At 42.4% G+C, this 144,179-nt stretch overlaps 1 protein-coding gene across 1 annotated transcript; it reads left to right on the plus strand.

Annotated features, from left to right (window-relative positions):
* The first annotated feature begins 1,016 nt into the window (after window positions 1-1,016).
* Window positions 1,017-119,250, plus strand: fa2h (fatty acid 2-hydroxylase). Its single transcript, XM_041190827.1, has 7 exons — window positions 1,017-1,419; window positions 90,719-90,799; window positions 94,947-95,089; window positions 110,267-110,373; window positions 111,069-111,241; window positions 114,887-115,139; window positions 116,559-119,250. Exons 1-7 carry the CDS (start codon window positions 1,087-1,089, stop codon window positions 116,636-116,638), a joined length of 1,170 nt encoding a protein of 389 aa, XP_041046761.1. The 5' UTR covers window positions 1,017-1,086; the 3' UTR covers window positions 116,639-119,250.
* Window positions 119,251-144,179: the final 24,929 nt, after the last annotated feature.

Consider the following 144,179-nt stretch of genomic DNA (forward strand, 5'->3'; position numbering starts at 1 on the left):
CCCACCCCCACCCCAACCCCCCCCCCCCCGAACCCCCCTTAAACCAGCTTATATTTCACCCCTTCTCTATTTTGAATTAGTTCTGTTGAAGAGTTATGCGGACTCGAAACGTCAACTGTGCTCCTCTCCACCGATGCTGCCAGACCTGCTGAGTTTTTCCGGGGAAATATCACAGCCTCCTTACACAATGCAGGTGGTAAATGTCACATAAAATAAACAAGGTGCTTATCTTGTATTTTGTTTATTTACAGTGAGTCAGAACAATCCAGCTAAATCCAAATACATTTACAAAGCATGAAAATAAACCCAAAAAGACTCAAACTTCCTGAAAGTTGGTGGGATTATAGGTCTGCAAGAACGGCTTGCTTTAATACTAAAAGATCTAAAGGCGAGAAACTTGGTTGGGGGCATGTTCTACCATACCACATGAAGTGCATTGGGATATTTCACTGTTTTAAAAGGTGTTATATAAATGTAAGTTTTATTAAACAACAACTGATGTGGCACCTTTAACATAGTAAACCGCACCCCCCCCCAACCAAGGTGCTCCACTGGAGCAGAATCTGATAACATTTAACACCGAGCCAAATAAAAAGATATTAGGACAGGTAGCCATGCAAGCTTGGTCAAAAAGTATGGTTTCGAAAAGTTATTTAAAGGAGAAGAGAGGCTTAGGGAGAGTCGCGGGGCCATTCAGACTATCAATAGCACGTTAGTGATACAACCAGTGCCTCAGCTGATAACTTACTGAACAAACTAAAAGCAGGTGACGAGATGGAGCGCCATGAGCCAGCAGGAAGACACCTCGAGATGCTACAGAGAAGCGTCTCGAGCCCAAACTGCCGCAGCTGCTTCAGGTCAATCACCAGCCATGGGGCAGGTGGATGTCTGATTATCTTAATTAATGCAGGAATGCTCTCATTAATATTAATATTCAGCCACATTGTTCGGCAGAGGGCGGGACTGTGTCAGGTGTATGTTGGCGTCATGACTTATTATGTTAATTCTGGGCAGTGGAAGCAGTCGGAGTTGTACAGTAGTGGAATGTGAGTGTGGGGAGGTGAGGCAGGAGTAGTGTAGTGATTAATGCATACGATACACACAGAGAGAAAGACGGAGATGGAGAAACGCTACTTCAGTATAGCTGAGGTGCAGCAGCATACGACAATAGATTCCTGCTGGATCGTCCACGACCGGCGGGTGTACGACGTGTCAACGTTCATCCAGCGCCACCCGGGCGGCGAGCAGATGATTGTCCAGCGGGCGGGCAGGGACGTGAGCCGGGACATGGCAGGACCGCCACACCGACACAGCTCCAACGCGCAGCGCTGGCTGCAGCAGTACTACATTGGGGAACTGAGGCAGGACGGCGACCAGGAGGAGGAGGAGGAGGAGGAGGAATTTGCCCAGAAAAAACAAGTAAGTCAAAGGGAGAGTTAGAAAAAAATGTTTTGGGATCAGCTTTGAAAAAAGCCCCCCCCCCCTTCCCGAACCCTCCCCGTTATCTCTTGCAGCGCCCCCTCCAAGTGACATTTTGTGCAAAGTCATCTTTTCAAGAGAGTGAAGAAAATGAGGTGACCGCAATTTTTTTTCCGAAAAAAGCAAGTTTGGAATATTAAAAAACTCTACATGTTGAACTCCAATAGAATTAAAGTCACTGCAGAGTGAGTCATACAGAGATGGAACTAAATTGAGGAAAACTTTATGCACAGGTTCACAATTAAAATCTTTTGGCTTTGCGTAAACAGCATACCCGGAAGCTCTGGATGTTCTCTGAGGTCTATCGTGACTGTCTTCTGTCCCTGTTTTTGTTTTTTTTAAAAAATGCACCTGCTCCAGTACTTGGGCTGAGAGGATCAAAGTTGTGTGTGTGTGTGGAGAAAAATACCAGAGAGGCACCTTTTTGGATGTTCTCAATCAGTGCGGATAGCTGCTTTTGAGATTATTTTCTAAAAAAAAATCGGAGCGAAAGTAAAACAGAAAAATAGCTTACGCCTGTGATACAGTGGAAAGGGGAAATTGACTTAAAGAAATACACAGTATTTCATGGCTATTATTGAGTTTCTAGGAGGAGATTTGTACCCAGGGGAAAGTGGGTTTGTGCATTGATCCCTGTCGCGGAGGAACAGGTGCAGCCGTGAGTTTCTTTTATAGAAGGGCGTTAACCGGCAGGTTAACAACTAAACCGGTTTAGCAAGTGCAATGGGGCCCACCGTTTGCATTTTTTCGATTTCCTCTTTCCTGCCCCTCTCCTTTTCCTTTTTGTAGGGGGGTATGTGGGAGGGAAGATTTCAAAAAATGCATTTTTAAAGGCAAATCAGAATAAATCGGCTACACTGGCAACATACATAAACTCTTGCCGGAGTTCTCTAGTCAGGGAGGGATTGGCCGTGTAGTCCACAGATTGTAGCCGGTCGACCTCCGAATTGGAATACGTTCATTCAGTTCCTCTGAAGTTGTTACCCACAGTAGTAGGTACGACACTGGAATTGCGCAGAGTTTTTTTTTATAGCATGTAGATGAATGAACACGTTTATCAAATTATCAAATGACTTGGAAATGTGTCAGATTCGCAATAGCATTAGAGAATGAGCTTCTGTACTGCATCATTTTATTATCATGTCTATGCCAGCTCTTTGGTAGAGCTGTCCTATTTAGTACCATTCTCCTGCTCTTTCCACATAGCCCACAGATTTTTATCTTCAAGTATACATCAATTACATTTTGAAAATTGCTAATGAATCTCTTTCCAACAACCGTTCAGGCATTGGTTGCTTCTGGTTCTTTGCTGATCACATCTGTATCCTTTGGTTATCAACATCGCTCTCACTGGAAACTGTTTCTACTTATTTCCTCTCACTAAATCATTCATCATTTTGAACACACACCTGCATCCCTACCCCATGCTGATCTGCCCTTCTCTGTTCTAAGAAGAACAACCCATGTTTCCACAATATCTGTGCATAACTCAAGTCCCTTATCCACTCTACCATTTTAGTAAATCACTTCTACACACTCTCTCTCTAAGGCTTTGACATCCTCCTTCAACTGTAGTGCCCAGAAGTGAACACTCACTCAAACTGAGGCATAACATTTAGATGAACGAACACACTTATCAAATTATCAAATGGCTTGGAAATGTGTATTAAACAGGAATAGTCAGATTCTCAATAGCAATAGCTAAGGTAAAAAAAAAACATAATGGGAGTTATATACAGGCCTCCGAACAGTAGTCAGGATGTGGAGCACGAGATACAACAGGAGATAGAAAAGGTGAGTAAGAAGGGCAAGGTTATAGTAATCATGGGGGATTTCAATATGCAGGTAGACTGGGAAAATCAGGTTGGTAGTGGATCCCAAGAAAAGGAATTTATGGAATGTCTACGAGATGGCTTTTTGGAGCAGCTTGTGGTGGAGCCCACTAGGGAACAGGCAATTCTAGATTTAGTGATGTGTAATGAGGCAGATTTGATAAGGGCGCTTAAGGTGAAGGAACCCTTAGGAGGAAGTGACCATAATATGATAGAATTTACCCTGCAATTTGAGAGGAAAAAGCTGGAATCAGATATAACGGTATTACAGTTGAATAAAGGCAATTACAGAGGCATGAGCGAGGAGCTGGCCAGAATTGACTGGGAGATGAGCCTGGCAGGAAAGACAGTGGAACAGCAATTGCAGGAGATTCTGGGAGTAATTTGGCAAAAATTCATCCCTAGGAATAAGCATACTAAAGGGAGGACGAGGCAACCATGGCTGACAAGGGAAGTCAGTGACAGCATAAAAGCAAAAGAGAAAGCATACAATGCAGTGAAGAGCAGTGGGAAACCAGGGGATTGGGAAGCCTACAAAGACCAACAGAGGACAACTAAAAATGAAATAAGGAGGGAGAAGATTAAATATGAGGGTAAACTAGCCAGTAATATAAAAGAAGATTGCAAGAGTTTTTTTAGATATATAAAGAGAGAGGCAAAAGTGGACATTGGGCCACTGGAAAATGACGCTGGAGAAGTAGTAGTGGGGAACAAAGAAATGGCGGAGGAACTGAATAGGTACTTTGCGTCAGTCTTCACAGTGGAAGACGCGAGTGACATCCCCAAATTTCAAGAGAGTCAGGGGGCAGAGCTGAGTATGGTGGCCATTACCAAGGAGAAGGTGCTAGGAAAACTGAAAGGTGTGAAGGTGGATAAATCACCTGGACCAGATGGATTACAGCCCAGAGTTCTGAAGGAGATAGCTGAAGAGATAGTGGAGGCGTTAGTGGTGATCTTTCAGGAATCTCTGGAGTCAGGGAGCGTCCCAGAGGACTGGAAAATCGCTAATGTAACCCCCCTGTTTAAGAAGGGAGTGAGGCAAAAGACAGGAAATTACAGGCCGATTAGCCTGACCTCGGTCATTGGTAAGATTTTAGAGTCCATTATTAAGGATGAGACATCAGAATACTTGAAAGTGCATGGTAAAATCGGGCAAAGTCAGCATGGTTTCAACAAGGGGCGGTCATGCTTGACAAATCTGTTAGAATTCTTTGAGGAGGTAACGAGTAGGTTAGACAAAGGAGAGCCAATGGATGTTATCTACTTGGACTTCCAGAAGGCCTTTGACAAGGTGCCGCACAGGAGGCTGCTCAGTAAGATAAGAGCCCATGGTGTTAGAGGCAAGGTACTAGCATGGATAGAAAATTGGCTGTCTGGCAGGAGGCAGAGAGTGGGGATAAGGGGGTCCTTCTCAGGATGACGGCTGGTAACTAATGAAGTTCCACAGGGGTTAGTGTTGGGACCACAACTTTTCACTTTATGCATTAATGATCTAGATGAAGGAACTGAGGGCATCCTGGCTAAGTTTGTAGATGATACGAAGATAGGTGGAGGGACAGGTAAGGTAGTATTGAGGTGGGGATGCTGCAGAAGGATTTGGACAGGTTAGGAGAATTGGCAAAGAAGTGGCAGATGGAATACAACATGGGGAAGTGTGCAGTCATGCACTTTGGTAGGAAGAATAGAGGCATAGAGTATTTTCTAAATAGGGAGAGAATTCAGAAATCTGGCGTGGAAAGGGACTTGGGAGTCCTCGTCCAGGATTCTCTTAAGGTTAACTTACAGGTTGTTAGGAAGGCAAATGAAATGTTGGCATTTATTTCGAGAGGACTAAAATATAAAAGCAGGGATGTGCTGCTGAGGCTTTATAAGGCTCTGGTCAGACCACATTTAGAATATTGTGAGCAATTTTGGGCCCCGTATTTCAGGAAGGATGTGCTGGCCCTGGAGAAGGTCCAGAGGACGTTCGTGAGAACGATCTCAGGAATGAAAGGCTTAACATATGAGGAACATTTGAGGACTCTGGGTCTATACTCGATGGAGTTTAGAAGGATGAGGGGGGATCTAACTGAAACTTACAGAATACTGAAAGGCTTGGATAGAGTGGATGTGGGGAAGATGTTTCCATTAGCAGGAGTGACTAGGACCTGAGGGCACAGCCTCAGAGTAAAGGGAAGACCTTTTAGAACAGAGATGAGGAGAAACTTCTTAGCCAGAGAGTGGTGAATCCATGGAATTCATTGCCACAGAAGGCTGTGGAGGCCAGGTCATTGAGTGTACTTAAAACCGAGATAGATAGTTTATTGATTGGTAAGGGGATCAAAGGTTATGGGGAGAAGGTGGGAGATTGGGGTTGAGAAACTTATCAGCCATGATTGGATGGTGGAGCAGACTCGATGGGCCGAATGGCCTAATTTCTGCTCCTATGTCTTATGATCTTATAACCAGTTTTCTAAAGGTTTGGCATGACTTGATTGCTTTTATACCCTCTGTTTCTATCAATAACACCAACAGTTCACAATGCTTTTTATAAAACAGCCTTCTCAACTTGTCCTGCCACCTTCAACAAGTTGTGTGCATATGTATTCTGGTTTCTTTGCTCCTGCACCTGTTTAAAATTGTATCATTTAGCTCATAATGCGCTGCCTTGTTCTTCCTACCAAAATGTATCACTTCACATTCTTAAATTTCATCTGTCATGTCCACCCATTTCCCAGTCTTGGTCCTCCTTGAAGTATGTTACTGTTCTCCACATTGTGTTTACAGCATTTCTGAGATTCAAGCCAATTGTGCCCTTTGACATTATGCTGTAAATAGCCCCAAGTCCAGGTTATTAACACCAAGTAACCTAGTACAGACCCATAAAACCTGATACTTTATGGCAAGGTTTATCGTCAAGCATGCACTTTAGGTAGAGTAAGGTGGTGAAAATAAGCATATGCTGTTTTGTAATGACTGATTTATTTCTAAGAGACAACTACGTAAACTAAAAATAGGAAATAAAGCATCAAGCAATGTTACAAGGGAAAACAACTCATGATCACTCCTGGTGTAGGAGGAGATGGGACAGTCTGGTGACTGGAAGTGACTTGTACATGGGGAGCAGTTGCTTCTGTGGGTAATGAATATAATGTGGTTGGAGGTGAGTCAACATTTGTGAACAATTTTCTAAGAATATTTTTTGTACAAGGGCTCAAGTAAAGATTGTATATGGATGGGTCATCAAAATTATGCATTTGGAGGGAATATTGAGAAGTAGGCATTTTGTAGATGCCTACCTGTTTAAACATAGATTAAGTACATTAGAAAACTCCATGAACATGAATGGCTGTGTCAACACTAATTTGTGTTCCATATATTTAATAAATAAAAAACATTCCTGCTTTATACTTGGTGCTGAATCCCTGCTCATTTCAGATCTTTCTAGAATATTAAACAGAATATTTTCCCTCTTCAAGTTGCCACATGTTAGGTGTACAGGTGACTTGTCCTCATCTTAAATCCCTGAGTTGGACATGTTCTCAATGTTGAGTTGTTAAGGTTAGTTGAAATAATGAAATATAAGTCCGTCCTGCATTAATATTTTAACATGATGCTGAATCCTTAAATTGAGAGGGATACACTGAGTTTCTGTTCGAGGCTTAGATCCTTTCTTTCAGTTATTAGCCCTTTGAGAACACATTCTGTCTAATGGTGAGGATGCCGCAATGGTTTAAAATGAAATTGCAACGAATATTTTAGCAATAGTGTTCAGTGAACTGGTATGGTTCACAAACATAAATTATATCAATCTTTGGTGTGTGACTTGGGGATCTTCCCATGCATCTGCTGCCCTTGTCCTTGTAGGTGGTAGAAGTCGTGGGTTCGGAAGGTGCTGTTGAAGGAACCTTGGGAGTAGTTGCATTGTTTCTTGTGGAGGATGTACATTGCTGTCGCTGTGGATTGGTCCTGGGGGAAGTAAATGTTGGAGGTAGTAGGTGGGGTGCTAATCAAGAGGGCTGTTTCATCCTGGACGGTGTTGAGCTGCTTATGTTGTTGGAGCTGCGCTCATCCAGGCAAGTGGGGAGTATTCCCTCGCACTCCTGACTTGTGCTTGTGGATGATGGAAGTCAGGAGGTGAGGGTTACTTGATAGAATTCCCAGCCTCTAACCTGTTCTTGTAGGCACAGTATTTTTATAGCTGGTCCAGTTCAGTTTCTGGTCAATGGTAACCCTGAGGATAGTGAGGATTCACTTAATGCTATTGAATATCAAGAGGAGATAGTTAGTTAGATTTTCTCTTGTTGGAGGTGGTCATTGCCTGGCACTTGTAGTTGTTACTTGCCACTTAACATCCCAAGCCTGAATGTTGTTCTGGTTTTGCTGCATATGCACATGGACTGCTTCAATATCTGAGTCATCATGAATGGTGCTGAACATTGAGTAGTCATCCGCAAACATCCCCACCTCTGGCCTTATGAGGAGATGTCATTGATGAAGCAGCTGAAGATGGTTGTGCCTAGGACACTACCCTGAGGAACTCCTGCATTGATGTCCTGGGGCTGAGACAATTGGCCTCCAACATCCACAACCACCTTCCTTTGTGCTAGGTATGACTCCAACCAGTGCAGAGTTTTCCCCTGGTTCCCATTGACTCCAGCTTTGCTATGGCTCATTGATGCCACACTCAATCAAATGCTGCCTTGATGTCAAGGGCAGTCACTCTCACTTCACCTCAGGACTTCAGCTCTTTTGTCCATATTTGGACCAAGGCTATGATGAGGTCAGGAGCTGAGTGGCTCTGGCAGAACCCAATTCACTCCACATAATAACAAGAAACAGCTGAATGCACTGGATATTGCAAAGGCTATGGGTCCTGACAACATTCTGGTGAGAGTACTGAAGATTTGTGCTCCAGAACTCGCCACGCCCCTAGTCGAGCTGTTCCAGCACAACTAACATATTGGCATCTATCCAGCAATGTGAAAAATTGCCCAGGTATGTCCTTTTCACAAGGCAGGACAAATCCAACCTTGCCAATTACCACCCCACCTGTGCACTCTCCATCAAGGTGATGGAAAGTGTCTTTGACAGAGCTATCAAGCTTACTCAGCAATAACCTGCTCACTGACACACAATTTGGGTTCCACCAGGGCCACTCAGCTTCTGGCTTCATTGCAGCCTTGGTGAATTGAACTATGATGCTGGGAGCCTCAGGAGGAGGCTGAGATGGATCATCCACTCACCAGTTCTGGCTTAAAACAGTTGCAAATGTTTCAGCTTTGTCTTAGCACCCCCATCATTGAGGATATTTGTGGCGACTTTTCCTCCAGTTAGTTGTTCAAAGTCCATCACTATTTACAACTGGATGTGCTAGGAGTGCAGAGCTTAGATCTGATCTGTTGGTTGTTGGGTCGCTTAGCTCTGTCTATCACATACAGCTTCTATTTTGTCATGTAGTCCGGTGTTGTAGCTTCACTGGTTGGAGTCATACCTAGCACAAAGGAAGGTGGTTGTGGTTGTTGGAGGTGAATCACCTCAGTCCCAGGACATTGCTGCAGGAGTTCTTAGGTTAGTGTCCTAGGCCCAACCATCTTCAGCTGTTTCATCAATGACCTCCCTCCACCATAAGGCCAGAAATGGGAATGTTGGCTTCACCAGATTGACACCTCATGTTAGGTATACCTGATGATGCTCCTGGCATTCCCTGATGCACTTTTCATTGAACTTCTGTTGGACTCCAGCACTGTGGGAGATTCTAAAGTATCTTTATGTCACAGGTGGATTTGTATGCAACTCACTTGCATTGGAACTATGTTGGGCTTCCAAAAGTTAGTAGTCACTTGAAAGGATGCAAATAGAAAAATGTGTTATATGGATGCAGATTCTCTATACAGTACGATATATCATGCGAACAGCACTGAATAGGCTAAAATTTATTGATCACCTCCAGATTCCCCAAGGGCGTTTAAGAATCAACCATGTAGGCCAGACTGAGTATAAGTGCAGGTTCCATTCCCTGAGTTACCTGGGATTTTGTAACAAACTAACTTTCATTTTCTGCTGCTAGCCTATGAATTACTAGATTTCTGAATGAAATTTGAAGATGAGACCTCTGGGCTCTTTAACCCAGTACCCTAACCATACCTGCCTTTACTATATAAGTTTTTAAGGGAAATAGAGGGGAGTTGAGAGTTGCAATCATGACAGTTCAGTCTCAGAATTATGAGTTCGAAAGTTGTATTCAAGCTACACTCCAGAGATTTGAGTACATGTTTCCAGGATGATATGTCAGTGCAGTACTGAGGAAATGCTGCACGCTCTCAGTTGAAATGTTAAACAAAGGCCCTGACAGTCCCCTCAAGTGGCCATAGACAGTACCTTGATGCTTCCTTTTAAAAAAAAAACAAGGGAAGCCTCCATTTTCTAGGCAACATCCATCTTTCAACCAAAATCACAAATAGATCACCTTGGCAATGAGGTTATAGAACACAATCTGGAACCTCATGGCCTGGCATATCCCCCACTCTACCATTACTATCAAGCCAGGGGATCAACCCTGGTTCAATGAAGAGTGCAGGAGGACATACCAGGAGCAGCACCAAGCATACCTAAAAATGAGGTCTCAACCTGGTGAATCTATAACATGTGACTACTTGCATGCCAAACAGTATAAGCAGCAAGTGATAGACAGAGCTAAGCGATCCCACAACCAACGGATCAAATCCAAGCTCTGCAGTCCTGCAACATCCAGTCACGAATGGTGGTGGACAATTAAACAACTTGCTGGAGAAGGAGGCTCCACAAATATCCCCATTGTCAATGAGGGAGGAGCCCAGTACAGAAATACAAAAGATAAGGCTGAAACATTTGCTACAATCTTCAGCCAGAAGTGCTGAGTGGATGATCCATCTCTGGAGGTCCCCAGCATCACAGATGCCAGTCTTCGGCCAATTCGATTCACTCCATCTGATATCAAGAAACGGTTGAAGGCACTGGATGCTGCAAAGGCTATGGACCCTGACAATATTCCGGCAATAGTACTGAAGACTTGTGCTCCAGAACTTGCTGTACCCCTAGCCAAGCTGTTCCAGTACAGCTACAACACTGGCATCTACCTGGCTATTTGGAAAGTTGCCCAGGTATATCCTACACACATAAACAGGACGAATCCAACCCGGCCAATTACCGTGCCGTCAGTCTACTCTCCATCGTCAGTAATGTAAGGGGTCATCAAAAGTGCTATCAAATGGCACTTGCTTAGCAATAGCCTGCTCACTGAAGCCCAGTTTGGGTTCTGCCAGGGCCACTCAGCTCCTGACCTCATTACAGCCTTGGTTCAAACATGGACAAAAGAGCTGAGCTCCAGAGGTGAGGTGAGAGTAACTGCCCTGGACATCAAGGCAGCATTTGACTGAGTGTGGCATTAGGGATCCCAAGCAAAACTGGAGTCGATGGGAATCGGTTGGAGGTGGGGGGTTGGGGGGATGGGGGGGAGCTCTCCGCTGGTTGGAGTCTTACCTAGCAGAAAGGAAGATGGTTGTGGTTGTTGAAGGATAATCTTCTCAGTTCCAGGACATCACTGCAGGAGTTCCTCCAGGATCTTCATGTCCCACCATCTTCAGCTGCTTCATCAATGACCTTCCTTCCATCATAAGGTTAAAAGTGGAGATGCTCACTGCACCATTCAGGACTCATACTGAAGCAGTCCATGTCCAAATGCAGCAAGACCTGGACAATATCCAGAATTTGGCTAAGTGAAAAATAACATTCACAAGTGTCAGAGAATGTCCATCTCCAACAAGAGGGAATCCATCCATCACCCCTTGATGTTCAATGGCAATACCATCATTGAATCCCCCACTATCAACATCCTGGCGGTTACCATTGACCAGAAACTGAACTGGACTAGCCATATAGATACTGTGGCTACAAAAGCAGATCAGAGGCTAGGAATCGTGTGACAAATAACTCATTTCCTGACACCCCAAAACCTGTCCACCATCTACAGGTCACAAGTCAGGAGTGTCATGGAATACTCCCTGCTTGCCTGGATGAGTGCAGCTCCCACAACACTCAAGAAGCTTGACGCCATTCAGGACAAAGCCTGCTTGATTGGCATCCCATCTACAAACACTCACTCCCTCCACCACTGGTACATAGTAGCAGCAGTGTGTATCATCTACAAGATGCACTGCAGGAATTCACTAAGGTTCCTTTGACAGCACCTGCCAAACCCATGACCACTATCACCTAGAAGGACAAGGGCAGATAGATGGGAACACCACCACCTGGAAGATCTTCTCCAAGTCGCTCACCATCCTGACTCGGAAATGTATCGCCATTCCTTCACTGTCACTGGGTCAAAATCCTGAAATTCTCTCCCTCCCTAACAGCACTGTGGGTGTATCTACACCACATGGACTGCAGTGGTTTAAGAAGGCAGCTCACCACCGCCTTCTCGAGAGCAATTAGAGATAGGCAATAAATGCTGGCCCAGCCAGCAAAGCCCACATCCCATAAATGAATAAAAAGAAAAACCCCTTATTTATCACATTACAATAATGACTACACTTCAGAAGAATTTCACTGTCATAGGTGCCATGAAATGCAAGCTCCCTAAAGATCATCACTGTTTTATGGATTGTTTGAAATTGAGTGGCTGTTAATAAGTTAGAATGGTTAAATCTATTTTTTTTTCTCTTTTCCCACCTGACCACTGCCACCACCACTTTGTATACAGTTGTTATTCGCTATGTTAGTCATTCCATTGGCTCCTGATTGTTTGGAGTCGTAATTAATAAACTTCAAAAGCTTTGAACTGCTTGCTTCAAAGGGTAAGATGCTCCTTAAAAATCACCCCATTGATTCACTTGATTTGAGAGAGTTGTGTATATCCTGATTCGCTTCTATTTCTGGAGAATTGATTATTCTATGGAGATGGATTGAGATCAGGCATTGGTTTTAAGAGGTTCAGTATATCTGCATGTGCTTATGAGTTTAGCATTCTTCTGGAAAACTAAAGGTGCACCTTTACCCTATTAGAACCATTGAATTGAGGGACCTTTCCACAAGCTGCTCTCTCTAATCCTAGGACCTAGGATTGTCAGCATTGTACTCATGAAAAGATGGACTATTGAAATGAGGTTAGCTGTTCAGGTTTAATGTGGACAGCTTTTTCACTGGGTACTAATAATGGAGGCTTACAGGGAAGCAAGTTAAAAGAATAAGTGTATGCAATGAAGTTATTCTCTTAAAATATGGTATGATGTTTAAGTACCTTTATGACCTAAACTGCAGAGTATCTCTTCACATTTGTGCTGCAGGAGTAAGGCACATGAGTGACTGGCTGCGAAAGAGGCTGGTAGCCCGCTTCAGCGTTTTTTTTTGTGCTTCATTGGTCAACTAATAGGACCACTGTGGGTGCTAGTAGTTTGTTAGAGTTCACTCTGGGTCCGAGTTGCTGTTGCAGCATGCATGTTTATGTGCTCTGCTTGTTGTCTGGAGCTATGGGTAGTGATAGTAGAAACTCCAACATTCTTTCCATCTGACTCCATTACTGACCAGGAATCTCTCCCGATCATGCTGTCTGCCATTGGAATGTGTTGGAAGGATTTGCAGGTTGATATTCAACCCATTTGGTCGTGTCACGAACACTCCTTCCTTGGCCATTAAGTCCTCAGGTGGGACTTGCTCCCAGAACTTCTGGTTCAGGCAGGAACACTACCCACTGCACCAGAAGATCTGCCCGCCACTTTGGGAGCCATCAGCAAATACTTTTCCTCCTGAATCCCTGAGTACCCAAACCTCAACACCCAGCCAAGTTACTTGCTCCTTACCTCTGGCTAGCATTTCCATCTCCACTTGGCTGTAGTGTGTGGATTAAGTAGACACTGCTGTTTTTGAGGGGGTGGTTGTGGGTTTGAAGCTGCAGAAGTGCATTATCTGCCAAAGCTTCTTAACCTGTATGCTTTGGAACTTTTGTCTTGGCACTAAGCATTTCTCCTTGTTAATGGTGGAACCATAGAAAAGTTACGGTGCAGAAAGGCCATTCAGCCCATGTCTGAGCTGGCCAGAAAAGGAAACTAGCCACTCATTTTAATCCCACTTTTCAGCACCTGCTCTGTAGCCTTGCAGATTACAGCGTTTCAGGTGCAGATCCAAATAACTTTTAAATGAGTTGAGCGCTTCAATCTCAACCATCAATTTAGGCAGTGAATTCCAGATGCTCAACATCCTCTGGATGAAAAGATTTTTCCGTGTCCCCTCTAATCCTTCTAAAATTGCCTTAAATCTATAGTAACGATATCAATAATGTTCCAGAGGCATATCTCGGATTCAGACACGAATATTGCCTTCATGTTGCATGTCCTGTGCTAGTCGGAAAATTTTTAACTAAAATGCAAGATGTATGTGAATCTGTTTAAAACAGAACAAAGCTAGTGTGTTTGTGGTCTGAGACAAGCTGGTCTCATGGTCATCATTACTGAGACTGAATGCTGTTTTTGCCAAAAGAAGGGGCACTTTCCAGGCTATGTGTCACGGCAAAAAACTTTGCTTACAGAATAAGCAAAAAAAACAAGCCTTTGAAAGGTGGCAAAATCCATGAAATAGAGGATATTAATGACATTGAGATGCCTTTCCCTGGGGTGATCCAGGAACCAAGCAGAAGCTACAGGAGTGCTGATATCCTAGTAGAGGGAAACGAGAGTTAGGCACAGGTGCAGCCATTTCAGTTCTTTCTGATGCTGAACTGTGATCAGAGAAGTTCTCTTCTGCTGCCATGCAAAAACTTATGTGGGCTAGGAGTTATGGAACTCAAGGTCACAGGACAGCTGAATTCAACCCTTCAGTATAGAGAGAGAAAAATCAATGATACCTTTTATGTGTGATCCTAAACCAGAGTTGTTCACTCTTAAGCCGGAAAGTCTGTAGTGACTTGCATCTGATTTGCAGAGTAGAGAAACTGGAAAGCCAAGAAAATCAACCTAAAAGCTTCAGCTCTGAACTTCCACAGCATTTCATGGGACTGGGAAAGCTGAAGACAGCTTATCACATCACTCTGCACCCTGAAATGAAGCCAGTGTGCCTGCTTACACTTAAAAAAAAAAAATCCTTATCTGCTCCTGCCAAAGGAAATTGACTGTGTTGAAGTATGGTGGTGTTTCACCTGTGACAGAAGCAGCAAGCTGGTGCTCAGGGATGGCCCCAGTGCCAAAACCCAACTGATTTATCCAAGTCTGTGTAGATCTTACAGGGCTGAACAAAGCAGTTGAATGCGAGGTACATCTTTTGTCATCTGGACGAGAGCTTAGCAAAATTGGGAGAGAGTTCAATCTACACAAAGCTGCAAATTGTGGGTTTTTTTGGCAACTACCCCATAATGAAGAGTCTAAGTTTCTCACAGCCTTTACACCTTTTTGGGAGGTTTTGTTTTAACAGACTATCCTTCAGCATCACGTCAACGCCAGAAATCATCTGGAGGGTAATGGCAAGTATCCTAGAAGAACTAGCTGGAGTTGTATGTCACATGGATCATGTCCTAATCCATGGATCCACTCAGACAGAACTTGACACTAGAATGTGAGCTGTGCTATAACACCTGCAGCAAGCAGGACTTGTGCTCAACAAATGTGAATTTTCACAGCTGATAGTCAAATTCCTTGGGCATATTGTGGAGGCATCTGGTGTCAGAGCTGATTCGCAGAAGACGAGCAATTAGGGAACTTCCAGCTCCTTACAATATGACTGAGCTCCAGAGATTCATGGGTATGATGAACCAAGTCAAAGTTCTTGTGTCTTATGTCAATGAGCCAGCTGTTATGACAGGACAATGTATGGTGCTGGGAGGAAGCACAACAGAGGTCTTTTTAGAAAATCAGAGGCTGCTGTCACCTGATGCATTAGTTCACTGTGATCCACAACTACCCACTATCATTGCTGCAGATGCATCTTCTATATGTTTGGAAGCTGTACTCTTTTTCCAATACGGATGGATGGAAAGCGTAGATCAATTGACCATGCATCCCATTGGCTGATAAGCTGAACAGAGATGAGCAGTGATCGAGAAAGAAGCATTAGCTGCAACATGGGCTTGTGAAAAGTTTGTAGATTATGTTCTTGGTCTCCACTTCAAGGTAGAGACAGACCAGAAACCCTTAGTGACACTCTTTAATTCTAAGGAGTTAGCAAAAATGCCTCCATGAGTACATCAATTCAGGCTGAGGCTGATGAGGTTTGAATCAAAGACAGAATATATTCTGGGAAAACATCAGATGCATTCTGTCCAGAATACCAGTGCTAGACCTAAAGAGGGTAATAGTCTTTGAAGAGGTAGAAATCTTTGCATCGACAACAACCACAACTCTACCAGCAACAACTCATTGACTGAAAGAAATTAGAGATGCACAGAAATCTGAAGAATGTGTGATCAGGTCAGAGTACTGAATCAAGGATGGCCAGTATACATGCCCCATAATCCCATCCTCAGACAGTGCTAATGAACAGAGAGAGAGTGCGCCTCAGTGTAGTTAATGATTTACTTAATCTATAATGAGAGATTGGTAATTGAGAGTTCTGTGACTCAATATACTGCAACAATTGTACCAAGGATGTTTGGGCATCGCTGTTTGGTGGTCAAAGTAATTGGAAGAAATGGTATCAAGCTGTATTGCTTGTGCTATTCATTGACAAGAGAACCATTAATGTCATCTTCCTTTCCATCAGGATCATGGGAACATCATTAGACCCTTTTGAACTCAGAGCTAAAATGTTCTTGATCATGGTATACTACTGCTCGATCGATAGAAGTCAAGCAACTGCAGGATCACACTTCTGAAGCAGTGATTATATTGCTGAAGGAAATATTTTCAATGCATGGATTTCCAGACCTTATCTCAGACAATAGGCTACAGTTTGCCAAGCAACACTTTTTTTTTAAAGGGTTTATCCATACCACCAGCTCACCAACATACCCTCAAGCCAATGGTGGAAGCAGAAAGAGGAGTCCGTACAATGAAAGCATTGCTGAAGAACGATGACATCTAACTTCTGAACTATCGTTCAACTCCACACCAAAATAGTTTAGCACCATGTGAACTCCCAATGATAAGGAAGTTGCAAACTCAACTCCCTACACTCTCTCTCACACACCTCATTCATCCTGAGAATACAAGCTGATGAAGAAAGAGGATTAGTACTGTTCCAGTCAGATATGGAACTGAGACAAACATCACATGGCATGCACCCGACCAGACCTCGAACCAGGTTGGATTTGAGTCCAAGCTCGTTATGGACAAGTGATTGAACAGATGCCACATCTAGGCTCCTAGCTCATTCAAACCCAAAATGATACTGAGACTGAACAGATGTGCAGTAGTTGCCACACAAAAGCAATCTTCTATACAGTCAAAGCCGTCATCTATCCAACTGAACAGACCAGAGATGCTGCATTCAGAGAAAAATCCAGATGATTAACATGAATCATGTGTTAATTGGCCTTCCACTCAGCAGAACCTGAGAGATCACCACCCACAGGACTCAAATCCCCAATCTCGTCCAAAGGAGCGGAGGATCCTTTCAGTTGGACTAGTGAAACTACCACTGTGGTTGTCTTTCTATTTATATAAAAAAAAATTGAAGTCAGACTTGGGAGATGTGGTATAAGGGGTTAATTCTAACCGTAATATGCTAATAAGACACAGTATACATCACAGGAACTGAAGGCTGCCTCATGATCTTGTTCTCTCCCGTGCAACCTCGTGGTTAAGATGCAGACATTTTAGAGATGTTTCAATAAAGTTGTTGTTTTTCTTATCTCTGACTCTGTAACATACTCTTAACAAGACCAAGAATATTATAGTGGAGACCTTTGGGAACCATCTTCTCCAAGTAATCTGTTCGCCATGTTACATTTGTCATATGTCATGTCTCATTTGTATGAGAGCATAAATCAATAATTGGGGCAGGGGTGGAAAAGGGAGTCCACCTAGGAAGGGGCAAAGCCATAGAAGGATTTGAAGATGAGCATAATTTAAAATTTGAGGTATTGGAGAACTGCAGGGTTGATCAGAACCAAGAAATTATTGTTGTGAACAGCCTGCCTGCCTTGAGATTGCCACTGGGTGAGGGAATGGGGGTTAATGACCAGGAAGTGCAGCTGAAGGTTTGCTTTTCAATGTTGATATGAAGGAAGACAAGACTTAACAAAGATGACATGTGGACTTGCAGGTCAACAGCAGAGATGGTAGAGTGGCAAAGCTCTGTGCTACCAGAATGCACATGCACTCTGTTCTGTGAGCGCACAGTGCCCAGTTTTAAATGTTTGGAATGAGTCTGCTCTCTGGTGATGGTATAATTGACAACATGGGTGATGTGGTACCAGTTAGGCTGCGTCACTCTAGTAGAGATTATGATGGGGTTGGGTTAGATTTCTGTAGCTCACAGGGCTTATAATATATATTTAGGCTAGTGAGGGGAAAAATTTTAACTCTTTCTGATCACTCTGCAGTGATTCTTTCTGGAAAGGGCACAGGTTCCCCTATTGGCTTCAGAGGAACTTGAGTACACAGCTGTTGCTTGTGAACTTGAGTCATTATGTTGAGTGATAAGAGTGGACAAGGAAAAATTAAACCTTTCATCGTAGTTATAATGGACTTCGCTTCTGTTAATTAAAATTCTAACCCTCTTTATATTACAAGTATTCTTATAATAGCCTTGGCTTTTGGTGTCCTAACATCTGTCTTTTTTATTGTAACCATACTGCAAGAACAGATGGGTAGCATTTCGAGATTTTTCTGACTATCAAGATTTCTCTCTCCTGCCATCTCCCAAAGCTGGCAAAGTATGTGCAGGTCCATGGCTAATGTACCACATCATTGACCTTTTTGTATGTGGTGGTTATGGTTGCCAACTCTCCAGGAATTAAAGATTAATCTCTGGACATGTATGTGAGCAGCCAGGAGAAAAATCAGAGGAGGGATTAAAAACACTTTTCATTTTTCTTTGAACATTTATTTTGTTTATTCGGGGTTGAGCAAAAGGCTACTTGACTGGATGGAGTGGTTGGAGGTGCAAGTGGTAAAACCACTTCTAGTTGTGAAACTCTTTACATTTTTAAGACAGAAAATGAGAGTCAGCTGTCTGCAGCAGCATTTAATCTGTTGCTGAGATGCACTTTTTTTTAGATAAGTCTCAGTGCCCCAGGAGGAAGTAATGCTGTATATCTTTGGCTATATTGGGTAAATGTACCAAACTATTTGCTTCATATACATTTCGAGCATGGGCAAGATGCAGCCACAGAGACATTTGGATTGGTCCATAATCTCTTCTGGAGAAGAGTTGCCCTGATGAGACAATGATAATTATCCCTCAGATCTTTAGGCTTTGTCATGATTGAGGGGAAAAAAATTGAAATTCAACCTGGTAGGAAGAGGAGAATTTATTTTTGAAGGTATGTTCTTAATCCTAATATCTTGAATTCTGATATATCCATAACTACATTTCAAAATTGGAAACTAGTCAGTGCTTGTTTGTATTTTGCACCAGTTCTTTTTTTGCAGCAACTGTGTGCTGAAGCTGCAAGTGTACAACTCAACAGATTATCTAGATTATGTTGATTACTGAATTTGAAGGTTTTTAAAGTTCAAAAACTTTATTTGTTTTCCAGCAACAGCTTAGTGAGTGATTTGGAAATCTAACCAACTGATTCAGTAGTTTAAAAACAAAATCCTAGTCAAAAAATATATTTTAAATGTTTCTGTAGATGTGCTGAGAACTAAAACATGGGATGAGAGGGGCTATTCCTGCCATTAAGCCTGCATCTTTGCATGTGCCATCCTATTGTGGACTTCACACCATCTGTTTCATCCCCTGAGGGAACATTCTGTGCACAATACTCCCTAATCCCCAAAAGTGTTTGTGCAACACTCCAGAATAGCTATCCATCCTCACATCTCCACTGACACCCCTGATGTAATGTTCTCACAACAACAACATCTCCATACCCTGGCGGTGAAGCAGGCAGCCCTTGTGTTCTAATGGATTGCTCCAGTTTATACAGCCAGCTGTAATCACCAACTTCTGTTTTTCAGCTGGGTATTTTCCATTTTCTGTTTGAAAGGTCTTTTTCTTTTGTGATTTCCCTTCCATTTTTCAAACTATTAATTGCTTTGATCGATTGTGGTAGTTGGAGTCCTGTGGTGGCTTTGTCCAAATGGCCATTGATGATATGTGAGGGTTGATATTAAACGCCTGTAAAGGGAGAGTATTGCATGATCATCAGAGTCAAGCCCAGTCGTCGTCATCATCTGCATTTCTGTGGTGCTCCTCTGGCACAGAAAAACGTTTTTGTCTTACAAGGGTGAACCAGTTCACCACATTTTCGTATCTCCAATTAACCCTGAAATAGCAGCCAATGAAGTACAACAAAGTCCAGGTCAGAGACCCTGATGCAGGTGGCAATTGGAGAGAGGAGCTTTAGTTTTGCATAGATTAGACTGCAAATCTTCTCATCCAGGTAGTTGCTAATGTTGAACAGTTAGTTATTACTTGATATGTCTGTGTTTGCTGCCCAGCGCTGCCTCTACTGAGATTGGTAACTTGACACCAATTGTGGATCACATTGAGACTTAACTGATTTGTTTGGCTCAGTCACTGACTGCATAAACTAATTGAGCCATGTAAGGAAGCAGCAGTATACTTAGCATCAACCCTTGGTTCAACGATAGCACGCTTGCCTGTTGAATCAGCTAATTTTGGACTTGATTTCCATTCTGGTGACTTGAGCACATAATCCAGGGCTGATACCTGAGTGCAGTACTGACGGAGTACTCCACTTTCAAAGATGCTGCCATTTAGATGTGATGTTAAATCCAACTGTTCGTGCCCTCCCAAGTGGACACAAGTGATCATCAGGGGACTTCTATCCAGCCCTGGTTAATGTTTATCCATCAACCAGCTAAAACAAGTTAAATGGTAGTTTATCTTGTTGCTTATGGGACTTTGTGCAGATTGGCTGCCAAATTTCCTTGCACTGCAACAGTAACTGCACTTCAGAAGTACTTGTCTGTGTAGCAGTTTAGGTCATCTGGAGGTCATGAAAGATGCTAAATTCATTTCAGTTGTTTTTGCGGGAATCAGTTCCACATGCTTTCCTGTTGGGGGAGGGGGAGAGAAGTAAAACCTGTTTTTCCTGATGTTCAAACTCATTTGAAGCTTATGAATTTCAAACCTCTACCCTTTAGGCCTGTGCTCACGGCATAGAAGTATGACCTGCTGAGAACTGCCTGTATATCTTGAACTGGTGGTTGAAATGCTTTAGCAGAAACCTAGGGACATTTTGCCGATGTGCCATTTTGACCAGAGAATTGCCTTATTTGCCGATATTGGTAATCAAGAAAACTTTTGAAAAAAGGATGAATGAGGTTTGCTCAAATAAGTTTCTGGAAGCCTAGAGGCCATGATTAAAGACATTGGTTATAGTGCTTCCTGAGATGCTCAGTAGAAAGCCGAGCTGTGGCTGGAGTTTATTTTTATTCATTTATGGGACAGAATTTATAACCCATCCCTAACTGCCCTTGAGAAGGTGGTGGTGAGCTGCCTTCTTGAACCACTGTAGTCCCTGTGCTGTAGGTACACCCACAGTGCTGTTAGGGAAGGTGTTCCAGGATTTTGACCCAGTGACAGTGAAGGAACAGCAATATAGTTCTAAGTCAGGATGGTGAGTGGCTTGGAGGGGAGCTTCCAGGTGGGGGTGTTCCTATGTATTTACTGCCCTTGTCCTTCTAGATGGTAGCATTTTGGGTTCGGAAGGGGCTGCCTAAGGAGCCTTGGTGAATTCCTGCAGTGCATCTTGTAGATGGTACGCACTGCTTCTACTCTGTGTCAGTGTGGAGGGAGTGAACGTTTGTGGATGTGGTGCCAATCCAGTGGGCTGCTTTGTCCTGGATGGTGTCAAGCTTCTTGTGTTGTGGGTGCTGCACTCATCCAGGCAAGTGGGGAGTATCCCATCACACTCCTGACTCCTGCCTTGTAGATGGTGAACAGGCATTGGGGAGTCAGGATGTGAGTTACTCAGCCACGGGATTCCTAGCCTCTGACCTGCACTATATATATGGCTAGCCCAGTTCAGTTTCTGATCAATGGTAACCCCTGGGATATTTCCATATATAACCAAAATAAATAACATTATTGTCTTTTTAAATTGTGAGTACTATTGCCACTAGGTTTATTTAGTTTATCAATATGCTGTAGGAAACATTTGTATTTAAGCTAGCTGGTATCCATATTGTAGCAAAGGCACAGAATGGGAATTCAATGGCCAAGATCAATAGCACCATTACTGACTTGAGTTGCTGAGTCCTGCAGGACAGATCTGCCAGACTGGACCAGCAGCAAGTGGTGGGAGAACCAACAATGTGAGAGAAAATCCTGCTTAACTTTGTCCTCACTGATCTACCTGTCGCAGGCACATCTGTCCATGTGACCACCGAACAATACTTGCGGAGGTGAAGCCCCATTTTCACATTGACAACACTGTCCATTGTGCTGTGCGGTACTACCATCGTGTTAAATGGGATAAATTCAGAACAAATCTCCTAGCTCAGAACTGGACATCCATGAGCAGTGGGAGAATTGTGCTCAGCCACAATCTTGTAACCTCATGGACTGGCATAGCCCTCACTCTACCATTACCAACAAGCCAGGGGATCAACACTGGTTCAAGGAAGAGTGGAGAGCGTGCCAGGAACAGACTCCGGCATACCTAAAAAATGAGCAGCCATCCTGGTGAAGCTACAATGCAGGACTACATGCATGTGATAGACACAACACAGCAATACGACAACCCAGCAAGTCAAACTAGTTCAGCAGTCCTGACATATCCAGTCATCAGTGGTGGTGGATAATTAAAACTAATCAAAAATGAGGCTTCATGAACGTCCCCATCCCCAATGATGGCAGAGTCCAGAACCCAGCATCATAGTTCAATTCACTCCACAGGATATCAAGAAAGGGCTGAAGGCACTGGATACTGCAAAGGCAATGAGCACTGACAGCATTCTGGCGATAGTACTGAAGACTTATGCTCCAGAACTAGCCATGCCTTGAGCCAAACTGTTCCAGTACAGGTACAACACTGGCATCTGTGTGACAATGTAGAAAATTGCTCAGGCCTGTCCTGTACGCAAAAAGCAGGATAAATCCAATCCGGCCAATCACCGCCCTATCAATCTACTCTCCATCAGTAAAGTCACGAAGTCTGCCGTTGAAAGTGCTATAAAAGTGACGCTTAGTTAACAATAATCTGCTCACTGACACTTCATTTGAGTTCTGCCAAGGCCACTTGGCTCTGGATTTCATTTATAGCCTTGGTAAAACATGGATGAAAGAGGTGAGATGAGTGACTACTCTTGAGATCAAGGCAGCATACGACAAAGGTGGCAATCTTATTGAATGGTGGAGCAGGCTCGAAGGGCTGAATGGATGCTGCCTCCTTGTTCGTATGTTTGCACATGTGGCATTAATCAGCCATGGCAAATTGAAGTGAATGGGAATAGGTGGGGGGAAAGCTCTTCACTGGTTAGTCATATCTAGTGCAAAAGAAATGTTTATGGTCATTGGAGGTCTGTCATCTTAGTTTCAGTACATCACTGCAGATGTACATCTGGGTAGGGTCCTAGGCCCAACCATATTCAGTTGCTTTGTCAGTGACATTTTCTATAACAGATGATCAGAAGTGGGATGTTCGTTGATAATTGCACAGTGTTCAATAATATCCAGGCAATGACAAACTCCATCAAATGGGGGGCGGGGGGTGGGGGAGGTTACCATTGACCAGAAACGAAACTGGGCCAGCCAAAGAAACACTGGCTACAAGAGCAGTCAGAGGCTGGGAATTCTGCAATGAGTAGCTCACCACCTCCTGACTCTGCAGTGTCTGTCTTCTATCTGCAAGGCACAAGTCATGAATGATGGAATACTCTGCATTTTCCTGCATGATTGAGGCTCCAACAATACTTGAAGCTCGACATTGTCCAGGACAGTGCAGCCCACTTGACTTTCTCAATACATCCACCACCTTAAACATTCATTCCCTCTACCATCAATGCATAGTGGCAGTAGTGCGTACTGTTACAAGTTGCGCTGCAGCAACTCGTCCATGTTCCTTCAACACCTTCCAAACTCACGACCTCTACCAGCTAAGAAGAACAAGAGCAGCAAATGCATGGAAACACCATGCATTTGCCAAGGTGCCCTACAAGTCATGCATCGCCCTGACCTGTAACTATATGACTCTTCTTTCACTGTTGCTGAGTCCCTCCTGAACAGCACTGTAGGTGTACCCCCATCAGATGGACTGCAGTGGCTCAGCTCCACTTTCTCTAGGCCAGTTAGGGATGGACAATAAATGCTGGAGTTGCCAGTGACACTTGCATCCCAGGAATGAATATTTTTTTTAAACCTTTGAATATGTTCCAAGCTACTCTACCCATTGTCCCCACCAGTAACTGACAGACACCTTTACCACTGCTACTCCACACTACTGTTCTTAATCTCAAAATGGTCTCTCCAGACAACACCAGTTTAGAAGGGCAAAATCCAGAATTATCCTGCAATTTAAAATTCAAATGTACATGGTACAATTTCACATTTCACTGAAATACCAGTGGCAGCAATATACATTGTACTTTTCCAATACAGTATTACTTAACAACATGTCCATTGGCTTTTAATGTAGCTGTGTTTTGGGGACAGCATTCATTGGTGCTTTTCATTTACTGTCCATTCCCAATGTTGGAGGTCCTTGTCACAGTTGTAACCTTTATTTTACTCCCCCTGTTGGGTTTGCTTCACAATTGCAGAACATTAACAAAGCAGATACTTAAGTTGTTTACAGTGCCCTTGAAAATTAGGCGTCCATATATTAAAATACCCTTTATCACAAAGATAGTGTCCATAAAAGAATCTATTGTTTGACTTTTCACAAACTGTTTCTTTCATTCTTGGCTGTTGGAAGTCCCTGATTTTCTCCCCCACCCTTGCCAAAGAATCAGTCTTGTTATTTATCACTGACAATACTCCAGTTGTTTTCCTTCTCTTTCGCTGCCCTGTTGTGCACACTGTGTAGCACAACACCATCCTACAGCAGCTCCAGAAATTTGAAATGGAAAATATATTGGCTCAAAAATCACAGTATTTGCTCCGTTACATTTGGTATCAGTTACCCAATAATCACTTTGGGTTAAATTGGGCTTAAAGATTTTAATTATGCATGTGCAACGCTTCTCCAGTTGACCCCTCCCTAAATACTTTGTCCAACATGCTTAGTGTGTTAAAATGTTAATGGAATGTCACCATTACATGCAGACCTATCTTAATGCACCCTAGGGTCCATATTTTTCCTTGTAAGGTTGAAATATTTCTGAAGTGTCAGTGTAAACAAGTACAGCTTAGTAAACAACTTCAATTTTATACACTAGCATATGCATCCCTTAGTCTTTTAGTAAAACAATGGAAAATAAAAGCAGCCTCTGCTTTATTATCTTATCACTTTTTTGATCTTACTGCACAAGCTGTTGAGGAAATAGTTCTTGTATGAAAGCCTGAAACTCAAATGCCAAAATTCAACGTCTAGAAAGGTAGCAAGCCTGTGGGCATCTTTTTGTATGGGTGCTAAAAAGCCGCTTCTGGTCATTTTTATGCCGGTGTTAGTGATTGATCTTTGGCATTGGCACTAATGAAGAATTCTGCTCCAGTTGTGTTGAAATGATTTTTTCCAGTTTATTGGAAGTTGTGGTCCCTTTACATTTAATTCCTCTTGAGGACTTTGAATGTATGGGTTTTCTTTTTGGATTGGGGAATTGATGCCACAACCCAGATGGCCCCAGGCCCTTCCACCTCCTGTGACTCATCAATAGGAACAGGCTTCTTGTTGTATATGTTGCCTTGGAGATTGCATATTGCTCACTCATTATCTGCAGGCTGATGCTAATAGAGTACGACCAAAATAATGAACTTTGTTGAGCAGAGAGTATTCCTCTTGAGTCTTCCTGCAGTCTTGATCACCATGTTAATTGACATGGCTAACAGTGAAGTTAAGGGCTATTGGTTATCTCTTGGCCAGAATATTTAAATTGCAGAAGTGTATTATAAGTAAATTTCAAAGATTTAGTTTGTAATTCAGTAAGAGTTCATTAAACTTTTTACAAGGACCTGATTTTTATTTTATTTTCTCTCTCATCTTATCAGATTTGACTCTTTCCTTTTCTTCAATACATTCCCCCCCTGCCTAAACGCTCACTGGCCTACATTCGCTCATGGTCCAGTAAAACTCTTTCATTTCAATTCTCAACCAGATCTTCAAATCATTCCACCGTTTCACTCTCCCATTTTCTAGTCCTGCTGCAATTCTGGCCTCTTGCACATTCCCAGTTTTCCTTGTTCCACAAATGACAGTCTAGACCATAAGCTCTGAATTCCCTCCATAACCCCTTTCATCACTTTTTTTTTCCTCGCTCTTTTGAGGTCCTCCTTAAAACTGACCTGTTTAACCAAGCTTTTGGTCCTAATATGTGGTTTGGTATCAAAAAATAATTCTGATTACAGTCTAATGTAACACTTGGAATGTTTGTATATTAAAGGCTTTTTAAATAACTGCAAATTGTTGTATGCTGTAGCAGTGAAGAGCACACCCACTGTAGAAGAATGTTGTTTCAGCCTTCCTAAACACTTTTACTTCTCACACATGCATGTTTTATGGAAACCAATACTTGCATTCATTTATAGAATTTGAGCTTTGCCCTCAGGCATGTGCAGTCTCGTTCTGAAGTAGCTTCATGGTTAATACTCTCATTATAAAGTTTATATCTAGCTGGTTTGTAATGGATAAAAACTGTCATATGCTCTTGACATTGGTTTAACAATCCTGTGCAAACTTTTTTGGGAGCTTTAATGACATGGTCTACTTACAAGCACCACGCCCTTGCTCTCCCATCATTGGTCCAGATGGATTACACCCCAGAGTTCTAAAGGAGATAGCTGAAGAGATAGTGGAGGTGTTAGTGGTGATCTTTCAGGAATCACTCGAATCAGGGAGGGTTCCAGAGGACTGGAAAATCGCTAATGTAACCCCCCTGTTTAAGAAGGGAGTGAGGCAAAAGACGGGAAATTACAGGCCGATTAGCCTGACCTCGGTCGTTGGTAAGATTTTAGAGTCCATTATTAAGGATGAGATTTCAGAATGCTTGGAAGTGCATGGTAAAGTCGGGCAAAGTCAGCATGGTTTCATCAAGGGGAGGTCATGCCTGACAAATCTGTTAGAATTCTTTGAGGAGGTAACGAGTAGGTTAGACAAAGGAGAGCCAATGGATGTTATCTACTTGAACTTCCAGATGGCCTTTGACAAGGTGCTGCACAGGAGGCTGCTCAGTAAGATAAGAGCCCATGGTGTTGGAGGCAAGGTACTAGCATGGACAGAAAATTGGCTGTCTGGCAGGAGGCAGAGAGTGGGATAAGGGGGTCCTTCTCAGGATGGCGGCCGGTGACTAGTGGAGTTCCTCAGGGGTTAGTGTTGGGACCACAACTTTTCACTTTATACATTAATGATCTAGATGAAGAACTGAGGCATCCTGGCTAAGTTTGCAGATGATACAAAGATAGGTGGAGGGACAGGTAAGGTAGTATTGAGGAGGCGGGAGGCTGCAGAAGGATTTGGACAGGTTAGGAGAATTGGCAAAGAAGTGGCAGATGGAATACAACGCTGGGAAGTGTGCAGTCATGCACTTTGGTAGGAAGAATAGAGGCATAGAGTATTTTCTAAATGGGGAAAGAATTCAGAAATCTGGCGTGCAAAGGGACTTGGGAGTCCTAGTCCGTGATTCTCTTAAGGTTAACTTGCAGTTTGAGTCGGTAGTTAGGAAGGCAAATGCAATGTTGGCATTTATTTCGAGAGGACTAGAATATAAAAGCAGGGATGTGCTGCTGAGGCTTTATAAGGCTCCGGTCAGACCACATGTAGAGCACAGCCTCAGAGTAAAGGGAAGACCTTTTAGAACAGAGATGAGGAGAAACTTCTTTAGTCAGAGAGTGGTGAATCCATGGAATTCATTGCCACAGAAGGCTGTGGAGGCCTGGTCATTGAGTGTATTTAAGATCGAGATAGATAGATTCTTGAAGGTAAGGGGATCAAAGGTTATGGGGAGAAGGTGGGAGAATGGGGTTGAGAAACTTATCAGCCATGATTGAATGGTGGAGTAGACTCGATGGGCCAAATGGCCTAATTTCTGCTCCTATGTCTTATGGTTGCCTGACCCCTTCTATCCTTTATGAAGCTGCACCTTTGAAAACCAGTTTGATAGCCAATGTCTTCAACTGATTGTCATGAATAATCCAGGCAATCAACCCCCTGAATTTCCCATCTCCAGTATTTATATAATGAAAATATGTTCAGAGTAAGTTGGGGGAGAAGAAAAACCTGTTTCATCTTCCTATTAAGCACTTTACAGCCTTCCAGACTTAACACTGAGTTCAACAACTTCAGACCATGAACTCTCTCCCCCATCCTCACCCTTTTTTAATATTCATTTTCATAATTTCTATTCTTCCACTTTTTAATTATTGTTTTTATCCACTTATTTTTAGTTTTTCATTTTTATTCATTGTTTTATCCTCACCTTATGTCCTATTTTCAATCTTTTTCCCACCACTGTCCCCCACCCCACCCCCACAAGGGCCATCTGTTACTTGTTCACATTGTTTTTTTTTCCAGAGTGCTTACCCTTGACCTGCTATTATCAAATTCTGCTTTCTGACCTTGATGCCACCATCAGCACCTCCTTTAGCCTGTATCACTATCATTCACACCCCTTTGTCCTTTTGCCCATGACATCTTTGGCAATCTCTCCTTTGCCTTCACCTATCACTGGCCTTCTATCCAGCTTCACCAGCTCCACCCCCCCCCCCCACCCCCCCTTAAACAGTATAAATTTCATTACATTTTTACTTCTTTAGCTCTGAAGAAGAGTCATAAGGACTTAAAACATTGACTCATTTTTTTCTCTCCACAGATGTTGGACCTGCTGAGTTTTTCCAACATTTTCTGTTTCCGCTACTTGTCAATAACCAATTCCTTAGTTACTCTCAGCATTGTCCTGGCAATTGATCTTTAATTTCTGGAGATTCCAGGGTAATCCAGGAGGGTTGGGAATCCTATTTTGAAATGGGCTTGATGGCTTTGGAAAGTTGAAACAGAAAATGCTGGGGACAGTCAGCATGCCAGGTAGCAATTGGTCTAGATAAATTTGTTAGCTTTCCAGGTCATTGACTGTTCTGATTAAAGGTCACTGACTTGAAATGTTAACCCTGTTTTCCCCTCTCATATATTTTCTTTCCAGCATCCAGTATTTTTGCTTTTATTTTGGATTCGGATACATGTTTCCCAAGTGTGGTTGGAAGCTCAAATGCTGTACACAGAATGCTGTACTTAATGTTAGAGAAAATCAATTCTACACTTCACTGTGTACTATATAAACAAAGAAGTTAATCATTGATATCCTTGCTGAAAACCTACTACATTCCTCATTTTGTTTCTCATTTTTATTGGAACTTAAAGTTGTGCTTTTTGTAAAAGAATATTCTTCTAGCAAATCTTGTGCAAGTTATTTAGTTTCCATAATTAATGTTCTAAATGATTAGTATGAGGTGATTTGTCTGTAGAAAGATCTCACATCTTGGCTATGATTTCAAAATTAACTCATGTGTGTGCTGTTAGCCTACTTGGCCATCTGATAAACGGGCACTGGTAAGCATTTATTTTTTTACCTGAAAACAGAGGAGGGGAAGGGGGTGATGGAGAGGATTTATATTTTGGAGGAAGGTGCAAATAACTGTTTTAAAATATAGAACCATAGGTTACAGCACAGAAGGAGGTCATTCAGCCCATCTTGTCCATGCCAGCCCGAGGACACCCAGGTGCCCTTTCTAATCCCACCTTCCTGCACCCGTCCCATAGCCCTGCAGCTTACAGCACTTAAGGTGCAGATCCAGGTACTTTTTAAAAGATTTTAGTGTTTCTGCCTTCCCACCCACTTGGGCAGCGAATTCCAGACACCTACTACCCTCTGCGTAAAAAAGTTCTTCCTCATGTCCCCCCTATACCTTCTGCCACTTATCTTGAATCTATGTCTCCTGGTTCTAGAATTCTCAACCAAGGGAAACAATTTTATCCTGTCCACACTATCTATTCCCCTCATAATTTTGTATACCTCAATCAAGTCACGTCTCATCTTTCTTTGTTCTAAGGAAAATAACCCCAACCTATCCAATCTCTCCTCGTAGCTACACTTTTCTAACCCTGGCAACATTCTTTTAAACCTCCTCTGCACTCTCTCCAGAGCTATTACGTCCTTCCTATAATGTGGTGACCAGAACTGCACACAATACTCCAGTTGTGGCCTCACCAGTGTTTCATACAATTCCAACATTATTACCTTATTTTTATATTCTAAACCTCTGCCAATGAAGGAGAGCACTATGAAAGATTTATATTATGGGAAAAGTAAAGTTGCAAAGACATATTGGAAGAATGGAATTTACATTAAAAAGGGAGAAACATGTATAAAGGAGATGAGGTTATGTGTAAGCAGAAAGCATTCTAAGATCTAACAAGTGTGAAAAGCCTCCAGCCCCTATGAATCAAGTTGCTGTCTACAGGAACCGAAGCTAAGAAAATTCACTTTGAAGGATATTTCAGGATATTGTGGGCTTTTCCTGGGTCTGCTGAAATCTATTTTTGTTTTACTGTTGTCTTAACGGAAGTGTAACTGGGAGCTAGAGTAATTAAGAGATTTAGAAGTTACTATGGTAGTGTCTTGTGGACCTATGTATGTGCTTAAAATCTTTTCTCCTATTAATGTTTAATTTTGCTTTGTACAAAAAAAACTTCTAAGACTTGGTGGACTTATTACTTCTGAATTCAAGGCACACATCTCGAAATAAAATACAAATTGCGAAACAGTTGCAGCTATTTCAAATTTCCCTCTAAGATTTGAGCAGCTTGGCATTTACCATCTGCTGTGCCATAACAAACTGTTAAAGGTGGCTGCCAAAGGGATCAGGTGACCTTTGCAACTTCAACACAGACTAATCAAGCTTCCGGAAAGTTCAGGGTTGAATCATAAATGGGAGGGGGTCACTCCCTTGAATGGACATACTTGGGTTCTCCTAATGGCTCAGTTGATGACTTCACTACCAGTGTAAAATTTTACCTTTTTTGTCCCAGTATGTGTTGTGTTCACTGATCAAGTTGAAGTGCTTCAATTTACCATCTCTATGCTGGTGAGGCGGGGACCAAATCAGCCAAGTTTTTTTTTTTGTCTATTCTTTCATGGGTGTGCAAGGCCAACATTTGTTGCTCATCCCTAATTATCTTTGAACTGAGTGACTTGCCAGGTCAATTCAGAGGGCAGTTAAGAGTTAACCACATTATCGTAGGCCTGGAGTCACATGTAGGCCAGAATTCCAGATTTTTGGACATTAGTGAACCATAGGTTTTTACAATAATTGATGATTAGTCACTATACTGAGATTAGCTTTCAATTCAAGATTTAATTGATTGAATTCAAACTTCACCAGTTGCCAAGGTGGGATTTGAACCCATATCCCCAGAGCATTAGACTAGGCGCCTGGATTACTAGTCCAGTGACATTACCACTACACCACTATCTCCCCTCTCTTCTGTTCACGAGTTGCAATCAGACTCTGTCTGAAGTGAAAAATGTGGTGAGTATGTGATCAGTTTTGGGTCGGGTAGCTCATTAGTTGCTGCTGTGCGAATTGTGGTTGAGGGAAAGTGGCAACACTTGTTGAACTGCACCTGCCAGGTCAGCAGAGGATGGTTTAAATGCTAAAAAAGAATGAAGAAGATGCAATTTTAAATTTCAAAATAAATATGAGTGAGTTGGGACAGTGGTCAAGGCCATTGCTATGATCCAGAAGTTAATATAGTTTCCACAGCCTGCCTTCCCAGTTACTGGTGGTGGGTTAGATACTTAAACCCAAAATTTCATGTTTCATACCCATCTAGCTTTTCCCCAATTGTGATTTATAAGAACTGGACTATTCTGCATCATTCCAAAATGTCCATAATGGAGGAATAAACATATTGCAAATTCCAAATGCAATCCCAGGGTTAAGGAAAAGTGTGGCTTTTAAATGTTGTAGCTCCCTATATTCAACAGTGTGAGGAGTAGCATTCTCATTGGAAATGTGACCAACGGAAATGTTGCGATAGACTAGGATTAGCTTCGAGTTTAAAAACCTAGATTATTCCACAGAAGTGATGAACCATCTTTAACAGTTGTATCAAGCTGGGACATTTTTTCATTTGTGTCTGGGGTGGGGGTTAAGTGATTCAATTCAAATCCAGATGTGATTAATGCAAGTGTGTTTATTTTGGCTATTTTATACCTGCTTGGTCCTGGTGACTTTTTTCAAAAGATAAAGCTAAATCTTCCTTGAGTTTGTCCTGCGGTTTTTGAAATATTCAAGCCAAATCGCTTCAATGCAGAGTGGGCAGACAAAAGAAAGAACAAACTTGCATTTATGTTTTCATGACCACTGAAGGTCTCAAAATGCTTTATAGTCAATTAAGTACTTTTTGAAATATAGTGACTATTGTAATGTAGGAAGCATGGATGCCAATATGCACACAGCAAACCCCTCCAAACAACAATGTGATAACGGGCCGTTAATCAGATTTTTAGGATGATTTGATGGATAGATATTAGCCTGAACACCTGGAATAACCCCCCTGCTCTCCAAGAGCGCCGTGGATTTTTTCCATCCACACAAGTAGGCAGAAGGGCTCTCTGTTTAAGGTTTCATCTGAAAGACCACCCCTGGAAGTACAGCACTCCCTCAGTACCGCACTGGAATGTCAACCTTGGTTTCTGTACTTGCTCCCTAGAGTGGACATGAACCTAGAACTTTGACTCGAGGTGACAGTGCTACCGACTGAGCCATGACTGGCACTAAAATAAGTAGCATGGTGTGTCAAACTGTATAACGTTCGACTGAAAGACATGGATAATCCAAACTAGTGTAAAAATATTGATTTTAGTTTGTTCTATAGGTGTCCATTAGATTTCTTTGGCTGGTAACATCAATGTTTGGCCTCTTGCTGAAGATGAGGTAATATAATATGTGAAAATCAATGGAGTTGGTTACCTGGTTATCATTTGTACAAGCAAAAGTAGGGCTCAAGTACAAGGTATTTAAAACTAAAATCATAAATACAAGGTCATAAAAAAATATAGATCTTTATGATCTATAATCTTAGTGATTTTTAATCACATGTAACTGGATAAGGAATTCCAGCGAGACCAGAAAGTGGTTAGAATGTCAAGCTTGCTGATGAGACAAATAGCACAGATACATCTAAAGGGAAACTAGACAAATACATGATGGGGAAATGGCATTCAGCCATATGGTAACAAGCGGGAGGAGAATCATAGAGCATAAAGATAGGCAAGGCCCTGTTAATTCCATGTAAACAGTAGTCAGAAACTCAAATGTCAAAAGAATATCTCCCGCGCATCCGCCCTCACGCCTTCTCCTCCCTCCCAGAAACATGATAGGGTCCTCCTTGTCCTCACTTAACATCCCACCAGCCTCCGCATTCAAAGGATCATCCTCCGCCATTTCCGCCAACTCCAGCATGATGCCACCACCAAACACATCTTCCCTTCTCCACCCCATCGGCATTCCGTAGGGATCGCTCCCTCCGGGACACCCTGGTCCACTCCTCCATCACCCCCTACTCCTCAACCCCCTCCTATGGCACCACCCCATGCCCACGCGAAAGATGCAACACCTGCCCCTTCACTTCCTCTCCCCTCACTGTCCAAGGGCCCAAACACTCCTTTCAAGTGAAGCAGCATTTCACTTGCATTTCCCCCAACTTAGTCTACTGCATTCGTTGTTCCCAATGTGGTCTCCTCTACATTGGAAAGACCAAACATAAACTGGGCGACCGCTTTGCAGAACACGTGCGGTCTGTCCGCAAGAATGACCCAAACCTCCCTGTCGCTTGCCATTTTAACACTGCACCCTGCTCTCTTGCCCACATGTCTGTCCTTGGCTTGCTGCATTGTTCCAGTGAAGCCCAACGCAAAGTGGAGGAACAACACCTCATCTTCCGACTAGGCACTTTACAGCCTTCCGGACTGAATATTGAATTCAACAACTTTAGGTCGTGAGCTCCCTTCCCCCATCCCCACCCCCTTTCTGTTTCCCCCTTCCTTTTTTTTCCAATAAATTATATAGATTTTTCTTTTCCCACCTATTTCCATTATTTTTAAATATCTTAAAATCTTTTATGCTCTCCCCACCCCCAATAGAGCTATACCTTGAGTGCCCTACCATCCATTCTTAATTAGCACATTCGTTTAGATAATATCACCAACTTTAACACCTATGTGTTCTTTTGTTCAATTGTTATTGACATCTTTTGATGATCTGCTTCTATCACTGCTTGTTTGTCCCTACAACCACACCCCCACCCCACCCCACCTCTCTCTCTCTCTCTCTCTCTCTCTCTCCGCCCCCCCACCCCCCCCTCCCCACACACATTAAACCAGCTTATATTTCAACTCTTTCTTGGACTCAAACTCAAGTTCTGTCGAAGGGTCATGAGGACTCAAATGTCAACTCTTTTCTTCTCCACCGATGCTGCCAGACCTGCTGAGTTTTTCCAGGTAATTCTGTTTTTGTTTTGAATATCTAGATCAGTTGGGGGAAGTTGAAAGAAACCAGATTTTGTTTCTTTTCCATCATCCATGTGGCCAAAATGTAGATAAGACATTAAACCAGGCCTTGATCTGCCTGAAGAGGAGCATTGTGCCTCCCAGTGTCCAGACTGCAATTCACCACCAACACATTGTGGGATCTTGCTGTGTGCAAATTGTTCACCTGCTTAACTTTTTATTCGTGTCCACAGTAATTGATTTGTTCTGAAACCTTTGTTTTTAAATGTAAATATGAAACTAAGTTAAATTTTTGAGATTGCCTATGCTTTGTTTTCCTTTTTGCAGGAGATTTTCATTGTTAGATTTAAAAGGCATTTATTGCCCCTCTCATCACATATCTCGCCCTCTCTGTAACCTCTTCCAGCCTTCCAACCCCTTGCTGGAATTCTCCATTCCACTGGTGTCCTGTGCACCCATTCCTGTCCTTCACCCCATTATTTGTTGCTGTTCTTCCAATAGCCTGGGCCACATATGCTGGTTTGCCTTGTTTAAGCTGCTCTACCTCGCTAGCTTCCTTCTCCTTTTAAAACCAAAGCTTAGGGTATCCCTCTAATACCTATTGTGTTGATTTACTCATCCGTAGAATCTTTCTGATGTCACGTAAATAATTGTTCATCGTTATCTCATAATTAGATTGTTTTAGAGCACTATTATCAGTGTTCCTTAATGCAAAAGCAAATAAACTTGCGAATTAGTATTTTCAACTTGGCACAACTCCTGACAGGCAGAAATTTAAGCCCTTAACCATGTTGGATGTTCCTCAAGATCTCCCAGTCACACCTGCCTGGCTGGCCATTTTATTCAAAAGCATATGCACCAGCTTTTATTTCTAATATTTGGTTGGTATGCTGCGTTCCTTCCCTCCCTTCCCATAAGTTAGTGAGAATAATGTATTTGTTGAGGTTGGGTGCAGAGCTGCATTGTGAAAACAATGGTCTCTTCAAATGTCAGGTTGCTGGTGTTCAGCAACCTATTTCAAAAACCGTGCTCAAGTTTGTACAAGCATTGGTGATCTTCAGTTGGAATCCTGAGTGTTTTTAAACCTCTGGCTTTGAGCATTTTCCAATTTCAGGAATGCCTGTGGGGATAAGGACTGCAGCTTTGGACTGAGTGGACTGGATGTAACCAGTGCCAAAATGATGACGAGCATTGAGTGCTTTCAGATATGACCAATTGTGGTTTGCCTCCAGTTATTGAAGTGGACCTGCGCATCAAGGGCATTAGTGCTATCTCATGCACAACAGCGTAGTCTAGAGGCTGGCTGCTTTGGAATCAGTGCTGTATAAATAACTTAAATCCAGAGTAAAAATGTTTATTTTTAGAATTTTGTTACTCCATTGGGAATACTTATTTGTAAAACTGCTGTACTAAAAACACTCTGCAGTGTTTGGAGTTGGGAGTGTTATGCCTGGGAATTTTTTCTACTTAAAATGTGTTCATAAAAATGTTTTGAAGCAAATTTCTTTGCCATCATTTTTATATTGACACAATAGACTAAAGGCTTCTCTTCTATAAGTCTGTTATTTCTTGCTGGATGTGTTGTGGAATTTCTAAAGCAAGCGTACAAACCATTAGTTGAAGAATGCAGTGGGTGTGTTCATTCTCTGCTCCTGGAATGTATTTTATTTCCCTGACTCCTTCCACAGAATGTTCATTACAAAACCCATTTGAGCGTAATGGGGGGTGTGTGTGTCTGTGTGTGTGTCTGTGTGTGTGTCTGTGTGTGTGTCTGTGTGTGTGTCTGTGTGTGTGTCTGTGTGTGTGTGTGTGTGTGTGTGTCATAGACTTCACCGTGTTACAACATAGTTTCACTCAACTATGCAAGCAGATATGGGAGGGATGAATAAAACTTGTCATGCAAGAGTGAGAACCTGGATGGCAATGTAAATTTTAAATGCCTTTTTAACCCTCCCTTGTATAGTCCCCAAGAACTCATAACCACAAATGTGAAAATATGATTGAATAGTTTTGGCTCCTCCATACATAGCATTTGTGTTTGTGAGGAGGGCACAGAAAAGCCTGTGCCTGTTTTGTTATAGCAACTATACAAGTAATTATGGTGAAGTATTTTGTTGCAGTTATTGCCATTGACCTGCTTGGCAAACATTTTGGTATATTTATAAAGCCCCAACTCTTTCCAAACATAAAGATAGAAATAAAATTGAGGAGAAAAAATTCAATGGATAAGAGAGGAGAGCCACTGAGATGTAATTTTTCAGTTTTTGTCACTCATGTCCATTTTAAGACTAATAAATGGGTCATGTTTACTCCTAGGTATTTTCACACCCAACTCCCAGGGAACTGAAGACCATCTGACTTTTCTGCTAGTTGTCCCAAACCTTTTTTGCTCTGCCTATATCTAGACTATACCAAGGGAATAAGTAGTTTATGGGACCTTGTATCTTGTGTGAGGGACAGTGATTTGACCATTGGTGAAACAACTTGCTGATGTAATTTCCTCATGCTGGCTCAGGCTGTCTTGTAAAAATGTCCCTTGATAGCTATTTTTATACTCATGCTGCTTTAGATTGCTTTTCATAAATCCAGTTGTTCTATTGTTGTTTATAGCGATCTTTTTGAGTGCCAATATCATGATTTGGTTTGGTTCATGATGCCTGGTAGCAAAATGGCAATAGTTTGTTTGGAAATGAATAGGGATCCTTCAGCCACTTGGCTTGGTGGTCAACATGTACATTGGAGAGACCAAACCTAAACTGGGCGACCGCTTTGCAGAACACCTGCGGTTTGTCCGCAAGAATGACCCAAACCTCCCTGTCGCTTGCCATTTTAACACTCCACCCTGCTCTCTTGCCCACATGTCTGTCCTTGGCTTGCTGCATTGTTCCAGTGAAGCCCAACGCAAACTGGAGGAACAACACCTCATCTTCCGACTAGGCACTTTACAGCCTTCCGGACTGAATATTGAATTCAACAACTTTAGGTCGTGAGCTCCCTCCCCCATCCCCACCCCCTTTCTGTTTCCCCCTTCCATTTTTTTCCAATAAATTATAAAGATTTTCCTTTTCCCACCTATTTCCATTATTTAAAAAAAAAATTAAAAAAAAATTAAAAAAAAACCCACTAGAGCTATACCTTGAGTGCCCTACCATCCATTCTTAATTAGCACATTCGTTTAGATAATATCACCAACTTTAACACCTATGTGTTCTATTGTACTATTGTCGTTGACATCTTTTGATGATCTGCTTCTATCACTGCTTGTTTGTCCCTACAACCACACCCCCCCTCCACCTCTCTCTCTCTCTCTCTCTCTCTCTCTCTCTCTCTCTCTCTCTCTCTCTCTCTCTCTCTCTCTCTCTCTCTCTATCTCTCTGCCCCCCACACACACACCTTAAGCCAGCTTATATTTCAACTCTTTCTTGGACTTGAACTCAAGTTCTGTCGAAGGGTCATGAGGATTCGAAACGTCAACTCTTTTCTTCTCCGCCGATGCTGCCAGACCTGCTGAGTTTTTCCAGGTAATTCTGTTTTTGTTTTATGTTTTTAGGTTGTCTGTCCTTTATGGCATGCCACTGTCTCCCTCTACATTGGTGCCAGATATGGTCTGAGTGTGCGAATGAAACCAACGTATTTTATTTGTGTTCTCATGATTCTGTTGGCTAGTGAATCATTCTGTTTGCATGGAATATTAATTCAAAGAAAGGAGTGTTGCTGGGCCATAACATAAATGTTTAACTGGTAACCCTTAACCTTCCTGTTGGCTGCATTCTTAACACCCAGTGTCCTGGGTCCAACCATCTTCAGCTACTTCATCATTGATCTTCCCTCCAGCAGAATGTCAGAAGTAAGGCTGTTCACCGTTGATTGCACAACATTCAACACCATTTGTGACACCTCAGATGCTGAAGCAGTCAGTGTCCATTTGTAACAAGACCTGGACAACATTCAGGCGTGGGTTGATAATAGCAAGTAACATTTGCTCCACACGAATGACTGGCAATGGCCATCTCCAATAAGGCAGAATCTAAACATTTCCCCATTGACATTTATTGGCATTAACATTTTTGAATTCCCCATTATCAACATCCTGGGGTTTACTATTGACCAGAAATGGAACTGAACTAGCCATAGAAACACTGTGGCTACAAGAACAGGTCAGAGGTTGGGAATTCTGTGGGGAGTATCTCGCTTCCTGACTCCATGAAAGCCTGTCCACCATCTATAAGGTCCATGTCAGGAGTGTGGTGGAATACTTTCCAGTTGCCTGGATGAATGCAGTTCCTCAAGTTCGACAACATCCAGGACAAAACATCCTGCTTGATTAGCACCCTGTCCACCATCTTAATTATTAATCTCCTCTACCACAAGTGTCCTACCACCAATGCACAGTGGCAGCAGTGTGTACCATCCACAAGATGTACTGCAGCCACTTGTCAAGCTCCTTTGGCAACACCTTCCAAACCTCGAAGGACAAGGGCAGCAGATACATGGGAAAATCAGCACCTGGCAGTTCCCTTCAAAGCCATGCACCATCCTGACTTGGAACTAAAAATAAAAACAAAAAACTGCGGATGCTGGAAATCCAAAACAAAAACACAATTACCTGGAAAAACTCAGCAGGTCTGGCAGCATCGGCGGAGAAGAAAAGAGTTGACGTTTCGAGTCCTCATGACCCTTCCACAGAACTGAGTGAAAATAAGGAGAGGGGTGAAATATAAGCTGGTTTAATGGGGTGGGGGGAGAGAAGTGGGGGGTGGGGTTGGGGTGTGGTTGTAGGGACAAGCAAGCAGTGATAGGAACAGTTAATCAGAAGATGTCACAGACAAAAGAACACAGAGGTGTTGAAGGTAGTGATATTATCTAAATGAATGTGCTAATTAAGAATGGATGGTAGGGCACTCAAGGTACAGCTCGAGTGGGGGTGGGGTGGAAAGACTAGCAGAGCATAAAAGATTTAAAACTAATGGAAATAGGTGGGAAAAGAAAAATCTATATAAATTATTGGAAAAAACAAAAGGCAGGGGGAAGAACCTGAAAGGGGGTGGGGATGGAGGAGGGAGTTCAAGATCTAAAGTTTTTGAATTCGATATTCAGTCTGGAAGGCTGTAAAGTGCCTAGTCGGAAGATGAGGTGTTGTTCCTCCAGTTTGCGTTGGGCTTCACTGGAACAATGCAGCAAGCCAAGGACAGACATGTGGGCAAGAGAGCAGGGTAGAGTGTTAAAATGGCAAGCAACAGGGAGGTTTGGGTCATTCTTGTGGACAGACCGCAGGTGTTCTGCAAAGCGGTCGTCCAGTTTACGTTTGGTCTTTTCAATGTAGAGGAGACCGCATTGGGAGCATCGAATGCAGTAGACTAAGTTGGGGGAAATGCAAACGAAATGCTGCTTCACTTGAAAGGAGTGTTTGGACCTTTGGACGGTGAGGAGTGAGGAAGTGAAGGGACAGGTGTTGCATCTTTTACGTGGGTATGGGGAGGTGCCATAGTTGGGGGTTGAGGAGTAGGGGGTGATGGAGGAGTGGACCAGGGTGTCCCGGAAGGCACGATCCCTACGGAATGCCGCCAGGGGCGGTGAAGGGAAGATGTGTTTGGTGGTGGCATCATGCTGGAGTTGGCAGAAATGGCAGAGGATGATCCTTTGAATGCGGAGGCTGGTGGGGTGATAAGTGAGGACAAGGGGGACCCTATCATGTTTCTGGGAGGGAGGAGAGGGCAGATGCGCGGGAGATGGGCCCTGTCAACGTCCGTGGGTGGAAAACCTTGGTTAAGGAAGAAGGAGGACATGTCAGAGGAACTGTTTTTGAAGGTAGCATCATCAGAACAGATGCGACGGAGGCGAAGGAACTGAGAGAATGGGATGGAAGCGGGGTGGGAGGAGCTGTAGTCGATGTAGCTGTGGGAGTCGGTAGGCTTGTAATGGATATTGGTGGACAGTCTATCACCAGAGATTGAGACAGAGAGGTCAAGGAAGGGAAGGGAAGTGTCAGATGGACCACGTGAAAATGATGGAGAGGTGGAGATTGGAAGCAAAATTAATAAATTTTTCCAAATCCCGACAAGAGCATGAAGCAGCACCGAAGTAATCATCGATGTACCTGAGAAAGAGTTGTGGAAAGGGGCCGGAGTAGGACTGCAACAAGGAATGTTCCACATACCCCATAAAGAGACAGGCATAGCTGGGGCCCATGCGGGTACCCATAACCACACCTTTTATTTGGAGGAAGTGAGAGGAGTTGAAGGAGAAATTGTTCAATGTGAGAAAAAGTTCAGCCAGACGAAGGAGAGTAGTGGTGGATGGGGATTGTTCGGGCCTCTGTTCGAGGAAGAAGCTAAGGGCCCTCAGATCATCCTGGTGGGGGATGGAGGTGTAGAGGGATTGGACATCCATGGTGAAGAGGAAGCGGTTGGGGCCAGGGAACTGGAAATTGTTGATATGACGTAAGGTGTCAGAGGAATCACGGATGTAGGTGGGAAGGGACTGGACAAGGGGAGAGAGAAGGGAGTCAAGATAACGAGAAATGAGTTCCGTGGGGCAGGAGCAGGCTGACACGGTCTACCGGGGCAGTTCTGTTTGTGGATTTTGGGTAGGAGGTAGAAGCGGGCCATCCGAGGTTGGGCGACTATCAGGTTGGAAGCTGTGGCCCAACCTCGGATGGCCCGCTTCTACCTCCTAACCAAAATCCACAAACAGAACTGCCCCGGTAGACCGATCGTGTCAGCCTGCTCCTGCCCCACGGAACTCATTTCTCGTTATCTTGACTCCCTCTCTCTCCCCTTGTCCAGTCCCTTCCCGCCTACATCCGTGATTCCTCTGACACCTTACGTCATATCAACAATTTCCAGTTCCCTGGCCCCAACCGCTTCCTCTTCACCATGGACGTCCAATCCCTCTACACCTCCATCCCCCACCAGGATGATCTGAGGGCCCTTAGCTTCTTCCTCGAACAGAGGCCCGAACAATCCCCATCCACCACTACTCTCCTCCGTCTGGCTGAACTTTTTCTCACATTGAACAATTTCTCCTTCAACTCCTCTCACTTCCTCCAAATAAAAGGTGTGGTTATGGGTACCCGCATGGGCCCCAGCTATGCCTGTCTCTTTATGGGGTATGTGGAACATTCCTTGTTCCAGTCCTACTCCGGCCCCTTTCCACAACTCTTTCTCAGGTACATCGATGATTACTTCGGTGCTGTTTCATGCTCTTGTCGGGACTTGGAAAAATTTACTAATTTTGCTTCCAATCTCCACTCCTCCATCATTTTCACATGGTCTATCTCTGACACTTCCCTTCCCTTCCTTGACCTCTCTGTCTCAATTTCTGGTGATAGACTGTCCACCAATATCCATTACAAGCCTACCGACTCCCACAGCTATCTCGACTACAGCTCCTCACACCCCGCTTCCTGTAAGGACTCCATCCCATTCTCTCAGTTCCTTCGCCTCCGTCGCATCTGTTCCGATGATGCTACCTTCAAAAACAGTTCCTCTGACATGTCCTCCTTCTTCCTTAACCGAGGTTTTGAACCCACAGTCGTTGACAGGGCCCTCAACTGTGCCCGGCCCATCTCCCGCATATCCGCCCTGACGCCTCCTCCTCCCTCCCAGAAACGTGATAGGGTCCCCCTTGTCCTCACTTATCACCCCACCAGCCTCCGCATTCAAAGGATCATCCTCCGCCATTTCTGCCAACTCCAGCATGATGCCACCACCAAACACATCTTCCCTTCACTGCCCCTGGCGGAATTCTGTAGGGATCATTCCCTCCGGGACACCCTCGTCCACTCGTCCATCACCCCCTACTCCTCAACCCCCACCTATGGCACCTCCCCATGCCCACGCAAAAGATGCAACACCTGCCCCTTCACTTCCTCTCTCCTCACCGTCCAAGGGCCCAAACACTCCTTTCAAGTGAAGCAGCATTTCACTTGCATTTTCCCCCAATTTAGTCTACTGCATTCGTTGCTCCCAATGCGGTCTCCTCTACGTTAGAGAGACCAAACGTAGACTGGGCGACCGCTTTGCAGAACACCTGCGGTCTGTCCACAAGAATGACCCAAACCTCCCTGTTGCTTGCCATTTTAACACTCTACCCTGCTCTCTTGCCCACATGTCTGTCCTTGGCTTGCTGCATTGTTCCAGTGAAGCCCAACGCAAACTGGAGGAACAACACCTCATCTTCCGACTAGGCACTTTACAGCCTTCCATACTGAATATTGAATTCAACAGCTTTAGATTTTGAACTCCCTCCTCCATCCCCACCCCCTTTCAGTTTCTTCCCCCTTCCTTTTGTTTTTTCCAATAAATTATATAGATTTTTCTTTTCCCACCCATTTCCATTATTTTTAAATGTCTTATGCCCTGCTAGTCTTTCCACCCCAGCCCCACTAGAGCTGTAACTCTTTCGAGTACAAACACGTTTCCATCTGTTCCTATTCAGATGAAGTTACATTGTTTCATAGTTTGCCATTGTGAGATTTGAACTCTTGATCTTGGGGTTACAAGCCCAGTACCATAACCACTTGGCTATTTAGGCCAAGCCCCCACTAGAGCTGTACCTTGAGTGCCCTACCATCCATTCTTAATTAGCACATTCGTTTAGATAATATCACTACCTTCAACACCTCCTGTGTTCTTTTGTTCTTTTGTCTGTGACATCTTTTGATTATCTGCTCCCATCACTGCTTGCTTGTCCCTACAACGACACCATCCACCCCCCCTCCCCACCCCCTAACTTCTCTCCCCCCATAAACCCCCCCCTCCCCCCCCCTTAAACCAGCTTATATTTCACCTCTCTCCTTATATTCACTCAGTTCTGTGGAAGGGTCATGAGGACTCGAAACGTCAACTTTCTTCTTCTCCGCCGAAGCTGCCAGACCTGCTGAGATTTTCCAGGTACTTCTGTCTCTGACTTGGAACTATATCGCCGGTCCTTCACTGTTGCTGGGTCAAAATCCTAGAAGTACCTTAACAGCATTGTTGATGTACCTACACCACAAGGAGTCATAGTCATAGAGGTCTTTAGCACAGAAGAAGGCCCTTCAGCCCATCAAGTCTGCGTTGGTCAAACAGGTACCTAACTATTTTAATCCCATTTTCCAGCACCAGGCCCATCGCCTTGTCTGCCATGGCATTGCAAGTGCACATCCAAATACTGTTTAAATGTTATGAGGGTTTCTGCTTCTACCACCTTTTTTTAGGCAGTGAGTTCCAGATTCCCACCACCTTCTGGGTGAAAATTCTTCCTCACATCCCCTCTAAACCTCCTGCCCCCTCACCTTAAATCTATGCCCCTTGGTTATTGATCCCTCCATCAAGGAGAAAAGTTCCTTCCTGTCTACCTTATCTATGCCCCTCGTAATTTTATACAGCTCAGTCATGTCTGCGCTCAATCTCCTCTGCTCCAGGGAAAATAACCCCAGTCTATCCAATCTCTCCTCGTAACTAAAACTCTCAAGCCCAGGCAACATCCTGGTTAATCTCCTCTGTACCCTCTCTAGTGCAATCACATCCTTCCTCTAATGCGTATTCCAGAACTGCGTTCAATACTCTAGCTGTGGCCTAACCAGTGTTTTATACAGTTCCAGCATTATCTCCCTGCTCTTGTATTCTCTGCCTCGGCTAATAATGGCAAGTATCCCATATGCCTTCTACAGCAGTTGAAGAAGGTGGCTCATCACCACCACCTCAAGGACAATTGGGGATGGTCAGCAAATGCTGGTCTAGGTACCCACATCCCGGGAAAGAATAAAAAAAACTAAATGCCCTCAGTCATTGGCAACACAGAGCTGCTTTTTCATAAGAGCTACAAGCTTTTGCGCCCTTCATATGCCGAGACACTAAATGTGCAGAAGACTGGAGATAGGCTGGAATTTTGTTTTTGGAAATGGATGTCATTTTGGTGATATAGCAATATCTGAGCTATGTCCAATGAAACCCTGATGTGCAAAGGCCACAATACTCTGTGTCCAGAATAGAAATTACTAGCTACTACTGCATCAACATTCCTGAGAGCCACATAAGCTGCAATAATGCCAGCACGTTCTGATATTGGAAAGGTAAAATGCTCATTGTGGGTCAAAGCTTTTTGCATACTAACTATGCTTACTTGAATAGTTTTTTTGTTTTTGATATCCATGCCTTTAGTTGCCTTGCCCCCAAGTGGTGGAACCTCACCTCTCTCAAATTCTCTCCATTTTTTTGCTAACTCTTCAATGTCGCCTTTAAAGTTTGATCAAGGAGGTCGATTTTTCCGCCACGCCTTCCTAATCCACATCTATTTTGACTGAATGTGCCTCTGTACAATGCCTTGGAATATTTTCCTGTTACAGACACTGTAACTATAAATTGTCAATTCTGCAGTTAGATTCTATAGATAACAGTTCTGACCTTTTGACCAAAATAACATATAAGCACTCCTCATATTTTGGTACCAGGACAAGATTTATGGGAGGGCAAAGTCTATGTGCAAACTGTCCATGTTTTTATTGCTACAGTTTGGTCATCACTCACTTGAGCCTGTGATTTGAGCTGTAGGAGCATCAACTTAAAAAGGTGTGACTTGATATGCTGTAGTAAAACCTTTCCATGTACAGAAGGTGATAGATAAATTTCTTTTTAAGTGATTTTGCTCAATTTGAAGTGACTCATTGAACAAGAGTTGCAAGATCATTAGGAACTGGAAGACATCTTGCAGGAGCTATTCAATGGTATGAATTTGCTGACTGATTTAGTAACTGTGTATCCAATTATGATAAAGAATGACTCGTTTAAAATGGATACTCTGAAGAGAGAAGGCCAAATAAAACTTTGCTCATGTTATATGATTTTAATGGACAAAAATCTGAAATTTGTTTCATTTTTAGCTCGATTTCTGCTCTTAAAATTTCCCAAAAAGGTTTCGTGCATCAATAATTTGAAAGCATAAAGGGTAATTTCAGAGTTTTTTGGTGGGTTTGGGAGATCAGTGAGCAATTGTTGAATATTTAAGGTTCCCTAGTTATAGTTTGGCAACACCTTTTAAAACACTGGAATTGGTAATTGGTCACTTTTCCAAATGACTGACTTTGTGTCTAAAGATGTTCTGGATTCGTGACTCAGGTGTCCATTTGCTATAATGTCTTGGCACTTGCACATGGTAACTAGTTATGCATGTTCATCCATAATTTAGTGCACATTTTACAATGTAATCTTAATTCTGATTAGTGTATAGAAACAGTTGTCAGTCTATCTCAACAATAGTCCAATTCTCTCAAACTTGTTCTTGTATAGAAAGCTTTTACCTAGAACGTACGAGCATACGAATTAAGAGCAGGAGTAGGTCACCCAGCTCTCCAAGCCTGCTCCCATTCAATGTGATCATGTCTAATCTGATTGTAACCTCAACTCCCCATTTCCTTCTGCCCCCAATAACCTTCTGCCCTTTGTTTATCAAGAATCTATCTACTTCTGCCTTAAAATATTCAGAATCTGCTTCCACCACTTGTTGAGGAAGAGCGTCCCAAAGAATCATGAACATCAGAGAAAATTTCTCCTCATCTCTGACCCCTTATTTTTAAATAGTGACCCCCTCCCCCACCAAGTACTAGATACAAGAGGAAATGTCTTCTCCACATTGACCCTGTCAAGACCCCTCGGGAACTTGCATGTTTCGATCAAGTTACCTCTTACTCTTGTAAACTAAAGTGGATACAAGCCCAACCTATCCAACCTTTCCTCATAAGACAGCCTATCAAATCCAAATATGAGGTTAGTAAACCTTTTTATGAATGCAACCCAGAATACAACATGAGGGATGGTAGACTATTTATTCAATAGGCTGCAAGGGAGGGAGGTTGGTTGGGAGCCATCTAAATAAGGAAATCTCTGTTCGCTTTATTGAAAGAGCAAATCTTAGCTCCTTTAGCATAAGGTATTGCTTTTGGATACTAATCATCAAGTCCCTAGGCAAATTGCCAAAATTTTAATAAAATTACAATTTAAAAAATATATGCAGCTGCCCATCGTATCTATTTAAAAAAACAATATCCTACAAAAAACCTGGTTTATATCTCATCTGCATGGTTTCAGACCATTTACATGTTACTGCCCAACTAAAATGGGTGAATAATTCTCTTATACCTGATATGGGGTATATCAGCAAGGTGACCAATAGATCATTTCAAACCTCCCTGAACAAGTTATTTACATTTGCAACAGGTTGAGAATGGGTTAAGCGTTGAGTTGCACAATTCAAAAGCTCAAGTGTTGATGAGTACATGTTGGTCAGTGAAATTAAAAATGTGAAGAATAAAGAGGATCATACTTAAAGGGTAATTAGTATAGGAGGGCCTCAATGGTGGCACTGTCTCAGTTCCTGCTGTTAAGTTGAATCTACCTTGTGGCCATGGATCATCAACAGCTGATTATACTTAAGTAGCACTTTTTAATGTAATAAAATGTTCCAAGGCACTTCACACCAGCATTATAAAGCAAAGTTGAACACCAAACTACATCAGGCTTCATTAGGGCAGGTGCCTAAAAGTTTGGTCAGTGAGATAGGTTTTAAGAAGCATCTTAAAGGGTGAAGTAGTTTGGGAAGGAAATATCTCTGAGGATGGTGGAACTGGAGATTAGAGAATGGAAGAGGTAAGGCTACAGAGGGATTTGAAAACATGGGTGAGAATTTGAAAATTGATGTGTTGCTTGACCAGGAACCAAGTGTACATCAGCAAGCACAAAGGTGATGGGTGAATGGGACTTGGTGCAAGTGAGGTAGCAGAGTTTTGGGTGACCTCCAGTTTATGCAAGATAGAAAGTGGGAGACTGGCCAGGAGTGTGTTAGAAGAATCAAGTCGAAAGGCAACAGAGGCATGAATAAGGGCTCAGCAGAATAAGTTGAGACAGTGATGAAGTCAGGCAATGTTATAGAGTTAGAATTTGGAAGGTCTGAGTCAGTGATGGGCAGTCTAGGCTCGTGAATTGGCCACATGAGTGGCCCTCCTTCATCTCAGTGGGCTGCAAGATTGAAATCATCATGTGCACTAACCATGACCCCATGGATAAGATTAAATAAACTTAATACATGCCGAATATTTCATAATTTGTAGAAAATGCTTAATCATTCATATATAAATAGAACTGTCATCAACTTCAAATGGTAAAAACAAAAGAAATATTTACACTTGCCTGACATACATTATACTCAGCGTGACTTCTGGTTGGACCTGTTCCCTCCAAGTTTTCTTAGATTAGGACTCGATGTGCAAACGCTTCACAATTCAGTTGAGGTTTCTATCCATTTGTCTGTTGTTCTTGCATTTGGTGTGTTCCATAACAGAAAAATCTGCTCGCATGTGTATGTTGATCCAAAAATCGACATCAGCTTTGCAATGCAATGCCGAAGAACTGGATCGGGGATATTCAACCAAAGTTCTCATTTACCTTTCCTCCTTAAGATGGCTAATTTTGTCTTCATCCAGGGCATGAACCTGAATTAATTCCTCCTTGAACTTCTGTTTATCAACCCCAAGCCTTTGATATACTGCACCACATTCAGATCAAGTTCAAATGGATTTAAGAGCAATGATAGGTAGGGCTTTCAGATCACTCAGGAGAAAAGCAGTTCTCAATGTTCTGCCTGTGTAGAGAGCACTTGTATGTGAACTGATGAATCATATTAATTTCCTTGACCAGTGTTTTTTCCGGTATTTTTCTCAAATTTGGGAAATAAGTGTAGACACATGAAAGTAACTGGCCATTAACTGCAGGTATAGTATGAATTTTCTGACTCTACCAACTAGTGTGGCCAAGAGGTGATTCTCAGCAAAGACCCATTCAATGCGTTCAGGTGACCAGTGATGTCAGCAAGAAAAGCCACATCAAAAATCCAGTTTTCATCTTCCAACTCTGAGTTACTGCCAAAGGTAACATCACGTCCACTGATATCATAACCACAATGGTCTCTGGGATAGGGTAATTTTGCTAACTGCATTTACGTATCCACAATTTGCAGGGCACACTGATTGAATGCAGCTATGACTAACCTATGATGACTAGTGCAACGTGGAAGCAGCAGTACCACATATGAGATATCTAACCCTTGGTCCTGCATTGCAGATATCTTACATTTACTTAGAGCAGAGGCAAGCATATGCTGGTTTAAAAAAAAAAGTGGACTGTAAAGCTAGTCTCAATAATGGTGACCATTAAACTATTATCAATTGTTGTAAAAACCCATCTGGTTCACTAATGCTCTTTTTAGGGAAGGAAATCTGCCATCCTAACCCAATCTGGCTGACATGTGACTCCAGATCCAATGTGGTTCCCTCTTAGTTGCCCTCTGAAATGGCTAAGTGAGCCATTCAGTTTAAGGGCAATTGGGTGGACAACAAATGCCAATGACACCTACACCCCATCAAAGAAAAATGAAAAGTATTCATTGCTGGCAAATAAGAGCAAAATTGGAGTGGGTTAGGGAGAAGTTACCATAGTGAGACTAAGCTATGCAAAGGCTCTGCCAGCAATGGGAATGGGAGAGTGGGAGAAGATGCACAAAGGGCCAGAGTTGCACAATTGAAGGGGAAATGCAGTCTGAAGCTGGTTGCAGATGTGGAGTGATGCAAACTCCTGGAGGGATTTAATGGAGGATTTTAAGTTCATTGCTTTGGGAAAAATGGTGAAGATTTGAGGGAACTGAGAAAATTGGCAAAAAGCATTGTGGGACAGGTAGGTGACCTTTCATCACTCTGCAGCAGTTTTCAGTCAATCTGAATCCAAGCTAAAGTAACAAATTACTTCTATTGCCTGTGGAATTCTAAGATTGTCTCTCCCCAGAAGTCAGGTCATTGTGCCCACTGGTTAAACATAGAATTCGCCATTACTCAGCTCCGAGGATTGATTTAGGATGTTGAGCTTTGGAAAATTTGTACATTGATGGCTAATTGCTGATCTCCATTCTTAATGATCATTCGACTCTGTTTTGAAGGGTTGCCACAGGAATTTAAATTTATGCCATGGATTAGGTGCCATCACTTAGACCAGTGGTGGGCAACCTGCGGCCCATCAGGGTTAGGAGTGCGGCCCTGTAAGACATTTTGCCAACTTAGCAGCGCGACCCTGCGCATGGGTAAGGTTCAATCAGCACAAGTGCCTGTCTATTGCAGACTTTGGTTGTGAGTTAATATAGTCTTCCAACATGAATGCTGAACCGAAGTTGCTTCCTCGAAATTCATGGTAGCTGAGTACAAGTGTAAAACCAGTCTGTACATAATCTGCAGTGTGGAGAGAAAGGGATAGTGTTCGTGAGACTCCAATTTTGTTCATAAGTCATAAAGCAAAAGCTGACGTGTCACTATTTTGGACTCAAGTTTATAAAAAGGATATCACGTAAAACGTTCTCAAAATAACTTCTTAAGGACCAAGAGCAGTGCTGCACATCTGCCATGCTAAGTGCCTAATTGCAGTCCCTCTGCTTCCCTGTGTAATCCTCTTGACAAATCAATTTTTTTAATAAAGTCTGTGCAGCTGATCTCTGCTCGTTAGCATCTGTTACCAGGCAATCTCAAAGCATGCTTGGATACTTTTAATAGGTTTCAACTGGTGTTGCGTTTACACTTCTGCTTGGAGTGACTCCAGCGAAACTTGTTTGTGCCATTGAAGCTGTGCTCATCCAGATGTTCCACCCTAGATTTCTAGCTGCGTAGTTCTGAGAACAATACTTTTTAGATCAATTTTCAAAGGCTTTGCAAACCATCGGTTGCTGCAATCTTTAAATGTTATCCTATCAATTTTCTTTCTTTGCTTGTTGTCATCAAGGTTAAGTGTTTCTATATTGAAGAAATGGGTCTTATTTTATTATGGACAACACCCAATATTTCGTATCAAACACTAAAGTCATATGCAGCATGAACTATATTTTAAAGGTAGTCTTATTCTGCCTCAGTAACCTTGTTTCATCTTCCAGCCTTTGTTACCTCCAGCTGAAGTTTTTGACATCAACCATTCTTGTCAAGTGAGTTCACCAACTTAACACATCTTAGAGCTTTATGCTGGGCTGTAGGTCTGAGCTGAAACCACCCAAAATCATTTGACTTAAAGACTCTTTTATAGTCTGCAGAGAGGTTGCTTTAATCCTGTCAGTTGGGTTGGATTTGCAATGATCTAATACATGCTCCTTAAAAGTCTTGTAGCAACATCTTTTTCAGTTGCAAGGATTGGATAGGATGGTTTTGTTTTATATTCACTTTTTTCCCTTTTTATTGTAGTACCACCAGTGTGAAGGTTCCATTCCATTAAAACTATTTCACATGTGTCTAATATGTTAAGTAAACACAGTATAATATGACAAAGTTGCTTTAGTAGTTTATTCAGATAATGAATATTATTTAGATGGAGAAAATCTGAATTGGAACTTTAACTTTCTGCTTAAATGTAATGTGTTTGTCCAAACTGATTTTAAATCTAGAGTTCTAGAAAGCCTTCCATATGCTCCAATTCAAATTCTTGTTGAGATATGGTAAACAAAACGTGCTGCTAGTGGTATCATATTCCTATACAGTAATTGTTTGAGTTGTGCTCCATCCTACTCCTTGTCACAAAGAGCTTCTCGAAACTGCTCAGCACTTTAGCCATTGAAATTTTATTTTCCTGTTTGAAATTCATCAAGAATGTTCCTCTGTCTTAAAATTTGAAAGATTTTTTTTGTAAGTACCAAAACACACAGGGCGATGGTGGCATGGTGGTAATGTCACTAGACTAGCAACCCAGAGGCCCAGGCTAATGCTTGTGGAACACGAGTTCAAATCCACCATGGCAGCTAGTTTCAGTAATGGTGACCATGAAGCTATCGTGCATTGTTGTAAAACCCATCTAGTTCACTAATGCCCTTTAGGGAAGGCAATTTGCCACCCTTACCTGGTCTGGCTTATATGTAACTCCAGGCCCACAACAATGTGCCCTCGGAAGTGGCCTAGCAAGCCACTCAGCTCAAGGGCAATTAGAGATAGATAACAAATACTGGACCTGTCAGCAATTCCCACATCCCATGAAAGAACAAAAACGCTTGCACTGTTTTCCAAATGCTATGTTCCTTTGAATGTTATTGGTTTCTTTACATTTAGTCTGTGGTGTTGTAATCAGAAATTTGTTACTTTAGATGTTGGGGGTGTATACAGAGTAATCTTCCAAACTACAACTTTCCACACGACACTGACTAGAGGCCTACTGCCTATAGTACCATGCACACGATGCAACACCTATTTAATGTATTTTTTTTAAGGAGGGGTTCCTGCTGGACTAAATTAAAGATACTGCTGAGAGTCCAAAATCCTTGAAATTCAGTGGCATTGCCATTGCTGAATCCCTTGCCATCAACATGCAGGGTGTCACCACTAACAAGAAACTCAAATGGACGCGTCACATAAATGCTGTGACTACCCGAGCAGATCACAGGCTGGGTATTCTGTGGAGAGTGGCTTACCTCCTGGCCCTTCAAAGCTTTATACCTGACTTATGCCTGGTACACTGTGATATAATATCCTCCACTTGCCTGCATGAATGCAGCTGCCACAATACCCAAAAATTGACATCATCCAGGACAAAGCAGCTCACCTAATCAGCCCTCCACCACCACCTTTTTTTAAGTTTATTCCCATCTGCCACTAGTACACCATGGCTGTGGTGTGTACCAGCCACAACATGCATTGCAGCAACTTGCCAAGGCTTTTTTGCTGTCAACTCTCAAACCTGTGACCTAATTTCCTAGAAGGTCAAGGGTAACAGGAGCATGGGGACACCACCACCTCCCAAGTTCCCCTACAAGTCACCCACTGTCCTGACATGGACATGAATTGCCAATCCTTTGTCATTGATGGGTCAAATCCTATAATTTTATTTAGCTGAACTGTGGTAGCACCTTTTCCACATGGACTGCAGTGGTTCAAGGCAGACTTGCCACTTTCCCACAAGCAGTTAAGCTTGACCAACAAATGTGGCCTTGATGGTGCTACCCATATCCCAAGAATGAATTAAAAGAAAACACTTTGAATTCTGGAACAATCTATTTAGTCAACCTCTGAAGAAGAGTCTTACGGACTTGAAACGTTAACTCTGTTTTTCTCTCCACAGACCTGAGTTTTGCCAGCATTTTCTGTTTTTCTTTCGCATTTCCAGCATCCACAGCATTTTGTCTTTTTAAAATTAATGTCTTTTATATGCTGAACTTTTGTGTAGATTTTAATGGAGTGGAATGGGTAAAGCCATTTTGTCCGTACAGGGTCAGCACTAGTTCAATGATGGCACTCTCCTCTCTGATCCAAAGGTCATGTATTCAGGCCAAACTCCAGAGGCTTGAGCCCAGGCTGATACTTCACTAAGAGCGTGGCACTGTCAATGATGCTACCGTTTGGATGAGCAATAACAACTGACCCTGATAATGCCTTGATTGAATGCAACAGATCTCATGGCATGATTTAAGGAAAAGCAGACAGTTCTTCTGGTGAACATTTATCCATCAACAGACATCCCTGAATTAGCTTAGGTGGTGATTGCTATTTGTGGGACCTTGCTATATGTTTCCCTATATTACAGGAATCATTATATTTCATAGCCAGCTAAGTACTTTTGAAGTACTTTGGACCTTCATAAGGTGGTAAAATGCACAATATGAATGGAATTGTTCATTCCTTTACAAAATTTGCCTAAATTGTTCAATTTTGCATGTGGCTGACAGGTAAAAATTGCAAGGTTCAATGACTCCAAATTAGCTTTAAGGAGAGTTACATTCCAAAATGAAACACTAACTTTTTAATCCATTTCACAAATTCTGATAGTTCTTGTTTATCTTTGAAAGTCAGGGTGCTGCTGGTGATATCCATAAAGTTGCTCAAGTCCAAATCCGATAAATTTATAATGAAATATAAACAGAAAATGCTGGAAGTACTTGGGTCTGACAACACACTTGAGGTAGGAAAACTGAGTGAATACTTCAAATCAATGACCTCCATTCAGGACGACTGCTGAAAAGTCAAAGACTGGAAAAGTTATCTTTTTTCTTCCCTCGCCCCCTCCACAATTACTGTCTGACCTGCAGAGTAAATCCAGCATTTTATTTTTATTTCGGATTTCCAGCATCTGTAGTATTTTATTCTTGCAACTTGTCTCAGTCTTGGATTTGTTCTTGTATCTTACATTGGTTTTATTCTGAATTGGGCTTTATATTATTGACTTTGTTTGATATTTATCCCATTGTTCTTTTAGCCATGGCAAATCTGTTTAGTCCCCATTTTCTTTATAATCTCTCAACACTCTTGGTTTCCCAACTAAGCATCGCTTTTTTTTAAATGGCTCAATTATTGCATCCATGGGCTTTCTAGAGTAGTGCATTCCACATACTCTCAGGCCTTGCTTGTGCAAAGCTTTCTTTTTTTCTATTGATTCATTACCAACGTGCTATAGCCATAATTTTAGCTTTTGTATCAAACTGATTTGGCAAACTTCCATGGGACTTTGTTCCGGACCCTAAACTACATTGAGTCTTTTTTTCCACTTCCGATCCATAATGATCGAAAGGCAACATTTACAATATGATTTCTTAGGATTCTGCACTGAACAGAAGCTAAGAAATTATAGTGTTAAAGTCAGGCGCCAACCTAATTCTGGAGTGAGACTCCCTCCTCTAAGTTCTGTTCAACTTCACTCCAGAGTTTAGATCAGATTGACTCTCTCCATACTATGCAGCTTCCTTGCAGTAAAACTACTTCACACACATGCTACAGTTGCAAAAATACAGTTTAAAAGCATATGCTGAAACTATGAATTGCTTCCATGTGTCAGCCATGGTTCATAGGTAGCACACTCACCTCCTGAGTCACGTTGTGGGTTCAAGACCCATTCTAGAGTTGAGCAACAGATCTAGGCTGAAACTTCAGTACAATGCTGAGGGAGTGCCACACTGTCAGGGAAGTGATGTCTTTCGAATGAGGTACTGAAATAAGGCTCCAACTGTTCATTCATGCTGTGGATTTTTTAATTTACCTGAAAGAAGAGCTGGCAAATTCTCCTTTGGTGTCCTGGCCAATATTTTTCCCTCAGCCAATATCAATAAAACAGATCATATGGTTATTTATCTCATTGCTGTTTCAGAGACTTTGGTACATGCTGGATGGCTGCCATGATGCTTGAATCACAATAGTTAATACACTTCGTTGGCTGTAAAGCACTTTGGGGTGTCCCAAAAATCTAAGTGATGCTATAAAAATTAAATTTATTTGATTGCTCTCTCAGGTGAGGCCTTGTAAATGCTTATTGCTTTCTGCATTTTAGCACAGACCCTACAAGGAAGAATACAAGGAGAACCTGCTTAAAAACTTACTTGGCAATAACCTGCTCACTGGTGCCCAGTTTGGGTTCCACCAGAGCCACTCAGCTCCTCACCTCATTACAGCCTTTGTCCAAACATGGACAAAAGGGCTGAACTTCAGAGGTGAGAGTGAATGCCCTTGACATCAAGGCAGCATTTGACAGATTGTGGCATCAAGGAGCCCTAGCAAAACTGGAATCAATGGGAATTAGGGAAAACTCTCTAATAGTTAGAGTCGTACGTAGCACAAAGGAAGATGGTTGTTGCTGGTCAGTCATCTCAGCTCCAGGACATCACTGCAGGTGTTCTTCAGGGTAGTGTCCCTGGCCCAACCATCTTCAGCTGCTTCATCATAAGGCCAGAAGGGGGGAAGTTTGCTGATGATTGCACAACGTTCAGCACCATTCAGGACTCCGATGCTGAAGCAGTCCATGTCCAAATGCAGCAAGACCTGGACAATATCCAGGCTTGGGCTGACAAGTGACAAGTAACATTCATGCCACACAAGTGTCAGGTAATGAACATCTCCAACAAGAGAGAATCCAACCATCGTCCCTTGATGTTCAAAGGCGTTACCATCACTGAATCCCCCACTATCAACATCCTGGGGGTTACCATTGACCAGAAACTGAACTGGACTAGCCATATAAATAGTGTGGCTACAAGAGGAGGTCAAAGGCTAAGAATCCTGCAACAGGTAACTCACCTCCTGACTCCCCAGAGCCTGTCCACCATCTACAAAGCACAAGTCAGGAGTGTGATGGAATACTCCACACTTGCCTGGATGAGTACAGCTCAACAACACTGAAGAAGCTAGACACCATCCAGGACAAGCAGTCCGCTTGATTGGCACCACATCCACAAACAATCTCTCCCTCTACCACCGACACCCAGTAGCAGCAGTGTGTACCATCTACAAGATGCACTGCAGGAATTCACCAAGGCTCCTTAGACAGCACCTTCCAAACCCATGATGACGACCACCACCACCTAGAAGGGCAATGGCAGCAGATAGATGGGAACACCACCACTTGGAGGTTCCCCTCCAAGTCACTCACCATCCTGACTTGGAACTATATCGCGGTTCCTTCACTGGGTCAAAATCCTGGAACTCCCTAACAGTACTGTGGGTGTACCTACACCATGTGGACTGCAGCGGTTCAAGAAGGCAGCTCACCACCACTTTCTCCAGGGTAACTAGGCGTGGCAATAAATGCTGGCACAGCCAGTGAAGCCCACATCCCGGGAATGAATGAATTTTTTAAAAAACTGACTAATACAAAAGCAAAATGCTGTGGGTGTTGAAATTACTCAGCAGGTCAGGCAGCATCCATGGAGAGAAAACAGGGTTAATGTTTCAGTTTGATTATCTTTCATCAGAACTCTGTTCCTCTCTACAGATGCTCTCCGACATGGTGAGTATTTCCAGCATTTTCTGTTTTCACATCTTATAAATGACATGCCTGAAATAAGCATAATGGAAAATTCTGGATTCCTTATGTTTTAAGTTCCCCTGTCAAGCTTTCCCTCTACTAATGGCTAGAACTTTCAATTTTCCCTTTGATTCTTTTCTTACTCCTTTTGTAATTAGCTTTAAGCCCAGCTCTAATTTTTTTCAATATTTTCAATTGTTTCACTGGTAATCGAAAATAAATTTAATCAGTCTGTATCTAATGCTACTAGCACTACAAATCTAGATTATACTTGATTGCTAATGAGTGAATCACATAGACCATAGTTCTGACCTGTGCTGAGCTACCTTATTCATTTGTGGCTGCGGTCAGAGTACGACGATAGGTCTCAATTGTCTGGATTAGGAAGGGGAAAATTTTTGGTCAAATTTTCTGCTTGCTGTCCATCAAACCCTCCAGGAAAATATGCCCTGTGTGCACACTTGGGACCGAGACTGGGACTGGAAGAGTCTTGGCTGTAATGCCCCCTCCTGCAGAAGTCAGCAGGCACATGGATGAACATTGGAGACTTGTGTGAAGTACTGAAAGGCAACTTGCCTGTGCAAAGCCCCATCCCAGCAAGGAGTCAACACCTTCAGAACAGGAGAAAATTGATGAACAGAAGGGGCCAACCAAATGAAAATTAGATGCAGAATTTATCCCAGATTGTGTTAATTAGGGTGTAGATGATTCTGTACTTTTGATGCTACTTTTTGTTTCCTATTTGACATCCTTTAAAAACAAAGATCTGCTACAGTTAACAACTTCAGCTCCAGCTTAACGGCAGATGACAACTGAGATGAAGTTTGACCAGTCTCGTTACAAGCGAGAGCTGCACGTTATCCCCTCTGTTCTCCAAAGGCTAATAGACAGGCATCAGTCATTGGTTCCAAATTTCCTAAGAAGAGTCACATTGGACTCAACATTAACTCTGGCAGCACCTGACTGTATTTTTCCAGCACTTTGTTTTTGTGTCAGGCATTGGTATTCAGATGGGTTTGTTTTGCAGCTAAGGATAGAGTTGATCAGTTCCATGATTTGCTGTGTATGTGGATTCATGGGAAGCTGAACCTATGGAGGTGGAAGTAGGCATTTGTTTTGATGGAGCATTTATGGAGTCATAGTAAGCTTGGGATAAAATAGGATGCCGAGGTTGTACACTGGTTCAACCCCAACTGATGGCCAGGGAGGGGGATGAATGGAACTGGTGGGTGCTGAAGAGTTTTGGCTTTGGTTTCCCAAGATTAATTACTTAAAATGGGTGTTCATTGCTCAAAACTTGTTTAACTGCTTCCTTTGTGTGACATAAAACATCCTTCACCTCTTCAATGAAGTAATACATTCTAATCAATCTCCCACTAATTGTAAAGATTTCAAAATTATCACTTTTGTGTCACTCGGTTGAACGGATTAAATGAAATCCCTTGAGTGGGACATTAGTTTTCACTGTAGTTGAATGGAGCATCATGATTTCATAATGGTGTAACTGTAACCCAAGTTGAACTTTGAGTCACATCTAGACAAATGCTTTTGTTTTCATTGTCTCCTACCAGACTTTGAGAGTGTCATTGAGAAGTAATCTCCACGAAAGATGACTCATGCTGTACAGGAACATATTTCTCATTTTATGCTTTTGCATTTATACTTTTTTATACATTTCTTGTACCCATCCATGGAAGATTAGGCCTGCATTCAATGTTAGATTTGATTGTGTGTTTGTGGAGTATGTTTACTTAAGAACTATAATTTGGGTGGGAAGGTGAACAGTAAAGGTTGGGTAACAGGATGAAGATTGTGTCATTCGCTTAGGTCACTTGGTTTGTGAAGAAGTTTTAGGATGGAAAGGACAGGGATGGGTGGGGTAGTGTAGATGGTGCTTGGTCCCTCCCCTCACCCATCTTTACTTTGTCTCCTGTGGTGGGCCAGGAAGAGGTGAGCTTAGGATTTGCACTTTCAGGAGGGTTAGCTGTATTGTTTGCTATGAAGATTTAGGTGTAAACCGCACATCACTTGTTCCAACCTGTGTACATCCCATCAGTGCTTTTCTTCAATACTGGAGTGGGAGAGAAACAGGAGGGGAGACCATTACCGGAGAGCTATATAATTTTCTTGTTGTTAATGGTTAAAGGTTAGGTTCACCTGCTTGGTTGCTCGAATGGTGGGCCATGGTGTGGAGGAGAATGATGACTCCCATTCCCTCAGAACAGGCTGAGTAGATCAGAAACTTTCTAGAAGGATTGCAAGTTGTGGAGGTTCAGGAATCTGAGATACCTGTCCAGAAAATGTCACTTTAAGGGTTTGCCCATAAGGGCTGGCAAGCCCATTTGGACGCCACTTTGCCATATATTTGTACCAGGGAGGACTAGAGTTTGCGGGTGCTGTGATAAATTTTTGAGTTGCCCTTGTATTCTGTGTCGAGGTTGAAGAATCACCTTTCTTTTTTCCATTTTCCCTTTGATCGGCTAAGTTTGAGTCCTAATCCCTCTTCACATCAGAAGAGAGTGTGCTATATAGAAAAATATGTTTGTAGTTTCCAGATTGTGACACATCTTGGGGGGGAGGGGGAGGATTTGAAGTGTCTGGCGAGCTCAAGATATCCTGACTGAGGCAAGAGTGACACTGTTCAGCCATGGTCATTGTGAAAACTATAACATTTCATGAAAGGTGTGTCATGATTGTTTTGAAAAATCACAAATCTTTTATTGTAAAGATGCATGCATGTATATATTGCCAACATTGGACCAGTGGTAAGAAAGAAAATAATACCATTTGAGAAAGTTGTGGGTTCAAATCCCACTCTGAAGATTTTAGCGCATATTTAAGCTGTCAAGGTGGGGGTTGCCAATAGTAAGACTTCCAACTCTTAATGTGTGAGGAGCTAGGTGGATTACACTGACAAACGTTTGCTTAGCAGACTCGGCACTGAAGGTAGCAAGGGCACAGAGTGTACTATAGGTGGGGACTTCAAGGCCCGTCTCAGTGACTCAGCAGCAGCACTACTGACTATGCTGGTTGAGTCCTTAAGGACATATTTGCCAGACTGGGCCTGCATCAAGTGGTGAGAACACCAATGAGGGAAAAAAACAACTTTTGCCTCACTTTCACCAATCTCTGTCTCGGATGTATCTTTCCACGGCAGTATTGGAGTGATTACTACATAGTCCTTGTCGAGACAAAATCCAGTCTTTCATACTAATAACACTCCTTCCTGTTGTGTGGCACTATCACTGTGCTAAATAAGATTCCTGACAAACCTACTGGCTCAAAACTGGGCATCCATGTGGCTTTGTAGGCCATCAGCAGCAGCATAATTGCATTAAAACACAATCTTTAACCTCATGGCTCAGCATATCCCTCAGTCTACATTTACTATCAAGCAAAGGGATCAACCCTGGGTCACTAAGGAGTGTAAGACAGAAGACTGGGAGCAGCACCAGGCATACCTAAAAATGAGATGCCAATCTCGTGAGGTTACAACACAGGATTTAATGCATGCTGAACAGCTGAAGCAGCATGTTATGGACAGCAAAGTGACCCAAAACCAGTGGATCAGATCAAAGCTCTGCAGTCCACCCACATCCAGGCATGAATGGAGTTGTCATTCAGGAATCTGAGACACCTGTCCAGAAAATGATGTCACTTTAAGAGCTTGCCCTATGAATGTCAATTAAACTAACTAGAGGAGGAGGCTCCATGTACATCCCCATACTGAATGAAGGCAGAACCCAGGCATCGGTGCCAAGGTCAAGGCTGAAGCATTTGTAACCATCTTCAGCATGAAATGCTGTGTGGATGGTTCATTTCTGCCTTTGAGGTTCCCAGCATCACATGCCTGTCTTCAGCCAGTTCGATTCAGTCCTCATGATGTGAAGAAATAACTAGACACAGCAAAGACTATGGGCCCTGACAATAGCCCACAAAGTACTAAGACTTGTGCTCCAGAACTGGCCACAGCCCTAGCCAAGCTATTCTAGTACAGATCCAACCAATGTAGAAAATTGCCCAGGTATGTCCAGTCTACAGCAAAGCAGGACAAAGCCAATCCAATTAATTATTGCCCATCAGTGTACTCATCTTCAGCAAAGTAATGGAAAAGGTCATTGTCAGTGCTGTCAGGCAACACTTAATCAGCAACAACCTGCTCACTGCCAAGTTTGGGTTCTACCAAGGCCACCCAGCTCCTGACCCCAAGATCTGAATTCCAGAAGGCAGGCAAGAGTGACTGCCCTTGACATCAAAGCAGCATTTGACCAAGCGTGGCATCAAGGAACCCTAGCAAAATTGAAATCCATGAGAAACGGGGCGGGGGGAGGATCTCTCCGCTGGTTAGAGTCATACTGAGCACAAAGGAAGATGGTTATGGTTGTTGCAGGCCAATCATCTCAGCCCCAGGACATCACTGCAGGAATTCCTCAGGGTAGTGTTCTAGGCCCAACCATCTTCAACTGCTTCATTAATGATTTTCCCGATGGAGATATTTGCCGATTGCAGAGTGCTTAGTACCATTCTTGACTCCTCAAGCTGAAGCAGTTCATGCCTGCATGCAGCATGACCTGGACAACATTCAAGCTTGGAATATAAATGGCAGGAAACCTTTTGTGCTAGGCAATGACTGGCTCCCTGTGACCGTCAATGGCACTATCATTACTAAATCCCCCACCATCAACATACTTGGGGGTTATCACTGACCAGGAACTGAACTGAACCAGCCATATAAATACCATGGTTACAAGAGCAGGTTACAAGATAGGAATTCTGCAGAGTAACTCACCTGACTGCCCAAAGCCTGTCCACCATCCACCATCTACAAGGCACAAGTCAGGAGCGTGGTGGAATACTATCCACTTGCCTGGATGAATGTGGCTCCAACAACATTCAGAGCTCCACATCACATCATCCAGGACAAAGCAGCCTTTTTGATTGCCCTATACACTCCCTTCACCACCAGCCCACAGTGTCAAAGAAGTGTACCATCCACAAGCTGCACTGCAGCAATTTGCCAAGCCTCTTTTGCAGCACTTTCTATACCTGTGACCTGTTCCACTAGAAAGACAAGGGCAGTCAGCACATGGAAACACCAACACCAAGTTCCACTGCAAGCCACACAGCAGCCTTACTTTGAACTAACTGCCATTCATTCATTGCCACTGGAACTCCCTTCTCAGCAGTACTGTATGTGTCCCTGACCAGATGGACTGCAGCAGTTCAAGGTGGCTCACCACCAACTGCTCGAGCACAATTAAGGATGGGCAATAAATGTTGGCCTTGCCAGTCATGGATATGAACCCATGATAAAATTTTAAAAATTACACTATGCTTTGTGGGACTGGGGATTAGTGCTACAAATTTAATCAAAATGGCTTGTGTACAATTAACAGTGACCATAATTTTGTTTGTGACTTGTGCTATTTGCTTGTGACTTTGCCAGTGATACTTGAAGCTGAACTTGAGATTGAGGCTGAATCTAGACTCTCCCACCAAAGGAAATTGTTTATCTAACCCATTGAATTCCTTAATCATCTCAAATACCTCAAGTCAATTACTGCTTAATCTTCTGTGCTCCTGGGAATACAAACCCAGTCTATGTAACCTGCCCTTTTTGTTAACACTTTTACCCCAGTATCATTCTGATGAATTTCCGGCACGGTGCCACCAAGGCTGCAAACTCTTACTCTGAAGCTCATTGCCATTGTAGAATGGGGCAAACCATGATGAGGACAGTTGCTTTGGAAACTAGTTCAGTCGTGTTACTGCTGTTGGTTCTCACAAAATGTAGGTCTTGCAGAATCAACATCTGTCTATAGTGAAGTAAGCCAGGCTTGCTGAGGTTGGCTTTGTGACATACCAGTGCCAACAGCTTCAGATGTGCAGATCTTGTACTCTGAACTAAATCCCATTATGAATATGCTGTATGCACCATCTGCAATTGGCATGCTTTTTTCAGTTGTAGCTTTCAAAAGGTTGCTGACAAAGCACCTGATGATGATGAAAGCACAGAACTAGTGAAGTTGCTCTTGCAGAGAACCGGCACAGAAATGATGGGTAGAATGGTCATCTTCTATGCTGTATGAATTGGTCCCAGCTGCATGAGACCTATGCATTGGGAGACGGGCGCAAAATTAGTATAAAGCAGCTTTACATTGTTAGTACGATACTCTAATAGGCTGATGCAATTTCTAATGTTGTGATAAACCAAATGCCCTGCGAGGTGATGTGCAGAATTTGGAAATGGCTGCTCTGGTGATTTGACTCGAACTGTGTTTGACCACCTCAGAATAGACACAAACTTTAACTACTTTTGGGATGTGAATTTCACATTGATGTGATGAAGAGACTGCGGTGTTTTTTTTTAAATGGATCCACAAAAGGACTATTGCATATTTTTTTTTTAAAGAAATGGGCAATGCTTTTATTCAAATTCACAAACTACTGACAGATGGTGTGTGATCTCTTGTCTGACCAGCATCTTCTCTTTCCCAACAGCTCATCCAATTAATACCTTTTGTGCAAAGATGTAGTTAATTGAGCAGTGGCAAATTAGTTAGGTATGGAGTGCGGTACTGCAGCCCAGTCTTGCCCTGCTCCCAATAACTGTTGTGATTTCGCTCCTTGTGTAGGGCCATTGAGTCTTTGCATCCACTTGGTTAACTTAATTGAGATTGGGAATCAGCACATGCTAATTAAGATTTAATTACATGAACAGTTGGAGTTTAAAACTGAAATTGTTTTCCAGGTATTATTGCACTGATGAAAATAAGATCAAGCAATTTCTTTGCATCACCAATCTTGTGAAAGCAATTTTGTCAACTGGGGTTATCCCATTCACTATTCCAAATAGTGTACAGCGAGTGCTGCCTTGAACACTTTTTGAAAACCAATGCAATAAAGACTAAATCCAGACTTGAATTTTATTTTCCAACTTCCCCATTGCACTGCATTTCCAAACCAAGGAATTGACCTGTAAACCAGTCTCGGACTGCTTTAGATGTAATGTTGGCCTGTGGTGTTAGATTATTTGTTTCTCTGAAGAATAGCCTAGCATGTATGCATTGGACAAGTGTTTAGTTATTACTCTAACTAATATTGTAAGCTGTGTTCAAATGGGCGCATCTTAAGCTATCTACTTGGTGATACTTTGGTTAAAGCTGATTTACAAATTATGCTTAGCATTTGTGTTTTTTGTTTCTTTGAACTGTGTTGGTGGCAAAGACAAACAACATCATGTAGCTTGTTTCACATTTTATACCAGTTTGCTTCCTGCCCCTTCCTATTATACTTGGTTTTTGTGAGATGTTATCAGAATCGTTGACTTTATTCAAAGAAATGAACTTCTCCATGAATATCCTTTTTTAGAATACTTAGATGTATCTTAATTGCTGGGTACAAATAACATAATTGTTCAAAATAGCTTCAATGTGATACGAGCAAGTTATTATTCCAAGGAGGTAATTGGCATAACTTTAGTCTAATACATTTTCTGTCCTAGAGCCATATATCTTTTGTCCATGCATTGGCACATTTCATTATCCAATGTGATTATGCCCAAGGTTGAGTTTAGAGTGCTATCTTTTTATAGCACTATCTTTTTCAACAAGTCCACATTTTCCTTCAGGCTTATGTGAGAAATGGCCACTTGGATAAGAGGTTGGAAGAGCAAGTGAAGGTGGTCACCTAAATCAACACCACTGGGGCTTGAATTTGAGACCACATTGGTTGGTATGACCCTGTACCACAAACATTCACCTGTCAACAATTGGATATGCAAGTACATTTTATTTTAAAATGAGCAAAGTTTAAGGTTCCTGGTGGCTTGGTGAGCTGTCCAGTTAGATGCACCAGAAAGATCAGCATTTCAGTCCCTGGTCTGTGCTGTGATGGCTTGTCTTGGCTGAGATGCTAGTAACTAATTTCGCATCACTAGGTTATGGAGTGGAAAGAATTGGCCAGTGGCACTTGATCACTTAGCTAGTGATTGTGAATAGAAGTGTTTGTATGAGAGAGACTGGGCAAGGGCACAGTGTGTCTGTCTACCCTCGGAGGTAAAAAAGCTTGCTGAGACAAGCACAAGAATAATGGTCACCTGGTTGAGATTCTGAAGAACACTTGCACAATTATGCTCCAGATAAAAGTCCAAACTTCAGGATTGGAGTATAATTGATGGAGCAAATTTCAATTGAGTTGTGATCTGGATTAAATGGTATAAACTGATGGGGAGGGAAACTGTAAATTAATGTACAGGGGGTTGTTTGAATTAAGTGTACACTTGCAAGGAGAAGGACTTGGAGTTGCAAGTGTAGTGGGTTTAGATACTGCCATGTGATAATGGGATACTGACTGCTATCTGAGAAACTATGCTTTGCAAGTTTAATTTTCATTATACATTTTGTGGTTTGAGAAGTGGATAAAACCAGCTTCATGCTGTAACCAAGGGAGGGTTTAGACTGTTTTTTTCTTGTCACCAAGATACCAGCAATCTCAATAACCATCACGCCTCTGCACTGGGCTTTGGTATTTCAATAAGTTTGTAGATACTTAACATCATTTAATAAATGAACATTGGAGTTTACAGGTTTTGAAAAGCTGTGCTGCAGACTATTGAAAGCCAACAGCGGAGTTTAAGTTTAAGTTTTTTGCTTGTGCTAAAGAATGTACTGCAATTTACTGTCTTTAGCTTTGCAGCTGAAGTTCTCCCACACACTCCCAAACCTTGTCCTAGTCGCAGTCTTCCCACTCTACCCCCATGTTGTCACAAAGTTACTGGCTCCTTATTTGATTATTTCATAGGTGCTGTGAGCCCTTCAGCTCTTTGATTACATGACTATTTCTCAAGTGAAACTAGATGATTGAGCAGCTATTTTACCATGGGGTTATGATTGTTAATTTCGATCATCTTGCGTACTTTGGTCAAAGAGAGAGGTCTCAAACAGCATCTTTATAGGAGGAGAGAAGTGGTGAGGCAGGAAAGATTTTAAGGGGGGAATTTGGAGTCTGAGATTAGATTGCCGACCAGGCCTAGGTCACTGCAGGGAACATCCAATTAAACTGTGGTTCCCAAAGCCATTCAAGGGTTACAGCTGTTTCCTGGACAAGTCCTTCGCTTTTACTGCTGCAGCCAACTAGAGAAATAACTTAAATGCTGTCAGTCAGTTTTCAAGAGTGTTTGATCTCATGGAACCCATGTAGCTATCTGGACCCTGCATGTAAACCTCAATACTTGTATCCATATTCTGTTTATGTACAGATAACTAGTGGTCACGCAAACATCATCCTGCTGTTCAGTTCGTGTTTTCCTAGGAGTAACCATGATTCAATGTACAATAGCTCACCATTTAGCAACTATTCGAAAAGCCCCACTTAATAAATGATGGCCATTGGGATGCCATGCCTATCCGGCTTATCAAGAACCTACATAACTTCACAGTGCCGATTATTGTGGCACACATGACTCCATATACAAATTTGAGTAACGTTTTTGCATGAGCTGTTCAAGTCAATTGCAGCTATACATAGAAGTCCAACTAAGATGAATGAAATCATCAATGTCAAGGATACTTGGCCAATGGGAGTGGGGTGACAATATAGCAATCATGGGTGGGAGTGCTGCTAGGGGGTGCAAGCACCACTTCCTTCCCAACCCCTCTGCCCCCAACTCCCACCAGTCCAAAAATAAGAGGTGCACAGAGGGAGCTGCTGGCAGGCAGAATGGGGCAAAATGTCCTTTCATCCATGATTATCTTCTGCCACTATCCTTTTAGGATTGTCATGGAAGCAGACCCATTGTAGCCCACATGAATGTGATGTACTACTCAATTGACATTGCCAGCTCTCTCTGCATTGTGCCAGCACTTGCAACCTTGCCACAAATGAAATAACAAACTGTAGGATCTATCTTTGTGTTTTTGGCAAATGGGCTGGACCCTGCCTTGCCACATCTTTCTGGCCTCCACTCCTACCCCCTTCCACTTGTTGTTCTGCACTCATGAGTTTGAGCTTCACATGGAGTAGTCTGTACTGGTGCGTGGGGCACAGAACACCTATGTATTGTAAACAAAAACAGAATTACCTGGAAAAACTCAGCAGGTCTGGCAGCATCGGCGGAGAAGAAAAGAGTTGACGTTTCGAGTCCTCATGACCCTTCGACAGAACTTGAGTTCGAGTCCAAGAAAGAGTTGAAATATAAGCTGGTTTAAGGTGTGTGGGGGGGGGGCAGAGAGAGAGAGAAGTGGAGGGGGGGGGTGTGGTTGTAGGGAGCAACGAATGCAGTAGACTAAGTTGGGGGAAATGCAAGTGAAATGCTGCTTCACTTGAAAGGAGTGTTTGGGCCCTTGGACGGTGAGGAGAGAGGAAGTGAAGGGGCAGGTGTTGCATCTTTTGCGTGGGCATGGGGTGGTGCCACAGGAGGGGGTTGAGGTGTAGGGGGTGATGGAGGAGTGGACCAGGGTGTCCCAGAGGGAGCGATCCCTACGGAATGCCGATAGCGGGGGGTGAAGGGAAGATGTGTTTGGTGATGGCATCATGCTGGAGTTGGCGGAAATGGCGGAGGATGATCCTTTGAATGCGGAGGCTGGTGGGGTGATGAGTGAGGACAAGGGGGACTCTATCATGTTTCTGGGAGGGAGGAGAAGGCGTGAGGGCGGATGTGCGGGAGATGGGCAGGACACGGTTGAGGGCCCTGTCAACGACCGTGGGTGGAAAACCTCGGTTAAGGAAGAAGGAGGACATGTCAGAGGAACTGTTTTTGAAGGTAGCATCATCGGAACAGATGCGACGGAGGCGAAGGAACTGAGAGAATGGGATGGAGTCCTTACAGGAAGCGGGGTGTGAGGAGCTGTAGTCGAGGTAGCTGTGGGAGTCGGTGGGTTTGTAATGGATATTGGTGGACAGTCTATCACCAGAGATTGAGACAGAGAGGTCAAGGAAGGGAAGGGAAGTGTCAGAGATGGACCGAAGTAATCATCGATGTACCGGAGAAAGAGTTGTGGAAGGGGGCCGGAGTAGGACTGGAAGAAGGAATGTTCCACATACCCCATAAAGAGACAGGTGCTGCTTCATGCTCTCGTCGGGACTTAGAAAAATTTATTAATTTTGCTTCCAATCTCCACCCTTCCATCATTTTCACGTGGTCCATCTTTGACACTTCCCTTCCCTTCCTTGACCTCTCTGTCTCAATCTCTGGTGATAGACTGTCCAGCAATATCCATTACAAACCCACCGACTCCCACAGCTACCTCGACTACAGCTCCTCACACCCCGCTTCCTGTAAGGACTCCATCTCATTCTCTCAGTTCCTTCGCCTCCGTCGCATCTGTTCCGATGATGCTACCTTCAAAAACAGTTCCTCTGACATGTCCTCCTTCTTCCTTAACCGAGGTTTTCCACCCTCGGTCGTTGACAGGGCCCTCAACCGTGTCCGGCCCATCTCCCGCGCATCTGCCCTCACGCCTTCTCCTCCCTCCCAGAAACATGATAGGGTCCCGCTTGTCCTCACTTATCACCCCACCAGTGTTCGCATTCAAAGGATCATCCTCCGCCATTTCCGCTAACTCCAGCATGATGCCACCACCAAACACATCTTCCCTTCACCCCCCATCGGCATTCCGTAGGGATCGCTCCCTCTGGGACACCCTGGTCCACTCCTCCATCACCCCCTACACCTCAACCCCCTCCTGTGGCACCACCCCATGCCCACGCAAAAGATGCAACACCTGCCCCTTCACTTCCTCTCTCCTCACCGTCCAAGGGCCCAAACACTCCTTTCAAGTGAAGCGGCATTTCATTTGCATTTCCCCCAACTTAGTCTACTGCATTCGTTGCTCCCTACAACCACAGCCCCCCCTCCACTTCTCTCTCTCTCTCTCTCTCTCCGCCCCCCCCCCCCCCCCCCCGCCCCCCCACACACACCTTAAACCAGCTTATATTTCAACTCTTTCTTGGACTCGAACTCAAGTTCTGTTGAAGGGTCATGAGGACTCGAAACATCAACTCTTTTCTTCTCCGCCGATGCTGCCAGACCTGCTGAGTTTTTCCAGGTAATTCTGTTTTTGTTTTGGATTTCCAGCATCCGCAGTTTTTTTGTTTTTACCTATGTATTGTACTTGGGGCTGAATCTCTACTTGTTCTGCTCTCCTGACCAGAGGAGGAAAGGGGAATACTTCTTAAAATGTATTTCCAAATAATTAAACGATTTTGGTGCACCATGAAACTGGCTGTCAAATAGAGCCTCATCATATTGTGAAGGGCCAGGGAGAATGATATTCATTAGGGCTAGAACTAGAGCCATGGCTTGAACTTTACCTTCCAAATAAGATGAGTGCTAATTCTCATCTGCCATTAGCACCTTCTATAAGGTTGGCCTATCTGTTCTGGTTCTTTCCCAAAGATGCAGACCACTTTTGCCTGTAAACACCACATATTTACAGAAAAATTACTAAGTGGTGAAGCACAGATGTAGCACCATTGTTCCTTGGCTACCTTTGGCTCAACTACCTTCTGAGACTACCTGCCAAGTTGTCACATATTTTACTCCCATTATTTTGCATACTGTTTACCCAGTCCTAAGCTGTGTCATGGGACTCTGCTGCCTATATCTATGTTACCTTCTGCAGAATGGGAATTGTGTTGACAACGGAAACAATGCTTGACATTGGGAGGTGCTGCTGAGGGTGCAGCTGAACCCCACCTTATATGAAGCAATAATGGAAATACGTGTCAAAGTATCTGCATTTACCCTAGCCCTACCTTTTCATGTCACTGACTTTTCTGGGTTTGAGTCTCCTGAATAGTCTTTTATGCTGCAGCTTTATGCATGTAGCAATTTCATTCTGTTGTAAAATTGTTTGGCTCATATATAACACTTTATCCAGTACATTGTAAGTTCTATGACATTGTGCCTTCATTTTTTAAAAAAAAGGTAAGCAATACATTACATAGAATGTATTCAGGCATTTGCAAAAAAAAAAGTAAACTTCTAACATCTAGCAAAGTGAGAATATATTGAAGACTAGGAAATGGCTCACAATATAAAAACAATACTGAAGATGCTGGAAAACTGGAATTCAAGCAGACAATTGTAGGAATATGCGAGTCAGGCAGCATCTGTGGGGAGCAAAACAGCTAATGGTTCAGAAAAGAGTTGACGTTTCAAGTCCTCATGACCCTTCGACAGAACTTGAGTTTCAGTCCAAGAGTTGAAATATAAGCTGGTTTAAGGTGTGTGTATGGGGGGCGGAGAGATAGAGAGATAGAGAGAGAGAGAGAGAGAGAGAGAGGTGGGGGTGTGGTTGTAGGGACAAACAAGCAGTGATAGAAGCAGATCGTCAAAAGATGTCAATGACAATAGTACAATAGAACACATAGGTGTTAAAGTTAAAAGTTGGTGATATTATCTAAACGAATGTGCTAATTAAGAATGGATGGTAGGGCACTTGAGTGCCTTCATTTTTTAAAAAAAAGGTAAGCAATACATTACATAGAATGTATTCAGGCATTTGCAAAAAAAAAAGTAAACTTCTAACATCTAGCAAAGTGAGAATATATTGAAGACTAGGAAATGGCTCACAATATAAAAACAATACTGAAGATGCTGGAAAACTGGAATTCAAGCAGACAATTGTAGGAATATGCGAGTCAGGCAGCATCTGTGGGGAGCAAAACAGCTAATGGTTCAGAAAAGAGTTGACGTAGGGCACTTGAGTGCCCTACCATCCATTCTTAATTAGCACATTCGTTTAGATAATATCACCACCTTTAACACCTATGTGTTCTATTGTACTATTGTCGTGGACATCTTTTGATGATCTGCTTCTATCACTGCTTGTTTGTCCCTACAACCACACCCCCACCTCTCTCTCTCTCTCTCTCTCTCTCTCTCTCTCTCTCTCTATCTCTCCGCCCCCCACACACACACCTTAAACCAGCTTATATTTCAACTCTTTCTTGGACTCAAACTCAAGTTCTGTCGAAGGGTCATGAGGACTCGAAACGTCAACTCTTTTCTTCTCCGCCAATGCTGCCAGACCTGCTGAGTTTTTCCAGGTAATTCTGTTTTTGTTTTGGATTTCCAGCATCCACAGTTTTTTTGTTTTTATAGCTAATGGTTCAGGTTGATTATTCTTCAGGAATAGAAGAAGTTAAAGGTAAAACAGGTTTTAAGCAATACAGAGAAGGGGAGCAAGGAACATAAGGATCTGTGATAGGGTGGAAGGCAGGAGTGATAATAGTACACAGCAAAACAAGATAGCAATAAGGTGAGTAACAAAATAAAAAGATGGGTCAAGAGAAGGTATAAATAGGTAATAGTAAAATCATCACTGACAGCTTCTGCCCAAATAGATGGAGGCAGAGGTAAGATCTGAAATTGTTGAACTCAATATTGTGTCTGGAAGTCTCTAAACTGCCCAATCAGGAGGTGAGGTGCTGAAGGTGAGGTGAGGTTGAGAAGCCTCAAACTTGACTGGAACAGTGAAGGAAGCCAAGGACCTAGAGGCCCAAGAGGGAATGGGGAGAATTAAAATGACAAGCGACCGGAAACCCAGTTATGCTTGTGGACTAAAAGGAGCTGTTCCATAAAGCAGTCACCCAATTTGTGTTCCCGCTCCCCAGTGGGGAGGAGACCATACCTTGAGCTGTGCGTACACCGCAGGCTGGTGGTTTGGTGATTAAATCCAGCTGGAGATTGCAGACGATGATTTATGAAGGATAGAAGCTAATGGTGAGGACAAGGGAAAACCCTTTTTATGGTTCTGGGGGAATGGGAAAGGTGTGAGGGAAGAAGTGTGGGAACTGCATAGGACATGATTGAGGGGCCCTATCAATTACATTGGAAAGAATCCTTACTTGTGAAAAAAGGAAGACATCGGATCACTGTCCTGGAAGGTGACATTGTCAGAACAGATGCGACTGAGAAACCCAGAGAATGGAATACAGTCCTCACAGGAAGCAGTTGGAATGATGTTGTATTCAAGGTAGCCTATCCCAAAAAATGGATGTGAAACTGATGAAGGGAAGAGATGGAGCATGTGGAATGGAGGGAGGGGTGGCAATTGGTATGTTCCAGCTCAGGGATGAGTAGGAAATGGCACCGATAGTCATCTAACCTTGGAAAAAGGGGTGAAGTAGCGGCCTGAGTAGGACTTGGAACAAGGAGTTTCCATATATTCCCCCCATATGCAGGCAAGCTAGGGCCCAAATGGGTTCCCACAGCAAAACCTTTTATATGGAGGATACAAGTGAAGATAAAAGGTAATTGGGTCAACGTAAGAACAAATTCAGCTGGGCAGAGGGTGGTGGTGCTGGATGGTAGGTAATGACACAATGTTTCCTGTTAACCAGAGATTGATCGCAATTATAGAGCAGCCGCTAATTCTGCAATGATGTCCTGTAGAGACTGGAATAATCAAGTATTTGCTGATCACCCAGTAAGTGTTTGCTTTTATATTGAACTTTACTTATACTTCCTACTTCTCTTGCTCCTCAACTAAAAGCCAGTGTACGGATTAAAAAGTCAACATACCTAAGGCAATGCTGAACTGTATGGCCCCAGATTAAAATGCAAGCTCTGAGGAAGTCTTGTTTTAGATGTATAGAGCCCTGGTCAGAACCTGTCTGGAGTACCTTTAGTTTTATACAGTGAACCACAGGAAAGATATATTGGCCTAGAAAAGATGCAGCACAGATTCACCAGCACATAACAGATTAAACATGAGGATAGGTTGAAAACACTTGACTTGCATTCCCTCAAGTTTAGAAATTTGACAGTTAATCTAATCAAGGTGTTTAAAATGATAGAAATTAGACAGTAGTCAGAGAAATTGATCCCTCTGGTGGATGAATCTAGGTTAAAGGGGACACGATCTTAATGTTGCGATAGAGGATTGGCTAACCAACAGAAAGCAGAGAGTCGGGATAAATGGGTCTTTTTCTAGGTAGCAAGCTGTAACTCGTGGGGTGCCACAGGGTTCAGTTCTTGGGCCCCAACTATTTACAATCTATATTAATGACTTGGATTCAGGGTTAAAAAGTACTTTAGCTAAATTTGCACATCACACCAAAATAGGTGGGAAAGTAAATTGCAATGAAGAAATAAGAAATTTCCAAATGGATACGGACAGGTTAGGTGAATGGGCCAAAATTTGGCAGATGGAGTTTAACGTGGATAAGTGTGAGGTTATCCATTTTGGTCGGAAATATGAAAAGGACACATTATTTAAATGGAGAGAAACTTCAGAATGCCTCAGTGCAGAGGGATCTGGGTGTCCTCGTGCATGAATCACTGAAAGCTAGTATGCAGGTACAGCAGGTAATAAGGAAGGCAAATGGAATTTTGGCATTTATTACTAAAGGGATAAAGTATAAAAATAGGGAAGTGTTGTTGCAACTGTACAAGGCATTGGTGAGACCGCATCTGGAGCACTGTGCACAATTTTGGTCCCCTTGAGGAAGGATGTAATTGCATTGGAGGCAGTTCAGAGGAGGTTCACTAGATTGATTCCAGAGATGCGGGGCTTGTCTTATGAGCAGAGATTGAGCAGTTTAGGCCTATACTCGCTAGAGTTTAGAAGGATGAGAGGAAATCTAATTGTCTATCCCCTTTAGCATCTTATGTATCTCAAAGTAGACATGGAGCAGATGTTTCCCCTTGCAGGGCATTCTAGAATGAGATGCCATAGTTTTAGGCTAAGGGGTGGTAGATTTAAATCCGATGAGGAGGAATTACTTTTCTCAAAGGGCCGTGAATCTGTGGAATTCACTACTTCAGAGTGCAGTGGATGCTGGGACGCTGAATAAATTTAAGGAGGAGATAGACAGATTTTTAATTAGTAACAGGTTGAGAGGTTATGGGGAGAGGGTGGGAAATTGAAGTTGAGGCCAAAATAAGATCAGCCATGATCGTATTGAATCAAGGGGCTACTCCTAGTTCTTATGATAGGCTGTTCAAGAGCGAAATCAGGAAGTAGTTTTTCACAACTGGTGGAATTCTGAAACATTTCTCCTTCCCAATCCAACTGGCTGCTCCTGGATCAATTGATATTTTTTATGGCTGAGATTAATAGCTTTGCGTTAAGTAATAGTATATGTCCTATTGAGCTGAGGTACAGAGCAGTTGCAATGTAATTGAATTGGCGCATCAGACTCAGGGGCTAATTGGGCTACCCTCTCCCTCTCCCTTGCTCCTCTTTCCGCCCCGTCCCCCCGCCACCTTGGCTTCTTCTGTTCACTTGCCTAGATTTTAATCACGGTGATTATTTTTAGTCCTGCTCCTGAACTTGGAGTTTGTATACACAGGCTACTTGTAAATCAAAGTTTACTCAATTCAAGTTACTTGCTTTAGTATTCTTTTAGCAGCATCTTTCCACTTTGCCATTCACGTTGCTTAATTCAAGTTATGAGAATTAAAATTTTCAACTGAAAAATTTTAACTTGATCTATTCCAAGTTGAGCAGACCAGTCAGCTGCTGCCATACAAATGGATCTGGGGAGGCAGTGGCATAGCGGTATTGTCACTTGACTAATATTCCGGAGGCCCAGGATAATGATCTGGCGACCTGGGTTTGAATGCCACCACGACAGATGGTGAAATTTGAACTCAATAAAAATCTGGAATTAAAAGTCTAATGATGACCATTGTCGATTTGTCATAAAAACCCATCTGGTTCACTAATGCCCTTTTAGGGAAGGAAATCTGTGACTCCAGATCCACAGCAATGTGGTTGACTCTGAATTGCCCTCTGAACAAGGGCAGTCAGGGATGGGCAATAGATGCTGGCCGAGCCAACGGTGCCCACATCCCACGAATTAATAAAAAAAAAGAAATTGACATGACATTAGTGCCATAGAATATTGTGGTGTTCAAACAATGAAATTCCACAAGTGAAGACCAGTTCAACCAGTTCTGTTTTTCATTCACTAACGGATGTGGTAAACTTGTACTGTCCCTCAGGATTGTTGAGTGAAATACCAAAATTACCAATCTATTTAGCTCTGCTGATGATTTATCGCTTAGCTGCAGTTTTGTAAGCTTTAGCTCGCATCATTTCTTAGGTGGCACAGTGTGAAGGGACCCTCTGTTGGAGGTGCAGTTACTGTAATCTATTTCAGTCATCTGGGTAACCTGTTACTGCACCTAATCTGTAGAAGCTTAATGCCTCTGTGTTATTGTGCCAGTGTCGGCTCTTTAAAAGAGCTGTTGGCCCCACTGTACCCTCCCCAAAGCCTCAACATCCTAAATGTGCCCAGAATTGATTTAAAAGGCTTGGTGTAAGTTTGTTCCTTTGTACCCTAACTCCAGTATGATACTATTTTTAAAAACCTCATCAACTTGTCCTGCCATTTTTTTTTCAAAATGTAAACCCAATACCTTGCAAGTTTGAGAGAATGGTTATGATACTAAATTAATTAATTGCATGTATTTTGACTTTAGATAAGGTTGGACAAACGCATTTCTTATTATTGGCTTCACCCAATAATATCTTTAAGGGAGGCTCATTGTCATCTTTTAAGCAAAACTCAGATTCCTGAGGGATAGTTCCGAACTGATTGTCAGTAATGAGTGTAGCCTTAACTTCTACAGTCAGTTCTGTATTCCCAGCACTGAGAGAACCTTCCCCTTTTTATCTCAGGTATTCCATCAACAGTCTTCTCTTAGCACTTCGGGCAGAAGTTAGTGAGTATATCGTTATCTGAGTTTTCATGACGAGGTGGATGTGTTTTGTCATGTTGAGGGTATGTATAACAATTTAACAAAATGATGTCATTAAAATTGGTTGCCACCTATCAAAAGTATGATACTAATCTCATAATTTATTAATTTAATCGGCTGACTATCCTAGCTGCCTGGTCATGTGAACGTTTCCTATCACCAGTACCACCAAAAACATTAACTGTTCATCATTGTTTGTGGGGCTTTGTTTTGTGCAAATTAGCAGTCGTGTTTTCCTATTTAGTGATTACACTTAAAGTATTTTATTGGCTGTGAATAGTACTACATAAATGCAAGTTTATTCCTTGTTTTGTATTGCATGACTATGAAAAGGTTTGTGCAAAGCAAATATGCCAACTCCCTCACAAGTTAATACTACAGAAGGACCTGTTGATCATTTTTTTTTTGGGCAAGTGATGGTTTTCAAATCACCTGACTGCACGGAGATTACAACGCACTCCAAATTTAAACTTCAACTTATTCCGAACTCCAGCACATGCGCAGTTTGCTCATTTGTATTAGATCCCCCAGTCATTTCATTTCATTTTGATCATTTCAAAGTTAAATCATTGTTTTAAAATCCACTTGTGCTTGCCATGCCTTATCTCTGCAATCTCCTCCAGTCGTGGTTCCTTTTTCCCCCAAATTTCCTGTTTTCTGATTTCTTTTCTGTACATCCCACCCCTCCTTTTCCTTCCCCACTTCCCTCCATGGATAGCAAAACTTTCTGTTACTTTAGCTCTATTCTGTAGGATTCCCAGTTTTCACCTGCCCACGAACTTGTAACCTCTCTACCTAACCTCGTGACAGTCTCTATCTGAAGCGCCTTGGGATGTTCATTAGGAGTAATTTACACTTACATAAATTGCGACTTTTAAATTTGGGGTATAGTGGCTGAAATGTTTTGGTACAGTGATAAAGGCTTTGTATGTTGCTCATATATTGTAAGGTGCAATTTTGTTGAAAAAAGTTACAAGTACAGTATTGTCCTTCTGAACTGCCAGAATAATTCCACAGTTTCCATTAGTTTTGTTAACTCAGTCACAGCTTCTTTATTGTGTAGGTGCTCTCAAATGCTTAAGGTGCACTTTGCAGAACACCTTCGGTCTGTCCTCAAGCATGAACCGGACCTCCCTGTCACTTGCCATTTCAACACTCCACTCTGCTGTCATGCCCACATGTCCATACTTGCTGGATTGTTCCAGTGAAGCTCAACGCAAACTGGAGGAATAGCATCTCATCTTCCGACTAGGCACTTTACAGCCTTCCAGACTGAATATTGAGTTCAACAATTTTAGATCGTGAACTCTGTCCTCCATCCCCACCCCCTTTCCTATCCCTCTTTTTTTCCCAATAATTTATATAGATTTTTCTTTTCCCACCTATTTCCGTTATTTTTAAATGTATTTCCATCCATTGGTTTATCTCTACCTTTTAGCCTATTTCAATCCCTTCCCTTCACGCCACACCCACTAGGGCTATCTGTACCTTGCTTGTCCTGCTTTCTACCCTTAATTAGCACATTCCTTAGATAATATCACCACCTTCAACACCTCTTTGTCCTTTTGTCTATGACATATTTTGGCTATCTCCACCTATCACTGGCCCTCTATCAAGCTCTACCTGTCCGTCCATCTCTCCCCCGCCCCCAACCGGCTTATATTTCACCTCTTTTCTATTTTTACTTAGTTCTGTTGAAGAGTCATACGGACTCGAAAAGTTAACTGTGTTCCTCTCTGCAGATGCTGCCAGACCTGGGTTTTTTCCAGATATTTTTCTTTTTCTTAAGGTGCCCTGTTTACTTCCTGGATTGTTTGCCAACTGCCACCATAATGGATGTAACAATTAGCACATCAAACAGTTTCAAAACGAACAGCAATCCAGCTACAACAAGCAAATCCATCAACTATGCCAATTTAACTTGGCGCTGCGACAATATTTATTAGGTTAAAGACACTATACGCTCCAGGGTGCTTCACAGGGGCATTTTAAAATATGCTGCTGAAGCAGATTAGCAAATATTAAATCAGTTGACTAAAAGCTTGGTGGTGGTGGTGAGGTAGAGCTGGGTGTCGTTGGCTTATACATGAAAACAAACCTTGTACTTTCAGATGGTGTCACAGAGGGGCAAGCATGTAGCTGAGAAATAGGAAATGCCCAAGGATAGATTCTTAGGGGACATCAGAGATAACCGTGTGGGAACAGGATGAGAAGCCATTGCAAGTGACTCTTTATTTAACTGTATCCAGAACATAGATCCAGGTGAGAGCACTCCTTCCCAGCTGGGCAACAGTGGAGAGGCATTGGAGGAGGATGGTGTGATCGACAGTGTCAAAGGCTGCAGACAGGATGCGGAAGGAAAGTTTACTTTTTATCAAAGTCACAGAGGATCTCATTTGTGACTTTGAGATCTATTTCGGTATTGCGGTTAGGGCAAAAGCCTGTCTGGGGAGATTCAATGATGGGAATGGATTTGGAAGGTGATGACATGCTCAAAGCCTTGGAGAGGAAAGGGAGATTGCAGATGGGTTGGTAGCTTGGGGTCAAAAGTTGGTTTTTGTTTTGAGAAGAATGGCAAAAACAACAGGTTTGAAGGAGAGAGACAACACCTGATGAGAAAACAGTTAATATTGGCTAACATGGGGCTCAGGAGGGGAGCTGGGTCATCTGCTAAGTGGGGATGGCATTGAGAGAGCAAGAGTTGGGTCTCATGAACAAGCTGAGCTTCGAAGGTATGAGCAAAGGTATGAGAAAAACTAGAGGAAGATGAAAATTGAGGACTATAGCGTGCGGAGCTTTAGAGGGAGCTTGGCCTGGTGGGTTAGTAGAGCTAGAGTGCAGCTTTGGTCTAAATTGGTTTCATTTATGCATTTTTAAATACCATCTATACCAAAGTTTTTACCTTCCTACCATGTCACAGAGGCCAAGTGCACCAAATTCAGCAGTGGCCAGAATTTGATTTTCCAGTCCACGTTGGCTTAATGTTGGTAGCCAGCATGGATTTGTTACAAGGAAATCATGTTTAACTTGCTGGAGGTTTTTGGAGAAGTAACAGAGGGTTGATGAGGTATGTTTGACTTGCAAAAGGCATTTGATACAGTGCTGCATAACGGACTTGAGTAAAGTTATAGCTCGTGGAATAAAACGGACAGTAGCAACATGGGGAAGAATCTTGCCCCCATCGGGGCGGAAGTTCAGGAGTGAGGGCGTGCCGCTATTTTAAGTGGGCAGGCCAATTAAGGCCTGTCCAGTGTGACGTCCGCCAGGAAGCACTTTGCGCTCCCTGTGTGGCTGAAGGGGGGGTGATTCCCTCTGCCGGGAGTGCACTCTTTCGCACATGCGCACAAAAGAGCACACTGATCTCCGAGGCCAAGTGCTGCCTCAGGGAGATCGGCTCAGAATTAAAACTTTGAGGGTAAATGTTTAACAAATTTCCCTGACATGTCCCCTCATGTAACACTGTCCATCACTTTAATTCAAACCTTTATTAAATGTTTAAAAACCTCATGAAACCTCATCCCGCCCGTGGATGAGGTTGCATGCTTTTTCTTAAGCCCGCAGGGCTCCCGGCCTGCGCACCAACCCTAAGGTTGGGTGGGCAGCCCTGTCAATAACCTAAATTGTTTGATTAATGGCCTCATTAGGCCGTAGACAAGTCGGCGGGTGCACAGCTGACTTGGCTGCGCCCCTGCCGACCTGAAAACGGAAATGACGTTGGGAGTTCTGCCCGACGTCATCCCGCATCATTTTACGCATCAGTGAGTGAGTCCTGCCCCCCAGCTCACCGACCTAAAGATCCTGCCCATGAATATGAATTGGTTGAGTGACAGGAGATGGGAGTAGTGGTTAATGGATGCTTTTTGGGCTGAATAAGAGGGCATGGTGGAGTTCCCCAGGGATTAGTGTTGGGAACCTTGCTTTCCCTGACACATAGTAATGATTTGAACCTTGATGTACAGGGCACAGTTTCAAAATTTGCAGATGATACAAAATTTGGAAGCTTTGTGAACTGAGAGGATGATAGTCTAGAACTTCAAAGTGACACAGACAAGTTGGTGGAGTGGGCCGACAGATAGTAGATCAAGTTCAATGTAAAAAAAAAAATGTGAAGTGATTCATTTTGGTAGGAAGAGCATGGAGAGACGATGTAAAATAAAGGGTACAATGTTAGAAGGGGTGCAGGAGCAGAGGCACCTGGGTGTTTATATGCGTAAATGATTGAAGGTGGCAGGACATGTTGTGATGGTGGTTAATAACGTACAATATCCTGGGCTTTATTAATAGGGGCATACAGTACAAGAGCAAGGTGGTTATGTTGAGCTTGTATAGGACACCAGTTCAGCCTCGGCTGTAGTTTTGCATCCAGTTCTGGGCATGGCACTTTAGGAAAGATGTGAAGGCATTGGAGAGGGTGCAGAAGGGATTCACGGCAATGCTTCCAGGGATGAAGAACTTCAGTTATGAAAATAGATTGGAGATTTTGGGGCTGTTTACCTTGGAGGAAAGAAGGCTAAGAGGAGATTTACTAGACCTGTTCAAAGTCATAAGGGGTCTGGGCAGAATAGATGAGGGGAAAACATACCGCTGGTGTAAGAATAGTGAACAAGAGGGCACAGATTTATGGTAATTGGAAAAGGAAGAAAGCAAGGTTGTGGGGGAAAGGCACTAGGTGAAGATGCTGTCAGACCTGCTGAGTTTTTCCAGGTATTTTTATTTTCGCTTTGGATTTCCAGCATCCTCAGTTTTTTGCTTTTATATTAATACACTAGGTGAATTGTTCATTTGAAGAGCCAGCCATATGATGGGCCAAATGGCTGCTTTGTGTTGTAACAATTCTGATTCTGTAACCTGGTTACAACCCACATTGCAATGATGCTGACAGGAAGATTAGGCCCAGGATCTTGCTCTGTGTTGTTACTGGTTTGATGGAATTAATAAAAAGCAAAGAAAGCCTGGAAATCTCAGACAAAAATTGCTAGAGGAAAAACTGCAGGTCACTCCACTTGTGAAAAACAGTCAAGTTCATGATTCAGGAGTTCTGATGAAGGGTTGCGTTAGAAACGTGGCCAATGTTTTCTTTGTTCAGCGAAGTGTTACATTAGATTTCATTTGGCACCTAAGGGAATTGCTAATAAAGATATTTAAACACTGTCCCTCCATTACTTACATTTTAAACACCCCATCATTTAACCACAAAATTGAGTATTTCACAATCCTCATACAAATATTACATACAAATATTGTGACTAAGCTTTATTAAAGATGCCATTGGATTACACAACCACAGTACAATTATACTGCTACTGTCAGTAGCCAGAATGATTTAAATATTGAAGCCTATACTTAGCCACGTCCTTGCTCCTTTTTATCGTTCCATCTCATCATTGAGCAGTCATTTAATCTCAGTAACTTCAACCTCCATCTCATTTCACCATGCCACTCCAAACCCCACTTTGTTCCCTGTCTGCCCTGGAGGAAAAGTAATTTCTGCCCACAACCCAATTCACTTGTAACAGCTTAGCCTTTGGTGCTCAGTTTGTCAAAATACTTCTGCAGCTGTCTCTATTGAATCACCCTGTACTGTTACATTTGTCCCCAGAAAGACACTTGTTGGTGCTCTCCCTAGTATAGGCCCCCCCTTCCCCTATCCACCCACCCCCCACTTTGTTCGCTAATGTTTAAGTCTGCACAGTTTGGGCTTGTATAGTGCATAACTGGTTTAGCTTTTCAGTGCAAGATCTGGGGGAGATTGTGGCATAGTGGTAGTTGCGAGACTAGTAATCCAGATGCCTGGGCTAATGCCCTGGGCATGGGTTCAAATCCCACCATGGCAACTGGTAGAATTTAAATTGAATTAATAAAATCTGGGACTGAACATTGTCTCAGTAAGGGTGACCATGAAACTATCATCAATTAAAAAGCCATTTGGTTCACTAATGTCCTTTCTTTTATGAAAGGAAATTTGCCGTCCTTACCCGGCCTGGCCTACATAAGACTCCAGATCCACACCAATGTGATTGACTCTTAACTGCCCTCTGAAATGGCCTATCAATCAGGGATGAGCAACAAATGGTGGCATTGCCAGCAACACCCACATCCCATGAAAGAAAAAAGAAAAGATCAGAACGGACATAACTGATATTTGTTGGGTTCTGTTCTTATCAGCCAAAACTACTCAAAAAAAACTTTAATTTCTACAGTGCCTTTCAAAACATCCCCAAAGTGCTTTCGGAGCCAGTGAAGTGTACTTAAAGTGGCAGGTGGTTTGCACATAGCAGAGTCCCACAATCAGATAATGTGTTTTTAATGATGTGGGGTGAGGGATAAATATTGGCGATTCACTAATAATGCCGTGAGATTTTTAGATCCGCTTGAATGGGTCTCCATTTAATGACTTACCCAAAACAGGGATCTCCACAGTGCAGCATTCTCTTGAAACTTTGCCTCACTGTGCTGCTGAACTGGTCTTTTGCCTTTTAAAGCATGAAGATTAAATCTAATGACTTTTAGAACTTGGTTTTAAAGGTGAACGAAACCTCCATTCTTCTGTGCCTTTGAAATTGAAGTAATTGATATTCAAAGGTGTGTTAATAAACTAAGTAAGGTCATTCAGCCAAACACAGCTTGCTAACAAAGCCTTGCAGGATTTGTGCCTCTGTCTCATTTGTCTGACACTACTTTTTTCTCCTCCAATTTACATTCATATTTAATTTAAAAAAAAATACTGGAAATACTCAGCAGCTCTGGTGGCATCTATGGCAAAAGAGTTAATGTTTCATGTTGAGATGATCCAATCTGAACAGTTCTGATTAAAAGTCATCTCGACCTGAAACACTGGACTGCATTTTATGTACCCCTGCCAGGCTTATTTCTGGAGGGGGAGGAGGAAGGCACATAAATAGGGTGGGTGCCTTCCCGCCACCAACCCCCGCCGCTTCCCGCCTGATCCCCACCACCCCCATTACACAGAGGGTGGGACGGCACTGAAATTGGCCTGTCTGCCATATTCAAATAGGTAATCTAGGGTCAATTAAGCTCATTACCAAGCCAGCTGACCCTGATAATATGCTGCCCATGTAATAAAACATTGGGCAGCCTGATTTTTTTTTTCTTCAACCTTCAGAAGGCAAAATGGAAGAGGAGGGTTCAATCTTCGGGGGCTGCCCTTTTGTGGATCAGGGGGTGGCCCCCTCAGATCAAAGCCCTCTCTTTTCTTAACCACCTCCTTGCCCAACCAAAACTCTCAGCCCAAGGCCCCATACTGATTTGGCTCCAGGAATCCAAGAGCTGTCTTCCTTGTTGCAGTCCTGGCAGTGGCTACTCATGCGTTCTGGTGCTACGGGGACTGATGGAGCTGCCGGCCAGTCGGATTGGCTGGCAGCTCCAGAGGGCGGAACTTTCTCCTCAGTGAAGGGCAGAAGTCCCATTTAGCCCTTAAGGCCACCTGCAGCACGTTATGATTGTGGGCCGGCCAGCATGGAGCATGTCGGTTCCATGCTGACTTTGCTTCCGGGGGTAGGGGCCAACCATGCCCCCCCTTCTTCCCCAGCCCTCCCCTGCTTTATTCAGACAATTAGCTCTGTTCCTCTCCACAGATGTTACCTGAGCTGCTATTAAGAGCATTTTTTGTTATTTCCCAGCATCCAAAGTATTTTGCTTTAGTATTATAATCATGTTTAATGAATGTGATGCCCACTTATAGTAGATGTTGATTTTCCTCCCCACCCTCCTCCACCCTCTTGAAATGTGCAAATTGCTGAGAGTTCTTTAGGGTTAATGAAACTATGAGCTCATCTACTTAATTGAGCCAACCCAGTCAAATGGAATGTTGAACTAGGTGTGACAGAATTTTCTTCATTCTATTGTTGTCAGTTGCATGACCAGTTTTTCTAGAAAGATTGAAAGTTGCTCTAAATTTGATCACAGTGCATCTTGACGAATTGTGTTTGACTATAGTTACCAAGTTACAGCAACAAATATGTGCATTGATATAATGCCTTTAATGTAATAAAATATCCCTAGGCACTTTAAAATCAATTTGACACTGGGCCACATGAAATTTTGGGACAGGGAAGTAGGCTTTAAAGGAAGAGCGAGGCAGAGGGATTTAGGGCAAGTTTGAGGGCTCAGCACCTAGGTACAGGTGGTACCATCAAAGGTGAAGTGCTGAAAATTGAGAATATGCAAGAGGATAGAGCTTGAGTTTTGAGCAGAGTTGAAGGAGACCTAACTTACTTCCTCAGTTAAAACCAATGATGAATGTTAAAATATTCTACCATTCAGTGTTGGAAGCTTCCAATAAAATTTTGTTCTCGTCTTTAAAATAAGTACAGGCAAAGCCTACAATCTGAATTATTTCTAGCCTGGTCTCTAATTTGAATAGGGGTAAAGTTAGTCTAAGCACCACCTACAGATATGCAAATTAGCTAATGTAGTATAATGAACCAGAGTTTACAAATCAATATTTAAATTCCTTTTTTTTAATTTAACTAGGTGAATTAATCTCCAGGCCCTGAACAAGGATTATATTATACGAATGTCCTAGATGTACTAAATGAAACTTGTTTCCTTTTTGTAGTTTATTTGAGACTGTAACCTAAATGAGGGCAGTTGGCCTGGTAATTGTTGTATGTCTAGGTATAAGGGAATGAATGAAATACTTACCACCCAGTATAAACTGAATTCTCACTTGCCAAAGTCCTGGCTTCAGAAACTTAAGACAAAATGTTCAGTTAATGCTGGATGAGGTGATCCAGAAATAACAGTAATATTGGGCATGATGTGTAAAGAGGTAAAATCATGGCAGATGAGATTTAATGCAGTTAAGTGTTAAATACTACGAATAAGATTGTTCATGGAGCTATTTATTTTCCAATGTTGAAATATCTAAGGGTGAACCTGAGACAATAGGGGGTTTATGGTGCAGTGGGTAGCATCCTTCGTTCTGAGCTAGAAGCTCCGGTTTCAAGTCCCACTCTGGGACTTAATGGAAGGTACATTCATAATGTGGCCAACAGGTTGGATAACAACCTGAAAATCCTTACAAAATGTCTATGGCAGGTGGTAAGAGTGGGAGAGTATCCTAGTCAGCCAGAGCCTGGAGAAGGCAACAGCAAATTGCTGCAGCACCTTGTCAAGCAGAACCATGGAAGTCCATGATCGTCACCATGAAGAGAACGAAAGAACCTGAGACATCTAGGAACCTTAATATCTACATGGTGCCTTTGAGGTCCCCTGTCTATTTTAGGGTAGATAGCAAATTAATTGATGACGTTTATAGTCACCAATGTTGTGTCCAATTGGTTAGCAATTTAAAAAGGAAACGTGAAATTCTGGAGGCAGTGTAGCATGGAGTCAGTAAGCTAATCCATGGCATTGCACACCAAGAAAGGAGAAATTGGATCCTCAAAAGGAAGTGTCTGAAGTATCATCTTGGATGTATAAGGTTCTTAACATGGAATAATGCTTTAAATGGAATTGTTGGAATAAATTTATGTTTGTGTTAATGTCAGGAGATTCCTCAATGTGACAAAACCTTTCCCTTAACCTTGATTCTCACTTCATTTGAAGTCTGAGATCCTTGTAATGTGTTAGGTTTACCAAGAAAACATACGGTTGATCACTTCTTAAACCAGAAAATTGTATAATTTGGGTAAAAGTGAATTAACTTTGTATGCGGAGCTAATGAGATGGCTTGTATAAGGATGAACAGTTAGATAAAATAGTAATTGATTTTTGGTGATCAACTGAAAGATATCTTAGAAAATTGAAATCTTTAAAAAACATACCTTTTTGCAATGGATTGTCAATGTTACTTTGCCTCCTTGCATTCTGTAGATATCAAAAATGCAGAATGTAATCCATTCCTCTTTAGTGAAAGCTATAACTTCAATCTGAAAACCCTAGGTTGTTGTTGAAATGTTGAAGAGACTTGCATTCTACGGTACATACATTTCTCCAGTGAAATATATGTTGACTCCTACCGACAACTTCAATGTGAGCGATTCAGTAATGGTTTGTGTACCTAATCTCACTTGCAAAAGCCTTCATATCAAAGAAAAATTAACACTTTTTCTCTAAGTAGAGAATACTTGATCTTACTCCTGTTCCTGTCAGGTGTTCTATTTCTAGGTTAGATTTTTTGATTCCCTTTGTTGGAACTGAGCTACTTACCAACATTTTTTCCCAAAACTATACTTCATAAAATTTGAGTGTTACATGATCGTTCAGTGTTGGCATAGGGTGCAGATCAAGTCAGTTTCTTGCAATACTGTATATTACTCAATGGATTTATAATTACAGTTAATATTTGACATACCCATTTTATATATAGAACATTCAGCTCAAGGAGTTTTTAGTTTCCAGGCTCTGGGTGTACTAGGACTGAAGGGCCATAAGACAGTGGTCTTTCCCTACTGCGTGTTTGCAGCAGTTGCCCCAAACTTTAGTGCGTCCCTCACCAGTTTTCATGTTGGGGGAGAAAGTGCTTGAAAGTTAAGCTCTGAATATTGTTTGGAGAGGTCTCTCTGTGATGAATACTTTTTAAACTAAATAAATGCATGGCCTTCAAAGAACAAGGTTTTAACAATTATATAAAATATGTGTGGTTTTCTACACGAATAAGCCTATTAGCAGAAATTATAATGGTGATAATGTACTGAATGATAAAAACTTTGTATATACACAGAATACAAGTTTCATAATCACTATTGAAGTGGGAACATAAGAAATAGGAACAGGAGTAGACCATTGAATCAAGAGCCAATAAACTGTGTACAAATGGATTACTATCCAATCTAAATCCATATATTTATCATCACTTGGGCCTAGTCAGTTTAATTATCGACCTAGTCAGTTTAATTATTGAAAAGTGTGAAGTAAAATTGTACCAGTATTGCAAGATCTGCACCCTTTTGCAATTGAATTCAGATGGCTTTTCCCATTATATAATTTAAGTTCTTACGGATATTACTGACCCTTGAAAGCCTAAATCCAATTGATTACCTTCACCCTCCAAGAATTAATTGCATGTGCCACGTACGCGCACACCCACACCCACCCACCAATTGGGTGGAGCATGGGAGTTGTCGAATAGAAAATCCAGTAAGGATACAGCTTGCATTAAGAACTTGGGTTTGTTGAGTTTTTGTTGCAAATATCTTTAAAATATAACTGAACTTGTAAAGACTGCAAGCTCATACTTCAAACCTATTTTAGCAGGGACCATGTAGAAATATGGAACTTTCTCAAAAATTACCATTTTTAAAATGGGGAGCAGCTTTAGTACCCACTGAAATTCATTCTAATAAGCCAGGTCTTTTGTAGTGCTCGGTCTGTTAATGAAATGTTTATATTTTCTAGGCTGATGAATGTGGCCAATGAGCATGAACTTGCTTCTGTTTCCAATGTGGTAAACACTGGTGCTTGATGAGAGGTGGCATCATATCAAATGTCACAAAGGAACTTGATTTGTAACAACAGGTTGAGTTGCCAAAACAAAACTTCATATTTTGTTTCAGAACTGACCTGTTACACAAACTGCATTTGACCAGATGTTTAAGCTCTTGTATTTGCTTTTATTTCTCATCCATAATCTCTGTTGCCAAGATGACTAGTGGAAGGCCTATATTAAAGGTTTTGCAAGCGTTGCTAATTGTCTGATCCGGTGGTGCCATGAGGAGATTGGGAATTATAGATGCAAAGTTCATGTCCTGCCACATTCAGTACAGTGCCGTTGCCCACTTTGCACCACATTTGCAAGCCACCGTCAATCTCGTCAATTCTGCATACAAGAAACTAGGCCTGTCCTTGAATATTGCCAAAACAAAACTCCTATCAACCCACACCTGGTCAGCCAAATATCCCACCTCCTATAAGCGTTGAAGGAGAGACTCTGCATATGTTGAGCTCTTCCCATCCCTTGGCAGCCCCCTCTTAAAAGGCCACCATTGACAAGATCCAACGTCAGATCAGCTGCACCAGTTCAGCCTTCTACAAACTGTGGCAATGACAAAGACCTCTGCAAGTCAACAGAAGTATTAATGTACAGAACAGTTGTCGTCACTACACTACTGTATAGCAGTAAAAACTGGTCTGTGTATCAGTGACATGAGTGCTAAAGAAATTCCATCAACAATGCCTCTGTCGCATCCCCCGAAATGAATAGGAGGATTGTCGAAGAGATACAAGTATCCTTCTTGAAGCCAGCTCCACAAGCAGTCAGGCAAAACTCCAGTAAAATCCAACTTCAGTGGACTGGACACAGTGTCCATTTGGCCTTTAAGGTGTTTCTCCTGCCAAGTCCTGTTTTCTCAACTCGAAAGACCAATGTTCCAGGGGAGGACAAAGAAAATGCTTCAAAGACACTCTGAAGCTCTCCTTGAAGAATGGCAGCATTGACATTAATGACTGGGAGGGGCTTGCTACCAATCATTCAAAATGACAACACCTTATCCATCAAGCTGCACCCTGCTATGAGTCGCAATGTCTTAATGATGAGACACAGGGTAGCAGCAGAGAAGGAAAGGAAGCAAATACTGCATTCCAGATCCCACTATCTCGTGGGATGTCCAGTCTGATGTGCTCAAAGGTTTGTGGCAGAGAATCAGCCTGTCCAGTCAAATGAAGGCCCATGGCAGAAACTCATGACCCCAAGCAGACATCATCCTGGGATCAAGGGACAGCAAACAGCAAGCTCTCAAGTGTCAGTGTACTGTACCAAGATAAGAACACAAGTGTACAATTTAGCCCCTTGAGCCTGTTCTATTCAACTGGGTCATGTTTGATCTGTAACTTTACTCCATCTACCTGTAACCCTTAACACGCTTTCCTAATAAAAACATTAATGATGCATTGCCCTATAGAGGCAATTTTTCCAAATGCCATGCCTAGGTAGTAGAACTGATTTGAAGCAAACACGGCAGGGTCAGCTTCAGCTTGTTTTCATGAGGCCAGCAAAGTTTGAGGTTAGTTCATCCTGCTGCTTGGATAGATTAGAGGGGGAAGGGAGAAAAACAGTCACAGTATTGAATGCAGAGTTTTGTAATCTGGGTGTTGAATCTTTGTTCAAGGTGCTAATTAAAATGCAGCACTTGGACAGACTTCACCCTTCTGATTGAACATCAAGTTGAATTTCAGTTAAAAACACTTTCTTGTCCCTTCTATAAAAAATCAATTTCTATCCGTTTTTTTGGGGGGGGCGGTGTTCCTTTCAACTTCTCAGAATCTTTACCAAGACCTTTAATTTTCATGGTGTGGAACCAGCCCAGTACTTGAAAATATATGCCTGATCTTAAATCCTGCTCTCATTCAAAGATAACACTCCCTTAAAAGTAGTAGTATTGATTTGTGGTGTGTATTACCACCTCCAGTGAATCACAGGAATATTGCTAGCTCTTGTGCTTTGTATTTGGCAGACCTTCCCAGTTTCGTTTGAGACAGCTGTTCTCCACCCCATCCCCCCCCCCCCCACCCCCAACCACAAACAATATTCCTGCACTGTACACCATCTTGGTGGTGCATGTCCATTTGTTAGCAAAATTGTTTGCTGTCTTGGCTCAAGTTTGGGCTTTGCTTGTGAAACATTGTTCATCTCCTTAGCCATGCCCGTGTGCAGATTAATTCCTGCCAATACTCAATCTGCAATTGGGTCAGTTGTGGTCCGATAGATAATACTGGAGATGGTCATATATGGTATATTCAGTTAAGTAATGTAACACACGTGTGCATCAGATGTGACTCCGTTGACTATAGGTGATTGTTATATTTAATGTCGTCTTTGAGGAAAGTCTGCAGAAACTAATATGTATACTGCATGTCCCTCTGCATCACTTGGAGGCCAATTTGGATGCTAAAGATCTGCATTGAGTTTTTTTTAGGGGGGTGTCTGACACCTTCAACAGAGTGGCTGGACAGAAGTGAAGGAAAACAAAGTTTACCTTGAGATTTCTCTCCCAGAATCAGCGAAGGTATCAGCAGATCAAGTATGATCCAGGAAGCCTGGAAATTGACACGAGCCAGTCATGTGATTCCACTCTTGCACCTTGACAAAAATACAATCAAGTTCCATACATCAATGTATTTGTAGGTCTGAGAAGGACCTTCTGACAGCGATTGGGAGATCTGTAAAATGTAGGTCCCTTACTGTTCAAGTAGTGTATTTTTCTGGTATATTTTTTCTTTAATTTTGAGGAATGTTAATGATTACATAGTAATTTGTAGCCTGAGTAGAATAGGATTTGTATCCAGCAAATTATCTAACACCTGTGGCACTACTTATCTTCTAATTTGTAGAAGATTGGTGTTCTGGCCTTGCAACAGAATGTCATATCATACATGTTGCTTAAACACAATTTTTCGGTGGTTTTTCCTTGCCTCCCACCACCCACTCCCCAAATAAATTATGGAATGATTCTAAACAGATTACTCCTTTCTTATAATGTACATGTTAGCAGAAGCTGAATATAAAGAGTGGAAAGGTTTTGTTGTGTTTCTTTTCTGAAGCTTCAGCTTGCTTAGCTGCTGATTTTGATACTTTGCTTGGAATGTTGCCTGCTTTCTAAGACATTTCTGCTCTAGTACAAGATGGTTTTGATTATTTGCTCCATTTTCCATAGTTGTAGGACAGTTAAATTATTGTTCAGCTGTTAAACTTCATGAGTATTGAAATTTATAGTTATACATGTCAAATGGTGTTTAATCTCTGTGTAGGAAATTGTGGCCTTTCGTTCATGGAAGTTTATCTGTATTACTGATTTCTGTCTCTATCTGATCTTGAAATCAGATTATTGCAAAAATCAGATTATTTCAAAAAGGGTTTTAATTTTACTTGCTGCTCTGATAGCTACTGGAGTTTTAGTATTGTGTGGCTAGTGCACTCCATGTGTAACCCCGCACTGATATTGGCATTCAGTTGTCTTTTGGAGTGGAATGTTGTGGCATTTGAATCTGAGGATTGTCCACACATTCATCTAGCAGGAGATACAGGCAGGCATTCAACAGCAACTACAATAGACTAAGAACTCTTCGTTTTTTTTTATTTCCACCTCTTCCCTAGAAAGTGACTGGTGCTAGTGGAACTGCATCTCAACAAGAAATCAATGTCTTGAGAGAGGAGAAAATTGCATGCCAGAAGTGTAGCATTAATTTAACTTAATCTAACTGCTCCCAGTTGAAGGATGTTAGATCGATGTGGATTTTGTTTGTGAACTCACTGGAAGTATTCAAAAGGATTCACTAAAGGAAATGTATTAATTATTAAGATCAACATTTTCACTTTGTTTTATGCATTCAAGGTATTGGTTCAACTTGAATAGTCTCCCTCTTTACTGACCTAAAGAACAATCACATCATATCACATATAGTATTACTTTGTCCAGGCATCATTCAATAGTAATAGCATCAAGTTGCAAGGTTTTGCAGGACTCAGCTCTATGGGATGGCTGTTCCCTGGGAACAGCAAGATAACTATCAACTCCATGAAAGGCATCCTTTGGTCTGCCTAAAACTTGCTGGTCTCCTAGTGCAAAGAGCTGTGATGACTGAGTATTGCAGACTGACACATTGCAAAATCCAGGACTACCGAGGAAGGCAGCCATCCCAGAGGCCCAGTGGGGAAAGGCCACAGTCTAATGCACTCCTGCCACAACACATGGAGGGGCTGGGAACTGTGTAAAAACCTCGAGCTGTATGTTTTACATGAAATGAATATTGCAAATATAACTTGTAATAGTGGGTGTACTTGCCTCCTCAGATTGCCACATACTGAATTGAAAGAAACCGATCTCATCTGCACTTTACATAACTATTCAAGTTTAACATTGCATTATGTATCTTACAAATTTTATGAATAAAGTATATTTTTGGAAAAAAGTAGAGTCTCAGAGCACTAAGGTACAACTTAAGCACTTTTTGCAAATACTCATCAATTCAACCCAAAGTAACTTGGTGGTCCATCAGTTCTGATGGACTGGTGAATTTTTTTGACTCTTGCATTACTTTTCTCTCTCCTTTCCCTTTATCCTGTGCCCACCTTGGAATTAAAAGAATTAAATTTTTGCAAAACCAGGAGTGAAGTTGCATTTTATTATTGTAAAAATGAGTGATTCACTGCACTACATAGTTTGTTATCTACTTTTTTATATACTGGATTAAGACCGAATGACTCTCTCTTTAATTCCACAGGCTGTTCGGGAACGAAGTAGAGCCAATCGGGAATCAAATTCGGTGATGGATGCCAGATGCAAGTCAGTGGATCCAGATAATGTAAGGGACTTGTTAAAGCCAGAGTCACTCAATCCTAAGAACTCATGAAGTTATTCTGAGCAAATAATCTTACTGCCCTGTGGAGTGATTCATTTTCTTTATAGCTCCCTGTAATCATTCAGTAACTGATGGGTGTACACATTCGGAGGAGTCTAAATTAAATGGGGATTGGGGGCAATGGAGTGTGAAATCTTTAAAACCCTAACCTGTTACAGAATATTGTTTCTAACAGATCTGATGAATTTGTCTAGTTATTGCATGTTAATTTCGGAATGGTATAAAAATTCAAGATCAGTTTTTCTGCTTCCTTTTTGGAGGTCAATATTAATCCTCAACTATATATGGTGCTTTTGTACTTCATCAAAAAAATCACCTCCAAAATATTAAGCAATTCTGAAAAAAGCTAACATTATCCATGAGATTGTTGTTTTGGAAATCTGTTCTAAAGTTTTAGCTTCAGAAGCCAACGATTTCTTGGCTTGGGGGAAGGATGTGGAGCTTCTGCATTGGCTCTTTGTCCTGGAGCTTGCGCACTTATGCTTCACACCTTTTGCTTGTGTGCTCTCGCTCTTTGTTCTAGAGTTTGTATCTTAAAAAGCAAATCAGGATTTTCTTTGTGGTCATTAGCATAAAAGATATGTTTTCTCTCAGTTGGATTTGAAAGGCTCTTTCATAGGAAAATGCACCTTCAACAGATTTGAAGAATTCTGCCAGTCTCGTTTATCCCTGCAAAATAAGCTCTAGTTTTGAAGTTTCTCCTCTACATCTGTAGTTGAAACACTACGTTAATCTCTGCACAGTTCCTTGTTTGCTCTGTTATAGTCAAGAATTATTGAAGATGTGTTCATATGCAGATAGGTTTTTCTGTAGGACTGGAAATCTATACTTAGTCCCAAGCTCACAACAAACACTTATAGTTTTCACAGCCTTGTAAATTTAGTTACAGCTTGATTTTTTAAAAAGAATAATTCTCTACTTCTGTGTGTTTTTAGTCTTTATAATTTACTAGTTTCTTTAATTGCTAGTATCCTTAATATGGAGCTCTTCTTTTTCAACTCAGTAAAGAAAAGCACATTTTGAAGAAAATGTGGTCTTAAGGGTAGAGGTATGAAGTTTTTAGCTTGGATATTTGTTTCAATGTACTAATTAATTCCTGTGTGATCTGTTGAAATCTTGATGGTTTTTGTAGTGCCCAAGTAAGGAGCACTATATATTCTGACCTTCCATCAATTCTGTGTTGCATTTTCACCTCCGTGCTACTACCTATATTGTGTTTGTGTAATGGTGGAGTTGAAGCTCTTGAGTTTAAACCATTGTGTGGAGTTAGCTTATTTTTAGCAGCTACCAAAGTGACAAAGTTGGACTTAGTGCTCCTGTATTAGGAAGAGAAAACTGGCTAGGGATTGCATTCTTGATCAATGTGACCCTGTTTGTATGGATGTCTGATCAGGACCGGATCCAACCTGGTGATGCTTCGGCCCATCATCTGAATAATGTTTCCATGGGTAAAGAGTTTTGTAGTGCCCATAGAACATCACCAAGTGAGTAATACTTAGATTGGAGTAGAGAGAAAATTATCCAGATATTGTACGTGTGCGTTTAAAACCAAGAGGTGATGGTTGATTGGTTTTAAGAAGTTACCTACCAACACTTTGATTCCTTTTTTTATATAACCTACATTTCTGTTCCAATTTTTCACAAATCTTGCTCTTTTTCCTGATGTAAAAGTAAAATAATTTGAAATTCACCATTACGCTAGTCTTATACTTGGGACTTAGTAATTTAAATTTGCATCTCCCATATCAGTCTATTCTTTCTTAAAAGCCCCCGTGTTTCTTTCCTCTTGGAGTGAGTGAGAAGCATCCTGTTTCTCGGTACCTGTCAAGGTGGGTTTTGCTGAAATGTTGGAATGTATGCCATGGGGCAACTTGGCATTCAATTTGTCCATCATGGGAAAATTCCAAATATTCCCCTGAAGGCATGACTAAGATCTTGTGTTGAGCCCTGGAATGTTGACGCTTGCCAGGTTAGTTGCGGTATTGACAATGGGCTAGCAGCATTTTCCATGATTTTCCTTATATCTCTATTCTGGACAGAGAAACCTGTATTGTTAGCTGCCAATTGTTACATGTCCACTTTTTTAATCACATTAATGGTAACCCTGGATTTCATTTGCTATGCCATGTTGTTTGATGCATGTTGTGCAACTCCTGTGATCTTGTGATGTGCTGAGTTCATTTGAGAGAAACCATATTGAGAATTTACAGAAATATGTTTGGTTTGTGGTGCACTAAGTGACTTGTTGAACTGAGTGTCTTCTGGAATTTTTTTTCTCAGCAATTTGGTTTCTGGAAATGTTCATTTTGTCACCTATGTTTGCAGGGAAAGGCTAGAGTAAGCAGTGCAGTTTATGTAAAGACAAGGTAGTTTTAGCACCCTAATTATTTTAGGTTTTTAGAATGCTTTCAATGCAGATTCAATGATCTGGAATTCTAATGAAATCCAATTAATATATTTTTAAAATAAATGCATTATGCAGTCCATTACGTGCAGTGTCTGAGGCTGATGTCAAATGCTCAGACATAGAACAGATGCTCACAGACACAGAACCTGTCAAGTCTAGTGAGCTGGCTTCTCTCCACCACTCGATATCGAGTCAGAGTTCCATAAGGACACTTAGAGTCCCCTCTGCTTATCTGATAACTATTTTATCCTGTATGCCAGTATCTTTGTATGTGATGCAACAATTTGTAAATCAGCTTTTATCATCTGTTTTAGGGTTTAGAACATTCTTGATGTTTCCTATGCACAAGTGCTCATTACATTTCACTGTAGCCTTTAATTCCTCATTTCTTCTGATCTTTATCCTGCAAAAGGATTTATTCCCAATTCATCAAAGGAATCGATTCAGCAATTGATACTCCATTCATTGCCTTGCTCACTGCTGCTGTTATGAACAGCCTACCTAATAACATCTGAGTATTGCTGAAAAAAAAGGCATGTCTAAGCTTTTTGTCTTGCACTCATCAGGACACTTGCAAGAATACCAACATAAGAGGAAAAATAACAATTTGTACTGTAGCTGAAGAGAGTGCTGATTGCCTGACCATCTGAGTGTGAAGTGCTTTTAACCTAACAGCCCTACAGCACTCTAGCTCCTCTACTTACATTATTCTACATAATATCAATATACTTTATTGAATAATCTGTACCTGCCATTCTTTGCACATGTTCATGAATCAACTATAGAGAATGACGCTAAGATAATATAGTTCAAGGAGTTCAAATGATTGTAACCTGAAATTAAAATCTAAGCATTTGTTCGGTGCAAGCTAAGGTTGAGAAGTGTTTCTTTTAAGTAAAACGCTTGTGAAAGTGATAGTAACTTTCCATTGTGAGCAGAGGATTAAAAATATTGTAAAAGCTTTATATAGTATTGAGTTGTAAAACATGACCTGAAAAAGCCAATCTTATCTCTGCTGTTTAGAATTTGTTGAGCCAATTAGAAAATGATGGGCCAGTGGGATTCATGAAGTTCATTAAGTCAGTTTTGGTTTAAGGCTAGGTATCCCAATAGTGCCTCCAAATTTGGTTGTCCTATTAGTGATACTTGCACACAAAGGTACTGGGCCCCTTCTCCAGCACCCCAAAATCCAGAAGGACCCAAAAACTTGCTACATTCGAAGCTAGTGAGCTGGGTAGCAATTTGAATAAAACCCTTTTATTTTTTTCCATGTATTATAAATACATACTAGGCCGAGGACCCAAAACCTGTAATGTCCCCAAATCCAGCACACATCCAGTCCTGACCTCCCCAGATACGGAGTCAGATACCTGTATTTGATTTAAACTTGATTTGTCAATCACTGGGTTAATTTATCGCTGGAGTGCTTGAATCGAAAGTGACCAAAGTTCATCAGTTTCACTTTTATTCTAGGGCATTGTTATATGTTTTGAATTCAATCACGTAAACTTTCCTATCAAAAATAGGAAGCAGAAATCGATTTTTAGTCAATAAGACAACAAGGCAGTGTTGACTTAAAATTGACTCCTGGCAGGATTAACCTTGATGCCAACTTGCTAATTTTTCATGTATAATGCTAGCAAAGTGTTAATACGGTGCATTTCTCTGATTCTAACCCTCTAGGATTTGGTAGACTGGAATAAACCACTGCTGTGGCAAGTTGGGCATTTGCGTGAGAATTATGATGAATGGGTACATCAACCAGTAGATCGACCCATCCGCCTCTTTTATTCTGATTTTGTAGAAGCCTGCTCAAAAACAGCCTGGTAAGGAACTGAAGTAGCTGTATGCCTCTATTTTATGAAATACTGTGTAATTTAACTGAAGAAGAGGTTTGGATATAGTTTTGGATGAAACCTTTTATTCCAGAAAACTGGATCAAAATAGAAAACTGGGAGTTACATTTTATATTTTGTGGGATGTGGGCGTCTCTGGCAAAGGGCATTTGTTGCCCATCCCTAGTTGCCCTTGAAGGTGGTAGTGAGTTGCCTTCTCAAATGGCTGCAGTCCATGTCATGTAGGTATACACACAGTTCTGATAGGGTGTTCCAAGATTTTTACCCAGTGACCGTGAAAGAGCAATAATTATAGCTTCAAGTCAGGATGGTGTGTGGCTTGGAGGGCAAGTTGCAGGTGTGGTGCTCCCATGTGTCCACTGCCCTTGTCCTTCTATGTGGTAGAGGACATGAGTTTGGAAAGTGTTGTCTAAGGAGGTTTATCAAGTAGCTTCAGTGCATCTAGTATGAGGTACACACTGCTGCCACTGTGCTTGTGACGGAGGGAGTTATATATTTAAGGTGGTGCCAATAAAGCAGGCTGCTTTTTCCTGGATGGGGAGTGTCGTGCTTCTTGATCATTGTTGGATCCTCGCTCATCCAGGCAAGTGAGTATTCCATCACACTCCTGACTTGTGCCTTGGTGGAGAGGCTGTGGGGTGACGGGAAGTGAGTTACTTGGTGCAGTATTCCTAGCCTCTGACCACCTGCTGTAGAGAGAGTATTTATGCACTGGTTCAGTTTCTAGTCAATGGTAATCCCCAGGATGATGTTGATGGGAGACTTGGCGATGGCAATGCCAGTGAATGTCGTGGGGAGATGGTTAGATTCAAGTTTGTTGAGATGGTCATTGCCTGGCACTTGTGTGATGCAAATATTACTTGTCACTTATCAGCCCAAGCCTGGATATTATCCAGGTCTTGCCAAATATGGACAAGGACTGTTTCAGTATCTGGCGATTGCGTGGTGTTCTGTACCATTTGTGATTTATCAGCGAACATCCCCCACTTCTGACCTTTATAGAGGAAAGGTATTGATGAAGCAACTGAAGATGGCTGGGCCCAAACATACATAATACCAGGATATTCTTCATTTGAACAGAATTACCTGGAAAAACTCAGCAGGTCTGGCAGCATCGGCGGAGAAGAAAAGAGTTGACGTTACTAGTCCTCATGACCCTTTGACAGAACTAGGTGAATCCAAGGAAGGGGTGAAATATAAGCTGGTTTAAGGTGGGGGGGTGGGTTGGGTGGGGGGAGAGAAGTGGAGTGGGGTGGTGTGGTTGTAGGGACAAACAAGCAGTGATAGAAGCAAATCATCAAAAGATGTCACAGACAACAGAACAAAAGAACACATAGGTGTCGAAGTTGGTGATATTATCTAAATGAACGTGCTAATTAAGAATGGATGGTAGGGCACTCAAGGTATAGCTCTAATGGGGGTGGGGGGAGCATAAAAGATTTAAAAATATTTAAAAATAATGGAAATAGGTGGGAAAAAGAAAAATCTATATAATTTATTGGAAAAAAACAAAAGGAAGGGGGAAGAAACAGAAAGGGGATGGGGATGGAGGAGGGAGGTCAAGACCTAAAGTTGTTAAATTCAATATTCAGTCCGGAAGGCTGTAAAGTGCCTAGTCGGAAGATGGGGTGTTGTTCCTCCACTTTGCGTTGGGCTTCACTGGAACAATGCAGCAAGCCAAGGACAGACATGTGGGCAAGAGAGCAGGGTGGAGTGTTGAAATGGCAAGCGACAAGGAGGTTTGGGTCATTCTTGCGAACAGACCGCAGGTGTTCTGCAAAGCGGTTGCCCAGTTTACGTTTGGTCTCTCCAATGTGGAGGAGACCGCATTGGGAGCAACGAATGCAGTAGACTAAGTTGGGGGAAATGCAAGTGAAATGTTGCTTCACTTGAAAAGAGTGTTTGGGCCCTTGGACGGTGAGGAGAGAGGAAGTGAAGGGACAGGTGTTACATCTTTTGCGTGGGCATGGGGTGCTGCTATAGGTGGGTGTTGAGGAGTAGGGGGTGATGGAGGAGTGGACCAGGGTGTCCCGGAGGGAACGATCCCTATGGAATGCCGATGTAATCAAGCCATTTCATCAAGCCATTGTTTCCAGGACTGTCACTGACCTCATCTCCTCTGGGGATCTTCCTCCCACAGCTTCCAACCTGATAGTTGTCCAACCTCGGACGGCCCGCTTCTACCTCCTACCCAAAGTCCACAAACAGAACTGTCCCGGTAGGCCGATCGTGTCAGCTTGCTCCTGCCCCACAGAACTCATTTCTCGTTATCTTGACTCCCTTCTCTCTCCCCTTGTCCAGTCCCTTCCCACCTACATCCGTGATTCCTCTAACACCTTACGTCACATCAACAATTTCCAGTTCCCTGGCCCCAACTGCTTCCTCTTCACCATGGACATCCAATCCCTCTACACCTCCATCCCCCACCAGGATGGTCTGAGGGCCCTTAGCTTCTTCCTCGAACAGAGGCCCAAACAATCCCCATCCACCACTACTCTCCGCCATCTGGCTGAACTTGTTCTCAGATTGAACAATTTCTCCTTTAACTCCTCTCACTTCCTCCAAATAAAAGGTGTGGTTATGGGTACCTGCATGGGCCCCAGCTATGCATGTCTCTTTATGGGGTACGTGGAACATTCCTTGTTCCAGTCCTACTCCGGCCCCTTTCCACAACTCTTTCTCCGGTACATCGATAATTACTTCGGTGCTGCTTCGTGCTCTCGTCGGGACTTGGAAAAATTTATTAATTTTGCTTCCAATCTCCACCCCTCCATCATTTTCACGTGGTCCATCCCTGACACTTACCTTCCTTGACCTCGCTGTCTCAATTGGTGATGGACTGTCCACCAATATCCATTATAAGCCTACCAACTCCCACAGTTACCTTGACTACAGCTCCTCACACCCCGCTTCCTGTAATGACACCATCCCATTCTCTCAGCTCCTTCGCCTCCGTTGCATCTGTTCTGATGATGCTACCTTCAAAAACAGTTCCTCTGACATGTGCTCCTTCTTCCTTAACCGAGGATTTCCACCCACGATCGTTGACAGGGCCCTCAACCGTATCTGGCCCATCTCCCGCGCATCCGCCCTCACGCCTTCTCCTCCCTCCCAGAAACATGATAGGGTCCCCCTTGTCCTCACTTATCACCCCACCAGCCTCCGCATTCAAAGGATCATCCTCCGCCATTTCCGCCAACTCCAGCATGATGCCACTACCAAACACATCTTCCCTTTACCCCCACTGTCGGCATTCCATAGGGATCGTTCCCTCGGGGACACCCTGGTCCACTCCTCCATCACCCCCTACTCCTCAACCCCCACCTATGGCACCTCCCCATGCCCACGTAAAAGATGCAACACCTGTCTCTTCACTTCCCCTCTCCTCACCGTCCAAGGGCCCAAACACTCCTTTCAAGTGAAGCAGCATTTCACTTGCATTTCCCCCAACTTAGTCTACTGCATTCGTTGCTCCCAATGCGGTCTCCTCTACATTGGAGAGACCAAACGTAAACTGGGCAACCGCTTTGCAGAACACCTGCGGTCTGTCCGCAAGAATGACCCAAACCTCCCTGTCGCTTGCCATTTCAACACTCCACCCTGCTCTCTTGCCCACATGTCTGTTCTTGGCTCGCTGCATTGTTCCAGTGAAGCCCAACGCAAAGTGGAGGAACAACACCTCATCTTCCGACTAGGCACTTTACAGCCTTCCGGACTGAATATTGAATTCAACAACGTTAGGTCTTGACCTCCCTCCTCCATCCCCATCCCCTTTCTGTTTCTTCCCCCTTCCTTTTGTTTTTTTCCAATAAATTATATAGATTTTTCTTTTTCCCACCTATTTCCATTATTTTTAAATATTTTTAAATCTTTTATGCTCCCCCCACCCCCATTAGAGCTATACCTTGAGTGCCCTACCATCCATTCTTAATTAGCACATTCATTTAGATAATATCACCAACTTCGACACCTATGTGTTCTTTTGTTCTGTTGTCTGTGACATCTTTTGATGATCTGCTTCTATCACTGCTTGTTTGTCCCTATAACTGCACCACCCCACTCCACTTCTCTCCCCCCACCCCCCAACCTTAAACCAGCTTATATTTCACCCCTTCCTTGGATTCACCTAGTTCTGTCGAAGGATCATGAGGACTCAAAACGTCAACTCTTTTCTTCTCCACCGATGCTGCCAGACCTGCTGAGTTTTTCCAGGTAATTCTGTTTTTGTTTTGGATTTCCAGCATCTGCAGTTTTTTGTTTTTAGTCTTTATTTGAAATTGCAATTTTCTCAAGACTAAATCCATTTCTGACTAAAGAATATTCCACTAATTCCCCATATGTAAAATCAAACAAGATTTATAGTACTTTGGGAAGCCACTCAGCCCATTTGGTCTGGGCTGAATCTTTGCTAGATTAATCCAAAAATAATCTCACTGCCCTGATCGCTCTGGGTAGCCCTGTATGTTCCACCACATCAAATGTGTACCAAATAGAGTAATCAAGGATGAAGTCCAATGGAATCATTGCTACTATTTTGCAGAAACGCTTTTCTCAAATGGAAAATTGCTACAGCATAAGCTTTTGATTATTGAGTGCCCTGATTTTGAGTGCTCTAAAACCAGGCCATGTAGCCCACTATTTTCTCATGATTAGCCATCAGTGCGTGCATCTGATGTAAGTGCTAAGAAATGAATCTGGGATTTTTGGAATTGGCTTTTTGAGCAGAAACCAGAATGTTATGGAAGTTATTATAGCTATCTAATATTTTATGTCTCTTCTATTTTTGCCCCTCACCCTGTTGATTGGCCTGTGGGTAACAATGATGGATGCGTGTGTAAATTATAATCAAAATCAGGAATGGTTAAATTTATTGAAACATTGCATGTATTGTTATACATTTGAGAATTTCATTTTAAGTGATCATTGGATTCTTCATAATATTAATTCAACTGATTACCATTCACTTTTCTACTAGTTCCAATTGCATACTGCAAAAGCATTTAATAGTACTTTGAAGCTGTTGTGGAAAGTGCCCAAATATGGTTTATACAGGCTAATGAAAGGCTGTGGGTGAGCTCCTTGAAGTCAGATCTATTGGATTATCATATAGAAAGACTTTGCAAAATTTCACATTTATGGTAGCTATATCTATTTATGAAATTCCCAGCAATAGAATCATACTTGTGAGCTCTAAATATAGGCAACAGTTGGCTGTACGAAGTGGCACCTCACAATAACATTTTGATAATTGTGACCCGAGATAAATGAGCCATGTTTGTTGGCTCGCAAATAAACTGATTGAAGGATGCTTTATTCAATCTTCCATTGACTTCCATAGGGCTCCCAAAATATTTCATAGGGGAGTGTACATTTTGCATCTGCCAAAGTCGGTAATGAATCTATTGCATGGGGGCCAAAAACTATACTACCAAGTTACCATTTTGATCTTCCCTTACTACATAAAATACCAGTTTTCCCCATTAGGATATATCCCAGATTGACATGTTCCCATTAATCTGAATACTTAAAGTATTATGTTCTTAATTTTCTCACATTCAAACGCAGTGCAATTGTTTTTAATATAAGGCAGTCTGTAGCATGCTCCTGCAATTTTAAAAGCATGTTTCTTCATAAAGGAAATGTCACATTTGGACTGCAGTGTACTGTGATGGAAGGTAATATCTGTTAACTAATATAAAATTTGTTCTAGTACAAAGTCTGATTTTAAAGGGTCATAAACCATAATGAGTTCTGTGCCAATCACTGATTTTTTAAAATGGTGTGCACTGGAGGTGAGTCATGATATTCTATATAGTGTGGGCCTACTGTCTGTTACTCATTGCCCAAATCATGAAGTTGGGTAAATGACCTATTTTACACACAACTCCTTAATAGATTCATTTTTTTTTTAAATCCAGGAGCATGCGAACATACATATGGATTAGGAGCAGAATTAGGCCAATCAGCCCCTCGAGCCTGCACTGCTGTTCAGTAAGATCATGGCTGATCTGATTGTGGCCTCAACTCCACATTCCGCCTACCCCCATTAACCTTTGACTCCCTTGTTAGTCAAGAATCTATTTACCTCTGCCTTAAAAATATTCATTGACCCTGTCTCCAATGGTCTCTAAGGAAGAGAATTCCAAAGATTCACAATCCTCAGAAAAAAATTATCCTCACCTCTGTCTTAAATGGGAGTCCACTTGTTTTTAAACTGGGTCCCCTAGTTCTAGTCTCTCCCACAAGGGAAAACATCCTTTCAGCATCCACCTTGTCAAGTACCCTCAGGATCTTGCATGTTTCAATAAGATCACCTCTCAACCTTCTAAACTCCAATGGATACAGACCAATCCTGCCCAACCTTTCCTTGTAAAATAACGCCCCCATCCCAGATAAATCTTCCCTGAACTAATTAGAACTATACAAAATTTATGGCACAGAAAGAGACCATTCAGCCCATTATATCAGCGCTGGCCAGAAGAGAGAATTTTTAACCCTATTTTCCAGCACCTGGCCTGTAGCCTTTCAGGTTACTGCATTTCAGATACACGAAAAAAAATCCAGGTACGTTTTAAATGAGTAGAGTGTTTCGGCCTCATCCACCAATTTAGGCAGTGAATTCCAGATGTCCACCACCCTCTGGGTGAAAAAGTGTTTCCTCATATCCCCTGTAATCCTTCTACCAATCACCTTAAATCTATGCCCCTAGTATTTGACCCCTCAGCTAGGGGAAACAGGTCTTTCCTGTCTACCCTATCTAGGCCCATCATAATTTTATATACCTCAGTTAGGTCACCACTCAGCCTCTTCTGTTCTAAGGAAAATATCCCTAGCCTATTCAACCTTTCTGCATAGCTGCAATTTTCAGCCTGGCAACTTTCTTGTAAATCTCCCCTGTACTCCCTCCAGAGCAATTATGTCCTTCCTCTAACATGGTGAGCAGAACAGTGCAATTCCAGCTGTGGTTTAACCAATGTTTTATACAGTTCCATCATTAAATCCCAGCTTTTGTATTCAATACTTTGTTCAACAAAGGAAAGCGTTCCATATGCTTTCTTTACCACCACCTCCATCTTATCCATGACCTATGGACATGCACTCCAAGGTCTTTCACTTCCTCAACCCCTCTCAATATCCTCCTGTTTATTGATTATTCCCTTGCTTTGTTTGCCCTCCCCAAATGCATTACCTCACACCTTTATGGATTGAATTCCATTTGCCACTTTTCTATCCACTCGACTAAACAATTGGTATCATTCTGGAGTCGATAGTTACCCTCTTCACTATCAACTACACCAATTTTTGTGTTGTCTGCAAATTTCCCAATCATACCTCCCACATTTATGTCCAAATCATTTAATATGTACAACAAACAGCAAGGGCCCCAACACTGAGCCCTGTGGAACACCACTGGAAACCACTTTACATTCGCAAAAACACCCATCGACCATTCCCTTTTTTTCATGTTGCTGAGTCAATTTTGAACCAACCCACCACCTTCCCTTGTATCCCATGGGATCTCACTTTTCTGATCAGTCTGCCATGTTGGACCTTGTCAAATGCCTTACTAAAACCCATGTAGACAACATCCACTGCACTGTGCTCATCAATGCTCCTTATTACTTCCTAAGTTCTGTCAACTTAGCAAGACATGACCTCCACTAACAAAACCATGCTGACTATCCCTATCAATCTGTGTCTTCCTAAGTAACAGTTTATCCTATCTCTCATAATTAACTCCAATAACTTGCCCACCACGGAAGTCAGACTGACCGGAATATAATTTCCTGGCCTATCCCTCACGCCCTTTTTAAATAATGGTACAACATTTGCGGACCTCCAATCGTCTGGTACCTTACCTGTGCCTAGTGAGGATTGGAAAATGATCAGAGCATCCCTGGCTTCCTTTAACAGCCTAGGATACATACCATCTGACCCTGATGATTTATCCACCTTCGAGGATTTCAGTGCCTCCAGCACATCCTTTCTCATTATACTTATTGTATCTAATATTTCACATTCCTCTTTAACTAGAATGTCTGTCTGCATCATCCCTCTCCTTATTGAAGATGGAGACAAAGTACTCATTAGGAACCCTGCCCACACCTTCAGCAACAATGGACAAGTTATCATGTACACCTCTGATGGGCCCTAATCTTTCATTAGTTATTCTCCTGCTCTTAATGTACTGGTGAAACATCTTTGGGTTTTCTTTGATTTTACCTGCCAACATTTTTCGTATCTACTCTTTGCTTTCCTAATTTCCTTTTTTACTTCACCCCTGTACTTCCTATACTCCTAGGCTTTCTACAGTAATAAGCATTTTGTGACTGTCATAAGCTTTCTTTTTCTGTTTTATCCGGAAACATACAGGGTAAGATAACCAGGTGGCTCTACATTTGGCAGTACCACCCTTTTTCTTTGAGGGGACGTGTCTACACTCTGTCTGTAGAATCTCACTTTTGAATGCCTTCAACGGATTTGACACTGCTTTTCTTCTAGTAGTTGTATTCAGTTCACTTTCGCCAGTTCACCTTTCAGTTTTATAAAATTTGTCGTCTTCCAATTTAGAACTTTCACTCCTGTCCTATCCTTGTCCTTTTCCATAATGGTGCTAAATCTAACTGTATTATGGTTGCTATCTCCAAAATGGTCCCTCACTGCTACTTCATCCACTTGCCAAGCTTCATTTCCTAAGACTAAATCTAGAATTGTGCCCCCTCTCGTTGGGCTTGTTACTTGCTGGCTGAAAAGATTCTCTTGAATGCAGTTCAAGAATTTTCTGCCTTTCACACTCTTTGTAATCCAATTGATATTGGGGTAGCTGAAATCCCTAACTATTACTGTCCAATTTTTTTGCAGTCAGAAATTTGCCTACATATTTGCTCTTGTAACTCCCTTCCATTAGTTGGGGGTCCAAAGTACACTCCTAGCAGTGTGGCTGTCACTTTCTTATTTCTGAGCTTAACCCATACAGCCTCATTTGATGTTTCATTTAGTATATCATCCCTCCTCAGAACTGTAATTGATTCTTTAACTAATAATGCTACAGCCCCTCCATTTTTATCCCCCTCCCTATCCTGTCTGAAAACTCTATATCCAGGGATGTTGAGCTGCAATTTTTTGCCCTGCCGTAAGCCAAGTTATAGTGATGATATCATGCTGCCATGTGTCTATCTATGCCCTCAACTCATCAGCTTTATTTGCTACATTTACATATACACCTTTTTAGCACTACCAAATTCCTGTACTGTACACTTTTTTAAAATCTGTGCTGCTGCTGTCTTTCAGAGTCACTCACTAATTCTCCAACTCCCATTCTGACTTTGCCCTCAGATTCCTATCCCCCTGCCTATCTAGTTTAGCACCCCCTGCCCCCCCGCAAACAAACGGCACTAGCAAGTCTCCCTGCGAGGATATTCGCCCCAATCCGGTGTAGACTGTCCAGCTTGAACAGATCCCACCTTCCCCAGAACCAGTCCCAATGCCTCAAATCAGATGGCCTCCCTTCTACATCAGCTTTCCAGCAATGTGCACTCAATTCTCCTATTTTTACACTTACTTGCATGTGGGACTGGGAGTAATCCTGAGATACTGCTTTAGAGGTCCTGCTTTTCAATCTCCTTTCTATCTCCCTGACATCTGCTTTCAGGACCTCATCCCATTCCCACCATAAGTCTTCGGTACCAACGTGGGCCGTGACCTCTGGCTGATCAACCTCCCCCCATAAGAATGCTCTGCAGCCGCTCCGTGACATCCTTGACTCTGATGCCAGGGAGGCAACATACCATCCTGGAATCACGTCTTTGGCTGCAGAAACACTTGTCTGTTCCTGTAACTAATGAATCACCTTTCGTTACTGCTCTTCCTCCCATCCTTTAGTGCAGAGCCACCCGTAGTGCTACAAACTTGGCTCTGACTGCACTCCTCTGAGGAACCAATGCCCTCACCAATATCCAAAATGGAAAACCGATTGGTGAGCAGGATCCCAGGGCACTCTTCACTACCTGCCTGGCTCTCTTGGACTGCCTGTCGGTGACCCATTCCCTTTCTGCCTCCATACTCCTAAGCTGTGGTGTGACCACATCTCTGAATGTGCTATCCACATAGATTTCAGCCTCGCGGATGCGCCACAGTGATTCCAGCTGCCACTCAAGCTCCGAAGCCTGGAGCGCAAGGTTCTGCTGCTGATGACACTTGCTGTATGTGTGGTTGCCTAGGACACTGGTAGTGTCCATGGCTTCCCACACATCACAAGGACACACATTCCACATTACTGAACTGTCCTGCCATGGCTTCAATTTACTTCCTTTCTGTTAACTTTATTTTACTTTGGTTTAGGTAAACAACTTTATTCTATCTGACGTTGACTTGACTTTACTTTTCTCTTGCTTGTGTTTCTTAAATCTAAATAGCTACTTATTTTAAAAAGAATAATTTTTTTTCTTTTTTTCAGCTACTTGAAGACCCTCCCAACAGCAGTTTCTCACCAACCACTAAACTTATTTTTCCTATGATGTCACTCTCGGACATTTTTAAACTCAGCCTCTTGCTCAGCTTTTCAACTCATGGGGCAGAATTGTGCCTGTGGGCAGGCAGCTGATCGCCACCGCCGAAACAGGCCCCGCCGCCATTTTAAGTGGGCGGGCTAATTAAGCCCCACCCAGCGGGCCACCTGACAGGAAGCGCAATTGTCAGAAGCAGCAGAACCTTGAGCTCCAAGCTTCGGAGCGCACATCTCCCTGAGACTAAGTGCTGCCTCAAGGAGAGCACTGAAAGTTTTTGGAAGCTTAAAAATAGAAAAATAAAAAAATCTTTAACACGTCCCCCTCATGTGACAATGTCTCACAAGATGGGGCATGTTAATAAATATCACAGAAACTTTAATAAAGTTTTTAAAAACAGACATGAAACCTCATCCAGAGTGGATGAGGTTTCATGTTTTTTCAGAAGCCCGCTGGGGCTCCTGGCCTGCCCGCCAACCTTAAAGTTGGACGGGCAGGGCCTTTAATTGTTTTAACTATCCTGTCAATGGCCTCAGCTGGCCATTGACAGGTCGCCAGGCAGACAGCTGATCTCGCTGTGCCCCCGCCTTCCTGAAAATTTAAATGGGGCAGGATGACGTCAGGGGTTCCCCCCGACGTCATCCCGCGTCATTTTCGCGTCGGCGAGCGAGCCCCACTCCCAGCTCGCCGACGGAAATATTCTGCTCCTGGTCTCCTAGAGGCTGAGAAAGAACAAGAAAAGAACATCTCCCTCCCCTCCTCACTGAACTCCCTTACTTACCAAACTCTCAGTAATTCCAGTCTGTACCAGTTGCACTCGGTCAAATGCATTTATACCTTTCCTTAAATAAGGAGACAAAAATGGAGCACAATACTCTAGATGTGGTCTCACCAACATCCTATACAACTGTAGCAAAAGTCCCTGCTTATTAATTTATCCTGTTTCGTGTTCCAGGACCCCAAGATCTCTCTGTGCTACAGTCTCTATTTAAATAATATGCTGCTTTTCTATTTTTCCTGCCAAAGTGGACATATTCACATTTTCCCGCACTATACTCCATCTGCCAATTTTTTGCCCACTGATATAAGGAATCTGCAAAGGACATAGGTTGTGTCCTCTCTACAACTTAGTTTCCTACCTATCTTTGTGTCAGTAGCAAATTTAGCAAACATACGTTCGGTCCCCTCATCCAAGTCATTCATATAAATTGTAAATATTTGCAACTCCAACACTGATCCCTGTGGCATTCCACTGGTCACATGTCACCAACCTGATAAAAGACCCATTTACCCAGAACAACAAAACCTCCTGACTAAATCTTAATTTCTTTTAACGTAGTGAATGTCAGCACTGTATTAAAGACTTCTTTCTTGCCTTCTCCTTCCAACCCCACCTGTTTGCAGTTCTAATTTATCTTGTTGAATCCCCAAAGAGAAGCAAATCTGACAATGGGCTTAATTATTGTGAAAAATAATTAGCCAAACGTGAATAAAACAAATGATCAACTAATAGTATTTACATGACTCAGTCTGTAGTGAATTCAACTTTTGATCCAAAGGAAACTAGCTTTTATTGTTATCAAAGGGGTTTCTCTGCATTCATGTGCAATACAGTTCCCAAGTGGTTAGGTTGTCATAAACATTTCATATAAACATATTTAACATTCAATTCCTGTTAAAGGAAATTAAAATTGACTTAAGCATGGCAATGTCACATACAAATGAATGTTCTGTCATCCAACAAGCCAAGAAGTATCAAATGTCATTCCTCCTTGAATGTTGCTGCCATGTGGGACAATCTTGATCAGGTGGTCTTCCTTGTTATCCTGAGTTACATCTTTGTTCTTTTCCACTCCTGTTGCTTGTATATATGGGCAAAGTGTTACTCACCCACCCCCCTGACCCATGGAGATTTTGTACTTCAATTCTATCATTGGGCAATTTGAGTTTTTTTTTTTGACTGTAGGTTGTTTTCTAAAGCTGTTGGTGTAACTTCTGCTGAGGAATGGTGTATTTTAGTGTTCTAAGTATCAGCCATGTTTTCTGGCAGATCATGTGAGTATCCTTCATTTGATTAAAATCTGTATTGGTTAACCAGGATCTTTCCTGCTGATCCAACACTTGTTTGCACCTTTTCATGATTTTCAGAAGCCTGGTCCAATCTCACCTGATGGACTCCTATCATGATGGGTTGGTTCCTTCAGACAGGATTGGCTTTGCTCAATCTCAAGTTCAACTTCCAAGAAGCCTTCCCCCAAATGTGGGTCAGGAAAATAGGGGACCAACTTTGGAACGCTATATTTTTTAAAAAAATAGTACTAAGTCAAAATGCACAGATTTGAGAAGAGATGGCTGAGTGTTCAGTCTTCAGTTATACAGCTGCTCAGCCCAGGAATGGTTTTTCTTTCCCCCTGGTGTTGTCAAGTATTGGATTTCAGAGGCAATAACATCAATCTTGGACCAATTATCAGTCTGATAAAGATCCTATCAAAGTATTTATTCGAGACTCTTCGGAGAAAAATCAGTCAATCTTCCCATTTAATTCAGTTCCCACAAATACAGGGTGTATTCACATTTCAAGGTCATTCTAGGCTCACGAGTTTATTTTCATCATGGTTTGATCTACTTTTGCTCATAAGGTCACATCTCATTTTTTCAAAATTGATTTTGATTCAAAAGAAACAAGTGGCCCAAATCTTGCTTCATACCATATGCTGCTTTTGTTTTTTTTAAAAAAAGGAAGTTCACTTTCTTGCACACACAGTTTTAGCAATTAAATAAACACATTACATTTCAAAAGTGCAATCAAGTATTTGTTGTATAAAGAAAGCTTCCCGTAAGCCTCTGGCTAAACAGATCATAATTGTTAACTTAATGCAGGAGCTACTGGAAAAAAAAATTGAGCCAATTCTTTAAGTCCTATGATTTTTGTCCCCAAAATGCAGAATGTTTGACATGATGCTTTCTGTACAGCAATAGCTTAGAGTAATTTGAGGTGATAAACGTTATGGCCCTGGTCTGGCAGCCTGAAGTTGGAAAGTGCAGTTGTGTTTTCTGGATGATTACCAGTCCTTGAAGGTAATGTGTGACAAAAGTGAAGCCATTCTTATCTAAGACATTGCATGTTATTGGCCTCTTCAGTTATATTACATAAAGGTTTGAAAACTCCCTTCACTCTCAATCATATGTACCAACTATCTTGATACAGTTTAGGTTTTAGTCTGTCTGTGCCTGATCTGGTAGGGGTCAAGCATGCCTTTCAGTTCAAATACAAATTAGTTATTAGCCAGATATGTAGCAGACATAGTTCAACATGACAAAGGAACCAGAAGAATATTATACATTGTAGAATCTTGTTTGGAAGAGAGTTAAGAGTCCATAACAAATATTTCAGAAAACTGCCAATGCTAATAAAAGCAATAGACCTAGAAACCTGAATTTTAAAAAAACAGTAAGTGTTTGATGCATAGCATCTCAGTCAACTTAAGAGTAGAGATCTGCTTATGATGTTCTAGGTGTCCATCATTCATAACAGCAGTTGACACAATGCTTAATTGTGGTAAAATGGCAATGAAGGTATCTGGCTGCATTAGTGGGGGACAGCACAAATCAAATGAAGTTGTATTGTTTCTGCACGAGACACTGGTCAGGTATTTGGAACTGTCTGCAATCCTGGCTCTGTGTAATGAGCAGAATAATATTTATCGCCTTGCGGGTACAGGGGTGAGCGGGTACATGGGTAAGCAGCGATCCTAATTCTGGTTATCTGGCATGTAAGCTGCGATGGAAGATTAAAAAAGCTGGGTTCAATTCCCTTAAGAGATTTCAAAAAGCTATTAATATTATGAAGGGAATTGACTGGCATTGATCAAGACTTTACAATTGATTCCAATATAAAGGTTGAGCTAGAAAGTCAGTAGCAAGGTGGTGAATTGGGCATAAACTTTCAAATCTACTGAAAGTTGTAAATGACTTAATGGTACCAGAAAGCTCAGCAGACAGTTGGGCCTGAAGAGGAAGAAAGGATTGTAAGTTATAGTGAGGCAGATAATGTAATCTATGCAAAAGATGGAGAATTTCTAGACCTAAAGGTCTCTTGTGTCCCTTGAGAATATCATGTTCTAAATCAAGTCAGTTGAGGAGTTTTAGACTATCGTTGTATGTTACAGAAATCCCAATGACATGATTGCATTTGTATGTGGTAGTTGGATGAATAAGGATAAGTTCCATTGCTACTTAAGAGGCATTCATTGTGGAGATTGAACAATATTCAAAGCTTCTGTGTTCTTATGTCACAACCTGGAGCTCGGTGATCAGTGCCCCTGCATTGCATTCCAACCTCCAGTCAAAGAATTATGGTATGATTCATGTTAGCCGTCATACATTATTAATGGAGAAAGCACCTGACCAAGGTAGCTCTTTTTGACTGGAATCTATTAAAGATACCATGTTCTTGGATATTATGCATGTCTTTGTGTGTGAAGGTTGACGTACATCCAGTAAAATGAGGGAGATGTGCCATGGGTAACCTAGCATGCCCCACACACAATACCATCTGTACTGGGTCCATTTCACTTACAGTTCAACACTAATTGCTTGCTAAAGATTGTTTTCATTCTGTGCTTGCGCTCTCTCTCTGCAGGTATATTGTACCATTGGTTTGGACTCCTATTGTGATTTTCTTTAGTTGGTACAGCTACACTGAGCTAGCCCAAGGCAACACTCGACTTTTCGCATCCATTGCAACAGGTATTCCAGCAGTTTCTGAATAGCAAGTAACCACAGTTGTGTAACACAGTTATGCTTAATGATGGTTGGTCAACTATTGATAGCTTTTCACCTTCCCCTTCAGAGGCAATTACTAATGAAGCAACATAGATCCTAAAATTATGTTTGGTAGGCTGCGGGCATTTACAAATCTAAATCGTGCATTGCTATCTTCCCACAGAAAAGAAGTGCAGATATTTATGCTGAAGCCTTGGAGAATTTGCTGTGCATGAGGCATAGTGCTAAAATTGAATGATTCTCAGCAAGGAGGGAAAAGTTCCAAGGACGAATGAATTGATGCACATCTATTTGTGCACTTTATCTAATTACAAAGCAGTGTTGGCAGCTGCCCGCCAATTTCTCTTGACCAAGAATTGGTGCTGCAGGATTGAGGGGGGTGGGGGGGGGGGGGGGTGTGTTGCGGTGGACGGTGGAAAGAGGAGAAGAGCAAAGTGAAAATGTCCTCCATGTACATTTTCATTACTGATATAAGGAAACACAGCAGGAACTTGCAGCATTCCAAAGTTTCTAATCTTTAATTAAACTTTAATAGAATATCAATTATAGAGTAATCTAGTCCTGCTTAATGTGGGTACTTTGAATATGGAAGAGTGCAACAGTGACTGAAAACTGTAAGATGAAGAATAACGATTCATTAATGGTTTCTCTTTCTGTAGAATACTTCATTCCCGTCCACAAGTACTGCTTCCCCTTTTTATTCTTACTCGGAATGTTTCTCTGGTCCCTGGTTGAGTATCTGATCCATCGATACCTTTTCCATATGAAACCGCCAGCCAGCAATTACTATCTCATCACTCTTCACTTCATGCTTCATGGGCAGCACCACAAGGTGAATGGATAGACTCTTTCATGACTTGAAGTTATAAGTAAGGCTGCTACAGTTTGATTTTCATAATGAAATTCCGATTCTAATTCTTAAGTCATTTTTTGAATTGTAAATTTGACATTGCATCTTAAATCTTTTCCTTAGTAAATGCACAGGTAGTTTATAAATCTCCCTTTCGTTGCTGAAATGGCTCATGACATCTTGTTCACATTGCTGTAGTAATAGGGCGCTTCACTCATCTCTGTTTCATAAGGTGCAGTTTTTTCGTAATTAACAAATCACGATCCCTAACTAGCATTTTGCCTTTCAGATCACTTGGTGACACATGTGACGAGTCCATCCTTGCAGTTTGTATGCTATATACTCTCTGACTCTGAAATCTACTTAAACTGGTTGTCAAAATATAGAGCTTGGGAGGAAGCAGCAATTCTCCTGCATTACCATTGTGACAATTCTAAGGAGGGTGCATGTTTCACATAGCTCGTGGTATCCCAATTTTTCTATTGTAAATAGTGTCAAATTAAATTGTACAGTTTCTTTTTATTCGGTATGTTTTATATGAAACCACAAATTAAGCAGTCTTCAAATATTTTCCCATAATTAGAGGTGCACAAAATAGCCAGCATGCTTCTGTCCTTTCTGCTCTGAAGTGTATCTACATGTTTTTAAAGTATTCACTGTAGAGTCTCTTGAGTAGGTTTGCCAAATCTGAAGAAATTTGATGCATTTCAAGAGAGCAGCCCTACTTATAAGCTTAATAGTAGTCCTGTGATATATTGCATCTGGTGCAGTGATATGGTTAATTGTAGTATTGTGCACTTTTTTTTACTGTAATGGAAAGATTTTTTTGTCCATGTACACTTAATGTTTTGACTAATGGCTAACATTTAAGTAATTGTGAAAGAATGTTGTCAAATAAAAGCAAACTTCAATGTATATTTAACATTCTAGCAACTCTCTTAAATGGTTTTGCATGCCATTGTGATCAGATGGTTTCTACCATTGTATTTGGTCTCATTTTGAACAGCATCCTCAAATTCCTTGTCTCCGGTCACAAGTAGTCCTGAATACTGTGCATACAAGAGTATTGACTTCTCAAATTGTCAAAATCCTTTAAAGTTGTTGAAAGCTCATTATAGTTTCGAGCTGATACTTTTGAAAGCTATCAGCCAGGGGTTCTCGTCTGAACCTTGACTGCCTACTTCAGTGCTGTCACAGGCAGCTTTATTCCACTCCATACCTGCTGCTAGCCTTGACATTTGTGTAAATGGCATTTCCTGCATACAGGGTTTTCATAACCATACTATTTGAGATGGGATCATGATCAAAGTGTCATCTGCTATTTTTACTCCATCATTCTACTGTTGTCATTTATTCTCCCACATCCTAATAAAACTATCACGTCTTTGTGACTAGAGGACAATGAACAAGCACCTGGTTCAAAATTCTGAAACGCGGAGATCTCACTCCAGGGATGTGATTTATTCTCCAATCAGCAGTTACATTTCTGTTTCCTTTTCTAGACTCCTGTGTTCATATTTTAAGGCTTCCTAAGTCTTTTGGCACATGGTTTGCTGTTATGTCTAAGAATTTTAACTTTTGTTGATTGAATACAATTTGTGATTTCAAACCTGATGGCCATTATACACCTATCCCAGTTTTTGTTTCGATTGAAATCAAAGGATATGAAAACCGTGAGCAACATAGTCTAATATCACCCATTTTATACTATTTTATACTATCAGCAGCAGTTAAAATGACTCTCTTTAATTGTGAGAAGCCCTAAACAGTGTCATACTTAATAAAAGCGAAATACTGCAATGCTGGAGATCTGAAATAGAGTGCTGTGAAAAACTCAGCAGGCCTGGCAGCATCTGTGGAAAGAGAAATAGTTAACATTTTGATTCCAATATGACTCCTCTTCCAAAGAAAAGAGTCATATTGGACTCAATGTTAACTCTGTTTCTCTCTCCACAGATGCTGCCAAACCTACTGAGTTTTTAACAGCACTTTTGTCATACTTAATCAGTTCCAGCATCATTGGTGGTGCATCAGTCCCTCTGCTCCCCAGTGTTATGGTTTGTGAGGCCTATTGAAATTTGCATTCATTGTGTTTGAGTTTAATTTCAGATTGTCAGGTTGGTGAGCTTTTAACACCTTATGGTAGAACCATCATACTTTGTATTTGGAGAGGGTTACAATTGGCCATGTGAAATTATTGGATAAAATATATTTGAGACAAGAAGTTTCCATGCACCATTTTTCTGAGATTCCATGGCAATTCAATGCTTAGACTTGATGCTCATTAATGGAAGAAAGACCCAAATAAAGCATGGCCATTATCTGCTTTATTTGGTAAAAGTTTAAGTGATCCTATGGGCAAACCAGAATAAACAACTTGGTTACAAGCTAGTTTCACAAGAATATGCAAGTTCATTCCACTCGAGTAGATTCCTTTATACTCTGTCGTAATCTCTGCCATGTGACGATGAATCCTTGACGTTGAGTATAACATACAATCAGAATTAACCTGTAATTTCCCTACCCACCTAAAGTATTGATCATATTTTGAAGTAGTGCCAAAGCTGTGTGGAGAAATTCTTTCTTTAGAAAATCTTCCTCATTCTATCTGCAGTGTTTTGAGAATGTTATCAACAATTGTAGCAAGTTATTTCCTTGCTGTTTAATCAGAACTTGCACTGCAATTCACAGCGGGAGACTGTGAGCAGGGTATCTGCAGTATGGGACTGGTGATGATCACATGGTTCTGTTTTTGTGTGAGATACTGAAACAGGCATTGGGTCAAAGTGATTTCTGCCTTCCAAAGCTAAGTGGATCAATATTAAACTCAAGGGGAAATTACTTTGTCCTGAAAGTTGTGGCATAAAAACGTGTAGAGAATTTCAGTAGGAATTGTTCCTACCATCAAACAATTTGTTTTTATTTAAATGTGAAAGTTGGAAATAGAAATCACTAAATTAATGATCCACTGTTTTGGACTTAGACTTACACCATGCTCTGTTACCGTGGTGTACAATACATCACAGATAGCACTTGTGCACCGTACTGTGGCCCGGACATTTTAGATAGTTGATGACCAGATTGACCAAAATTTTTTGTTTTTAAAAACTGGGGTTCTCTCGCACACTCTCTCTCTCTCTCTCTCTCTCTCTCTCTCTCTCTCTCATAAGCTTCTTTCTGTAATGTAAAGAAGCTTTTATTTACTTGTCTGATCAAAAATTTCCACCATCCCAATCTGTAGTTTTGAGAGTGGGATACTATCCTAGAAAGAAAAAAAAAACTTTCGTGTATCAAGGATTTCACTATTTTGCAAATTTCTTTCCTTTTTCTTTACACCACCTACCCCCCACCCCCTGCAACCAAACTCCAATTATAGCTCAAAGTAAATATTACAACCCAGGTTTTGAATTCTAGTAAGTCCTTCCTCCTGCCCTTTTTAAAGAAACTTGCATGTTTGACTTGCTCTTGATGCTGAAAACTATCTGTGCAGTTATATTACTCTTAACTTAACAACATACAAATTAGTGCTGCAAGTTGAAAGTTAAAAGGTTTATATTCCATGAATTTTGTGCATCTAAGGAAACTTGCCGTGTAAAGATTTAAATGTATTCTCTCTCCTCTCTGCAGTCTCCATTTGATGGTTCACGTTTGGTCTTCCCGCCTGTTCCAGCATCACTCGTTGTAGTGTTATTTTTTGCTGCTTTCCACTTGCTTGCTCCAGGAGCAGTTGGCATGTCTATCTTTGTTGGAGGTCTATGTGGCTATGTTGTCTATGATATGATACATTATTATCTACATTATGGATCACCAAAGAAGGGCAGCTACCTCTATGGACTTAAAGCATACCATGTTAAACATCATTTTGAACACCAAAGATTAGGTATATACAATTAGTTTTTGGCTTGTTTATATTTAATATTGGAAACAGCTGAATTAACAAATTATCGCATGGTTCTTTTGCCCCCCATTTGTGCCTAACTAATCAATTGTTTGTCTGCTGCTTGCAGGAATATGAGGAAAGCCCAAGCTGAGTAGTTTATTTGCCCTTAAAAGTACAAAATTTATTTTAAACTGTGCACATCTGTTTGTAGGTTGAAGCTGCACTCGAAATTTGAACCTATAATTCATGCTAGTATTTTCATGCAGTACTTGAAGGAACTATGTATTCTGAAGAGACAGTGGCCTGTTCTGATGGTTCAAATAGGCATCAACAGTACTGTCGGCATAAGTTGAGGAGCTGGGAGTTCCTCCCAGATGTTCTGGACAATATTTTCCCACCCAACACCCCTCAAAGTTTGCTGTCAGTTTGTGAGGTACAAGTGAATGCTGATAGTATCTGGGCCACTGTGTTACATGTTGTGTAATGCAAATCCTTCCCATCAAATGGATGGCAGTGCTGGAAAATGCTACCCATTTGTACTTTTGGAAGTCAATGTTCATACCCACTGTCAATATTAGGTAAAGCAGACTTCAGAGTAAAAGCTGCTTGTGTTCTGCTATGGCAGTGCTGCATCTTCCCAATTTTAGGTGATCTCGTACTATATTACCTAGATTTATATGAATTCAATGTTGCAGTTGAAAATCCCACGAAAGGTGTCGTTTATGGGAGGCCCTACTCTCCCAAATTATCAAACGGTTTCTAAGCTTGATATTCCTGGGTTGCTTTTGGTGTCTTGCTGTCCAGCAATTTTTTTATTTTGAGGGTTTTATTTTCAATAGCGACCAAAAAACTGGGCTCCCTATCCTGATCTTGTGCACTTATCTTTTTGAATATCTCATTAAATTATCCTGCCTTTTCCCTGGAGGGTGAGGGTTTATTTTGGCAAGCATTTCCAAGATGCTGAGAACATGTGCAGTGATTTTTCAAACCATGCCAACTACAGGTGGCCAATATTCATGTGTCAACTTGGACATTGAATGGCTGCAAGTTACTTGAGTTGGGGGTAGGGGCAGAAGCAGGGAAGAGATGCATACCATGGCCAAACCTGATCAAGTTGTGATTTTCTAAAAGGCATGTGTACTTTTTATTGTGGGAGATGATGGGGTGGTCACAGGAAAAGTAATCGAGGGTAGGAATCCCAGCTTTTCCGTCATCATAAAGTCCAGGGAAACACTGTAAATGATGATCCCAGCAAAGATGAACATAGACCAGGAACTTAGCCTGGAACCTTCCAGTCATTAAGACTGACTGCCATTCTTCATTTGTGTTTGTCACATATTCCATTAAAGTTTAACTTGGAATTTATTAAGTATAATGCAATTTCTAACCTGTAGCATTTATTTCTCCCCTCCCATTTAGGATTTGGGATTACTAGCCGGTTTTGGGACTACCCATTCCATACTGTAATTCCAGAAGAAACATTCGAGAAGAATCACTGATGTCTACAATTGGTCTCCAAATCCACACTGATAATGCCTTGTCAATCAGCCAGCCACTTGAGCATCTCCTATCCAGATATACTCCTACATATGGCCAGGCCCAAGTCTACATGTAGGATTCCTTCTACACTTGGAGAAGGCGAAAGAGCTTCTCTGCTTTCTGAATTGTCCAAATATAGTATCCCAATGTTTTCTAACAAAAGTGCCTGATCTCTGGGAGCTGTTGCCTGTTGATCAATATTTATTAATTGTTAAGTGTATATTTTTTTGGATCTTGATATCTATAAATCTTATCAAAGCGGTTGTGTATTGTAGGAAGTATTAACACTAAAGTTTGGGTTTTTGAATTTTATGCAGTTTTTGGTTATTAAGAAAGAATATTTGGGGGAAAAAAAGGGAAATAAAGCTGCACAATTTAACTTATCATTCAGGTTTTACTTGTATTGTTAATTTCCATGTTAGCAGATGTGAGGAACAATGAAACCCTCATTCCAAAGTTTTTAGCTTTCTTTTCTTTATAACTTACCACTTTAATTTCAGGCAAATATCTGTACTTTCAGATCCAATTAAAGCTTTGTCTTCACAAAAATCTTTCCTTTAATGTAGGGTATAGTTTGGTATTTTTTAATGTTAAGTATCCTGCTATTCCGTTCCAAGTAATGTGGTTTCCAAACTGGCTGCTGTTCCGTAAAACCTTGGAAGTTCAGGTTATAATGTGACATTGCTTTACATACTTCCAACTAGGTTCTAGTCAAATCCCTCCAGCACCTAAACTGCATCTGCCAATCATTCTGCATTTAATTCTCATCTTTAAATATCAGACACTTGTGTACCCCATCATGCTTTTTGAAAGGGCAACTGCTTTATATTCACCAGTGTTTAATATAAATATGGGCTGTAATGAGAACTTGCCCCTTTCTCCACCTTTTAAGGAAATTAAAAATGCATTGGTACAAAACCTTAAACAAACTGGAATGAAACTTTTTGAGGAGCTGGTATTGTGATTTTTGATTCTGCTTGTCTTGTGGGTAAGGGGTTTGTGTTGCACTATTATAAAGTTGGTGGTCTTACCTGTCAATTCACAGAACAATGTAGGCAGTTGGAAGTTCATAACCAGCCGAAGAAAACATGGAACGTTTTTAGCAATGAAGGTTGGAGGGAAAATGGAGGTTATGGGTGCTGGAAGCAATATCTGTTTAGTATCTAGTCTGTTACTATCATGTACTAAAAGAATTTTAGATTCTTGGTGCGGGATGTTGTTGGACAGACCCCCACCCCCAAACCGATCCCAGCCCCAAACTCTGGCTTTAATGAAGCTTGTTCCTCTTAACGTTAGAAACTTGTATGCTTTGGGTACTGACTATATTATGAATATAACCTTGGGCTGACTAGTTCCACTACTTTCTGGGACAGTATGCTGGCTTAACTATGCAGTTAAAGAAATTTCATTTTTACTGTTTTGAAACATTTGTGAATGCTTAAGAGAGTCTATATAAGCTGAAATGTAATTTGTAAATAAAGGTCTGTATATTTTGAAAGCAGTTTTTTTTGTCCAAATTCTCTTCCCAAGCAATATGTTTGTTTTTAATTCCTTCTGACTAGCATTCTAATAATGCCACAGTTCTTTTTGACCTAATTCCAGAATCAGAAATGCTGTAACTGTTTTCAAGCCTTACCCAGCTGTGAATAAACCCTGGTCAATCATCACAATTGCTGGGATATGCCTGTCGATCAAAATGCATTGTGTGTGTGTGTGTGTGTGTGTGTGTGTGTGTGTGTGTGCATATACACACACACACACCAAAGCTTTGAAGTATATAAGGCATTAATTTTATACTGCACCTATACATCAATTTATTGTGTACATTTTTGTGCACCAGTGGTTTTTAGTTTAGAAACTAAGTTCTTTGAGTTAATTCTTAGAACCATTGGCACATTTAAATAATTAAAAAAACCTAAATGATCTGTTCAAACTCTAATCAGGCTGTTAGGTATGGCAGCTATCTAATTTACTTTGCAAAATAAGTGTCAGCTATGGTGGACCAGTGCCTGCTGTTAATTGCTTGCTGTAACATTAAGCTGTAGTTTGATTACCATCACTGACAAAGCTAAAATATGAAACACAAATTAATTGCCAGATTCCTTGAAGGAAAAATTAAACTGAAGGATTAGCAATCTAAAACCAATCAATCCATCTCTCTTCCTGTTACGTAATGCTCTTATCGCAATTCTGATCTTGGGAATAAAATTGTTCCTCACATGTAGATTGTCATGTAAAACAGAATCTAAAATGTAGAGGTGCAATTGGGCATTACTGAAATGTGTACTAGACCTGGTGTGTTGTGGATATATGTGAGCTTTTACAAGCAATTATGAACTCGGTAACCGAGGGATGTGGTAAAACTGTCTCACTCAAATGCTACTGTTGGGGTTCTGTGAAACTACGTTAAAATTGCAGAGTGGAATGTACCCCATGTATAGCATTGCTCCAGCAAATCCAAATGTAGAATCCTGTGAAATGTTAATGAATTTATATCTGCAGCATTGTATCAAATTGCTTTTTATGATTGACTTGAGTGTTAATAAATTTCTAGTTTACAAAATGAGCTAAATTGAGGCCTATAAAGAGTTTTGTTGCAGAATGCTGACTTGTGACTATAAAACCAATTAATCTACCATGCACTGAGTTGTCAGACTGCAATTCATTTCCATTTAGCTGTTTAATAAATTTGTCATTTGGAGCAGTATTAACAATTAGAAACTTTATAGCCAAGTGCCTCCAGTTTTGAGATCTATTTGTTCAACTTCCAAGTTGGAAGACAAAACTGCTCTCTTGGAGATTAATGTGTCCTGCTTTAATCTACGGGTGAGTATTAAATGTTGTCTTTTTTTTCTTTTTCCCCAGACCGTTCCCGCAAAAAGTGGATGGGGAAATTTGATGACAATCATGCTTGAAAATTGAATTTTATATCTATGGAAAACTAATTGAATGACAGGAGTTTAGTGGCCTTGAGCACTCTGCTTCATGTCACAATACAGGAGGGCTTAGGTTTTGTTCCCCCCTATGTTAATGCTTCCTTGTTGGGCATCATGCTGAAGAACCATTTGAGGTGGCAATTGTTTATTGGATTGGGAGCTGAGATTACAAAACCCTTCAAGGAGAAAGCAATGAGTAGAATGTACAAAGAGTGGACAATGATTAAACCTGGCAAAAGACTAATTTTCCACTTTCACAAATCTCACCTATGAAAGTAAACCAAGCTGACTGCTGCTAGTAGCCAATGTAGAGCTAATGAAAAGCAGTTTGTTTACTAAAATGGAAACTTTTTACTTGGCATCAGCTTTAAAACTGCTGCCACAGTTCATGTTTGAGCCTTGCCCGTGCCACCTGGAATGTGAACTCATCATGACCAGGAACTGACTAAACTGACTGTCGATAGTGATTGCTAAATTGTAGAGACAGCTCCTAAAATTTGGTATCTGACCACGGGGCTAGAAAATGTATTTCCTACTTGAGGGTGAGAGAGATTGCATAATTAATAGCGATTGCATAATTAGATAAACATTGACCCTTGTGATGGGTCAATTATAAAGGAAAGTCATCAACCTGAAACATGACTCTTTCTCTCTCTCTCTCTAGATACTGTCTGATCTGAGTATTTCCAGAATTTTCTTTATCATTCTTTCATGGGATGCGGTTGTCGCCAGCAAGGCCAGCATTTGTTGCCCCATTGAACTGAGTGGCTTTGCTCGGGCTGTTTCAGAGGGCAGTTAAGAGTCAACCACATTGCTGTGGGCCTGGAGTCACATGTAGGCCAGACCAGGTAAGGGCAGCAGATTTCTGTCCTTAAAGGGACATTAGTGAACCAGATGGGATTTTACGACAATAGTTGTCATGGTCATCATTACTGAGACTAGCTTTCAATTCCAGGTTTATTAACTGAATTCAAATTATGCCATAATGGGATTTGAACCCGTGTCCCCAAAGCATTAGCCCGAGTTTACTAGTCCAGTGAAATTACCACTACGCCACCATCTTCCCCACTTTGTCTATCCATTAGACTTGATGCAATATAGTAACTGCAAAATATGAAAGTGAGCTCAATGCTACTGGCAAAAACAGAATTACCTGGAAAAACTCAGCAGGTCTGGCAGCATCGGCGGAGAAGAAAAGAGTTGATGTTTCGAGTCCTCATGACCCTTCGACAGGGTCATGTTCTGTCGAAGGGTCATGAGGACTCGAAACGTCAACTCTTTTCTTCTCCGCCGATGCTGCCAGACCTGCTGAATTTTTCCAGGTAATTCTGTTTTTGTTTTGGATTTCCAGCATCCGCAGTTTTTTTGTTTTTATCTCAATGCTACTGGCTGTCTGCTTGAACTGCAGAAAGACTTCCAGCAATGTTGCTAGCCTCAGGTGATATTGCAGTAGTCTGAGGGCCAGTCTTATTCAACTCAACATTAAAACTGTTTCTGTCTCCACAGATGCTGCCAGACCTGCTGAGTATTTCCAGCACTTTGCTTTTTATTTCAGATAGCAGCAGAGGCATTAATTTTGATGAACTGGCAAACTGAGGGGTGAAAAGTACCTACATCACAAATCTACTAATATATACTGGGTATGCCAGAGCCCAAAATGCCTCCCTTTCTAGTTCAATTGGTTAATTCCATTATCAAAAAATAAAGTTCCACTTGAAATCAGCCCTCAGTTTATGCTTATCCTGGACCACTCCAGTTTGTGTCATTTGAAGATGCTTTCGGAGCCAATTATTTTTTGACCATTTCTTACTTAGTTGTTTCATCTCGCTGCTTAAAAGCCAAGGAATGTTTTTACTTCTCACCTAAGACTGTGTGAACTGGACTGTAGATTTGCTAAATGGACTTCTACCTTTTCGATATCATCCTACCACGTTTCAGGGACTCTGATAATTTTTGAATGGAGAGAATCAAAGTACGACTTGTTTTGAAGTGTGCTTTGAATTGGAGTGAGCTAACAACGATTCAGCCTCATGTTGGGTTGTGAATGTAAAGAGAACAAATTATGCAAGTTGCCTCTCCACCTGTCAGAGACCAAAGCTATATGTTGTTCAGTGGCTTGCCAGCGATGAACAGCTTGTACCCAGTGTTTAGGAAAATTTTTAAATATATCTTGCCCATCTCTGTAATCGGGAAGAAAGCAGAATTTCGCCTGTGGTGAAAATGCTTTTGCGTGCTGTTTGATGGGGAGTTCCAGGGTTTCAAATGACTAAGAAGTATCTCCCAAGTCAGAATGCTGCCTGGCTTGGAAGTGAACTTGAAGGTGATGGTTTTCCCTAAGCATCTGCTGCTCTAGTAGGTTGTGGAGGTAGTGGCTATGTTCATTATATACTTTCTACAGAATCACCATTAAAGCAAATTATCTTGGCTTCATCTAGCATTTGAGTTTTATAGTAGAAATTGAAACTTGGTGGAATTTTCTGTGCTTGTTGGCGATAAGTATGTTTGGCGGCATGAGCAGATAATAAAGCTGAATTCCCACCATTGTGCAGCACTTGTGAGGGCCACTTGTTCAACCTTAAGGGCAAAGGCACAGGTAAGTCACTTTGTCCCAGCTGGCTGACAGTGCGGTTGAGGTGACTTAGTGGGGGGGCTGCTGTGGCAAAGGCTGTCCAACAGTTGATGGTAGCACACAAGCATGTGTCAGGGGTGGGGTGGGCAAGGCATTAAAGAAACCTTGTATAAAGTGACTATTTCTCCGCAGCTGAGACAGTTCAGTTGCAGCCAAATGCTTGGAGTTGGGCCTCTAGCTTATCTGCCCCCTCAAGCAATGCAGAGGCATGAAATTGCCACCAAGGGCTCCAGAGCTTTTCACCACTCGGGCACAAACTGCAAACTAATGAGTGTTTTAGTGGACTGCAGAACAGTTGGACATCTGGGCAAGTTGTACAATCTCCTTGCGAAAGCTGGCCATGGAGCAGTTGTTGGTGGAGGCGCACACAGCCCCTTACAATGTCATCATTCAGGTTTGGACCAGCCTTCCTCATGGTTCAAGCTAACAGTGCAGCCTTGCAGTGTGGGTTAGGAGAATGCCTGAGCTGAGAGCAAAGCATGCAGTCTAGTGGGTGAAGCTGCTATCATTCAGTCAGGTGGGGTGGGGTCCCAGACAGCCATACAGTGCACAAAACTCTGGCCATCCAAGTGGTGGCCAGCACTCTCTGGGATGCATTAAGGGGCCTTCAGACATAATCAAGAGAGGTTCTTAGACCATGCAAGCCAACCCACACGTGTCTCTTTCATCCTGCAGGAGTACAACATCAAGACCACGGAGCCTGGTGACCTAGCTATATGCCTCATGGCTCACAGAAAACAGAGAATTGAGTGACAGAGGCGCCTGGCTGGGCAGAGGGAAGAGCAGCATCCTCAAGAAGAAGTGACCGGGGTTCTCCCATACGCTGCTGAAGAGTCGCAGTGAGCCATTGCTGGTCAGCGCCTAGCAACACCCAGGGTCTATAGACACGGCCTTTCGTTCCTGCAGATGACCATGGACCAGTGTTGCCGAAGACTGCATGTCTAGGGAACTGGTCAGTCACATCTGCCAGCTGCTGCAAGATTTGGCACCATGAGGGCACAGAGGGCATCCACTGCCCATGGCTGTGAAAGTGACTGCGGCACTCAATTTTTACACCAGTGGCCCCTTTTCAGGTCTCCACAGGTGACCTCTGTGGGAAATCACAAGCCTCCACCCACAAAAGCATCCACAGGGCCACAATCTTCATGAGGACACACAACTTTGTGCATTTCCTCCGGGACCAGCGCAGCCAGGAAGCAAGAGCGCTGGGATTTGCCCAAGTCTCGGATTTCCCACAGGCGCAGGGTGCCATATGCACTCATGTGACGCTCAGGTCTCCGTGGCAACAAGCGGTCGACTATGTCAGCTACAAGGGCTTCCACTTGCTAAATTCTCAGCTGGTGTGCGACCACCACAAACGCATCCTGAAGGTCTGCACACGATTCCCAGGGACTGTGCACGTTGCCTACATTCTCAGTCGGTCTCAGATCCTTGATGGCTTCCAGGGTCCACAGAGACTACAGGGTTGGCCCCTTGGGGACAAGGGCTACCCGTAGAGGATGTGGCTGATGACACCCGTGCAGCGGCGTCAGACTGCAGCAGAGCAACGGTATAATGAGGCTCATGCTGCAACTTGCACCTTGATGGAGCAAACCATCAGGATGCTGAAGATGTGGTTCCAGTGCCTGCACCGGTCTGGTGGTGCCCTGCAATATAGTCCACGGAGGGTGTCACACATCGTCGTTGCCTGCTGCACCCTTCGATCTGCCAGGTTGTAACAGAAAGAGGAGCTGGCTGAGGAGATGGAGGAGCTGGACATCTCCAATGAGGAGGTCCTTGAAGGCGAGGATGACAGTGATGAGGCTATCGCACTGGCTAGATGATGAATGTGCACTCGGGAGGCCCTCATAGTTGCTAGATTTGTGGAGAATGATGACATGCAGTGGGGAGATACTACAGATCCTCACATTGCATCTGTGAACATTTGTCTCCAGTCTGGCAGATGGCAGCAAACATACCCTCTGTAGTAAGACTCTTGTCATGGAGATGCAGTGGAGGCCCTAATAGTTGGTCAGTTCCAGGAGGATGATGACGACATGCAGTGAGGACACTCCATAGACCTTCACATAGCCTCTGTGAGTGTCTGATTCCTGTCTGGCCGAGGGCAGCTGGCCTGTGCTCTGTGATCAGGGTCATATCATAGAGAGGCAGCCATGAAACTTTAAAAGCACCTGATCTTCTGTCAGCCTTCAGCACACAAGCCCTTCAGGAGCACAGTGTCACTGGTCACAGATGCTGATGAGATGGGGGCCAGCCCCACCTTAAAGGTGCTGAGAGCACACAGAATGACGGACTTGGTGATGCCTGCCCACTACATTCTGTCAGCAATGATGAGCTCCATCGAGGTGCGGGCATCAGTAATGTATCCAGGGATCGTGAGGCTGGACCATCACTGCGGTCTGAAGCTTCACAGAGCACAGGGAAGAGGCCCTGGACTGAGACACTGCTCATCAGAACAAGGAGCCATAGGCAGGGAGACATTCTTGGGAGTTTATTTACAATACCGAGCATTACATACAAGTGATTAACACCTGTGCCCAAGCTGTGCAACAACAAAAAGAGTTACGTCATCTTAACCTTCCTTACCCTGCCATTACATCTTGCTGTCCACTGCGGAGGTGGAGGCAGCCTGCTGACTGTGACGCCCAGTCTGCGATGATCCTTACGGGCGTCTTCTGGAGGGCCGAGACTTGGGGGGCCACGGCCTGCTTTCGGGGTCTTGCTGCATGGCAGCGGCACCCTTCTCGGCCTGTGGAACTGGAGCTGCTGGGATCATAGGAAGAGGGGATTCACATGGGCTGGACACTCCTGGAGTCACCAGGGTGGATAGCCCCAGGCTGTGCACCTGCTGATTCTCCTCCCTCTGGGTGCCCAAGGACCCCTGGCTCACTCCTTGAGGAGAAGGGGAATCTGGAGTGAGATCTAGCTGCTCTGCACCCCTCTTGCATTGACACTGCTGGAGGCCAACTATGGCACCAATGATGGAGTTCAGCCTGCGCAGCAGTGCAGGACTGATATCCTGGACCAAAGTCTCCATGGCGGCTGCCATCCTACCAGTGTTGACCTTGGTGCATTGGCATGCTGGTGCTATAACCTCCGAATGAAGGTTATGGACTCCTTCATCGTCCCTTGCAATCTGAGGAGTGCAGCGGACATCCCTTCCTGATGTTCCCAAGCTAACCTTTGCAACTCCAGCAACTGATGTATGACCGAGTCCAGAGGCTCATCATCTGACTCAAACTCAGCAAATTTCTGGTCTCCAGTCATCTGAGTGCCGGATACCTGGGAAGTCCCTGCGCCACCTGCTGTGGATCAGATGAGCTCACCAGATTGTGATCCTGAGGCCACTCGAAAGCTAGGTCCTACCGAGGTGTGTGGGTGAGCACTGTGATGGGTCTTCAAAGAGGGTGCCTTTAGATTCTTCTTCCAAGTGTCTTCAGGGCTTGATTGTAGATGCAGGGTTGTGGACTGCCTTGCCTGTTTTCCAGATGTGCCCGTGAAAACAAGGAGAGATAATTGGTGCATGGCAGTGGCCTATGGAAGAGGACACATCACTCACGGCATGGTTATCTGATGGATGTTGCACTGCTGGATCCCCACTTGGTAGAGCAGCACCAGCCTCACCATCAGCCTAGATCCTCGCTGGCCAGCTGGATGATTCTATTTTAAAAGTCTGTCTGGATCTTGATTTCAGGCATTCCTCCACCAGCCTGCAGCCTCTCCCTCTTGTGTGCCAGCTTGTCCTGCATGAATACAGATGGAGAAAGTGTAAGCAGGATGCCTGCCAGGCCAGATGATAAGAATGCCTGGTATGTGTGGGTGGTGAGTGGTCTCATGGATGGAATAAGGACAATGAAGGTGTGTATGAGAGTGAATGGTGATGTCTCTTGAACTGGCAGTGAGTGAGGGCCCTGTGGATGTGTGATGGGTTTATGAGTGTTAGAGCTGAGTGTGATGGTAAGAGAGACCTACCCTGGGGGAACTGAGCAGATCAGTCATCCTGTTTCAGTAATGACCACTGCTGTCACTGCCTCTGATGATGTTGCTGCCCCTTCTGTGGCCAGAGTGGGGGGTAGAGGATTTTAGAGCAGGCCTCCACGGTGTCCAAAAGGCATTCGAGACACATGTCACTGATTCGAAGGGGGAGCTGGTGCAGTCTTCTATGCAGCAGTCATGGGCTGGAAGCACTGACCGGTGTGCATGCGGCTGCACTTTAAATATGGTGCCTGGTGTGAGGAAGCGGCGAGGTGTTGGTATGGCGGGTGTGCCATCGAAACGACATGTTTCCTGGGAGTGCATGGTTAATGAAGCGGGATTGGGACGACCCGCGTGAAAAGCCGCCATTGTGATCAGCGGGTAAAACATTCCTTTTCCCGCCTGCTATCATGCTTAGTAAAAATCTGGGATGACTCTGTCCTTAATCTTTAAATAGACAAAAAAAAATACAGTAAACAGTGGTATGTAAAGAATGAGCATTGAGAATTGTGGAAATATATATGTGAAATGAGAATAATGAAAGGCTGATCAATGATTGTGTTTATGTAAATCAGGGGATAAAGGTCGAGAAGTGCAAATCCATACTTCATCCTGAAATTACCATGTACATTAGGCCATGTTGGCCCAAACAGCCTATATTGATAATTCTCTGCATGATCAATAATCCTAATCCCACACGTCCACTCTGTACCTATGTTTCTCTTATTCCCCTTTTTCTTCAGCCACCTATTTAGCCTGCTCTTGAATATCCACGTGATCTGTACTTCAATCTCTAACTGATGGTGCATCCTATGACCTCCTGACCAGCTATGTTTTTGCTCTTCATGCTTGCTGTCCTAAATCTTTTACATTTAATTTTCATTCTATGTCCTTCCAGAACAACTGTCTGTTTCTGTCTACCCTGTACATTGCCTATATATACTGATCCCTGTCAAATCACCCCACCATCACCTCTGTTTGAATTAAAACAAGATCATTGATCTATATGTGTGCCAATTTTATGTTCTCTCCCCTTCCACCTCGCTCCTTACCTTTCTTTCCGCTGGTTCTTGACCCGTCAGCCAATGAAAACAGTTTCTCTCAATTAAATCTGCCCAGACTCCTCATGATATTGAACACCTCTATCAAATCTTCTCTCAACCTTCTCTGAGGAGAACAGCCCCAGCTTTGTCAATGTATCCACATTGGAGAATCCTAAGCAGCTAAAATGTGACAAATCCCTTGGACCTGATAGCCTGCATCCCAGGGTTCTAAAAGCAGTAGCTGCAGTGATAATGGATGCTCTGGTTATGATTTTCCAAAATTTCTTAGATTCTAGAATTGTCCCAATAGATTGGTAGAGAGAAAAAGGGACCAATTAGCCTGACATTGGGCACTGGGGAATTGCTGAAACCTATTATTAAGGGAGTCTTAACAATGCACATAGAAAATAATAGTATGGATCACACCAAGTCAACATGGTTTTACAAAGAAGGAATCATGTTTGAAAAATTCAAGTTTTGTGAGGATGTAACCAGTAGGGTAGATAAAGGCGAAACAGTAGATGTAGTATACTTGTATTTCCAAAAGGCATTTGATAAGGTGTCACACAAAAGGTTAACACACAGGATAAGAGCTCATGGAGTTGGGTGGTGATATATGAGAAACATTGAAAATAGAAGCTGGAATAGATCATTCGGCCCTTTGAGCTGCTCCATTCATTATGATCATGGCTGATCCTCTCTCTCAACACCATACTCCGCTCTCTCCACATACCCCTTGGCACCTTTAGAGTCCAGAAATCTATCTCTTTCCTTCTTAAATATATTTAGTGATTTGGCCTCGACAGCCTTCTGTAGTAGAAATTTCCACAGGTTCACCACCCTGAGTGAAGATTTTCTCTTCATCTCAGTCCTAAATGGTCCATCCTGTATCCAGAGATTGTGATCCCTTGTTCCTGACACCACCCCCCCCCCCCCCACCGCCAGCCAGAGGAAACATCATCCCTGCATCCAGTCTATCCAGCCCTGTCAGAATTTTATACATTTCAATGAGATTGACTCTCATTCATCTAAATTCCAGTGAATACAGGCCTAGTCGGCCCAATCTCTCCTCACACGACAATCCTGTCATCCTAGGAATCTGTCTGATGAACCTTCATTACACTCCCTTTATGGCAATTATATCCTTTCTTAGGTAAGGAGACCAAAACTACATACACTACTCCAAGTGTGGTCTCACCAAGATCCTGTATAGCTACATTAAGACATCCTTGATTGGTTAACAGACAGGATGCAAATAGGGAATAATGAGGTATTTTCAAGTTGACAGGCTGTGACTTGTGGAGTGCCTCAGGGATCTGTGCTCAGGCCTCAGCTATTTACAATCTACATTAAGAACGTAGATGAACACGAATTAAAGTATCTAAGTTGGCTGACTACAAGGCTATGTGGGAATGTAAGCTGTGAGGAGGACACAGGCTGCAAGAGATATAGACGGGTTATGTGAGTGGGAAACAGTGACAGATGGAGCATAATATAAGGAGTGTACAGCTATTCACCTTGGTATTAGTAGAAAAACAGAATAATTTTTATAAGGTGTGAAACCTGTATATATAGATGTTCAGAGGGACTTTGCTGTACTCGTACAAGGAGTACAATGTACTGTTTTGGTCTCCATATTTAAGGAAAGATATACTTGTATTGGAGATGGTGCAGTGAAGGTTCATTAAATTGGTACCTGGGATGAGAGGGTTGTCGTATGATGAGAGACTGAGTAAATTGAGTCTATAGTCTGGAGTTTAGAAGAATGAGAGGATCGCCATTGTAACATACAAGCTTCTGAAAGGGCCTGACAGGGTAGACGTTGAGATTGTTTCCCCTGGCTGGGGAATCTAGAACACTCAGGTATAATCTCAAGATAAGAGGTCAATCATTTAGGACTGATATTAGAAGAAATATCTTCACTCGAATCTTTGGAATTCTCTACCACGGAGCTGTGGAGCTCCATCATTGAATATGTTTAAGGCCGAGATTTTTTTTTGTCTCTCAGGGAATTGAGGGATATGGATATTGGGTGGGAACGTGCAGTTAAGGTCAGTGATTAACCATGATCATATTGAATGGTGCAACAGGCTCAACAGGCCTTATGGTTTACTTTGGCTCCTATCTCCATGTCCTTATGTAACTGATGGTTCCAGTGATGTGAGACATTATCGGAAATCTTTTGTGCACTCTAATGCCTTCACGTCCTTCCTAGGTCATGGTGGCCAGAACTGGTGTTGAGCCAGTATGGTTCACTGTAACTTCCTTGCTTTTGCACTCGATGTCCAGGAAACTGAATATGCCTTAATTGCTTTTTTAACCTGCCCTGCCACCTTCAGCAATTTATGCCCACGTATTGTCAGGTCCCTCTGCTCATACATTCCCTTTAGAATCGTATCCTTATTATATGTTGCCTTTACTCAATCTTCCTGTATTAAATGTATTACTCCGCACTTTCCTGCTTTAAATTTCATTTGTCATGTATCTGCCCGTTCCACCAGCCTGCCTATGCCTTTGAAGTCTCTCATTATTTTCTGTCATCCACAATTTCAAAATTGCACACTGTACTCCCAAGTCTAGGTCATATTCGTTCTTGGGATGTGGGTGTTGCTGGCTAGGCCATCACTTATTGCTCATCCCTAATTGCCCTTGAGAAGGTTATTAGGAATTAGAGAATTTAAGTAAGTTACGTGTAGCTGGAAGTATTAGGAATGAAGTTTAATTTGTATTTCTGTATTTGTGGGTTAAAAGGATAAAACCTGAGTTTTAGTTTCACTTTAAAAGATGCCTGCATTTTTAATGAGTTTTATGATCCTCGAAGTGGAGAGCTGTTATCAAGGAGGGTAGTGGTTTAGGGAAGTTAAACAAGTAGAAAAAAACTGTGCAGTTGCCTAGCAACAGGGGTCCAGAGAGGGAGGCCCCACACAGACAGAGGAAATTAAAAGCAGTTTGAGTTTATTTGGTCAGTGTGCTCTAAAGCTGAAAAGATTTTGCCGGTAGAAGCAGCATAGGAGAAGGACAGATAACAAGGCCCAAACGACAGTTGAAAGCAGATGCCAGGAGAGGCTGGACACAGCAGAAGGAACTGCAGAGGAAGCAGTATTCCCCAAAGAACAGAAGGAAGACCCCAAGAAGATCTTCTAGTCAAGGAAGATCAGGAATCTGGAAAAAAATCCCATTAAGTGAAGTTAAAAAGGAGGAGCAGAGAAAGGCTCCAAGTTTAAAGGAAGAAGCTATAGGACACATGTTTAAAGCAATGTAGGCTTGTAAAAAGTCAGGAGATCCAAGGAGACAGCTGAAGGTCTGTAACTCTTCACTATGATCAAGTGAAGCAGTGGTGTTCTGTTGGCACAGCTGTGTCAGTGTGTGTGCGTTGAAGAAAGATTGAATGTGATGTGGCGATCCAGGGGAAAGAAACATCACAAGGAGAGTTGGAAACCCTTGAGGTGGACCCTTGTGGAAGGCGTCTGAGAGAAAGCATTGTTTGGGAGAAGATGCCAAAGTAAGTTGAGTGGAAATGGGAAACCCTTGTGTGAAAGATGGAGCTCAGTGAGACTGGTTGGCTCACGACAAGTGCTGGGGGAGTTGGAGAGATCCATAGTATTTGTTTGGGGTGGCATTTGTTACTTGGTTTCAGAGTGTGGTGTGCCTGGCCACAGGTCGCCTATTGGTTTACATGAACTGTGTAATTACTGTGAACATTAGAGTATAAGATAACTTTTGTAACTTGTGTTATCCTTACAAATCTGCATATATCTGTAAAGGTGGAATTGTTCATTTTTTCTTGTTTAATTAATGTTTTATTCTTTTGTTAAAAGTGCATCTGCTGGCTCGTGTGATTCTGTTCAGTAGTCACTCCCCAGATATCTAAACAAAATGAAAGGATCAATCAAGCCGGGTTCCACTCTGGGATCTGACTTGTCCAGTAGTAACATCAGCTGGGATCATAACAAAGTGGTGATGAGCCGCCATCTTGAATTGCTGCAGTCCATGTGGTGTAGGTACACTCAATGCTGTTAGGAAGGGAGTTCTAGGATTTTGTCCCAACCACAATGAAGGAGCAGCGAAATATTTCCAGGCCAAGATGGAGATTGAAAAACAGTTAGTGGTCAGGGTATAGAATTTCTGGCACATGGCTAAAGGCAAGGGTTCTTCCTGATGTTAGGCTCAAGATAATTGTGGCTTATTGAGGACCAGGTATCAGACAATTGGTCTGACAGGCCAGAAGCAATGGAGAGGTGGAGACAGAGCTGGGTGTCATCAGAGTATGTGGGAAGATTGAACTAAAGAACTGTACACTGCTTGGTTTAATGTTAACTATTGCAAAGTTATACACAAGATACTGAATCAAATTAATATTGCTCATCTCAGAGAACTGAAAGGCAGTCTTTAATAGCTGATTATGGATATAGATATATCTTTCCAAAACCTCTATCTCTGCTGTTAAGTTTTATTGTTCTGGTGTCTGTCCAACCGTTTTTCTATTCATTCATGGGATGTAGACATCGCTGTCTAGGCCAGCATTTATTGCCCATTCCTAATTGCCCTTGAGAAGGTGGTAGTGAGCTGCCTTCTAGAACCACTGCAGTCCGTGTGGTGTAGGTACACCCACAGTGCTGTTGGGGAGGGAGTTCCAGGATTTTGCCCCAGTGACAGTAAAGGAATGGTGATATATTTCCAAGTCAAGATGGTGAGTGGCTTGGAGGGAAACTTCCAGGTGGTGGTGTTCCCATCCATCTGCTGCCCTTGTCCTTCTAGTTGGTTGTGGTCATGGGTTTGGAAGGTGCTGTGTAAGGAGCCTTGGTGAGTTCCTGTAGTGCATCTTGTAGATGCTGCTACTGTGCGTTGGTGGTGGAGGGAGTAAATGTTTGTGGATGGAGTGCCAATCAAGTGTGTTACTTTATCCAGGATGGTGTCCAGCTTCTTGAATGTTGTTGGAGCTGCACTCATCTGGGCAAATGGAGAGTGTGCCATCACACTCCTGACTTGTACTTTGTAGATGGTGGACAGGTTTTGGAGCCAAGTCTTAACATGTGGCCATGAACCCAATGTGAGGACTGGAGGTGCACAAAGTTTGATGAAGGTGAGAGACAGGCCTTATCAGCAGTATAATGTGTTGTCACAACCACATTAAAGGCATTTCCTCAAAGTGGCCCATGAGCTAAGAATTTGTGTGTGTGTTTGTATGTTATCACCTTTGAATTTGCAAGTGATTCATTTTAAAAAATAACCCACCAGGCAAGCTTTAGTCTTAAACAAGATAAAGGTTAGTTTATTACAAAACTACTGCTGAAAGTTATTTAGGTAGAAATGATCATTATTAACTAAAATATAGAAACAAAAATTAAAAGCAAATAAAGATAAAAATGCTTAGAGACTGGTTTGAAACCTCATCTTTTTGTGAGGTATTGTTGTGGGCCTGAGCACCTTTCTTTTTGAAGTGAAGGGGCTGAAATTTGAGCTTTGATTTAGCAGCTGTGATGTCTTCTGGGTGGAAGAATCAGAGTTTGCCTTTGTGGGTGGACTCAAAGCGCAGAACAGGTCCTGGGAGTGAGTGAAGGCTCCAGTTTTCACTTTTTTGGTACTGCCCTTGGTAGCCTGATTTAGTACAGCAGTCTGATAGCTATTTCTTGGTTCCTTCCTCGGCCTCTTCCTTTTGAGAAGCAGTTTCTGTTTCAAGGTGTACTTTGTAGATGGTGGTTTCATGATGTTCAAGATGGTTTTCTCTTTAGGCAGCTTCCAGCTTTTTCTTATAGCATGAAATCAAAAGATGACTGTTCCCAAACTGACCAATCATGCTTCCAGGTTAGGTGTTGACCATTCAGACAGGCTTTCTCCCACCTGTGGTTCTATTAATTTTTCGTTAAGGTCCTTATCAGTTAATTGTCTTTCATCTGAAAGAAGACCAGCAAGTGGAAGGATCTCATTGAATAATAAAGGCAAAATACTGCAGATGATGGCAATCTGAAACAAAAACAAAAAATGCTGGAAAAATTCAGCAGGCCTGACAGCATCTATGGAGAGAAAGACAGAGATAACATTTTGAGTCCATATGACTCTACTTCAGATCATTGAATAATGTCTTGTGTGATCCTTCTTGAGATGAGCTGTTTGTTAAGGTTTTGAAATCAGCTCAAAGGTGCCATATTATCCATACATCCCTTTTCTAATCAAAGGCTCTTTTTTAAAGTTTCTTTTAGCAAAAGTGCTTTTCAAATAGTTGTACTTAAAATCTGTAATATCATAACTACACGTTTGTGACGGGTTCACAGGTGATAACACACATGCTGCTAAAGCCACTGTTTGTTCTTCACCTTTAAACAAGGTGGTTTAAGGCATATGGTTTATTGTTGATGCAGGTTCCCTGGGGTAGTTACATCCTCCACTAAAAAAAGATTAAGTAAAAAAGAGAAGCTTATGGCAGATACTGAGGGCTCAATATGGCATAGTCTCTAGAGGAGTATAAAAAGTGCAGGGGGGAACTTAAAAATGAAACTAGGAAAGCTAAGAGAGTGCATGGAAAGCATTGGTGGGTAGAATAAAGGAAAACCCAAAGGGTTTTAATATATATAAAGAGCAAGAGAATAACGGGGGAAAGAGTAGGGCCATTTAGGGACCTTAGAGGTAATGTGTGTGTGGACCTGGAAGACACGGGTGCAATACTCAATGAATACTTTGTATTGGCCTTCACGATGGGAAAGGATGACGCAGGTATAGACATCAGGGTGGAGGACTGTGAAATATTAGAGGAAATTAACATAGACAGAGAGAGGAGGTACTAGCGAGTTTAGCTGCCTTAAAAGTGGATAAATCTGCAGGCCCAGACGAGATGTATCACAGCTGTTGAGGGAGGCAAGGAAAGAGATATCAGGGACTCTGGCTGTAATTTTCAATCCTCCTCTCTGGCCACAGGTGAGGTGCCAGAGGACTGGAGAACTGCTAATGTTGTCCCATTATTAAAAAAGGGAGGAAGGGATAGACCAGGAAATTACAGGCCAGTCAGTCTAACCTTGGTGGTGGTGAAGTTACTAGAAAGAATTTTGAGGGACAGAATGTATCTGCACTTGGACAGACTGGATTAATCAGGGATAGTCAGCATGGATTTAAGAGAAAGTCGCATTTGACAAATTTGATCAAATATTTTGAGGAGGTAACCAGGAATGTTGATCAGGGTAATGCATTTGATGTGGTCAACATAGACTTTAGCAAGGCTTCTAATAAAGTCCCTCAGCAAGGCTTCTAATAAAGTCCCTCATGGCAGGCTGGTCAAGAAAGTAAGAGCCCATGGGATCCAAGGCAAAGTGGCACATTGAATCCAAAATTGGCTGAGAGGTAGGAAGCAGAGGGTGATGGTAGAGGGATGTTTCTGTGACTGGAAGTCTGTTTCCAGCGGGGTTCCGCAGGGCTCGGTGCTGGGGTCCTTGCTGTTTGTGGTGTACATAAATGATTTGGACTTAAATGTAGGAGGTATGATCAAGAAGTTCGCGAATGACGTGAAAATTGATATGGTGGTAAATAGTGAGGAGGATAGCCATGTACTGGTCAGGTGGGCAGAGCAGTGGCAAATGGCGTTCAACCCTGAAAAATGTGAGGTAATGCACTTGGGGAGGGCTAACAAGGCAAGGGATTGCACTATGAATGGTAGGACCCTGGAAAGTACTGAAGATCAGAGGGACCTTGGTGTGCATATCCACAGACCCTTGAAGGTAGCAGGGCAGGTGGATGAGGCGGTTAAGAAGGCATATGGGATGTTTGCCTTTATTAGCCGAGGCGTAGAATACAAGAGCAGGGAGGTTATGCTGGAACTGTATAAAACACTGGTTAGATTACAGCTGGAGTACTGCGTGCAGTTCTGGTCACCACATTATGAGAAGGATGTGACTGCACTGGAGAGAGTGCAGAGGAGATTTACCAGAATGCTGCCTGGGCTGGAGGGTCTGAGCAATGAGGAAAGATTGGATAGGCTGGGGTTGTTTTCCTTAGAGCAGCAAAGGTTGAGAGGGGACCTGACAGAAGTGAATAAGATTATGAGGGGCATAAATAGGGTGGATAAGGCACTTTTTTTTTTACTAGAGGGGTCAATAACCAGGGGCATAGATTTAGGGTTAGAGGTAGAAGGCTAAGAGGGAAGTTGAGGAAAAATGTTTTCACCCAGAGGATGGTGGGGGCGTGGAACTCACTGCCTGAAAGGGTGGTTGAATCAGAAACTCTCATAACATTTAAGTAGTATTTAGATATTCACTTGCGTTGCCATAGCTTCCGAGGCTATGGGCAAGCGCTGAAAAATGGGATTAGTGTGGTCAGATCTTTGACCGGTACGGACACAATGGGCTGAATGGCCTCCTTCTGTGCTGTAAATGTCTGAGCCCCTATGAGGCATTTTTTAACCATTCGTGGAGCAATTTAAACAGTTTGTTCTATAATCAGAGCATCTATCCGCTGGCCAGTAATCTGGATTCGGTACAGTCGTCCCAACACTAGGGAGCTCTTGAGGTGCAGTGATAGCATCCCTACCTCTTCATAACATGGCCAAAAAGGTTGATCATCAGCCTATAAATTCTTCCAATATGCCTGAAGGCGGGCACTAAAAAGCGGGAGAGCCATACTACAGAAGGCAACAGCAAACTGCTGTAGTACTTTGCCAAGCATTATCATGGACCAATCCATGGCCAACACAGTCTATTCATAAAAGTCTGAAAATGGTTGGAGGCAAGGTCATATGTAAATACTAATTTAGATCTGTGACTGAAAGAGTCGGTTACTCCTTTAGCCAGTACCACCACTATTAACAACCCTTTGACCTTTTATTTATGACATCTTTCACAATCTCTCCTTTGCTCCACCTATCACTGGCCTTCTATCCAGCTTCATCTGTTCCACCCCCCTTAAACAGCATATATTTCACCATATTTCTACTTCTCTTTAGCTCCGAAGAAGAGTCACACAGACTCGAAATGTTAACTCTTGTCTTTCTCTCCGCAGATGCTGTCAGAATTGCTGAGTTTTTCCAGCATATTTTTTTTGCTTGCATTAGTAATGTCATTGATAATCCTTTATCTCATGACACTTGCGTGTGCTGAGTGTTTCTGATTTCTAATCAGGGATTCCCAATAAAATCCAATGAGCGTCACATCTTCAATACACCGTGAGAGCAGTCTGGCTATTCAAGGATGCAGTTTAATTAACTAAAAGTGATTACTTGAAGTATATTAATCTAGTTGCAGGTTTTCTCTCACATCCACTTGAGGGTGCGATTTGTTAATTTCTGTGGCACTATAACCTAAATATATTTGCATTTCAAACTTTAGTCTATTTGTTTCCTGCAGTCCCATTCAGTTGCATGTAATTTCTCCACAATCTTTTCCATAATTTCATCCTATGTTCCTATGGAAACTTGTCTGCTGTTTTGATTACTTTTTTCTCAAAGGTTAGAACATTACATCCTTGGCTTAGCCATTACAGATAAGGCAAGGTATCAGTATCTTTTAGCTTTGCTCCAGTTTAGCTCAGTAATGCAAGACTCCCATCCTATTTTCTTGTTGGGAACATCGGAACAGGAGTTTTCCACTCAAGCCATTTAGCTATTTATCTGCCTTTGCTCTAGCTTGATTGTTCAGTCGAGGATTTAATTTGCAGTTATCAGCAGGTTATACACCATCAGCAGCAACATCCACATCTCCTCAAGGGCAATTGGGGATGGGCAACAAATGCTGGCCTAGCCAGCGCTGCCCACATCCCATGAATGAATAAAACTTACTTTGCCTCTAATGTTTACTGCCTTTTTTCTGTCACAATTTCATCTAACTTAATTAAATGTGTCAATGCTGTACAAATTCAGCCTTAAAACTGGGAATGCACTTCTTGGAAGGGAGGTGGAAGCCGTTTTAATAATAATTCTCAAATGTTAATTAGATTATATACTTGAAAAGAAGAAATTTGCCAGTTGATGGGGGAAAGAGCAGGAGCTTGGGCCTAATTGATCGCTGTTTCAAGGAGTCAGCACAGACACAGTGGGTCAAAGAGCCACCTTCTGTGATATATGATTCTATGAATTCATGGCTGTAGCACGCGCAAACCTACATGGGGGGCATGACTGGAAAAAACAGATGTCGTGTGTTAAAATGGCAGCTGTCAAAGTAGCAGAGCAATAAATATTTCTGAGCGTTCTGGCCCACCTCATCCTAAATAAAGATATTTATTGGGGTTGTACTGACCCAGTCCAGCAGCTCTGTGCTTTATTGCCTACTCTGGAGCTAACGATACATATTTTTTAAAGCCTCTGGTGCTGAAGATAGCATGTTAATGTAAAGGGGATCCTAGCATTCAAAGATGCTCCCAAGGAAGACCCCTCCACCCCCACAGTGACCAACATAAAACCTAGTTTGACCATTACTTGTCTCTGTGCAGAGTAAATTTATTTGTGAGAATAGGAAGCCTTGAGATAAATGGTGGTCCCAATATATAAAATAACTGAGCAAAGATGGACTCCATCGAACCAGCACAAGCCACAAGATGACTTGCACGAGGCTGGCTGAAGTCCTGTTGTTTCTCCTTTTTAATTTCTACTCTGACTCTGGCTGTCCAAAAACTGATTTTTATCATTTCTCATGAAAGAGGAAGTTGATGCAATGACACATCAGCACAGATTGTTGCACAAAAGCACTGTGTGTGTGTGTGTGTGTGTGTGTGTGTGTGTGTGTGTGTGTGTGTGTGGGGCACAATGGGCAGGATTTTCCCAGCCCTGATGTGGTGAGTAGCTGGGAAGATAGCGGGGAGCCATGTCAGGACAGCTCGCCAATGCAGTCCTGCCGGCGGTGAAATTTCCCAGGAGCGCAGCCGCCTACAGGTCAGCTGCCAGTCAAACAGAATCAGGCAGTAAATTTAAGTAATTAAAGACCATACTAAGGGCAATGTTCCAGGGCTGCTGGCATTTGGTTGGCAGTGCAGTGTTCCCCCACCATGTGCGGAGGCTGCCAGCTTCGTGAAGGTGGCCTCCCTGTGGTTGTGGGGAGGTGGAGTACAGCTTTTGGAGCTGGAGGCTTCATACCACAAAGATGGTCACAGGCAGGGAATGCCCTAAGGAGCCACCCAAAGTGGCCTGCCTGCTCGGAATCCTGGGGTTCTGCCAAGTTTAACTGCTGAAGTATCCATTGTGGGGTTTTAGTTTGACTTGACGTGGTTTGCCTGACTCCCTGTCTGGTGCTCCCAGTTTGGCATAGCGCTCAGAAGGAGCACTTAATCTGGAACATTGCAGGCCTGCAGTCAGAAGATCAGCCTCTGCGGGCTTGCAAATTCTCGACCTACGCAAACCACTGGTGCTGATCCACACATGGAGTGAGCAAGCCTCGAATCGAACCAAAAACATTTAGCTGTCTGGCCACTTTCTCATTAAAAATGAGTGCTGCTGAGACCCAGAGGCAGAGGCAGTATAAAAGTTAAAATCAAACATTTTAAGGTTATCGTTAAAAGTATACGTTCATTTTAGATTTTTAAAAATCACACTTTTCTTTTCAATTCAGATTTCCCTGTGGTGCACATCAGATCCTTAACACTTCACATATAAGTGGAGACCAAAGCCTGTCCTACCAAAACCAAACCCTTTCACTCTGTTGCACGCTGTTACCCTACCCATTTAATGTTTGGATTAACAAAAAGGATCCCCAAAGATTTGCTGTCCACTCCCGCAAGCTAATTAAACAAAACTTTGAAATATCTATCTAATCCTGCATACAATATTGTCAGCCTGATAAGCTGCCTTCATTGCAATGATGTTTTCGCCATCCCAGAACGATTTGACCATTTCTTCAGTTAGAATGAGACAGTGATTGTCTATTTGCTAATGATTAAATGAAAATACATTAAACAAAATCTCAAGATGCTATTTCCTTATTTGTGAATTGAATTGATCCTTTAAAAAAATCAAATCGTCATTGTCCTTCCTTCAAATAAATATTGGATGATTTGAATATACAAAACCAGCAATGAATTGTGTCCGACGAGTGCTGCTGCAGCTCTTTCATTATAACCAACACTAAGCAACTACAATTAAGATCAGCTATTTTATTTGGCAATGAAAAACTGAGATTAAAAAGCCTCCACTGTATCAACATATCACTGTTTTCTTGTGTAATTATAAATTATGATGATCACACAAAACAGACGTTGGCTAAAATTGACACTTTCTTTTGAAAATATTATCCTAGATTTTCTAGCCCTGGTGAAGTCAATCCCGAATATTTGCAAATTGAGTGCAAAGCTGACCAGAGGAGCTGTTTACATACAATTTTCTCAGTCCATTCACTAGTTTAACTATTCGTATCTCCATGTGTGGCACTGCACAGGAGGGCACCTGATTGGGGAAAACAGAAAGATTGCATTCCAGGTGAGCTGCAAATACCTGGGGAGACAACTGCTTAAGTTCTCACAGATCCAACATTTTGACATGCTGGAAAGGAGATAGAGGCAGATCTGAAGCCCCAGCTTATCCATCACTGTCAAGTATAAAAACAAAGTCCTGCTGATGCAGGAGATCTAAAATTAAAAAAAGGGTTTTGGTGAAAGGTCGTTGACCTGAAACGTTGATTCTGTTTGTCTCTCCACAATTGCTGCCAGACTTGCTGAGTATTTCCAGCATTTTCTGTTCCTGTTTCATTGCTGTCACTTTCTGTGCCAGTCACATGGTGCATATTAACTGCAAGTGTCCTTGCAGCAGGTAGATAGCCTTCATCTGGCTCCCTACTGCCCCAGGTCAGTGAAATTAATCCTGTCTGACCACTGCCAGCCAGCTTCAGAGCTGAGGTTTTTATTGCGTGGCCAGTTATTTTTCTGACAGCGTCCTGGACAGAAGCAGCGCGGGTCTCCAACAGTTCTCTAACAGATGGGGTGAGACCCCTGGAAAAGGAAATACTCCAATGATTGGGTTGCTTCTGAAGAACCACTGAGAATTAAGGTTAGCTGGGATTTCACTATTAAAGTCACTGTCACAGATTTCCTTGGAATTAAAGCCACCACATGTACTAATCCTCAAACATAGTGAGCTGGGTGCACCTCTAGTTGTAGGTATGAGGGCACTGGCAAGCAGGTTACCAACACCTCTGGTCCCTGCACTAGTGAGTGGGTTACTCACTTCTCTGGTCTTTAAACTGGCAAGGAGATTACCAACACCTCTGGTCTCTACACTGGCGAGCAGGCTACTCACTCCTCTGGTCTCTACACTGGCGGGAAGGTTACCAATACCTCTGGCCACTACACCGGTGGGCGGGTTACCAACACCTCTGGCCTCTACACTGGTGGGCAGGTTACTCACTCCTCTGGCCTCTACACTGGTGGGCGGGTTACCAACACCACTGGTCTCTACACTGGTGGGCAGGATGCTCTTCTGGTCTCTACACTGGCAGGAAGGGTACTCCTCTGGTCTCTATACTGATGGGTAAGTTACTCTCACCCATGGTCTCCACACTGATGGTGGGTTACCGACACCTCTGGTCTCTACACTGGCAGGCAAGTTGCCAACACCTCTGGTCTCTGCACTGATAGGGGAATTTCCAACACCTTTCATCTCTACATTGGTGGGCAGGTTACTCACACCCATGGTTCCCTACACCGTGGGTGAGTGCCTTAATGACTGCCATTATATATCCTAAGTCAGAATTCAGAAAAGGTTGGAACAAGAAGATGGATAGATGCAAGGAAGGATGTTCCCAATGGTGGGGGAGTCCAGAACCAGGGGTCACAGTCTGAGGATATGGGGTAGACCATTTAGGACTGAGATGAGGAAAGATTTCTTCACCCAGAGAGTGGTGAGGCTGTGGAATTCACTACCACAGAAAGTAGTTGAGGCCAAAACATTGTATGTTTCAAGAAGGAGTTAGATATAGCTTGTGGGACGAAAGGGATCAAAGGATACTAGGAGAAAGCAGGAGCAGGCTGTTAAGTTAGATGATCAGCCATAATCATAATAAATGGTGGAGCAGGCTTGAAAGGCTGAATGGCCTACTCCTGCTCCTAGTTTCTATGTTTCTATGTAAGAAATTTCACGTAGGGTAATCCACCCCCATATAAGCCTGTATCTCGTTACTCTAAATACCCATCAGAGTGTTCAGTCATTAATTTCATTGCTGGGAGATTACACAGGTTGGTTGTTGCACTTGCCTACATTACAACAAGTGACTAACTTCAAAACAAGTAATTCATTGACTTTGAAGCAAGTGGGATGTCCTCATGTGCTGAAAGGCAAAATATTAACACAACTTCCTTCCCTCTCTCACTGACAAGAAGTCATCTGGCTTTATAAAAACCTGCCACTCCACTAATTTCTGTTCCCCAATTCTTTTACCTCTTAAATAATGCTGCCTAAATTAAAAAAAGACTTTATTCTTTCAGAACCTCAAAATCTGTCAAAGTGCTTTACAACCAATGAAGCACTTTTTGATGTGTTGTCGCTGTTGTAATGTCAGGAATTTGGCAGCTAATTTGTGTGCAGCAAAGTCCCAGAAATAGCAATGAAATATTGACCAGATCATCTGTTTTATTGATGTTGATTGAGGAATGAATATTGACCAGAACACTATCCAAATTAAGTCCATGAGTAGACTGGCTTTCATTTTAACTCTGTCCCCAGGTTCAGGAGTCACACTTAGAGCCCATCCTTTTTTAAAATTCATTTACGGGATGTGGGCATCTCTGGCTAACCCAGCATCTATTGTCCATCCCTAGTTGCCCTTGAGAAGGTGGTGGTGAGCTGCCTTCTTGAACCTCTGCAGTCCATGTGATGTAGGTACACCCAGAGTGCTGTAAGGGAGGGAGTCCCAGGATTTTGACCCAGCGACAGTGAAGGAACAGTGATATATTTCCAAGTCAGGATGGTGAGTGACTTGGAGGGGAACTTCCAGGTATTGGTGTTCCCATGTGTCTGCTGCTCTTCTCCTTCTAGATGGTCGTGGTCATGAGTTTAGACATTACATTTTTTCTTGTTGGAGATGGTCATTCCCTGACACTCGTGTGATGTGAATGTTACTTGTCACTTGTCAGCCCAAGCCTGGACGTTGTCCAGGTCTTGCTGCATTTGGACATGGACTGCTTCAATATCTCATGAGTCACAAATGGTGCTGAACATTGTGCAATAGTCAGCGAACATCCCCAATTCTGATATTATGATGGAAGGAAGGTCATAGGTTATTGTTGAAGCATCTGAAGATGGTTGGGCCTAGGACACTACCCTGAGGAACTCCTGCAGTGATGTCCTGGAACTGAGATGATTGACCTCCAACATCCACAACCACCTTCCTTTCTGCTAGGCCTGACTCCAACCAGTGGAGAGTTTCCCCCTGATTCCCATTGACTCCAGTTTTGCCAGGGCTCCTTGATGTCAAATTCAGCCTTGATGTCGAGTGCAGACACTCCCACCTCACCTCTGGAGTTCAGCTCTTTTGTCCATGATTGAACCAACTTCCTTCAATAATTCTACATCTATTTTGTAATACAGTGACCAGGAAACTTGAGATGCAATCTCAGCGTGGTCAGATGCACCTTCAACATCATCTGCTTGATAACCTCTCATCACACTCCTAACCATGGCCTGGATTTTCATCTGCAAGTCAGGAGTGCAGAGTCAGGAGAATTCCTGGATCTGTGCAGCCAACATTTAAAAAGGGCTGCCCAGACATCAGATCTTCATTCTTTGGATGGTGTGTGTGTGTGTGTGTGTGTGTGTGTGTGTGTGTGTGTGTGTGTGTGTGTGTGTGTGTGTGTGTGTTGGCAGACTAGATTGGAAGTTTGGGCAGGCAATCCTGGAATTAGCGAGGAGGATTCTAGGTGCAGAGGCAGGCTGGGCAGAAGGCCTGCCTCAGGGCTCTGGCATTGTGTTTTAAAAAGAATAAAACATAAAACATCCCTCCAGTTCTCACCTTTCACACCCCCTACCCACCACACACTCCCCATGCCCCATCCATGACAGCCCATGCTACCTCATGCTCGGCACCCAACCCCCATATCTCTACATAATTCCCACACGGCAGACTGGTCAGAAAAGTAAATGTCTATGGGATACATGGGATTGTGGCGAGTTGGATTCAAAATTGGCTCAGTGACAGGAAACAAAGCGTGATGGTTAAAGGATATTTTTGTGAATAGAAAATGGTTTCCAGTGGTATTCCACAGGGCTCAGAGTTGGGTCTCTTGCTGTTTGTTGTATATATTAATGGTTTGGATTTAAATGTGGGTAGCAGGAGTGTAATGTTGGAACTGTATAAAATGCTGGTTAGGCCACAGTTGGAATTTTATGTACAGTTTTGGTCACCCCAATACAGGAAGGACATAATTGCTCTGGAAAGAGTATAGAGGAGATTTACAAAAATTTTGCCAGAGCTTGAAAACTGCAGCTATGAGGAAAGATTGGATACAGGGGGATTGTTTTCCTTGGAACAGAGGAAGCTGAGGGGTGACCTGATTGAGGTGTACAAGATTATGAGGGGGCTAGATAGAGTAGACAGGGATGCCCTGTTTCCCCTAGCAGAGAGGTCAATTACCAGAGGGCACAGATTTAAGGTGATTGGTAGAAAGATTAGAGAGGACATGAGTAAAAACTTATTCGCCGAGAGGGTAGTGGGTGTTTGGAATTCACTGTCTGGTTTGGTGGTAGAGGCAGAAACCCTCAGCTCATTGAAAAGGTACTTGGATCTGCATATGAAGTGCTGTAACCTGCAAGGCTACGGACCAGGTGCTGGAAAGTGCAATTAAAATGGGCAGCTGTTTTTTTTTTCGTTTTTGGCCATGCAGGCACAATGGGCTGAATGGCCTCTTTCTATCCTGTAACCTTTCTATAGTTCTATGCTTCTGATACTCTCCATACCAACTAAGCCCATGTACTCACTCCCATTGCCCTTCATAGCCTCCATGCCAACCTATACCCCTGTACCCT

The sequence above is a fragment of the Carcharodon carcharias genome, chromosome 7 (genome assembly GCF_017639515.1).
Source record: "Carcharodon carcharias isolate sCarCar2 chromosome 7, sCarCar2.pri, whole genome shotgun sequence".
Classification (NCBI taxonomy): domain Eukaryota; kingdom Metazoa; phylum Chordata; class Chondrichthyes; order Lamniformes; family Lamnidae; genus Carcharodon; species Carcharodon carcharias.

Coding starts and splice junctions, on each gene's coding strand:
- fa2h (XM_041190827.1), top strand. CDS start 1,087: ATGCATACGATACACACAGAGAGAAAGACGGAGATGGAGAAACGCTAC. Junction 1,420..90,718: donor AATTTGCCCAGAAAAAACAA/GTAAGTCAAAGG, acceptor TTAATTCCACAG/GCTGTTCGGGAACGAAGTAG. Junction 111,242..114,886: donor TTCATGGGCAGCACCACAAG/GTGAATGGATAG, acceptor TCCTCTCTGCAG/TCTCCATTTGATGGTTCACG.